Source organism: Castor canadensis, chromosome 12, assembly GCF_047511655.1.
Source record: "Castor canadensis chromosome 12, mCasCan1.hap1v2, whole genome shotgun sequence".
Lineage (NCBI taxonomy): Eukaryota > Metazoa > Chordata > Mammalia > Rodentia > Castoridae > Castor > Castor canadensis.
The window spans coordinates 69,117,725-69,261,903 of record NC_133397.1 but is presented as its reverse complement, the minus strand read 5'-3'; the positions used below and the strand labels follow the sequence as shown (position 1 = coordinate 69,261,903).

General features: G+C 37.9%; 1 non-coding gene and 1 pseudogene across 1 annotated transcript; one reads left to right on the top strand and one right to left on the bottom strand.

Moving 5' to 3' along the window:
• Positions 1 to 36,955: 36,955 nt before the first annotated feature.
• Positions 36,956 to 105,559, bottom strand: LOC109678021 (regenerating islet-derived protein 3-gamma-like; annotated as a pseudogene).
• A 34,335-nt stretch (positions 105,560 to 139,894) lies between these two features.
• On the top strand, positions 139,895 to 140,051 carry LOC141415113 (U1 spliceosomal RNA). The gene has a single exon (XR_012440139.1). It is a non-coding gene; the product is annotated as a U1 spliceosomal RNA (small nuclear RNA).
• Positions 140,052 to 144,179: the final 4,128 nt, after the last annotated feature.

The window sequence follows — 144,179 nt, the reverse complement described above, 5'->3', positions numbered from 1 at the left end:
ACTATAATTACTAAAATAGTTGTTTGTTTAGGCATAGTTATGAATTAAATATCTAAAAACTTTGATGGAAACAATATTTAAATGAACACTGACTCAGTTAGGAGTCAGCTTCCTAAATAGTTATAAGCCTAACAAAATTAGAAATATAAGCAACTATCTTGATAAAACACAAAATCTTTGTCCTTTAAAATTAGTTTTCTAACTAACTTTAAACAGAACAGTACTTTTAAGACAATGTTATAGTTCCAGACATGGAGAATTAGGTTCTAGTTTTAGATCAGTGCATTAAATTTTGTCCTTGACTTGCATATAAAATTGTACATTGTAGGACACAAAAATACAGCAATTTTGAATTGTTTTTCTATATACTAACAATGAACAAAAACACATTTAGTATTAGACCAAATATATTATAGAAGAGATCTGAATCCCAATTACAATTATGACAGAATGGAGCAGATTAAGATTATCTATTCATATCTAATCAGACTGTTTTAGATGACTTGGTTTTAAAATGATTTTTTTCACGTTGTCTAAAGTGCTTGAAAGTTAATTCTTGAATGCTTTTATTTTAGTTTGACCTGATTGAGATAAGGACTTTAGAATTTTTTAAAAGAGAACAGAAGAAAAAAAAAAAAGAAGAAAACAGGGACAACAACCCCTGTACAATTGCAGCCCAGGAATCATTTTAAAGATGCTCACACATAGGAGTGTGTGTATTTGTGTACAATCATATGTTTTTAAAAGAGTGTTTTAAATTAGGCAAGCCAAGAATGTCAATTTAAATTTGCATAAAATAAGTTTAAAAATGCAAAAATGAAGCAACTTCAGATACTAGTCACACATTTTCAGGAATTCTAGGAACAGATTAAGCTTTGCTTAGTGCTCAGCAGATTAAAACACAAAGTAATTACATTAAATTTAGAATGCTTTTTCAGATAAAGCTTTCAGCCATAAGTTTGATGTTACAAATAGACTAATCACTTAGAACTCTCCCTAGGGGCATCAAGGTAGCCCTCAGGCTTTTCATTCTTATGCAAATCAAATGGATCTCCTTAAACCTACTTGTTTCCCTTCATCTTACATCTCTTTCCTACCAATTGCCAATACAAAGTTAAGGAGTCTAAATTTCCCTGTCAGACAAAAGAAGTTTGAATTAGTTTAAATGAATTCAAATGGCATGGCAAAAATTTGCTGATGTAGATCCAAGAAGAAAAGAGAGGAACCCCCAAATAAATATAATCTTGCAGCTGCATGGGAAGCTTCTTTTCTTGTTCCCTCTTCTAGGATTTGCCCACTGAGATTGACTTGTACCTAAAGTACTGATTTTATTTATTAATTAATTTTTTCTCATATTACTAAAGTGTTATTTGGATTCCTAGGTCAGAGACTCAACTGGGCAGGAAGGGTGTTCCAATATGCAGGTTCAGCCACACATTATTTTAAAAGAATTTTAAAAGAATCTTAATGCCTCCATTTAAAATCCCAATTCTTTAATGTGCATCCTATGGGAGAATTATCAGGAATGCTAATGACACTTTCCATCTTCTTTAATCTCTTTCTGTGCCTGGAAAGTTAGGGGGAAGGGAGAAAAGAAAGGAGATGAGCATAGCTGCTTTAATTTGGAGGGCTAACCTGGAATATCACAGTAAAAGGTTGGGAGGCCACCTTTTGAACTCTCACTGAGGAGTTCACATAAAATCCCCTGTTATCTGGAACTTCCCCAATTGCTATACACCAATAAGGAGCGGCTTCTCCCTTCCTCATAATAAACAACTTCACTTCATCGTGGAGAGGGTATTTTGTTCCTTCTCCCCAGAAAGGCAACTAACCCACATATTCTCTGCTAGCTAAGAGTCTAGCAACTAGGTATATGGAGACAACTAGGATCAAGAAGAAGCTGAATTTTAACTTTACAATAAATGACTTTTTGGATATCAAAATAGAAATCTTTAAGGTTTAAGATTTAATCTCTTGGGCTGGAGATGTGACTCGAGGTATAGAGCATCTGCCAAAGCAACTGTGAGGCCCTCAACACAAGCCCCAATATTTTTTTTTTTATTAATTTTACAGTGATCTCTAATAGTAGTTTACCTTTGTTTATAAATTTTTTTAAATTATCATTAGCCAAACCTTTTAAGTTAATTTAGGGAATTTGGTCTCTAATACAGAATAAACATCTCATACCTTTCTCAAGATAAAGGATAAATGATAGGGCATGAGTAAGTCAGCTCTCTATATAATAAGAAAAGAAGTATGGTTAAAAATCACAATAAGAATCTACCTTCTATTATTAATATTAAACAGAATAAATCACAAAAGAGCAGGTGCCTTATTAAAGCCAATGTGGCTCCCAAGTGTGGATTATCCTTCTATCTTTCCCCAAAACAAAATAGCAAATAATACTGATAATTGGATTTAGGCATAAAGGACAATTATCTATCTGCTTTCAAAAAGAAATAAGAATAAGAAGCAGAAGTAGTTGGAAACAGAAAGTTTACTTAGATTTTAACTATATGTTGAAAGTTCTGATTGCAAATGTAAGAGGTGCTCAAGCTGCTTTTGCTAAAAGAGCTCTGGCTCCTTACTTGGGCCCACAAATTAACTAAAAATAGAAGAAGCTTGGCATCCTTGCCTCCATTTTGTATCTGTCTTTGCTCTAAGTCAGTATCTTTACAGTCACTTTGCAATCACCTTGGATTTCAGAAAAGACAGAACTCATAACACCCTTATGACAAGGAACCAGAGCCACCTGGAGCTGCCACCCTCCCAGAGAAAACAATTTACAGCCTAAACCAGAGTAATCCTTTTAAATAAGAACCAGATTACACCCTTTAGGTGATAACTTCCCAAAACTGGACCACACCACCTTCCTGACCAAGATTGTGGGCTCCGACAGTCTCAAACTCACCAGACACTGGCCTGACCAAGATTGCCAGCCCCACCAGTCATGAGAGCAACCAGACCACAGCTGTGACTGGGGTTATTTAACTATGCATACCATTGTCCCCTGTCCCCAGTTCTTTTGTCTACTTAAACCTGTAGCTCATATCTGTACCCTAAAGATGGCTAAAAATGCTCTGCCTCTTCCTATGGCGTGTCCCAAGCTCTGTAATAAATAATAACAAATATCCTTTCTCTGCATTCATCCTGCCCTTTATTTGACATTTAAGGGCAAGTGGCTGAACCTGGCATATGGAATCTCAGGAGTTTGGACCTTGGGTCTGAAACTCTGGTTTCAGCTTTGGTAAGCCAACCAGGAGAAAATGCATTCTTTAGGCCCTCGCCACTCATAACTAGTTGACTCTGGATAGAGAGGAAAGAATAGGCACCCTGCAGCTGCTAGAATTACTTTTATTCCAGGGACTTCAGCCAGCATGGACTGCTTTTTTTTTTTACTACCATTCGGAGAAGCAGAGAAATGAGTGAACTTTGAGTTTAAGTCCTTTTAGTGGGATCCCTCATGGCCTTTCCAATAGTGCACAATTGGACCTTGCTTTTCTTGTCACTTGTACAGGCCATTTGTTCTGACAAGAAATCTGAAATTTTGTCATCTTTGCCTTGTTCCTCTCTTATTTGAGCTCTTTTGGGCTATTTAAGACTTAGGCCATTTGTGTTTCTGGATGGAGAAATTTGAAGAACAAAGTAGTAAAGGAGCAACACAAGATATGAGGCCCAGGGTGTATGGGAGAGCTCTCATGTAATTTGTGTAACAATGGAACATACTAAATTTATAACAGCTTAAAAATGAAAAGCACTAAAATTCATCTTTCCCCCTAGGGAGAATTCTAGCTGACTAGTCTACTAAAAATGGAAAAGACAGTGTCTAAGAGTGTACTTGAAATTAATGTAATTGTTTTTGTGTATCATTGTGCATATTTTTTTGTGTGTGTGCATTACTGCATGTCTAAAACAACTGGCTTATTAGAGGCTAAAAATCTGATAGCTATGGCAATAGTCTTATTGGAGACTGAGACTTACTTTTCTAGCATTGACTCTTGCTTCAGCTATCAAGCCTCTCAAAATGAATCCTAAAAAAACAGAATGGGAAACATTTCAATTTGTTCCTGGAATTTCAAGAAATAACTGACCAAATTACTTGTGGCCACTAAATTAATTTTTACATGCTCTTGAGCTCTTAAAATTATGCATGTTTAAATAGACATTTATGGCATGCTTAACTTAAAATGTTTTGCATATCTGTGTATGTGAACATTATTAGGATGATTCTTACTATAGAATTAATGTAAAAATTGCTGCTTCTGTTCTGTCTCCCCCCACCTCTTTTGCTGCCACTTTGAGAAAATCAGTTTTCCAAAGTTATTATCTCAATCAGATTTAACTAAAACACAGGCCTTCAAGAATTATATTTTGCCATAGGACTGAAGAGAAGGACTATATGGACAGTAACCTTTATCTGTTTCATTTTGTCATAAGTGTAATTTGCATTCAGCTCTCTTTTATAATTGTATCTATTAACAAATGTGTTTTTGTAAATTGTTGTTGTATAGAGAAACAGATTAAGATTGCCTTTCTTCATGAGTCTATATTGAAATATAAGGCTAATAAAAATATTTTATTTTATTAAAGAAAACAATTTCATCAACATTCAAAATTTTTTAAAAATTATTTCAAAGTCCAAATTAGAAAGTTCTTAAAGCTTATCAAAAGTTTATGTATGTAATTAAATTGGTTATAATTTAAAGTTGCCTAAAGAATTTTCTAAGATCAAAATTTAGTGTACTGAGTAAAGTTAAAACCTTATTCTTTATGTCTATAATAGCAAGGCTATCTTAATATTGTTCTGCACTTAGTACCATTTACAAAAACTGGCTCAAAGAAAAGATTTTATCAAAATAATTTGTTATATTTTCTGTCCATCTTGACAAGCTTTTGAAAACTTAGAAACTAAACTTCAATTAAATCAGAGTTCATGTAAAATTCTCTTAAGTGACTACTTTATAACTATGTGATGAATCAAGTATTATTTTTAAGTAATTCTAACACAATTAGTGCACTATATATCTGTGACTAAAAGTATGTAAAGCTGCGTGTCTAGACTTTACCTAAATGTTGTACAAACATTTACAAAAGTAAAAGTATATGAATTTAGTACATATGAAATGACCAGCTAATGCTCTCTTTAACTCAAAATACATTGCATCTAAACTGGTCAATGAAACTCTTAACATTTCTGCTGTTTGTAATCAATAACCTTCACAAAACTTGACTCTTGGGCAATTCTTCTATTTAATATCTGAGCTAAAATTATTTGTCTTAACCAAGTGTTACTGTATATATGAGATACACTTATACATTAAAAAATAAGGCTATTTGGGATCACAGACTAGCTTCTAAGAGATCAAAAGTTTTGACTTTTATCATTGCTGGATACAATGATCATACCTAACAAAAATTCTAACTTTTACTCCAAGAAAAGGCTGAATTAATATGTATAATCTGACACCTGTGTAGCTGTGATGCTAATTGTTGCTAGCTCCTTTGTAAGGTCCCCAAATGTATAAGTCTTCAAAAATGCAAAGCTTAAAAAAATACTTTATCATGTAAGTGTTCTCCAAATTAAAATATTTAGTGATGCTACACTTTTGCAGGATTGTCTATGTGTTCTTAATTGTAACAAGAAGCACTTAGTGTTGCTATTGTAATGCTGTCAGTCATAATTTATTATCCTAAAATGCTGTATGCAGTAAAAATAACTAGATGTTCTGACGATTGCTAAACTGCTTTTCAGTATTTTAACCACAACCATTCTAAGTCTTGTCATTAGCAGCCTTGGTCCATCTCTAGAGCATTTGCAACCAATCCCATGGAAATGATTCCAACAGGTTTCTGTCAGTTTTTTAAGTATTTACTTTTATTGGCTTTTTGTACTTTTCTTGTAAAACTTTTAACTGTTGTCTGTCGACATTCTGCAGCATTTTTAAGATGTCAGCACATCATCTATGGAATGAAAAATTTAAAATAGATGCCAGAATAAAGGCCACTTTCTTCTAAATCTCTCAATTGCTTATAATTTGGCCAAATGGGTCTCACTGGCACTGACTCCCACCTGACCTGCCTGATGTTTCCCCTCCAGCATAGGACCTGATCAAAAAATCCAGGAAAGCTGGTATTGCTGGGGACAACACTCAATAACCAGAATGGTTAACTGGAAAAATCTTCAGAAAAAACTGTTCAGAGACAAACATTTTGGAGATGAGGGGGTAAAACTGTCAGAATTCAGACGGAGCCACCTGCGTCAGACCTTGCAAAATTTACTAAAGCCAAGAGGTTTTAAAGCAGTTCTTATGCATGACTACTAGACATTCAGGCCCTTATAGGCACCTCTAATAGTAGGTAGGCAAATTCATATTCTTGGTTAAGGTTTTCTACCTAAGGAAGGACAAAAATGACTGCTTTATAATGGTGTTTCTAGTTTTAGATGTAGACAAGTACAGCTGTATAATTTCTCTGGCCAAGAATCTCTCATTCTTGCAAGATTGAGGAATGTTGAAACAAAAGGGGGAAAGGGAATTGTAAGAGCACTCAGGTTGCTTTTGCTAAAAAGCTCTGACTCCTTACTTGGGTCCACAAATTAACTAAAAACAAGAGAAGCTTGGCATTCTTGCCTCCATTTTGTATCTGTCTTTGCTCTAAGACATTCTCTTTATAGTCACTTTGCAATCACCTTGGGTTCCAGAAAAGACAGAACTGATAACACCTTTATGACAAGGAACCAGAGCCACCTGGAGCTGCCACCCTCCCAGAGAAAACAATTCATATCCCAAGCCAGAGTAATCCTCTCAAATAGGAACCAGATTCCTACCTTTAGGTGATAACTTTCCAAAACTGGACCACACCACCTGCCTGACCAAGATTGTGGACTCTGACAGTCTCAAACCCACCAGACACCAGCCTGACCAAGATTGCCAGCCCCACCAGTCATGAGAGCAACCAGACCACAGCTGTGACTGGGATTATTTAACTATGCATACCATTGTCCCCTATCTCCAGTTCTTTTGTCTACTTAAAACTGTAGTAGTTCATGCCTATATACCAAAAATGGCTAAAAATGTTTTGAGTGCTTGCTCTTCTCCTTCCCACAGCATGTCCTGAGCTGTGTAATAAATATCTTTTCTCTGCCTTCATCATGCCTCTTTATTTGTGTTTAGGAGTAGGTGGCCAGACCTGGCATATGGACTCTCAAGAGTTTGGGTATTGGGTCCAAAACTTCAGTTTCACCAATACAATGATATTTTGTGTTTTCAATTCCAGTCATATCTGAGCCTTGGAAGACTCAGAAAACCAGTCAGTACTGTGTTGAAGACTGGCTGGATTAACACTTCTCTTTCCTCCTTCTCTTCATGTATATTTGTTCCCCAAGGAGGCCACTCTGGGAGAGGAGGCAGAGCAGGGTGCAGAGTCAGAAGTAATTAGTAGAAGAGTGGAAGAAACATACATTGCATCAGAAAAGAAAGCCTTCTCAGTGGACAATATATATGTGTGTGTATGTGTGTGTCTGTATGTATATGTATGTGTAGGTAGGTATTCCCTTTCTAAATATAACATAGATAGATAGATGGATAAGTAGATATGTATAGAAAGAAAATGAGAACCTAAATGCATTCCGTATCTTGTGAACATCACTTTCTGGCTTGGTTTATCAAAGCTTTTGTCACTAGGAAATAATTTGAATGAGGAGGATCTCTCATAAAAATGAGAGAGAATCCTCCACTCATTTCTCAAATAATATTCTACATCCAAGGACCTTAAAGTCCATGAACAAAAAGCATTTAGGGAAATTTCACAGAAAAGGAAAACTCACAAGGTAGATAGCCAGGAAATGTTTTATATAGCAAAGCAGGATAAAGCAGAGATAAAGAGAAAGAGAAAAAGGATTACCATCTCCTCATACCCTGCAACATACAAGTGGGAGCAAGAGGCTCAAAATGGCAGTCCTTGACCCAGGTATATTTATACCTACTGAGGGGAGCAATCCAGTCTGAACACTACCTACACACTGGTCACTTCACCTACCAACCTCTAGTCATTTTTGCTAAGTTCCCAAGCATGAGATAGTGGGTTTAAGACGGGTCTATTTTTACCCAAAGCAGGGAGATAATTTGAACATTCCTTTCTGGTGAAGAACTTACTCTCAATTCTCAGACTAACTACTCATCTAGGGAGATTGCATATTATGAAGCATCTAAAGAAAAGGAGTATAGTAGAAAGAATGCACGCATGTACCATCCCAAAAAGAGCAGCAGAGCTTTTGTGCCTCTAGTTTTAATTTATGGGTGTGGGTTTCTTAAATATTTTTTTAAAAATTTTTGTGATTTTCATATCACCTTATAGCCCTAGTTATTCTGCCTCACTCCCATACACTTACTGCCAATACATCACCCTCACGATGTGATACAAGCAGCAATAGGGTACTCTGATGTTATTTAAACGCTCCTTCTGAAATTGTTTTCTGTGGAAAGTCATTTTCTTCTTCAATTTGCAATCTACCTTAGACTGTGACTATTTTAAAATACTGTTAAAAAAATGCTTTACTTGGGTTTCCAAGTAAAGAGTTCTGGATATTGTTACTTTCTTTTCTCAAGCAAGAATAAAATCTGAAGATAATTTAAACTACCAAAGTTCCTTTGGGATAACCACAGATTGAGGCATCAGGGCAAAACCCTTCTTTGACATTTGAAGTAGCACCAAGTACATGGAGGTCTTTTAATTTCTACTCACCTGGTGCAGAAACCTCTAAAGCTATAAACTCTGAGGTATACTGAAAAGGCAATTTTAGAAATCAAGTGGGATTCAGAGTGAGAAACTCTTAAAGGCTGAAGTCCTCTGGAGGCTTCAACACTTTCACAGGTTTTGTCTCCCCAGAACCCTCCAAATTCTTATGATGAAAAGCCAAGAACTGGCTGGGGGAGGAGAAAACTAATCATTTGAAATCATCCTAGAACAAAGGTATAGTTTCATGTAAAAACAATTTATGAGGTGCTTATCTTATCTTGAGTAAAGTATTTACCCAAATCTAGGTTCCTCTGCCCTTCCCTCTTATTATTTAAGGTAGAGAAAGCTAGGAAACCATTCTGACCGTCATGGCTCTGGGAAACAGGCCCACAAATACTGAAATCTAATCATGAGATTACATTTCATATTCTCACATGCACACTACCACAGCAGGGATCCAGTATAACAATAGTGTATAACTAAAAAAGTTACAAGGTACAAACTGTATTTAAGGACCAGCTTTTAGGAAATTCCAACGGCAGCACGGATAGGAAAAACAAGGTGATGCTACAATGTACCCCCTCCCAACACAGCAATAAAAAATGTATTTCACACACACACACATACACACACACAAAGACTGAGATCTATTCCCTAGTCTTCCTACACAGATAGCTGTAAGGCATATCTGTTCATCAGCTGTTCTTTAAAATCTTTGCTGGAATACTGATGATCAAGATTGTTTACAGAAGCTGGGTGGGGTGGCATGAACCTGTAATTCTAGCTACTTGGGAGACAGGCAGGAGAATTAAAAATTTGAGGCTAGCATAGGCAGTTTGTGAGACCCTATCTCAAAAACAAAAACATATTACGAATAAAAGGGCTAGGGGCATGACTCACATGGTGGAGCACGTCTGTAACATGCTCAAGGACCTGTGTTTAATCCTCAGTATAGGAAATAAAAATATTGCTTCAAGGTTCCTTTCCATCTTGCTACAAAGTTGAAGCGGCAAACCTCCTTTGTGGGTAAATATTTTCTTTGCCACCTTTTCCTTTGTCTTCTTTCTTCTTCTTACTTTTCTCCTCCCCCTCCTCTTCCCTTGCTCTTCCTCCTCTTTTTCCTTCTTTTAGAAAGTGTCCTTTGTATGTAGCTCAGGCTGGCCTTGAGCTTGGTTCATTGGCCTCTGCCTACCAAATTCTGGGATTACAGATGTGTACCATCATACCTAACTGAAAGTACCCATATCGTAATTCACTCAATTTTACTTATTAATTTATTTTAAACTTTACTAGAGGTGCATAAATAAATACATATATGTTCACTGGAGTGAGTTTTTCCATGTTGACCAAAAGAATACTGTTAATATTTATTCTCCTTAACAATTCATGAATGTAATATTTATAAAACTAGATAACAATATAATTTGTACCAAGAGGCTGCCTGTATTCTTTTAAGTACATCAAAACAGGATACCTGGGTGAAGGTGGGGAAATTTCACAGATCATCTGTCTCTGGGGAAAGAGCTGGCTTTACACTAGGAAAAAGGAAACACCTGTGGTTATTTCCAGACTTTGCCAGGAAGAGTCTCCTCCTCTTGGTAGTGGATTCTCCTTAAATTCATGCTAAGTACTGTCAATGATACCTGATGGGCATACACAATCCAGTTATGCATTTTATTGTGCCTCCCTGAGATCCTCTCATAAAAGCCTAGATTGTTCTTCCCTGAAAAATGATCCCAGATCCTTCCAAGACAGGTAAGTGGGAGCTACAATCACTTACTCGAGAAGACAATGTAGGAGAGTCCCTATCCTAGGAGAACACAGGGGCTCTTGGTCTCAGAAAAGGATGCCTAGGGAACTCCAGGGGAAGGAGAGAGTACAGATCCTTCACTTCTTTCCAGAATGATAGAAAGAGATGGATGTGACTGTGATTGAGGTCTATGTATTTCTACAAGATAGATGAGACAGAGGAGAAGGGAAGAGGCAGTGGAGTCTCTGTATATCCTCCCTCCAGCCACCTTGCTCCAGTGACTTTAATTCCTGCTTCACTTACAGACAGAATTCTACCTCCCATGGTCATTCTCAACATGTCTTGGATTCTGCTCTCCTGTCTCCATGTTCAAGGTGAGATTTCTCTATCTCTAGCAATGGGGTTCCTATGAGTGTTCAGAGCCAAAAGGAGGAAAGCTCTTTAGTGTCTCCTGTTGTAATGGTGAGGAGAATCCTCAGACAAGGAAACCAACTGTAATTTCTTCATCATCCTGCCATTCTTCAGGTAGGTCACTGGTGGTGGGAGTCATTACAGTGGTCCATTGAAAATGGAATTCCTCCATTTTGTTGGTGAGCTAAAGAGGAAAAGTGTGAAAAGTCATTAATGAAAGTATGGAAAGAGAAGAATTGGAGGACCCAGTGTAGCAACTGTCAGCCCAGAGTAGGTGAACTCATGGATTATAAGAACAAAAGAAATAGATAAATTGAAAAGAGCTGCTCTTCCAAGTAGAAGGGTCTTTTTCAAAAGACCTGAAAGCATAGGATACCTGACAGCATAGGGAAAGGTAAGAGGTAGACCAGACTGTGGTATTAATTCCAAAAGACAGCCCCATAAACATTCTCCAAGTTCACCTTCCCGTCTCTCTCATTATCTCTCTATAGCCCAGGTGAAAACTCCCAGAATAATCTTCCCTCTTTGTACTTCAGCTGTCTCTAAGGCTCCATAGCCTATGCCTCTCACAGCTATGCCATGTTTAGGACACCATAATCTTGGATGGAAGCAGATGTGAGTGCTGAGAGGTGGGGTTGAGGGCAATAGTAAAAATTACATGTAGGTCAAGCAGGGAGGGAGTTTACAATCTCCAGGATAGCTTGGGAATGAAATAAACACTATTTTTCTCATTATCCTTCTGCCCCCACCAATCTTTGCCATGCCATCACCTACTGAGGTCTCAGATTCTTTCTCATTCTGTCATTTCCTTGCATAGTGGCCTTCCAGAAGCATCCTTCAAGATATCTCACATCTCTGCTCAGTGGGGCTGAGGCTTTCTTTGTGTCCTCTCTGGCCAATAACACTGTGAATGGCTACGAATATGTCTGATTGGCTCCATGACCCCACACTGGTGTGATTTCATCTTCTTATCTCTACCCAGAAAAAACCCTAGGGAACATAGTGCTGAGATTGTGGATGAAATTTGGGGCAAAAAAGAAGTCATTGAGGCCAGCTTGAAAGCTGACTCCTATGACCAGATGAAGTTACTATGCTATTGTCAGTGTTTACCCAATCATAATTTCAGGCCTGCAGATCAGTTTTATCAGCTTCTTAGAGTCTGCACATACTATTTGGAGAGAATCCTAAATGAAGAGAAAATCCATTATTTGTTCTTTATAGGATAGATATTGTATCTGGGGTTCAGATGCTATTTAGAAATATATCATCAGTTATTATTTAGTAAGCATAATATTAGTTTGACTGGTTCCAAAAGTCTTGTGGACTATTGACTGGGATTTGTCATTCATAGAGAGGGGTTAAGGGTAAACTTCAAAGTGGAGAGGGCTGTCGGTAGCATGTGAATGATCAGACAAAATCTGCATGGCTGATTGTGGGAAGTCAGGGGTTCCAGGTGAGGGATCATGCAAACAGAGCTTCAATGGCCACTCCCTTTCCATGGCTACATCCTCTATTCTGTAGGGTGAAGAACCCAATGGAGGTGGATGGGAGTGTGTGCTGATTGGGATAGAATCCTTCTAGCGCCTCAGACTGTGGTTACTGGGGGGAGCCCTACAGGAACCTCAGGTAAGAAACAGAGGAGCAAACCCTAATCTGCCTTTCCCATCCCTCATCCTCATTTCCTGGGGCTGACCCTCTTAGAATTCTCCTGAGCTAGAATCTGCAATGTGGGTTTGTCTTCTCCCATCAACTCTTAGGCCTCCTTTCTTTAGGTCTTCTTCTTCTGGAGTAGGGATTGGAGAAGATGATGGAAAGACTTTAAATCCTAGGCCAGAATTTGAAATGCCTCTTTGAGTTCATAAGATCCACCCATCCCTTTCACTTTACCTCTTCTTTCCTTCCAGTATTTTTGAAATGGAGAGATTATATCTGTGAGGTGCAGCTACCCTATGTTTACAAGTTCAAGGACTAAACAGGTAAGAAGTCAGCAGTACAATTTTATCATGGAGCTCATCATGGGCAAGAGACCAAATGTGAAGATTTGCCCAGGAAGGGCAGGTTCTCCTTATACTCAAAACCTGACCTTTTATTCTGATCTTTCCTTCTTCTGCCTCCCCCTCAAGATTTTTTTGTGTATGTCATGGCCTAAACTATCTGAAAGCAGTAATAAAAATTGAGTTTATACTCGTGTGCTTTTTGTTCTATTTTTATAATAGATCCCTGTGGACGGTACGAGAATGGTTGGGGAAGGAAACTTGTTTCTTCCCATTTCTACCTGGGACTAAATGCCTAGACATTCTTCCTTACTAGTGTATTGTGGTGGAAGTGTAGACAATACTTCTGGAGTATTGTGTTGTGGACAGATGACGACATTGGCTTCCCACTTCCTCACTGCTCATACATTTCCCCAACCGATGCCATCAGTGGTATGACACAGCCATCCTTAAAAGACTCTGATTCTTTTTATTACAGTACTTCTTGGAGAGATACATTTGCAATATGTCTAAATAGAACTTTTAAGTACTTGTGTCCTCATAGAAACGTCATTTTTCATAAGTATACAGTCACAAAACTACTGATACTGAATCTAAAAAGACCATGTAAGAGATAGTACATTGGTATAGTGAGAAGCAGGAATGGATGTATTAAAGATGACAGAAAGGTCAATTTCACATTGTGTGTGTGTGTTTCCCTAATCCAGGACAATGTGGAGTAGAGAAGATACCTTTTGCTTGGTGGAAGCATGGTAAAGTGAGTTCCCAAATCTACTGTGGACCCCACCTGCAAGTTTACTCCAGTTAAATTCAGTCCTGGGTAGTCCCCTATAATCCATCCAGGTTGGTACCCATGAAGTGAGCACTCTAGCCTATCCCAATGTCAAAGAGCTACCATGGCCCAGATTCGAAAACAACATACAATCAGTCTCCAAAATAACCCCTTTGTTTAAGCTGGTTGCTTCAGTTTTAAGATACTAAGCCTTTTCATGTAGATCCAGTTTCCTGGTCCATCCAAGCTTCAGACTGGTCCCCATATCTTCAAACTTCAGGAGAGTCACCACAGGCACAGACTCCATGCTGGTACCTAAAGCTTCAACATACTGGCATGTCCATGCAGAACCAGCCTTTTAGGCCTATCCCAATACCATGACAGCCCCTGTAGTATCAGACACCAGGCCATGCCTATGGACCTGGCCACCAGGCCAAGACTCATAGACATAGTGTTCAAGTCTGTCAAGTGTCAGGCCAGACTTTACAGACCCTGGCATTTGTTTGGCTCTGTGCTCCAGCAGACATAGGATCAGTCCATCACAGTAGGCCCTCATGTTAGATTGGCCCTTAAGGACCCAACCAATAGGCTGGCCTTCATTTTCCAGGGAGCAGATCAGTATCCACAGACCCATTATTAATTCAAGTCCTTACAAAGCCAGGATCTGGGCTTGTCCCATAGACCTAGGTGTCAGTTCTATCTCAGTGCCTGGCTTGCCTCTGAAGATGAAGTCAACAGCTATAAAAAGAGACCAAAGGCCATTAATGAATGAAGAATTCACTGAATAAAAATTTCAACCATATATGTTCATATATAATATGAAAGTTAACAGAGGAAAAAGCCAACCTAAAGAACAAAATACTTACAAGCCCTACATCAGACAAAGGGATAATATACAAAATATATAAGGAACTCAAACAACTCGATAATAAGAAAACAATTGAACCAATTAAGAATCAGCAAAGGGCTTGAACCAAACTGAATATCCATTTGCAGAAGAATGAACTGTTATATCATGGCATATTAAAAATTAACTCAAATGGTTTGAATGTGCTACCCAAAACTGTAAGACTACTAGAAGAAAACAAAGATGACAATTTCATGACATATTACTTTGGGCAATGATTTTTTTGAAGGGTGTGACCCCCAAAATACAGGAAACAAAATGAAAAATACTCAAAAGAATTTGTATCAAAATGTGATGGTTAATTTTGCTTTTCAATTTAACTCAAAGGAGCCTAGGATTAATAAAACACACTTGTGTGTATGTCTGTGAAGGTGTTTTGGGGTGTGTCTGTGAGAATGTTTCCATAGAGGAGTTGATAAGTATATAGTAACTGAGGGGAATGATCCATCCAGCACTATCCAATAGGCTGAGGGACCAGACAGAATAAAAGTGGAAGATGAAATGAAAGTGGAAGAAGATAAAGCCTGCCAAGTCATGCAACCTGAATGAGCATGTTGATTGCTGTGGCTTTTGCCTGTGGAAGTCAGACTCTACCTTCTTCAGCCTTCAACACCAAGACACAACAGTGACTTCCAGTGAAGGTGTGGAAGTACCTTCAGCCTCTGAAGCTGCATCATCAGTCTCCCTTATTCAGAGGCTTCTGGCTTCTTGGACAGAGCAGTTACCAGGTTCTCTGCCCCACCTGCTTGCAGACAGCCATTGTAGGATTATCCAGACTCTAGTGATGTAAGCCAAGCCAATAAATCCTTTTTTATAATTGTATGATAGTTATAACATATAATTATGCATTTAATTATAATTATATTATATAATAGTATATTATTAGAATATTTATATTACAAGTTATACATAACTATATTTAATTATATAATTATATATATATATATATATATATATATATACATATTATATTGGTTCTTTTCCTCTAGAGAACATTGACTAATACACAAAAATCAAAAAACAAAGGTAAAAACTGCAGAGCAAAAAGCCAAACTAAAGAATGGGAGAAAATACTTGCAACCTTACATCAGATAAGGGTTTATATGCAAAACATAAACAGCTCAAACAACTCAAAAATGAGAAAACAACTAACTCAATTAACAATGGGCAAAGGGCTCTAACAGACAATTCTTAGGAGAACATATAAGTGCCCATACCTACATTTGAAAAAAGTACTTAACATCTCTAATAGTTACAAAAATGAAAAATTAAAATCATAATGTGACATCATCTCACCTGTTAGCATTGTTATTATCAACAAGATGAGTCTTGATGATGCACAGAAAAGAGAAAGCTTAACCTAGTATACTGTTAGTGGGAAAGTTATTATATTACATGAAACAAAACCATTGCATAAAACAATACAGAGTTTCCTCAAAACAAATTAAAAGGAGAACTTCTATATGACATAACAATCCCAGTGATGAATAAATATTCAAAGGAAGTGAAATTAGTATGTTTAATCAGAAAATATCTTCAACTTTTATATTCATTGCAGCATTATTCACAGTACCAACACAAAGAATCAAGCCAAGTGTACATTAATGAATGAATGGGCTTTCTTTATGGTGGTGTATTATGGTAGAATGCTATTCAGCCTAACAAGCAAGAAAATCTGCCACTTGTGACAGCATATATGAGCCTTGAGGACATTATATTGAATGAAATAATCCAGGTACAAAACTACAAATACTCCAGGATCTCACTTATATGTGAGATAGGCATTAAACAGGGGTATTTTTTGTAACAAATAACTGAGAACTCTAGCAGCAAGATAGCCTTGACCTCCATTCAGTCAGAGCTCACATACCATTTCTCTAGGGTCCTCTTATCTCTGCTCTCCTCTGTATGATTTTTTCCTTCTACTGGCTTCCTTTTATAGTTCAAGATAGTTGCCAGCAGTGTGGTTCTTCATCAGTACCAGAAGGAGAAACTGACCAGGATCTTAAGGTGTGATTATTACCAACTAAATCCCATGGAGGCTACATTTAGGAGAGGGAAGATGAAAGACTTTCTCAAAGGAATGCCAGGTTGGGAAAGGGAGTAATGAGTTCAGGGAATAGCCTAAATCACTGCACACACATTAAGAAAAGAGAATTGGAGGAAGGTCAGATTTATGTTAATCAAAGAGAATTAAAGGGCATGCAAAGTGATTTAAGCCATTTTTGTCACTTGGTAATCCTCAAACACCATATTACTGCCATCAAAAGGATCAAGATACAGAGATATCCCAAGAAGAAAGGCATCTCAAATGCAGAAGTCCCAAATCAGTAATTGGTCTCTTTCTTACCATCAATTTACTATTGACACCGGGCCTCTATAAAATATAACACCTCCTTGTTAGGTGTGGTGGAAAACTCCTGTAATTCCAGCATTTGGGAGGCAGCTACAGTAGTTCAGCTACATTGAGTTCAAGGCCAGCCTGGGCTACATAACAAGATCCTGTTTCAAAAATCAAAACAAAATAATAAAAACCCCTACTAAACCAAAAGATAATTTCTCCCAATTTCCATTATATATTTGGTTGTTCCTTTACAATTCTGTCAATTTATAATTGTCAATGCTCCTTTTGTAGTTTTCTTTGCTCAAATAATTCTGTAAATGAGCCATGGTCATTTGCTTTCCTCCTGAAAGTAACCAGTCTCAATGATACCTCAAGTTTATATGCCATTATTTTGAAATCTAATGCTGGTGATATTGTGTATTTTAGACAAGTACATGGGGGATGAGCCATCTGGTGAAGGTAAAATCAAAATCTGTCCTCTCCTTAGAGGGATATGAGAGAATTAAGAGGACACAGAAAAATCTGTGATATCGTCTCTATAAAACTTGAAAACTGCACTTTGAGGATGAAATCAGCACCTTAATATTTAATTTACCTAGAACTCCAATAAAGTCTTCTGGTGTTCTGTGTCTATAAACCAAGTAGACACTAAGGGATTACATAACAAAGCAGAGAATTCATAATGGGTTCTTTGCTGCCAGCCATTTTCCTAGAAGTGTCTTCTGACTATTTTAAAATGAAAAGAATAAAAGAAAAGAAACACTATTACAAATAATCACATGCATTTAAGATCATTTAAAAGAATATGTGTATTTACCTTTCCTAAATTAAAATGAAAGATAATATGGACATTATACAAACCAGTCACACTTAATTGTGGTTAATTGAATACAATTAACCATTAGTCTTATGAGTCATGGTTCTTTGTCTGCAAATTCAAGAACTAAAGGCACCTAGAAAATGGATATCTAGAACTGGTCCTGAAATTCCTATGGAGTCAAAAATTAAATAGCTCATCTCTCCAACCCAAATCAGACTCTCTTTTCCCTGTTGAGCTTGTACCATTGACCTTCAGTATTTTTACCCACCCCAGTCTCTGAAACTCTAAAACAATGAAAGTAAACATGTTTCTCTCCTTCACACTGTCTTCTGTATCCACTATCATGCCCAATGCTTGGGTGGTTGTGGTGGAAGTGATTGTAACACTCTAGAGCTTGCTTTATCATAGCTACTTTTAAAACTCCATCCAGATAGCATGCATGTTGGTGTATGAACCTGTTGTGACTTTGTTTGTGACAATGTCAAAAACATAAAGATTTCCTCTACGACTAATGCTTTTTCATGGACTCATTGTGATTTATAGAAATTATTACATTGTTGGTTCATGGATGGCTTGGGTATTTGGTACTCTAAAGGGAGTCTTACAACTAAAGTGATACTTTAAAGAGAATTGTCAGTTCTAGAGTGCTGAATGAATTGGTGGTGGAAAAACTAGAGGCTTGGAGACCAGAAAAGTTTGTTAAATGACACTTCTTGAATGAATGAATGAATGAATACATAATGAATTAGGTAAAAAGTTATATACAGGTATAGTTACTTACCTCTTTAAATATCCTGTCTCCAAATACAGTCAAATTCTGAAGTACTCAGGGTGAAGATTTTTCAAATTAATTTTTCAAGGTTATAATTCAGTCCAAAACACCAGCTGTATTAATGATACTGTTAAATGTGTTTGAGGATTTACTCAATCAAATGGCACATACTGTCCATCTGGATTATAAGCACAAAAACAAGAATAACAAAAATAAGATGCAATTTATATATCCATGTATCTATAGAAGACATTACTTATATTCAAAAATACAATAAGTTCGAAAGCAAAAGGATAAGAAAATATATTAAGCAAATAGCAATCATAAGAATATTGAACTGTTTATAATAATGTCAGACATATTACTTGATATGGTGGCACATGCCTATAATAGCACATCAGATGCTAAGCGAGGAAGATGGTGGGTATGAGGCCAGACTGGACTATATAGTGAATTCCAGGCCAGACTGGGCTACGTAGAGACACTGTCCTAAAAAAATAAACAGAAAACCCCAGAAATATTAGTTTTTAAAACAGTAAATGTTATTAGAGGAAAAAGAGTAGCATTTTATTATGATAGAATGGTTAATGCTTCATAAACATATAATACTTATGTGTAAGTATATACACATATTTGTATATATATATGTATATATATAAAACAGTAGAATCTTAAAATACATTAGGTCAAAATTGACAGATTTGAAGGGAGAAGTAGGTAATTCAACAATAGTTGAATAGGCTCACACCTATGATCCTAGCTATTCAGAAGCAGAGATTAGGAAGATTACAGTTCAAAGCCAGCCCTGGTAAAAAGTTTATGAGGCCTCATCTCAACCAACAAAAAGTTGGGTCTGATCATTTCACATAATCAGTGACCATCTCAGTTACACAGGAAGATAAACAGGAGGACAGAATTTTCTTCTTTTTCTCTTCTTTTCTCTAGGTAGAAGATAGATAGATAGATTAGATAGATATAGTTATAAAATATTAAAAATGTTTTGCTAAAATTGTCACAGTAGTGAATGTAAAAGCTTACAGAATGGCATAAAATTTTTGTAAATCATGTATCTGATGAGAACTCGTATTTAAGATCTATCCATCTTCTATAACTCAATAGTGAAAGCCAAATACCTAATATCTGAGGCAGCTAAAATGAGCAGCTTTCTCCATGTGATTCCATGAATGAGAAGAATCAAGGTAACAAATGAGAGACTATCAAAAGACAGAAAGCAAGGAAGAACATCATAAATCAGGAGAGAAGTGAAAGGACAGTTGAAAAGCATGGAGAAACAGAAATGTAATGCAGGCAAAAGTAGGAAACTGTTTACCGCTCCAAATGAGGCTTACTGGGAGGGGGAGGGGAAACTGAAAACAAACTACAAGATAATCCAGGAAAACTTGATAACAGACTGGCAGATGCAGGATAAACCCACACTTTTCACAAGCCTTTAATCCCATAGGAGGTCTTGATGTGACAGTGACTCCTCCTGCAATGACAGGTCACTATAAAGAAACCCTTTTTTTTGCTCCCTGTATCTAAATAGCTATAATCAGGTGCCATGTTGAAAGAGGGCTCACTGTTTGAGACTGGCTACTCTGAGGACTTAAAAATAAGCTCAGGGAGTCTAGGGAAGCTTGCCACAGTGTTTGGATGGGATATGGCCATGGGAGGTGGGCATGGAGAAAGGAAGATTCATGTATAGAAATTTTGAAAAGTTTAAACAGCAGGGAGCTCAATCAGTGAAGGCATGGCAATTGGTGGCTCCACTCTCAGTGGCCAGAAGTGAGCTTCATTGCCTGAGTATCTCAGTGGAAACAGCTCCAAGCTGGCTGGTAGATTGCTTGACTTTTAGGAGCTACCTCTTGACTACAGCTACCTATGGTTGGCTGCCAGGATGGACTCAGAACTTTGAACCCAGGTCCCGTGGATTACTCCACTTCCCCAGCCTCTTACCTCCCCTAGAGTGACTAACTACTGGGCAGGGTCTGACAGTACTGAGACCAGCAGGCAAGGTGTTGGTTTTTGCTTCTCATCCTCCAGTGCAGAACTAAGTGCTCTGTTTGCTTCCCCCACTCTCTAACATATTCAGGGTACAGCTAAAAGTTTGAATGCTTACTTACTCCTGGATGCACAAATTAGGGGGCTCTGTGGAGCTAGTGGAACCTGCCCAGCCCAGAGACTACAGAGTTCCTTGCAGCAAGCAGCTGGTCCCAATATACAAAAAAGGGAATCTTCTAAAGTGAATACAGTTCTGAAGTGGTCAGGGTGACCAGCCGACATTTAACACCAACTTGTATGTTAGGACCTACCAGAGACTCCAGCTAGTTTTCTTCTCTGTAAGTGGTGCTGAGGATGGGGCCCATGTACTCATGAATGAAAATCGAAAAATGAGACATGTTGAAATTATTCCAGAAATTGAGGGAGGAGGAGACAAAGGAGAATGATGGAGGGTGTGAATTCAACTATGATACATTATAAGAACTTTTGTAAATGTCACAGTATACCTCCAGTACAACAATAATATAATAAAAAACAGAAAAAAAAAGAAAGTGGAGTTTTACTCAGCTATTAAGAAGAATTAAATTATGTCATTTGCTAGAATGGATGGAACTGGAGATCATCATGTTAAGTGAAATATGCCAGTCCCAAGAAGACAAATGTCACATGTTTCCTCTAATTTGTAGAAACTAGGGAAAAATAAAATATACAAACAAAAAGCAAGGTCATGGAAGTAAAAGGGGGACTGCTAATTTGGTGGAAGGGATAAAAAGAAATTGAGAAGTGGGTTAAAAGAAAGAGTAATAGAGGGCAGTGACTATGATCAAAGTACATTATATACATGTATGGAAATATCATGATAAAACCCCTAACTATGTACCATTTAATATATGCCCGTGAAAAGTAAAATAAAAGTCAAATATGCAATAAAAAAGTAAAGATTCTAATTATACATTTCTCCAAAGAAGATATGCAAAAAACCTATATGACATGAAAAAATGCTCAACATCATTACACCTCAGGAAAATGCAAACAAAACCATAATGAGATACTACCTTATTCACTCACTAAGTAGTATGACTACAATTAGAAAATCAGATAAAAATAAGCATTGATGAGGATGTTGAGAAATTAAGAATCTCTCCTGATTGATGGGAAGTATAATATAATGTGACTAGTTTGGAAAACAGTGTGGCAGTTCTTAAAAATGTTAAACATAAAGTCGCCATATAACTCAGCAGTGCTGTTGCTATGGTTCTACTCCCTAGAAAGGAAAACTGTTGTCCACACACTCAAAAAAGTGTACAAATATTCATAGAAGGCTAACTCTTCACAGACAAAAAAATGAAATCACTCAAATGTTCATCAAATTGATGAATGGCTGTTTGCCTTACCATGTTCTCCAATTGTTGATATTCAGGTCCTCCTCTAATCTCTCTCCTGTTGTGTAGGTTGGACCTAGTGACTAGATTTTGACAAATAGAATATAGCAAAAGTGATGGATGTCACTGCTGAGATTATGTTACAAAAACAACGATTTTCATTCAGCGAACACAGAACATGCTTGCTATACATTTTCATGGGTAGGTTTTTGATTTCTTGACATATTACTTGGGTCTGTCATATCTAACTTGTAATTATCTAACTTGTTATATAAACCTTTAATTCTTCTTTCCTGCATGTCCTTGTTTGGTTCTGATATTAAAATTATAATATATTATTGGTTATGATTGGGCAAGCCTATAATCCTAGCAACGGGAGGCTGAGACAGAAGATTATGAGTTCAAGTATAGCCTGAGCTACATAGAAAGGCCCTGTCTCAAAAAGAAAAAAAAAGTCACAGTATGTCCATGAATTGTACTGAGTAAGTTTCCTTTTTTATAGACTCTTCAATGGGTTGTGTAAGATTGCGATCATTTTTCCTTAAAGACCTGTTAGCACCTTTAACTTCCATACCCTCTAAAATATTATAAACATGGTTATTTAGTTTTATTTAATTTTTATAGATTATATTTAGCTATTTCAATTTATTGAATGGCTATAAATTTGTTTACTTTTTAGTCAGTTTGGTAGATTTTCTAGGAAATGCTCTTCTTTCTCTTTGGTTTCAAAATATAATAAAAGTTGTTCACAATATTTCTTAATAGTTTTTTAAAAAAATTTCATCTAAACCCCTGAAAAATGAAGGAAATTTGACTTCTTTGACCTTGAGGAAATCCTCCTAATGACTTGTCACTGGGCATATTGCTGAAGACAGAGTCTTCTAGATAAAATCCTTTTAATCAGTATCTATTTGTCTCAGTTAGGAATGTGGTTCAACTACAAATATTGCAAAAGTAAAAATAAAATTGCCTGAGGAATATTGGCATTCCTTTTTCTCATTCTAGAGATGACAGACCTGGTGCAAAAATTTCACAATCATCAACTGCCTTGAACTGTTTTATTTTTCTAATCACTGTGGTTTGGATATGGTTTGAGTGTGACCCTAAGGGCTCCTGTACTGGAATCTTGGTCTCCCATATGAGGGTGTTGAGGTGGACAAATCTTTAAGAGGTAGGGCCTAGTGAAAGATTACTGAAGGTGCCACCCCCAGAAGGGATTAATGTAGTTCTCCCAGGACCCCAGTTAGATTCTGTTAGAGAAAGTTAAAATAAAAAGAACATGGCATGGCCCCTGATTCCTTCTGGCTTCCTGTTTTGTCATGTAATCTGTCCTTCTCACACATGTTCCTGCCATGATGAGATACACCATGCAGTGATAAACCAGAAGCCCACTCATCTGAGAAGATGCTAGTTGCATGCTCCTATAGCTTACTTTTTAAGGTACCCAGTCTTGGGAGTTTTGTTACAGCAAGAGAAAACAGACTAAGATAGTAATCCACTATCTTTTCACATGGATTTAATTTCTACAAACTTCTGTCATATTTTAAGATGGCTGCCAGTGCTCCATTCAGGTATTTGACAAGTGAGATAGAAGAAAAGTTTATGACCTATGTTTTATAGTTGGGACTGATCTTTTAAAGGAAACTTTTATAAGTCCAAAATAGCATATATTACACATACATATGTTTCATTCATAAAAACACAATTATATATCCTTACTCTGATGTAAAATAGTTTAAAAAGAATATTCTGTAGTGTGACATATTGACTGATAATATAAATTCTTGGTTAACACTAATGAAGAATGGCTGATAGATACCAGATGGGCATTCATACTGTCATAGTCTATTCTGACTGCTATAACAAAATACCAGAGACTGGGAAATTTATAATGAACAGAAAAGTATCTTCTCACAGTTCTGGAAGTACAAAATTAAGGTACTGGCATTTGATAAGGAATTTACTTCTGAATCATAACATAGTGGAAGGCAGAAGGACAAAAAATGGGAAATGGGCTCAATTCACATTCTTATAATGACATTAAATTCACCATAATAGCAGAGCATTCATGTCTTAATCATCTTTGAAAGACTCTACCTCTTAATACTGTATGTCAATTAAACTTCAACATGAGTTTTGAAGGGAACAAACACAACATGATTATACTACCATCTTGGCTCATCTGGGCCCTGGTTGTTATTCATATCCTCAATAAGCATAATGACTATTGTAAAAATGGTTGGCTGGGTACATCTTTTCCTCCTTTATTAGCTAGCCAAACATCCACGAGGAGTTCAGTTTAGATTTGTAGATTTACTATATCTTGGAGGCATGCTGTTTTCCCTCTGAGGAAGGGATTTTTTTCATGTGAGGAAGAATCCAGTCTAGGAATCCAAACTAAATCTCTATTAAGTTTTTGAGCTTAGAGCAACTGCTCAAAATTTCTGCTCTTGTGGCTTGTGTGCTGCATGTTTGCAATACCAATGTTGTTCAACAGGTGGCAGATATGAGTATGGTAATTGGTTTAGCTTTTCATGTTTTAGGGTTCTGGGGTGCTTTAGACTGGCAACAAGTAATTCACTAGGATCTTGTGGTTATGAATTGTTGGATCTTTCCCCAAGCCAGTTTTGACCCTCCAGCTTACAGGAGTACAACGGACAGCTGACTGTAGCCCTTGTCATAGTATTTTCTCTTTGGAAGTCTTAAGGAAGAAATCAAACCTTCTTAGCAACCTAAGCTAATTAGTTAACTGGCCCAGAGACTAGGAAATAGAGTCAGTCTTTTCAAAAGACTTTAACTTTGCTTTTGCTGTGAAGTATAAAAATGGAGGAAATGCAATGATGGTTACAAAACTTGTAAGAATGTCGAATGGAATATGGCAATGACTTCTTTCAAATGAAGACTAGATTATGGATGGAAAGCTTTCAGCATAACCATCGAGGATGAAAGCTGCTGAAGTGTGCAGAGCAAAAAGAGAGCAAAGTGGCGGAAGGGACACCAGCAAGGGAATCAATTTCAGTGGTGGCTTTTCTTCTTCCACTACTGAAGAATGGATAAATCACTCAAGTTCTCTGAATATCCTTCTCCTTGTGAGAGGAAGAGGGACAACATATAATTTCATACACTTATAATATTTCATTCTTTCCAGTTGTTAGAAATTAATAGCTTCTAGAGAGTGGGTGATAGAGCAACCAGATAAAGAGCACAGATCTGGTATCAGACTCAGAGGACCTACAGTCTGGCTGGGTCATTTATTGTGACTATTGTGTGATCTAGAGAAAATCATTTCTCCTTTCTGTACATGAATATTCTTGTCTACAGTATTTACTTTCTAAATAGGGAAATTAAAAAAGAATCAACCTATTTAACTCATTTTAGGTATTTTTCAAAATACCGAAATTACATTGTCAGTGTTTGCTCTACTGGGATAACAGAAATATTCTAATCTAAGAAATGCTGTGTTTGAAGTACTGTGTGAGTATATAGAAAATTATGGTTTAAATTTTAATTGTCAATATCAAATGCTTAGCAGAAAGTTAGCAACTTTAAGAGTTCACTAAGTTAAATGAGCTTCCCTCATCTTCATTCTCTTCTTCCTCCTAGAGTTGATTCACTATTTTGGGGCAGTGAGTTGTGAGATGCAAGCCCCCACCTCCTTCATCCTCCTCCATGTCAGTGTCTTTTTCCACAACCTTTCAGAGTATGCATGGCCAGAACAGAAGGCCTCCATAGAGAATGAAGTTATGAGAATAAGAAAGTTTAGTTCTCACTTTGTTGTCCCAAATGCTGCCTCCCCTGTCCCTGGGCCCTACTTATTGTCCTTCTCAAGGTTCATATGCTCTCTTCTCCTCCTTCTGCTGCTTTTCCCCTCTCATTAGCCTTCATGACTTTTTTTTAGCAAAGTCTCTGCTCTTGCCTGGGCTTCTTAGGACTATGGGAATTGGGCATCTAGTTCCTGCTGGTTAAATGCAAAGCTTGCCTTTGAATTGGACAATTCCCCTACTGTGTGCAAAAAGGCAATTTCATCTGTGACAATTCCCAGAGTATACTAGGAATAGACTACTTGTGATACAAGGGTATTTGTGTGTCAGTGCCCTCTGTGTGGCCTCTGGAGTTTAGTCTTGCCTTCCCCTTGGAATTCAAATTTAAGGTTTTCCTTACAAGGGAATATCTACAGGAAAATATTCTGGATATGAATAATTTACAACTAGTCTGGAGACTTCACACTCAAATTAAATAAATTAAATAACTTGTGACTATAGAACAAGTGTTTCTGATTGTTTAAGGATGTGAGATTTAATGGAGTTTGAAATCATGGGAATAGTTTTCTGTAATAGTTCATTCTTTTCTGAATGGCTTTTGTGTCAATCCCACGGACATTGCTGAGACATGAGGAAGGAAGAAATGGGTTGTCCTAGCCTTGTCTTTGTCCTCCCAAGGCTTCCTCAAAATTTCAAGTTATCTAACCTCATGCATTTGTGACCATAGGTGGGGCTGGCTCATATCCGTGCCAAGATGTAAAAGAACAAGTTCTCCTTCCTTAAATACAAACGCACGTATCTGTGCTTCCAGTATATGTAAAAGACAATTTTTTTCAGGCTAAGGATTTGGTGCTTGTGTCTTATTTATTTACTTTTACCCTCTTCATGTGGGGCCTGTGGCCATGGCCTTGATCAATGGGTGATTATTTGTTGAAATCAGTCAGATCTCAGAGAGTTGAATGAGTTAAAAGTAGAGATAACTAAATAAAAGGAAGTCAGTCAGATTAATTTTTAGATAATGAAATGGTTCTGAAACAAACTATGTTTGAATCTAGCTTCATTACACAGTAGGTGTTTGATCTCAGATAAGCTACTTAGTCTTCCTTTGACCTCTCTTTCTTCATCTGTTAAATATGGTTTCTCATACCACATATATTTCTCAAGTTGTCATGGGGATTAAATGAGTTTCTATTTGTAAAGCACTTAGAATAGTGCCTGGTACATAGAGCATCTGATAAAAGTGTGTTACATAAACTAGAGCTTGCTTTTGAAGAGTGTCCAACTTATAAAAGTAGGTTTCCTTAGATCTGCAGAGAGGAAGCAGAAGCAAAAATTCCTGTATTCATCTAGTACTACTTCAGCTCCTTTTCCCTCCAGTCTAAATTTTATAGACAGGCTGTTATTTACATCCTTGTCAAGGATTAAAACAATGGGGCAATAAATGCCCTGTAATAAGTCCCAGATTGCTATTACAAGGGGGAAAAGCAAGGAATAGCTACTGGAAGATGGCCAACCTCACCAAACATCAGTTGTAGCCTTTGTAACTTCCTTATCCTTATTAAAGGCTTATCTAGAAATTGTCCCATGTGGGGACAATTAGCACTAGATGTCCAGGATACTACTTTCCACTTCCTAGAAGACTTCCAAAGGGATTATGAGAATGGACTGAAACAACTTCAGGGAACCTTGTAAAACTAGGTCACAGGATAGGACCTTGAGAACTCTGGGGACAATGAGATAAATCCTGAAGAAATGACAAATATGGCTTTCCTGAAAAAGGTACCATTTTGGAATTTAAGCAGCTGCCAGTAAAAGTACTCAATTATATTACCTTGCATGTGGAATTTGGCCAGCCATATCTGTAAGCAATAAGGGTAACTATTTTAATGGGTAGCAGCTATTGGGGCAATAAAGATTTTTATGAGAAAACTATGTCAATTGTTATTTGTTCTAAATCTTTATTCCTAGCTACCATCTATTCTGTTATTCATTTAAAGTAGTAGTTCTTTTATGCCTGCAAAGATTGCTTGTTTGAAATCTTCTTGAAGATTGAAATTAAAAATTCTCATATTTAAAAATATGCCACAAAATATTTTTGCTTTAATTTTTAAAAACAATTATTTGCTCATCTCAGCAAGAAACAACTGTCATGATTGCAATTTGGATTAGACTACTCTTTTCTATATTTTTTGTTAACTCTAAAGAATGTGACTAAATTTCATATTTATAGTAAAAAATAGATGTTTCCCTAGTTAACTAGTTTTGAAGAAAGCACAACTATTTTTAGTAAATGATGAAATAAGTTGAACTAATTTAAAAACACATGTAAACCCACCAATCAGAATAAACGAATGTTACATTTGTTATCCTAGTTTAAAACTTGCATTTTAAAAATAAAACAAACAAAAAAACTCATTATAAGTTATATTCTAAGATCCCTCTTTCAGTATAATTTATCCATTAAGGACTGCTCAATGTAGAAAGAAGCCTGAAGAAGACCTTGAATTCTTCCTTCCTTCATCCTATAATTTGGAGTCAGACCCAATACCATGATATTGATTATCAATATCAAGCACTTATCTAAGTGCTTGATTTTGTTGTGCCTTTGTGTTCTTCCATGTGTAACACTGGGTTAGTAATAATACTCAACTTATAAGTTTGGTTTCATGATTAAATATATTAATACATGTCGAGACTATAAAATGCCTGGTTTTGGTTCAACATTTAATATGTATTAGCTATTATTATTTGGGTAAAAGCAGTGCCTGTTCTTTTAAAAATATATTAGCGTATATTAATTGTACAAAGTGATGGGTTTCACTGTGATATTTCCATAAATGCATATGATGTACTTTGATAATATTCACCACCTATATTACTCTTTCTTATGCAGTGCCCATTCTAGAGTAATAACCAGATGGATCCCTCTTCATAAATTATGGGTCTTGTACTTCCAAAGCCTAAAGCAGTCTGTAAGGAAATCCATTTGAAGGAAAGAACATCAATGGTAACAGGAGGTCAACTGAGGCAGAACTCAATGCCAATTGTTTTCTGACCGTAGGTTTAGGCTTTAGGACAATTTTTCGTGAATAATTACTTGAAATGATTTGCTTTAGGAATGTTAATTGAAGAAATGTACTTATACATTCCCCAAGGAACAGAGCATCAATATTACAAGATTTTTCCTTTTCTATGACTTCACACTCTTTGGGCCTGAAAAGCAGAACTTGGTGGGGGAATAGACAAACATTAATATAGAATTATAGTGCTTTCTGGAAGGAAGAGTTTCAAGATCATAGTTTTTCTTCCTTGGGTGTGAATTAAAATGGAAAGGTCATGTGAGGAGCAGTATCTGCTAGCAGGTCACTCAGTAAGTAGAGTGAAGCCTATCCTTGAACATTACTATTTTCCTAAAATATGGGCTATAGCACTCTCTTTGGCTCCCAGTGTTCTGAGTCTTGTGGATTAACTGAATTTATTTTTAGAAGGCTCTTGTCACCAACCCTGACCCACTAGCTAATTCCTTCAATGCCTGGAGATGATTATATTTTTAATCCAAGAAAAATTTAAGTTGAAGGTATTTATAGTGAGAGGAGTACAGTGAGGGAAAGAGAAGAATGTCATGAATACACCGGAAACATTTTAGAAATATGAAAAAGCAAGTGCCCAATGTCTTCTGTTTAATAAAAGAACTAAGCTTCTACCTGAAAGACTCTACAGGTTTCCAAACACCTTAGAAACTTGGCAGTTGGACATGGATCTTTCAGCTCTTGGGAAGTATACAGCCTGTGTCGATTTTGACACACTTCCAATTATTGCTTCTTTCCCATCACGGGACAGTTTATTTGGAGCCTGATGGTGTCAGGAGCTGTGAGCTTGAAGCTGGCAAGAGTCTGCTACCAGCTGTTCTCACTTCATACTAAGATCTAGAAGGTGTCTGGGATCCCCCAGAAAGATCTCCTCTTCTCTTTCTTGGTGAGCATTCCCAAGTTTTACTCGAGGAGGAGCTGGCACTGCTGGGTGATAAAAACAGATGGAATATGGTCTGCAGAGCTCAGATTATGTTGGCAGATGGGGGTGGAGTGGTGTTGTGAGTGCCAGGAATCTAAGTGGTAACGTACCACATTTAGTAAGCTGCTGGCATGTGCATATTTTGTTTAATTAGCAGTTTTTGTAAGTCACAAGCATATGCTTTGTCACTTCTTGTTGTTTTAATGGTAAGCTATTATGTACTTTAGTTAAATCTTATGTCTTCTCTGAGTGAGTTTTGCTTATAATCAGCAACTCAGCACCATATGCTATCCCTCACCCTTCTTATACACACGATCACCCTCCACCTCCTTACCTACAGCTGTCCTGCAAATAGGCATTTCCGAAGGATACAAAAGAAAGGTAGGTGCAGATTTTGTTGTGGTTCTCCATACCCCTTTGGGAATGCAGTATGGAGATGGGCCGGACAAAAGCTGAAGGATCAAAAGAATCCAACACTTAGGTTAAATCAGAGACATGTTATGGTAAATTCTGTTAGGAGATGCAGTGGAAGCCAGAGGCTCACATAGCAATGAATTGGAGAAATTTGTAGACTGAAGCCAAGACAGAGAACAAACTAAGGGCATCAACAGAAGAAATCAATCATGATACTGAGCTGAAAAGTTGTTGAGGTAGAGGTTCTTTATCTCTGTTTCTAGGCTGTCAGGATCACACTAATAAATAGCTACCAAATGAAGTGACATTGTCCAGGTCATTAAGACTCGAGCTTTCACCCCACTTGACTCTCTGCAATCCAAGTTTTTATTACATAATTGCTCCCAACCTTGTGTGATTTTGGGAATTCACAGAGGATGCCTGCCAGTTCCACAGAAGTCTCCTGGTGATGATTGCCTCAATCTACCACTACATCTGTATCACTTAACCTTGTCCGTTTTTTCTACCACGGACCACCTCTAGCAGATTTCTGGATTGGCTTCCTTTAGGTTGCTACTGATCTTAACTGTGTGATTTTATGGAAGTGATGAGCAGAATCTCTTTTTAAATGCTCCCAGTAGTTGCTGGGCTAAGGCTAAGTGTCTAAGATTTTATTGATAGAAGGGTCAAGTGGACAAATCATGATAATTCCAATGATGAGATATGTATATTGATATCCTACAGGCCCAGACTATATCCCACTTCTAAAGGATGCTTTCCTACCTGGTCCAGCCTGATGCTATAAGAAAGGCCAGTCTCTCTGGCCAAAATGTTAGCATACTAGAACAATGCATCAAACTTTAATTTCTATTTATGTTGCCTGGAAATCTTGTTTAAAATGCATTATTAGGCTGGAGGGGTGGCTTAAACAGTAGGGATCCTGCCTAGCAATCATGAAGTCTGGAGTTTTAACCTCAGTACCACCAAAAAAAGTACATTACTATTCAATTACTTATGAGTGGAACCCAAAGTCTTGCATTTCTAATGAGCTTCCAGGTGACACAGGAGGCCAAGTTTGGAAGAACAAGGACTAGAATATTCCCTTCTCTTTTTCATAATTCAAGGTCAAACAATAGAAAGTCTACAATAGAGGAAGAGATTCTTGGCCCTTAACCTTCAGGTCTATTACTGAACTCTTAAGTCCAGCTCTAACCTAGGACAACTGACAACAGATGCTTTACCCTCACCTTAAGGAAGCTTAGACTAGAATAATGTACAAAATCATGGCACAGATCTGCATTATTCATTCTTAAATGACACCATGTGTGAGACATCCATTTCCTGATTTGGACTTACTTGGCCAACTGAGTCAGTTTTTGCTCATTCCTACTTTAAAGTGAAAATTACTTCTGACATTCTTTTTGTTTGGCTGTGTTTTATTTTTTTTGAGACAGTGTCTTATTATGTAGCTCCAGGCTGGCCTGGAACTTTTTATGTATCCCAGGCTGGCCTCAAACTCATGATCTTCCTCCCTTAGCCACCCAAGTGAAGGGATTACAGGAATGCACTCCTATGCCTGACAGGCATTTGTAAACATAAAAACTCTTTCATTCTCTACCTTTCTCTCTCTCATGCACACAAATGTGCGCACACATGCACACACACACACGCACACGAACTCAACACACTTTTGTATATGGACAAGAAAAAATAAACAGGTATATGATAGTCAAAAATAACCATTTATCCATAGATATATTTGTAACAAGAACTCATTTCCTCCTGGGAGTGAGGACCTCAGTTCCTTGCTGGTTATTGCTGGATCCTTCTTGCAGTTCCTTGCCATGTGACTTTCCCCAAATTTATCTTTATGTAGGAGCTCACAATTCATCAGTTTCTTTATAAGAGTTGGTAACTAAGAAAGCAAAGGAGGGTGCCAGCAAAAGAGTGAAAACAAGACAAATGTCACAGATTTTTGTGACCTAATTATAAGTATGGCAGCCTATCACTTTTGTCATGTTCTGTTGGCTTGAGGCAAGAAACTAGAATGAGCATGGTGAATCTATAAAATCAAGACAAGCACAATCTAAAGGCTTTTCTTTATATCAAAGGTTCACTGAAAGCCAGGGGAAGTAAGTATGGAAAATGAGCAAGAACAAGGACATTTTGGCGAAAAACTTACAGGCAAGATCATGTGAAACTTGATCTAAGATACAACTATTGAGCCTTTATTGTTACCACTGAGGGACCACCCAACTTCACCAATAATCTGTGCCACTCCCTGAATAGGGGCATTCTACTGGCATGCTGTGATCATATCCAGTACTCTAACACACAGAAATCTGTGACAGAGAGGATCTGCCACCGTTGCTGTGATCGTGGGAGCTTTGACCTATCTCTCACAATGAACTGCACCAGGGGACATCTCTCAACACAGACGTATCTGTTGAGTACCCAAGAGGAGGGAAACAAAAAGATAAACAAATCTCTAGACATTCATATCATTCAGTTTCTGTAGGTGTATGGAGCCTTTGAGTTCTAGGTCACTCACTTATTGTTGCAAATTGCATTCTGCACACATTCTGACTCAGTAGCTAAGGACACAGATAAACTACAGAGTTCTGACCCTTCTATTATTAACATACTATACATTTTCATTTGCAAAATTTGCTTGTTCAGATCTATGGGATGAGCAATAGCAGATATTTAATCTTAGAGGGGGCAAGAGCAGATAAACATGTATATTTTCCTTACATCTTTTTCTCTAAACCTCTCTTTTCTTGAGAACAATCAGTTCAATTTCTTGTTTTCCTCAGGGTTATACACTGTGCTGGTCCAACTCTCCCTCTAGTGGTGGTTTGTTTAATCCTCTCATAGTTACTTAAAATCTATGGTGCAGACCAGTGCCATACAAGAGTTTGTCTGCTATTCGAAACACAAAATATGTCTTTATGTCAACACCATTCACATATACACAAATAATTCTAATATAAATTTTCATACAAATAGTATTTTACTTAACTTTGTTCAATGTACAGTGGTATTTTCCTCTTATTTGGAAATTTTGTTATTACTTTAACCACCACTAAATTATAATACACATTTTAAAAAACAATGCCTTAGACTATTATTAAAATTGCATTATCCTGGTGATATATTAATAGGCAATTTTTCTCAAATAGGAACACACAGGTATAAGCACAAAAAAGTTTTGTGACCAAGTACCTGAAGCCTACAAAGCCTAATTACTGTCTTTTTTTTCATAACACATTTGCACGCAATGAGTTAGAAAATCCTAACTTTTCCTAATTTAGTGTTTCCTGAGTTTAACTATTGAAGGATTATTTTAAAATATACACATGCAACAAAATTAAACAATTCTATGAGTAGTTAAAATTGATTATTCTAAGAAATAAGATATAGGGAATTCTACTTGAGATATTAGAAGAAAATCGATAAATAATTCCAAATGTCAAATATCCACATAGGATGCAGCAAAGATCTATATGGTAGGTAGAGAATGGTCACCAATTTAGAAGAACAGACAAATGTAGTTGGATGGTAGGAGACATGGAGGTAAAGAAGGAAGAACTCTGTTGAAGTTAAAAGGGTGTTTTGTCAACTCCCACTCAGGGATTATATGACCCTCTCTGTCAACTAATTTGACCAGATGTATTGGGGGACTACACTGCTATCAAATAGTTTTGTCTCATTCAATTCAAGTGGAGAGTCAAGTCAGTGACAGAAGTAACCACCAGAGACATAGGAGACTTAAAGGATCTGCTGATCTAACTTGGGACAAGGTTTTATTTAATTCATTATATCATAGACAGCGACTGGGAGAAATCCAAATCATGACAGGATAAATATATAATCCTATAAAAACATAAGGATTGGATAAATACAACAGGAGTCATGAGTACAGCAGCCAGCTGGACAAATGAAAATCTGGGTGACAGTCCAAGGCCAGAAGCAGAAATGCTATCTAGGATAATATGCTTGTAGCCAAAGAAGGAAATCTAGGTCAAAGAACAAGTCAAAATCATCTTAAAAGGCTGACTCAGACAATAGTCTTCTCTGCAGCAAGCATCTCTTGGGGGGGTCTTCCTGCTCACCATCTCGGAGACAGGATATCACCCCAAATCCTACTTAAAAGGTAGGGATAGCACTCATAAAAATACTGTGTGATTAAAGTTCCCAGCCCTGGTGGAATGGATTGAGTTGAATACCCATCTGCAGATAGACTCATTAGACATTCTCTAGAAGTAGAATCTATTCACTGAGAATATAGTTAAGGTTTTGAATCCTTAGAGTGAAATGTTTGGAAGAATTAGAATGAATTCTCTATGTTTGATCACCATGTACAAAGGCAAGTAAATTAATTGGCTGATAGAGTCTGAACCAGTTCCAGTGAAATAAATATGAACAAAAGAGAAAAGGAAAGAGTAAATTACTTCTTGACTGTTCATTCTTTTTCTAGTCTCTCATGAGACTTAGGTATGTGCCTCCATCTTAAGTACATTGAGATTAAACCCTTGTCCTTCCAAAAATATTCTCATTTGCTTAAGTGAGTTAACATGTACATCAGTGTCATAACCCAATAACTCTAATCTTAGCTAAGTTAAACTAAAGGAAACCCACCCTTACTCTTGCTCAGGCACCTTTAAGGTGTTAGGACCCCAGTGGATGTATAGACCCTGGAAGCAGAAATTATAGAGGGTTAAGATGCTGGATATAACACCGAAAGTCTCACACAAATTACAGGCCTCAGTGGCTAATAAACAAAATGGGCTACCTATACCTTTGTCCCCCTAGAATGGTGGGAAAATAATTTATAGAGGTAGAGAATAAGTTATAAGTTTTTGGGTGATGGTCTTTTTATCAACTGTGTCAAGAGAAACAGAGGTCTGGAATGGCTAGAAGGCATTAAATCTTGGAGAGTTCTATGGGATAGAATGGATACAGGAGGAGAAGATAGAACTAATTTATACAAGATAATCTCCTTATCTCAAGATTCTTAATTTAATCATATTTGCAAAATCTGTGTTGCCTTACAAGGTAACAGTCTATTCAAAGATTCCAGGAGATAGGACATAGGCTCTTGCAGGGGAGGGCATTTTTCAGTCTACTGCAATGTCTTTTTAATTTCATGTATTACTAATTTGTGTCCTCTTCTTTTTCTTAGCTTGACTAGAGAGACATAAATTTTATTGATATTTTAATATAACTAGATTTTTATTTTATTTTTCTATTGTTTTCCTGTTTTCAATTCCATTGATTTCTAATCTTATTATGTGTCTTTTGCTAACTTTATACTTAAATTGCTTTTCTTTCTCTAGTTTCCTAATGAGTAAGCTTGGGTTACTGATTTTAGATTTTTAACTTTCTAATATATTCATCCATCGTTACCAATTTCCTTTTAAGCACTGTTTTCTCTGTAAACCATAAATTTAAATAAGTTGTACTTTCATTTTGTTTAAACAAGTTTAAGTTCCCTTGTGACTTCTTTTCTTCATGTGCTATTTAAAAGTATGTGATTTAATCTCCAAATACTTTGAGATCTCCCTACTATGTTTTTGTTTTTGATTTCTAGTTAATTCCATTGGGATTCCACAAAATGCTATGTATGATTTCTAGTATTTTAAATTTGTTCAGATGTGTTTTATGACCCATAATGTAGACTGTCTTGGTGAATGTTCCATTTGAGCTTGAAATGAATATGCATTATACTGTTAGATGTATTTTCTAAATGCCAACTAGGTTAAGTTGATTGGTAGCCCTGGTCTGGTCAAATGTGTTCTTCCTAACTTTCTGTCTGCTTGATCTATCAGTTACTAAAAGAGAAGTGTTAAAATTCTAAGTATAGGTGGTCCCCAGTCATTGAGCTTATGATTTTTCAGCTTTATGTTGGTGCAAAAGCAATATGCATTCACTAGAAACTGTACCTTAAATTTCAAATTTAATATTTCCATGAAACAGTGATACATTGTATGATGCTGCATTAATGCTGGGCAAGCAGCAGCAAGCCAAAGCTGTCAGTCAGCCACATGATCATGAAAGTAAATAGCTGATACCTTGAAGTGTGCTATGTTGCTAAGCTATGATGTTTGGTAGCTTAGATATAATAATAAAGCAGTTTTTACTTATGATATCACCAAGTTATAGTTGGCATTTAACAGAAAGCAACCCCACCATAAGTTGAAGAGCATCTATATAATAGTATTTTTCTAATTTTCATTTTGGTTCTTTAAGATATTCCCTCATGTATTTGAAGTGCTGTTGTTAGGTACATACATATTAAGTGTTCTTATGTCTCCTTGGAGAACTGAATACTTCTAACATTTTTTTTCTTTTATTATTCATATGTGCATACAAGGCTTGGGTCATTTCTCCCCCCTGCCCCCACCCCCTCCTTTACTACCCACTCTGTCCCCTCCCTCTCCCCCCAACCCCCTCAATACCCAACAGAAACTATTTTGCCCTTATTTCTAATTTTGTTGTAGAGAGAGTATAAGCGATAATAGGAAGGAACAAGGGTTTTTGCTGGTTGAGATAAGGATAGGTATACAGGGAGTTGACTCACATTGATTTCCTGTGCATGTGTGTTACCTTCTATGTTAATCATTTTAATGGACTTTTTGATCCCTGATAATGTCCCTTTATTTTTTAAATCCACTGTATCTAAGTTAACATGGCTTTTCCAATTTTTTTGATTGATGTTATGTTATATCTTTCACTGTCCTGTTACCTTTAATATAGCTATGTATATTTATTGAAACTGGTTGTCTCATAGATGACATATGGTAGGGTCTTCTTTAGAAAAATTAACTCTGATGATCTCTTTCCCTTAAATGATATATTTAGACCATTTGCTATAAGAACAGAACACAACAGCACACAATTATAAATCATAATTTTTATTATTGCTCTCTGGGACTTCAGATGATAATATATAATAAAGAGTCTGAAATAAGAGTGGAGAGGAGGGAAGATCAGAATGAGGAGTCAGTTTGGCATATTGGGATAGTGCTCCCTTCCTGGTGAATTGTCACACTTGGACTCTTGATGTGCTGTTGCTGGCTATTCACTCTAATTCTTGAACTTGCAGACATAAGGTAATTGCACATCACAGTTCAAATCTCTCCACTTTAGAAATCCTAAAGAGAGAGAGAAGAATCACAGTTACTGTGGCAGGGAGATGGAGATACTGTGAATCCAATAAAGAAGCATCTCAGATGCTACTGTAGGCTTAAAATTGATCCCTGTTCCTCCTCAGTGTCCCACTAGAGGTGAAGAAGACAAAGAAAGGAGACCTGAGTGGAGGTTACAGCAGATAAGCATATGTTGCATTTTGTAGCTCAAGAGGATTCCCAAAGGGTCAGGCCCAGGGTTGTGGGAGGCAGGATGAGGAAAAGTAGGTCAGAGGTGACTACTCAGTTTCTTACCTGAGTTATTGTGACAGGCTCCCACAGTAATCAGGGTTCAAGGCAATGGAAGGATTCCTCTCCCAGTTAAGGTAATTTAGCACATCAGTGTTACTCCATTCCCATCCACCTCTATTGGGTTCTTCACCCTACAGAGTAAAGGATGCCTTAAAAACAATATATATTCTATAATGATCAAATATGAATCTTCTCTTCATTTAGGATTCCCTCAAAATAGTATTGCAGGCCCACTGAAGTTCACAGAACTGATTTCCAAGGCCTCATAAAAGAAATGTGTAAAACAAGCACATTAACTTCTTTACAGACCAAAGACCAACCAGAACTCAGCTCTTCAGTTGGTTTCAAGAACTTTCCTTTGCCTCAAATATCCCTAGAATATGAGCCTCTATGTCTCCCAGAGATTTTTATTAGCAGTCACAGGAGACTGTGGTTGGGGGACAATAGCCTCCTAAGAGTACCACAGAGGAGAAGAAGGAATAGCACCAGTGTGGGGTCATGGAGCCCATCCAGATGTATTGATAGCTGTTCACAGTGCTCTTGACCAGAGAGGACACGAAGGATGCTTCAACCCCACTGAGCAAGGACACTAGGTGTCCTGAGGGCCGCTTCTGGCAGGCCAACTGTGTGAGGAAGGGACAGAGTGAGAAGGAACCTGGCATATCACTGGGAGAGAAAAAGGGCAGAGGTAGGTGAGAAGGGATGTAGGAGGATATCCTTTATCCTTCACACAAGGGGTAATTGAACAACCCCCTCCCCTGTGACCCACTTTCCACCAAACACTCACCTCCTCCCTCAACACTCACATCTGCATCCATCCAGGATTTTGGAGTCTTAAACAAGGCATAGCAGTGGGAGGCATCCTGGGAGACTTTGGGACAGCTTATGCACAAAGAGGGGAGATCCTTTTGGGAGTCCTCTCCTGGTATATAGGAAGAAAAAGAGAAGGATTTGGTGAAATGAAGAGTGGGGATTGAGAAGGGACATTGACTTAAGGATTATTGAGGAGTCCTATCTTTTGGGAGGAAAATCATATTCTTGACTACTCTCATTTTTCCCATACTTTCAGAAATTCTTGACACTAAATAGACCAACTATATGAAGGAGCACCTATTTCCAATTTACCTTTCCCCTTTATTCTACAGTCTATGCATCTTTCCACTATGATAACAGTTTTGACACTGGTTCCTTCAATCCTTTTTTTTTCCTTATGGTTCATTACTGACCTTTGACACTTTCCCTCTTCAACCCACCAACATAAATTAGAACATCCTAATGAATTGGCAATACATCTCAATTGACCATTTGATGTTTCCACCACCAATGATATAAAGGAAGGCAGGATGAGGGAGGAATTCCCAGTGGGGATTCTTCTCACCATTGCCACATGGGACATTTCAGAGCCTTCCTCTTCTTGACTGTGGACACTCACTGCTACCCTAGTGCTAAAGGCAGAAAGAAGAAAGATCTTACCTTGGACCTGAGATAGGAGCATCAGGCAGAATAGCAGCATCCAGGACAAGCTGTGGAGGGCCATGAGGGGCGACACCATGTCTGTGAATGAGGAGGCAATCAGAGTCACTGAAGGATGTGTGGCCATAGACAGGACATACAGAAACCACACTGCCTCCTTTCTTTTCCTTTGTCTAGTCTTGCAGAGATATATTGATCTTGGTCACATCCATCTCCTCCAATAGTTTTGGAGTAAATTACAGAATCTATATTCTCTCCATCCCCTGAGAGCTCCCAGAGCATCCTTTGCTAAGTCTCAGAGATCCTGTGTTCTCTGATGACAGCAACCCACCAATACCTTCTTCTGTATTACATGAACTAAAATCCCTACTTAGGCTCTCATCTTCTTTCTTTCATCTCCCACCTACCTGTCTTGCAAGGATTGTGAGATGGTTTGGGAAGCACTGTCTGAGACTTTTATAAGAGGGTCTGAGGGAGGAGCATTGATTTGAAAAAATAAAATGCCTGTGCAGACCAGGGGTCATGGATACTGGTTGGCAAGGATTCCTGGGGATTCCCATCAGGAGGAGGATATACTTCTTGGCAAAGACTGAGAATTTTCATATATGTTGTTTCCCGTTAGCAGGCCACTCTGTCCTCAGGTACAGATGAAGTTTGGACTTTACCCACCCTATCTCAGATATGCTGTTCTGAGAAACTTAAGAGAATATAGACAGGTTCGTGGCACAAATTTTGCAGTTAGTTACATAGTTTTGAAAATATTATGGCCTTGGATAATTACCGAAAGTAAATATGAGCAGTGTATTTTTGATCAACCTAGAGGAACTAAGTCTTGAATGCATACCTATGTATTTCTTTGTGCCTTGTCTCCTAAGATTTGTAGCAAATATATAAGTAAAAATTGGATTGGTCGGGAATTGGAATTACAAGTGAGGATAATATGTTAGTTGAAGGAAAAGAATTAACCTAAACCAAGAAAAGAAATAACCTATCAGAGTTGCTGCTTAAACTGTACAAGATGTAAAAGAAGCTTGAAATCATGTTGTGATTCAATACTCTACACAGCATATTAAGGAACAGCCACTCAATAAAGTTGTGTTCTAGCCACTTCTGTGTGGGCAGACTGAGGAATAACACCCCAGTTATTTTACTTCTGAGCTGTCAACTTGACACCTCAGAGTAGTACCCTCAGCTATGGTCACAATCTCTTGGGTATCTTCAAGATTCAAGACTCTTTCAGAATGGCTTTGAAGTTGTAATTTTCTTAATTATAGTAAGCTGTTTTATTTGCTGTGCTCACTGTGTTGATATTTGCTCTGAATGGGGTCAAGAAATAGTGGGTAAATGTTCTGATGATTTGTCATTAATTAAACCAGTGTCACCAATCTATATCTTTCATATCCATGCACTTGTAATAGGTAAAAAAAAAGATATTTTCATTTTAAAATACCCTTGAACTGGAAGAAGCAATGAAGATAACTGAAATTAGTAAATCTCATCCCTTGAACACATGTCTTTTAATATTTTGCTATGACTAAATGGAAAGTCTATATACTAACAGTAAAGTAGTTGTCTTGAGGAAAAGCATATTTGTAACACAGAGTTTACAGTTTTGAATAATATCATTTTCCTTATAAAATCAATTGAGAGACATTCTTCCAGGTTTCATATATTGTTCTTTTCTTGGAAATGTTTTCAAAATTGATCAAGTAGAATTTATATTTTTAAATTCCTATTTTAATTTATAGTATTATAAATATTAAGGACAATAATTCTTTAAGATCCTCAAGAGATGAAAATAATTTGAAAAACTCTAATTAGTATCTATCTGACAATTTTCAGGAAATACAGAAGATTGAAATAGGTTTTATGTTACAATACATGGACACAATCAGCAAAGTTCAAAAGGTGGGCGTCCTTATAGTACAAATGCCTTCATTTTCCTAACAATGAATTAAAGAAATGAAGTAATATAATACTCAACTTCTGGGAGAAATATATGCCAAATTCAATACGTGGAATATGTTTAGGTTCTGAGTCAAATAAACCAAATAGTAATGAGATTGTTGTATAGAGTTACAGGGTTATAATTTTTAAATGTCAACATGGCTAATAAAAATATAATATTTAAAATGTCTATAATTTAAAGATATATAATATAATTCTTATAGATGAAATATATTTCTCAGAATTTACTTCAATATTCTCCAGTATGTTAGTGACAAAAGAAGGGGGATATAGATGGAACAAGAGAGCTATGTGGTGACCATTGCTATTGCTTAGTGATAGGTACATAGAGATTCATGTTACTATTCTTTTTGAGTTTGTCTGAATTTTCATCATGAAATGTTGGGGAAAGAGAAATGTTGAGAAATGTGCATATTGGGAAAAAGGAAAAATTGACGGAAAATGTGAGAAAGAAATTTAAAAGCCATTCTTATGCAAGAACATAATACTAAACAAATCAAATTCACAAATATGCATAATAAATGTAAAGAGAGAAGAGTCAACCCCAGGAATGTTAAGGTAATTTGTTATGAGGAATTATTATTGTTACTGTCACATTCAGAAATTAAAGGAGAGAAAAGTATATAATTATCTTAAAAAGAAAAAATCATTAAGTAAAATTTAACTTTCATTAATGAGTGATAAAAATTCTTAACAAATGAGGCAGAAATATAAATATACTTAACAAGATAACGAAATCTACAAAGACTCAAATGTAAAATACTGAAAACATTTCTTTAAAAACCGGGAATGTAAAATCCCAGGAATATAAAAGTGTACACCCCCATTGATTCTATTCAACAACTCCATGCTGTAGAAATTATGCTATAGAAAAGGAAAATATAAGCAATAAAAAAGAGTAAATGAAATTTTCATTATTTGCTTATGACATGTTGGTTTCATGAAAAGCCAAGAAGAATCTTTATGTTAATTATGAAAATTAATGGAAGCATTTAGTAAACAAAAATATTGTCAGCATATAAATCCCAATTGACCATTGATATTCCAACAGCAGAGTTAGGAAAACCATTCTAATGAATGATACCATTTAAACAGGGAGAAAAAGATAAAGTGTCTAGGTATATATTTGAAAAAATAGTAATGAGCACATTAAGTTTTTAAGTTTCAGAGACAAATATATTGAAAAACCTATCATGGTTATAGTGAGAAAGATTCAATACCTTGAAGTTGCTTCTCCATCAATTGTTGGTAATGTAATCAGAACACAAACATGGATTGTCTGGAAATTTAATAAGTTAGTTTCAGACTTCAAAAGAAAAAACAAAGGATCAAGAGCAGTTAATGGATTTCTGAAGAAACTCAAAAGGTGAAGAATTTTTTGGCTCAAGACTTTTCACTATAAAATGGTCCAAGGATAGTAAACATGAGCAGTATAAAAAGATACAGTCCAGAAATATGGTATGTAAAAACTGGAAAATGGAGGGTCTTTATATATCAGTAATGAAAGTTAGACTGACCTATTTGGATTAATTGACTATCCACAGAAACAAAAAAACAAAAAGATAGTTTGGATTACTAATCCTTATAATATGAACATAAAATAAGAGCAAAAAATGAGAGAAAAGTCATGGAGAATTGACTGAAATTAAAACTCAAAAAAAAGTAATATATTTGATACATTGTAAGAACTTTTGTAAATACCACAATGTACCTCTACCCAACACAACAAAAAAATGGAAAAAAATAGAAAAGTAAAAATATGTTTTTGACTTTGGACTACTAATTTATCTCTTAACCACAAAAAACACAAATTATAAAATAAAATATAGCTAAATGTGACCACATTAAAAATTTTAAGAATAAAATGAAGTCTGTGAAGTAGAAATGAAAGAAAATGCTTTAGATATATACAACTGACAAAGAAGTAACAATTTAGATGTCAATAGTGAGAAAATCATTAGAAAAGAACAAAAAGTGATCAAAGGAGAATATATATATATATATATATATATATATATATATATATGTCAATATGTCAACCTCACATGTCAATCATAAAGACTGAAGCTAAAATTAAATATATTTTAAAATTAAATATATTCCATTCCTCTAAGGTATGGAAAATATGAAAGTTTGACTTTCCAATATTTTACTGAGGATTTAGACTATGAGTCCTTCACAGTTCTGCTGATGGAGGTAGAAACTGGATGTACAACCACTTGGGAAAACTAGCATTTTCTTATATGCTGTTATACTCTTAGAAGTATTCAACTTATACATGTAAGCAAAGAGAGTTATACAAAAACATTCATTATAGTTATAGTGGCAAAAGACAGCTCTTAATAAGAAACTAAGTGAATATTTTATAGTTTAAACAAGCTACAAAATACCACTATGTTAGTAAAAGTTAGCAAATCATAGTTATAGGTACCAAAATGGATTGACTTTAAAGACACAATCTTGAAAGAAAAGAGCTAAATTATAGAAGATAATATACCATATAATGGTTTTAGAACCTCAAAAAACAAAATAAATGAATAATGTATTATTTAGATAGACATATATATATTTATATATACTAAAATAAGAGATGTTAAACTCAAAATTCAGAATTGTTACTTCTGGATGAAGAGAGGATATCATTGGAGTAAAGAAAATGAAGCTTTGAGTATCTTATATTAGATATCTACTTTTTATGTCAAGTAGCATGTACTTGAACTTTAAAATATATTTTTGAATCATGCTACATATATTGTCATCTGCATACATACAAAACCTATAATAAAAAGTAAAGAAAAATAGCTCAATAGTAGTAGAATTGAACAACGTTTAAGGCTATAAATGATTAAAAATTGTCTTTAAATTATTGAGGTTCACACAAAGAAGTTAATCCAAAATAATTGTTAAGCTTCAGATAAAAGTTTTATAAGATATTGTTCAGACTCTAATCATCTGAAGACTTCACTGGGACTATCTGCTTCCAAAATGACCAACTCTTGTCTACTAAATTTATGCTGGTTTTTGGTAGGAGTCATTAGTTTTTCACAGTGCAGGACTTTTCATAGACTTTCTGGAGTGCCCTCATGATATGGTAATTGCCCACCCCCATAAGTTCCTAAGATGAAAGCTATAGTGTCATATAAGACATAGCTTCAGAAGTTGCACATGGTCATTCTTGCATATCTTACTGGTTATATAGGCCAACCCTATTCAATATTGCCTGGGTTGACACAAGGCTGTGAATATCATAATAGCTGGAGACCAGTGTTGGAACCTGATACTTTAAGAGTTGATAGGTCACAAGTCATATGTCTGTGGCCTGGTCCTTCCTCCACCCCAATAGTAGACATTTCTGAACCTGTGTAATATCATTTATACATAGTAGGAGGAACTTCAATGAATTGAATCTAACTTCTACAAGTTTCACATAAACTCAGATATAAGGTTAGAATAAGGAACAAATTTTTCATCTTCTACTGACTGTTCCTAAGTCCTTATTCAAAAAGTTCAGTAATGAATATAAATTTGTCACCACTCTCATCTTGAAACTGTTTCTGTGATTTCTCCATTATCTACTCCTCTGATTACTTGATAATTTGTTGTATTTGATACAACAAATTTCCCCAAAATTAGTGGCTTAAAAGAATTCATTTTTTTTCATGGTTCTTTGAGGTGAATGGGTTTATCTATGTGGTGCTCCCTTAGGGTCTCTCATGTAAGTGCAGATAATGCATATGAAACATTGAAGTCAGCCCAAAGATGACTGTGCCCATGGGTGGCAGTTGATGCTAGTGAGACCTTAACTGGGACTGTTAACTTGAGTTCCAGTGCAGGACTTTCCATGAAGCTTGGACTTCTTACAGCATGGAGGATTCAGGAGAATAGGACATCTTTCATTGGGGTCAGGGTTCCAAATGAGCAAAATGGAAGCTGCCGGTCCTCTTTGGCCAGGTCAAGAAATTGCATGATGCCTTTTCCACATTCTTAATCAATTGAGTGTGAGTTTGTATTTCCAGCACTTAATGCATTAAACCCTCAATGTTCGTTTAATAAATTAATACACTTATTTAAAATAATTTAAATAATTTTGGAAGCTTCTTTTAACTTTGTAATGTTTTACACGTTGAAAAACTAGAGTTTTGGTATTACTTCCTTTGTTAAATGTATTATATAGAGTAAGTGATTAATTATCTTTAACTTGTGTTTCTCAATATTTTCTAAAAAGATGTTTGAGAAAAAAATTCTCTTCAGCATGTATAGTCTTCTTATTATTGGCAGGAGTGTTAGAATATCATGAATATGAGTCAAGTGATCCTCTGAAAAATAGACTTATTATTTCCATATTAAAACCTCAATTTGTAGAAAGACATTTTCTTTCCTTTTTTCTTTTGCATGGTACTAGATCTGGATCCAGGGCTTCACACTTGTGAAGCAGGTGCCCTACTGCTTGAGCCACAGCTGCAGCCTGACCATTTTCTTATCATATGAGAGAAATCTTTGTTAAGTGAATGATGGGAAAAGGAAATGATCATAAAACCCATCTGAAAGTGGAGCCTTTACAGAGAATTTTCACTGCATTATTTTGTATTTACTATTACAAATAACTTATGCCTAAAATGGATGTATGTACCTACTGGGTTTTCCTTGTACATTTGCATAAATAGAATGTATTTAAGGAATTATAACGTACCAGCTTAGATTAAATACATTTATTCAAAGGCTGATTATTTGCTCAGTTCTTGGGGTCATTCCCTATGAGACATTAGAAGGAAGAGTATTTTGCATAAAGTACTTAATATGGCAATTGCTGTATATTTATTTAAACTAAATCAAGGAACAAAATAGGAACCACAGGTCAATGCAGGAATATGTTCTATGGAGAAAAGTGTTCTGATGGTCAGCTTTTAGGCAGCAGTTTGCTAAAAAGAAACATGGGGAGCAAGAGCAGGAAGAAAATAAGTCAGATAATATGTGGTTTCTCAAGATATCTGATCTTGTGGGTTAGCTAGAGTTAAGAGTAACTCAGAGTAAAAGAAACCTGGCTCCTTGGGCTCCACAATTCATGGCCTGAGGTGGGAACAACAGAGAAGAAAAAAATTTTATAGAAAATACTGCTCAAAACATGGCATGTAGCATCCAAGTCTTTCCATTTTTCACACTTCTAGCCTCCTGTGTTCTTTATAGTGTGTGGCTAGATCTTCATTTCTTAGGGAATAGAGATAGGAACAAAATGCCATTGTAATTGAAGGTAAGACCAAGCATTAGTGTAGGGGTAAAATGCGGACCACAGACTGAATATTAGGTAAGTATGATGAAGGAACCATATCTGTAAACTAAGTTGTAGGCAGGAAGGAAATGGTATGCCTCAAGACTGGGGTTGATTCAAGAACACTGGGCAGTGCAAGATAGAGAAGTATATCTCACCAGGGGCAGAGTACTCCTAAAACAAACACAATTGTGACATGCTGTCTGAGGATATACTGAGAAGTACAGCTTTAGCATTCAAGGAGTACTTAGAATTAGGTATTTGGAGTAAGAAACCTGGGTATATAGGGTTCCCAGAAACATGGGATTGAGATTTCCAATAGGATTTCTGCCTTGGAAATTATTTAAGATTGTCTGGATGCTTAAAGATTATTTTACTCTCTTACTATTCACAATGTCTTCCTAGGCCTTTAGATACCTGATTACATGCACATTTACCCCCATGCCAGCCCAGAAAGTGAGCCAACAGAAAGCATAGTGATTAAGGACTTGGGCTCACAAATCAGAATCATCTCATGGTGTTATGGTGGAAATTAAATACAATACATTGGGTATCATTAGTCAGAGTGCCTAGCATATATGATCACCTGGTAAATGTCATCTCATCATAATATTATCTTTAGTGCCTGTTAGTGCCATAATTGATTCTCAATAATTTTCAATGGAAAGACAGAAGTATGATCTCCAGATGAGATTATGGATAAATAACTCCTTCAAGTTATTTCTGCAGCTTCTCTGTTAGCTGAAATCATTTTGATCTATAATTAAACCTTTAACAATGTTCCCTTAGGGGCATCAAGCAATCAATGCTTGTCCAACTTTCTTCATTCTCTGTATATGCTTACATGCAATAAAATTATTTTTATTTTAAAAACACTTTCAATTGTTACTAATTTAAGAATTCACTTTGCTTAAATTCAGTGTTATCAGATAATTTTCAGACTAATTTGTTGAGGAAGTCAATAAATTATACTGCCACTTGTTTAACACTAGTTTTGTGCCAAGCATTGTGCTAAGTATTCCATATAAATTACCATATTTAATATCTAGAGCATCAGTATGTGAAAGTTATGCTCACCCTTGTTTTTCACACAAGAGAATGCACACTTGAAGAGGTTGAATAGCTTGGTCACAGTTCCACAAAAGTAACACCAAACACCAAAGCTATGCTCTTTATCACTGCTACCAGCTTCCTCTGGAAGGAAGAAATTGGGAAATAAAAAAGAAATAGAGTATTGGACTTTGCTGCAAGGCCATTCAATTTCACTTCATGAGAGAGAAAGCGTTTTTTCAAAGGTGTTCAATTTACCAGTGGGATGGATCTGACATTTAGAAGACCTTTAGCCTGGAAAGTCAGATTTCTGCTAAACATGTAGGGGATTGAAAACACTACAGAAATTCTGTGCCCAATAGCTAAGTATGGTTATTTGCTAAGCTACATTAACCTAATGGATACTAAGAAAAAGAATATGCTTAGTGTGGTTATCAGTTTCTCTTTACTTACTCAAATACAGTATCACCAATACCTTATTTTTAGCGATCGACTGATACTGATCTTCTCCCCAAATGCTGTGTGAGCTTCAACTTCCCATTTACTTAGGTCATTGTCTAAAGTATCATACTGTCCATTAGTTCCCTTTGTCTTCAAACTACTCTGTATGTTAGACTGCATATTATTTCATTTCAATTAACATTCTTCAGTCATCCGTAGCAGTGAGTTAAATTCTGAAGAGAACCAATTAATTGTTCTCTGACTTGGTAGGTTTTTGAAATATTTCACCCATTGATAGATTCATTAATTTTAAAACATCTTATTTTCTTTCTGCTAATGGAATTTTCAGCAGGTGATTGGTTAGTTACCTTTTCTAAGCCTCATATAGAGTTTAAATGTCATTTTATACAAAGATATTTACTTCATGGGGGATTGGTCTAATTAATTTTTTAGAGCAAATAGAAACTGCAAAAATCATTCTTGTAGATGAACCATAAGACTTGACAACTCTATGAGATTGGTAGGTTTATTTAGGTTCCTATTTGTATGAATTTAGATACAAATGTATGTGGATGAAATTTCAGAATGGTATTTTTGCTTTGAGAAAATCAACACGTGTTATAAGAGTTTTAGCTTTTATCTTTTTTCCACATTTTTTCCAGCTCTGGGTATTATGAGACCTTGATTGCAGTATGTTCTAGGAAATCACTCAGGAGTGAGGAGATAAGAGAATTGACATACCTAAATGGTAAAGAGAAAACTCATTAAGAGGAAGATAGCTTTCAAAACCCATGACAGTAAATCCAAGAGATGGGTATAAACCAAAGTCCATGAAATATAGCTGTCTTCATCCAAGGAGTTACACTGAAGATAACTTGGGAACTACAATGGATTTGGACTTCTTGAATTGGTATTGACTTTGGAGGACCTGAGGCAATACAAGGAAATATCAATTATCTTGGGGAAAGGTGTTATCAGAGTCATAAATGGTAGATTTTGAAAGCTGGACTATGTTCCTCAGCAAAACTCTAGTGCTAATCATGAAAACAAAACTGAAAATCACGTTTGCTGAAGAGGCTAACAGTATGCTTAAGAATAATTTGTTCCTAAAACAAATGCAGTAATATTATTGGGCATGGGTCACAAACTAAGTGGAGACTGCACACACAAGAGGAATAGGAAAAGGGAAGAAAACCAAAATCTTGAATGTGGTTGATGTGCTTACTGTACAGGAATGAATATAGTAACCTTACACTGGCAGAGGCCACTATGAGAAGGGGACTTGGAAGCAGCAAAGAGGTCTGGTAGAGATGAACCAATATGGGCTGTAATACACATATGCATAGTAACAACACTGTATAGCTGCCCTTATCTCAAACTAACAAAAATGCCATGTTTTTATTATCTTTTATATTTTTCTTCTAAAAAATCAGAGAACAAGAGGGCAGAACCTGTTATGCCCCCAGAGGTGTGTTGGGGAGTGGGTAGAGTTGGCCCAAATAATATATACACTTGTAAGTAAATGTAAAAATGATAAAATAAAGTTTTTTTAAAAGAATATAAACAACAACAAAATAATTTGCTTCAAGTTTATGAGATACTTAAGGGTTTCCTCTTATCCTTTCCAGTTGCAAGATGTGATGTGAGATTCTAGAAAGACTAATGATGTTAAAAAAAAACCATGAAGTAACCATGATCAAGCTTATTGATGATATTAACAGTATTCTTTTCAAAATGATTTCCACCTTAAAATCTCATTATATTCTTACTGGACTTGGACTTTTATAACTTTTTTAAAAAAATGTATGTTCTATGCTTTTTTCTAAACAACTCACAAATAATTCAAGGTCAGCAGCAGAACTAAAATTGGCTTCAAACTTCTTCAAAACAAATTTTCCTATAAAAAACTTAAGTGGATCTCATTGTGGTAGCACTGATATTTTCCTGTTAAGTGAAAGAAGTGGGCGTCTCCTCTAGTTCTATTTTATTTAAGGGAAATAGTCAGTGGGAACTTGAGTCCTTGGATGCTTATTCCCTAGCCTCCATGGCTTAATGCATTTTGTTTGAGGAAAGCTAAGAATTTAAACTTTTACCTTACCAGCTGGCTCTTATATACAGGTACTATACTTTTGCAGGGAGTACAAAGTTCACATTCTAACTTGCTTCTATTTTGTGTCTGAATTCTGCTTATGTCATCTCAACTTCAGTTTGTCATTTTTTGTCTTCTATAAAAAGATGATGATAATATCTGCAGTTCAGAGTCCTTTGGAGGAATAGCAAATATTTGCTACTAGCTAGCATCTTCTGAATATAGCCCATTGTCATGTCTTCTGCACCTCCTCTTCCATCTAACTCTTTTATCCACAAATATTCACTGTTTGCACAGCATTGTTGATGTCCATAGTCACTCATTACAGGCCACTCTCTAATCCAACTTTCTCCAGATGATATCTGTGTCCAGGAATATTTTATTTTGTCCTCCAAATTAATTTGGTTTTTTTTTGCCCCAGAATTATATACTCTTCCATCTGAAGTGTCCCTTTGGAAAAGATGTATTGACTCTTACTGTTGGAGGATACCCTAAATTTCTTTCAAATCAACATTACCTAAAGCCCAAGTAGTGGCAGAGAACTCACCCACTCACCTGAGACCCCTCTTTCTCTAGACTCACTCCCTGGACTCATTCATTTACACTGGGACAAGGCATCATGGGTTCTGGCAGGATGAAGGTCACATGGGGATAAATTTTCAATGGGATGGCAACAGCCTAATATAATATTCATCACAGCGATGTGGAGAGGATGTAGCAGGTGTTACAGGGAAGGAAAGCAACGTGCATCTCTGCCCAGAGACTGTAACAGAAAAATGCAAAATGTGGGTGATTAATCTCTGCCAAGCTTGGAAAGAAAAGGAGGCTTTGAGGCAAAATAGCCAGGTGGTCAGTTCAGTTAATATATTTCCATTGAAAAGGGGACCTTTTTAACCAGTTTTTTTTTCTATCATTGCCCCACAGTACCACTTAGCAGGCATGAGGAACTCTTCTGAGCTCTCAGTGGATGAGTTTTTCTTATCCTTCCATCTGTCTCTGCTGCTCTGACTCATAAAGTAAAAAATTGCTTTAAGGGAAATATAACGTTTTTGAAAAAGAAGTTTCGTGTTTAAGTTTGCTATCTGAGAACTCAGCTCAGTGTTATATCAGAAGAGTTGATGTTGCACATGTAGTTTCACAAGGAGACCAGGTTTTATTGTTGGAAGACTCAGGATCTATTTTTTTTTCTATTAACTTTGTGATCAAGGGCAAATTACTAGCCTCAGTTTTTTTTATAAGTTTGGGAAATGACCACCAACCTTAGATGTTAAATGGGGATTGAAGTACATTGATGAGGTACAAATATGTTTATTGAGGTACACTATGATTCTTTGCATAGCTGCCCACCATTCTATCACCTTTCAATGGCATCCTAGTACGTGTTTTCTCCTAAAAAGTTTCTAAATTGGTACTGTGCAATAGAAATATAATGAAAACCACATGTGTTGCTGATGAAATAAACTTTAATAGCATATTTTATTTTACCAAATATATCCAAAAATATCATTTCAACATATAATCAATATAAATTGTTAATGAGATATTTTATGGCTTCTTTACACTAAGCTTTAAAACCTAATTTGTATTATATACTAACCACACAAATCAATTTAGACTGGCCACATTTCACATGTTCAATAGGCGTATGTGACTCGTGGGTACAGTATTGTACAGCACTGCTATATATAATTACTCATTTTGCTTATTTTTTAACACATCAAGGCCTTAAGAGAGATGAAAAGTTGTCAATATCATGTACTTGATTTAAAATTTTAAAGGAAAAGAAATTGGTCCTGTGCCCAAAAGATGATAAATTCTACCATGATAAAATAATTTGTAGGTTCCTTTGAGAGAGGTAGTATATTAATTCACTATAAGTTCTTAACTCCTTGGGGGAATTGCAGCTCTTTCTGCAATTAGATTTTAAGGGATAGAAAGGCAGGGAGGAGAAAATAATTCTAAAATTATGGAGAAAAAAAAGCTAAGAAGTGAAATGAACAGGTAAAAATGACGAGTTGGGGACAAAGAGAAAAGCTTGTCGATATCTTATTCTTGACAAGAGTCTGCAAAGTTTTTCACAGAGGCCTAGACACCAGGCATTGTCAAAAGATCCAGATGCCTTTGGTCAAACAAAAGCTTGCTCTTTAGGAAAGATGGAGAGGAAGTAAATAGTTTAGCTTTTGACACAGTTCCTGGGGTCCTTAATCCTGGGTGCCTGGTAGAATTGAGTCCAATGCCTTTCCTTCCCCAATCATCAAAAGATGATCCCTGGAGACCTTGTCTGAACCTGTGGTCCTATTGGCGGTCTCTTAATCTCTGTTTCACTAAGATACACATTTATAGCTACTTACATGGTGATGACCCCTCTTTTCTCCCTGTGGATAAAAAACATCTACCCAGAATGTGGGTTGATGAGAAGTTATAAACAAAAAATGTGATCAGGGCCAACTAGTAAAGTCCATTTCTTTTCAAGGAAATTGATTCAACTAATCAAGATGCAAACAATAATAGGTAGCAATTAGTAGTAGTTAAAAAAACAGTAATAGTGTGGTCCTAACCTCATCAACCTGTAGGTTAACAGTATAATTAGGGCTATAGCTAACAAAAAATGGAGCCTAAGTTCTTCAGTGGGTCTCCTAGTCATTGTCATTCTCTGATATTTTATTAATTGTGCCTTTTTTGTATCCCTGAAATGGTTCATGCTTCAGTAATTCAAAGTGGGTTTAACCTAGAACTGTTTTGTAATAATGCAACAAGACTTGTATTTCTTACCATGTTGCTTCCTCTTTCCTTCCCTCTTTTCTAACTGGAGAAGAAGGAATGAGTGTGGGTCTGTATGGAGGTGGGGGAGACAAGGAATATAATAGTGATTTTCTTTTTTTTTTTTTTTCATTTTTCTTTTATTATTCATATGTGCATACAAGGCTTGGGTCATTTCTCCCCCCTGCCCCCACCCCCTCCCTTACCACTCACTCCCCCCCCTCCCCTCCTCAATACCCAGCAGAAACTATTTTGCCCTTATTTCTAATTTTGTTGTAGAGAGAGTATAAGCAATAATAGGAAGGAACAAGGGTTTTTGCTGGTTGAGATAAGGATAGCTATACAGGACATTGACTCACATTGATTTCCTGTGCATGGGTGTTACCTTCTAGGTTAATTCTTTTTGATGTAACCTTTTCTCTAGTACCTGTTCCCCTTTTCCTATTGGCCTCAGTTGCTTTAAGGTATCTGCTTTAGTTTCTCTGCATTAAGGGCAACAAATGCTAGCTAGTTTTTTAGGTGCCTCACCCCTTCCTTGTGTGCTCTCGCTTTTATCATGTGCTCAGAGTCCAATCCCCTTGTTGTGTTTGCCCTTGATCTAATGTCCACATATGAGGGAGAACATATGATTTTTGGTCTTTTGGGCCAGGCTAACCTCACTCAGAATGATGTTCTCCAATTCCATCCATTTACCAGCGAATGATAACATTTCATTCTTCTTCATGGCTGCATAAAATTCCATTGTGTATAGATACCACATTTTCTTAATCCATTCATCAGTGCTGGGGCATCTTGGCTGTTTCCATAACTTGGCTATTGTGAATAGTGCCGCAATAAATATGGATGTGCAGGTGCCTCTGGAGTAACAGTCTTTTTGGTATATCCCGAAGAGTGGTATTGCTGGATCAAATGGTAGATCGATGTCCAGCTTTTTAAGTAGCCTCCAAATTTTTTTCCAGAGTGGTTGTACTAGTCTACATTCCCACCAACAGTGTAAGAGGGTTCCTTTTTCCCCGCATCCTCGCCAACACCTGTTGTTGGTGGTGTTGCTGATGATGGCTATTCTAACAGGGGTGAGGTGGAATCTTAGCGTGGTTTTAATTTGCATTTCCTTTATTGCTAGAGATGGTGAGCATTTTTTCATGTGTTTTCTGGCCATTTGAATTTCTTCTTTTGAGAAAGTTCTGTTTAGTTCACGTGCCCATTTCTTTATTGGTTCATTAGTTTTGGGAGAATTTAGTTTTTTAAGTTCCCTGTATATTCTGGTTATCAGTCCTTTGTCTGATGTACAGTTGGCAAATATTTTCTCCCACTCTGTTCTCTTCAGTTTAGAGACCATTTCTTTTGATGAACAGAAGCTTTTTAGTTTTATGAGGTCCTATTTATCTATTCTAACTCTTAGTTGCTGTGCTGCTGGGGTTTCATTGAGAAAGCATGCAGGAGGTATCACAATACCTGACTTCAAACTATATTACGAAGCAATAACAATAAAAACAGCATGGTACTGGCACAAAAACAGACATGAAGACCAGTGGAACAGAATAGAGGACCCAGATATGAAGCCACACAACTATAAGCAACTTATCTTTGACAAAGGAGCTAAAAATATACGATGGAGAAATAGCAGCCTCTTCAACAAAAACTGCTGGGAAAACTGGTTAGCAGTCTGCAAAAAACTGAAACAAGATCCATGTATATCACCCTATACCAAGATTAACTCAAAATGGATCAAGGATCTTAATATCAGACCCCAAACTCTTAAGTTGATACAAGAAAGAGTAAGAAATACTCTGGAGTTAGTAGGTATAGGTAAGAACTTTCTCTATAATAGTGATTTTCAAGTGGAGATGATTTTGCCATCTCCACCCCACAGACATTTGGCAACATCTGGAGACATGTTTGATTGTCACAACTTAAGGAATGCTACTTGGTGCTTCCTGAAGAAGATGACACTGAGAGAAGCCCAAAGTGACGAAGTATAGGAGCTAATCAGCCAAGGAGGAAGAGGGATGAGTTTTCCAAGCAGAGGGTCATCTATAGCAGAGAGCTGTCTAGTGAAGCTGATGTGTACAATATGAAGCAAGGAAGCAATTTGTGTCATTTGGCTTTTAATCCTAACTCAGTTTTCTCCATTTATACTTAAATCTCCTTCATTTCCATCCCAATCCTGACTTTCATGCTTTCTATCTTTCTATTTCCCTAATCCTGTGTTAGATCCTGTAGGGAAAACAGCACACACATGAGGTGTGATTTCTGCCTTCGGGAGCCCTCAGCACTAGCAGAAAGTTGAGATCTGATGCATCTGCTGGGTGCTGGTAGCTCACACTTGGGAGACTGGGATGGGGAAGATTGTGGTTCAAGGTCAGCCTGGGCAAGTAGTTCATGAGACTCCATCTCCAAAATAAACAGAATAAAGTGGGCAGGAGGTGTGACACAAGAGATAGAGCAGCTGCTTTTTAAGTGCAAAGCCCTGAGTTCAAATCCCAGTCCTACCCAAAAAAAGGATCTTGACTGGTGGAGTAGGTCAAATGGTAGAGAGCCTGTGTAGCAAGTGTGAGGCCCAGTACTGCCAAAAAAAACAAAAAGAAAAAAGAAAAGATCTAATGGCCCTTTGCTCTGGCTATTCCATAACCTAGACCACCCATCTCTCTGAATTGTGCTTGTGAATTCCTTCTCAATGCTAAAGTCACCTCCTGAGCAAACTTCGGGAATTTTTCTACATAATTTCCCCCCACCCCATTCTCTGTCCACTATATTTTGCTGTCTCTTTTTCTTACAGCATACCTCACTCTCTGAGATTACCTTTATTTGCTTTCTTGTTTATTGGCTGACCTTCACCATAGTGTAAGTTCCAAGAGAGCAAAAGTTGGTCTGTGCAGCTGAGTGTCATGCCATTTGCATGGCCTACAGTGCCTTCACTCTGTTCACCTCAGCAAATGTACTTTAAAAAGAAGAATGCATACACCTAGTAAGTAATTAATCAGAGAACAATTAGAAACACATTTCCTGCCACAGTCTAGTGGCCTCCACTGATACACTTAGATCATAAGTGTAAAGGGGGATCATATTGACAGAGGGGAGGGCATTCTGGGGAAAATCCTGGCAAGAGGACTCTAATAGAAAATACAGTGTGTGTGGCAATTCTTCACTATCATTTCCCATCATGAAATCACTCCATGTCCTGGAAGGAGACAAAGAGTGCAGCCATTGCTTTGAAATGTGAACCCCTTTCTTGGCTGGCATCTCTTCATGGGCAAGGAAGCTGGCCAACCCCAAGCCCTTTATGATGGACTGCAGGATATCAGCTTCCAGATGGTGAGGAATGGCTTTCAATTTAGATTGCTGCTGTTTGCCTTTGTTTTCAGGTACAGGCCCAGACATGCAAAGTCTCTCTGCCTGCCCAGTTAGTGGGTGAATGATGGATAACTCCCAGGCTTACACATGAAAAATATCTGAGGTAATCAGGAAGTAGGGGCTAAGGCAAGAAGAGATCATAAGGAAGAGAGTGTGTCCCAAACTGCTGAGTGATGTGCTCTCAAAGGGAGTGGAGTATTATGATGGGTAGGGGGCAGTCAAGTACCAAATGGAGTAGGTTGTTGCTTTTGTGAAGGTCTGTGGGGTCGCAGTTGAGAAGGACTTTCCTACACAATTTCTCCAAATGGTGCAAATACCACTGCAAAGATGGCATGTCCAAAACATCTTGATTCTTCACCTCCCCAAAGTTTCTGAAATGCCACTCTCATTTCTATAATTTGCATCACCATTCACCTGATTGTCCATGGCAAAACCTGAAAGGGCTTCTGGAGGTCCCTTATTTCTGCCACTGTCAGCACCACCTCTCAAGTAAATCTATCATCAGCCTCTGGCTCTCCATCTTCAACTCCATTGTCCTGGCCCAGGTCAATACCACCTTGAATTAGCTTATCTGGTCTGTTTTCTACTCATACTCCCAGGTTATTTAGGGACAGAAGCTGAGATGACCTTGGAAAAAATTAAATTAGATCAGTCCTATCTGCTTAGTTTCTTTCTATGGTTTCTGGCTGCACTTAGGAAAAACAAATGAACAAATTATCTGTCCAATACAGTTTGTTCCTACCTGAGGTTCCTAGTTCACCTACAACTCCTTGCTCATGCACCAGCTATGGGCTCTGAAGAAGTCAGATTTTTCTCAATTCTGGACTTTGCCACTTTCTAATCCATTGGGCAGGCATGCCCTACCCCTTGCTCTTCTCATGACTTAATCCTTATTATCCTTTAGGTCTGCACTTAACAGCTTACTCAATGAAGCCTGCTTGAACCTTTCTTCTACTGGTTCATATTCTCTGCCCCCAGTTACTCCGTATTGAATTTGCTATTTCTTTATATCAAAGCTTGCATAAAAGGCTTGGGTAATACAAGTGACATTTTGTGGTGGTATCTAAAGGCAGAAAGTTCATAAATCCCTTGTTGTCTCAGATTCTGTGAACACCTTTCTAGTTATTTTTCCTTTTATGGGATAGGCATGAGAGTGGGCTTACCATATGGGATAGATCCTTTGGGCTTGGGCACCAGGCATTCTGAGCTGAGGTGTGGGTTCTTTAGGGGGTAGTGGGAAACTTCAGCTGCCTAGTAATTCTTTGCCTTATGTGAATTAGCAGCAAAGTTTGGAAGTAGTACCAAGGAAGGAGACTACTCCTCAATTTCTTGGTAAGTGATCAAAAATGTACCTCTAAGGTTATTTGTGAACAATTTTGTTTATCTTTTATAATCATTAATTATGTTGCTTATTTATATCCTTACCTAGTTGTCATCAATTTCTTCTACTGGAACAGAAACTCCATTAGAATAGTTACTCCAATAATGTTTTTCATTTTTGAATATTTAGCCCATTTCCTGGAAAATAATAGACCCTCAAGGAATATTTGTTAAATGAATTGATCTAAGTGGCCTTGTGCTCAAAATGTGAGCATAAAGCCTGCGTTGTAGATAAAACTAATCCTACTGGGATTTTTGAATCATTATATTTGCATTACTGATCATCCTTAGTTTTACACAGGTGTCTACTCAGTAGTATTCCATGATTAATGGGAAAAATAGACCAACCTAGAACTATGGAAGTCACTGCTCTGCTTCAAGTATCAAATCATTTCTGAAGTTAATTGCCTTGAAGACTAAGATTGGTTGTAAGTAAAAAGAATTTCTAAATTTAAAAATTATGAGCAAAGCTTTGAGATCTTCATAATGACTTTTATTCTGAGAAATTTCAAAATAAGATATAGCATTTATATCAAAGAAGATTCTTCAAAACTAAAATGGGAACTAAGTCCTTAAAGATGACCAAGTTAATACGATGTTTGAGTCCTGAGAAGAAACTCAAAGCTCATCCCCTAGGGTCTTGGCTGTTTTTAAGGGTAAGATGATGATATAGTTTAGGTCTAGAATGAATGCAGAAGGCCCATGTATTAAAGGCCTATTGCTTAGCTTGGCAGTATTGAGATGTGGTGGATACTTTAAGGTGGGAGTTCTTCTGGTCATTGGGAATATGTCCTTGAAGGAGACCTGATGTACCATCTCAAAAAAGGCCCCAAAGAAATGAGGCTAACTGCTGAGGGACTGTAATCTTCAAAACTGTGAGTCACAATAAACATTTTCTATTTATCAGTTGATTATCTCGGATATTTGTTACAGTAATGGAAAACCGACTAACACTGATGATTAAAATCTCTAATGAAGAATCCATGAACTAGAGAGGTAATAAGATTTTTTTTTTTTGCCATACTCTGTATGGTATGGGAGCAGCACATAACCCCTTTGAAAGGGAAGCAGTCAGATGGGCGAACCTTACATGATCCTCAGCCTGAGTTGGCATACAGGGATCCAAATAGCTGCTCCATTTTGTGTTTATAGAATGAGCTGGGCATTCAGAGTCCTCAGAATGGACTAGAGGAGGCCTGCAGTTGAGATAAAAATGCTGCAGCCTGTAGCAACCTGTGACTTAAGGCAAATGGCAAATCTAGAACCTGCTTGCTGTCAACAGGAGTCAAGTTAACCTAAAGAGACTGAGCTGGGGCAGCCACACTTCTTCAGCCACCAAGCACTCAATGACCAGACAAGTGGGCAAGACTGACTCAAAGGCAGAAGCCCTTTCTCCACAGCTGTGCAGTTGCTCAGTTTTTGCATGCACCAAAAGTATCGTGGAAAGATGGATAAAAATAGATAACTCAAATTTTGACTTATACTGCATAGGAAAGTGTCTTGATGCTGTAGTGGCTCCCACAACCAGGCAGTATACACTGCCAGGCTGACCCACAGACCACAGTACAGACAGACCCATGGACTGAATCACATTCTTCATAAATTCAAAAGAAACACATAGAGGGAAATGAAGGGGGAAAGCTGGAGTAATTTAAGACTTCAATGTGACTTCAGAGAGGGACATGTGGGATAATGGGATCACAATATTTGAATCCTGTGATTCATTATGTCATGCTTTGCTCCATAGCACTGGTGTTACCCACTGCCAATATGGCTGCCAGGAACAGAGTTGAAGTTCAAGAAAGAAGCCCTATATGGAAACCACCCTGGGCCAGCAATGTACACTGGCACCATGGAAAAGGCACATGGGTAAGCGCCCCTGGTCACCAGCTACAACTTGCCAATTAGCCAGCCAACAGCTGGCTAATTTCTGCTTTATTTTTTTTTGGGGGGGAGAGGACATGGAACCAGAACAAGTACCTCCCATGGGCACCTGAATTAAGGCCTCGTGTATAATAAGTGCTAATGTATATTAGTGCCTCTGTATATTTAGAACCTTCTAAGTTTCCTGAATATTTAGTGTACAACAAGCATTGAATACCTAGGTGTGTTAAGACTATTAAGTGTCTTTGGTTCCTTCCATTTCTTCCTACACCTATGATCAGCATACATACATATATTCTACAAACTAATCTTTTACCCTAAAATATTTCTGTCATCGAAGATGAATAAATCTTACAAAAATTCATCTTCAATTATAGAAGGAAGTATTCTCTAAAAGCAAATACTTGTTACAACACGATAGGCTATTTACTTAGAAGAAAACATTTAAACTAGAAGTGAATGCCCTATCTTCAATTGGAAAGCTTAAGATTTCCTTTTGTTCCCATATCATCCTTAGAAATGTGAGATCCAAATCAAGAAGAGAACATTCCTAGACAAATACCTGATTTTCTCTTTCTGAGCTATAGTTCAGTGAGTGTCAACAGAGCACTTTGCAGAGCAGAATGTTGCTTCATATACAGAGTGGCTTTCTTCACAGCCTCTTGTTATTCTCTCTTTCTTTCCTTAGGCTCCTATATCTCCTCACTCAGATCTGCATTTCAACTCAGTCTATTGCATCATTCAAGTCTTGATCCTTCCTCCACCATGGCAAAGTCTCTCAATCCCAGCTATAGGCACATTAGCAATTCTAGTTTTGCCTCTGACTATAGAAGGAAACATTCTTCCCTGATGTGGGAGGGTGGACTAAGGTCCTCTTATTTCACATGCACAGGCAACTATAAATTAAGTTGCTTACATACTGAGACACCTCTTCCAGAATGAGGAAATGAAAACAATTTCTGGTATGGAAGAAGGTGAGGAGCCCTGAGCTCTTTTCTGTCTTGGAGATGACGAGTCAGGAACTGCTGACAGTATGCCTATTTTAAAGGGGCTTGAGCTATATTTTTCCAAGGAGGCAATGGGCACCAGGTCTGGGGAGAAGTGGCACAAAAAGAGAACAAGTGCCTTGAGCTTGGAGTCAAGCTTTACTTACACAAACAAGCCAGAGGCCCGTCGGGAGTATCTGTGAATTGGAGCAGGATCATATTAAATTTCAGGTAAGGTCCCTTCTTACCTTCAGAGACTTCTGGGATGCCCACTCAAGGAAAGGAAGTCCAAATCCCTTAGGATAACTTTGCTGGTCTTTTCTAATCTGCTCTCACTCTGACTTCACAGGGGTTATCTTTGGCACAGCCCTCTTTGACAGTCCCACAGGCTACCGACTCTTTGTGAATACTCAGAGCAAGTTTATACCTCTGAGATTTTGGTCATTTTGTGCTGTCCTCCTGGACTGCCCTTGTCTCTATATCACTGATATTCTCTACCTGCAGAATTCTTGGCTCTCCAGCACTGCTTGCTGAAGCCAGTACACCTCTCAGCATAGTTTGCCTTGGTAAATTGGAAAGTATCTTTCTGTCTAATATATACTCTTTCTCTGAAGGTATGAACTGTATCTTAACTATTTCATAAGTCACCAGAACTACACCTAGATCCCTGAACATGGTAATTGAATTAACTAATTCAATTGATCTGTTCATTCATACAGAGCCACTGTTACATGAGGTCCCATTCTGTGCCCTGTCAAGGGCTCTTATATCCCAAGACACATTTCTCACTGATGAATACTGATGGACTAGACATGAGCTGCTGGTCCATTTTGCTTCTTTGAGTAGAAGGCAAAAAAGCTTATCTCCTGGCAATTCCTTGGCTAGTGATATAGCAATAAAACATGATGCCAAAGTCCAGGAAATTGAATTGCACTCAATCGTGGTGGCTGGCGTGCACAATTAAGGATGTTGTAATTAGCATCTGTGAACACAATTTAAGATTAAATGATTATTAAAAGTATCTCATGAGGTATGAGGATATCACTTGCTTTCCTTTTTCCTGGCTAAATCTTTCTTTCATGTTGGAAACCAATTAAGCAGGAGAAGCAAAGTGGAAAAATTATACATTTTCCTAATGTGTTTCCTTTAATGAAAATAAAATGAAAGGAAAAAGGCAGAGCTCATTTGATTCATGATTTGGCTGTTATTTGTGAGGAGATAAACACTTTTTTGCAATTGAATAGACAATTTTTTTAATTTGAGGAAAGGGAAATAAGAGTCTCATTCTAATGAATAATGACATTTCCAGAATGCAAGGAGCTCCCATTGAAAGGTTTTTCTGTGAAACTTACTCTGGGAAGAGATTTTCTTCTCTATTGGAAAATTTTGATGATAAAGAAGTTCAAAATACAGGGTAGAGGGATCATGTTAAGCAGAAGGAAAGATGCACAATTTGGTTATGCATTTTAGGATCCTGACACTTTTGCCTACCTCTGTCTTAGGAATGCTGCTGTAAGAAGAAGGATGTAACTTCCATGCATGATAAGCAAGCAGTAGCCCTGCAACCTTCCAGGAAGTTTCTAAAAGGGATCCACATTTTGCAATCATACTATAATGTGAATTTCCAGAATTAAAACCCAACAGGAATGGTTGATGAGGACCTATTGAGGCTTGGAGCATAGATGTAAGTATCTATCTATCTATCTATTTATCTATCATCTATCTACCAATTGATCTATTATTTATCATGTATTTATCTAGGAAATAAGAGTATCAATGTATGCGTGTCTGTGTATGTGTTTATTTAAGTTCATGCTGGTTTAATGATTTCTTATACAAATGCTGTCATAAAAAGCAATATAGCATATTGTTTAAAAACATAAGCTTTATAATCTGTCAGACTGGTGTTCACATGTTGGCCTTATCTTTTATTAGCTAGGAGAAAATTTTACCTACCTCACAGGATGGACACATTTTAATAGGGTACCTGTCTCTAATAAATAATAAGCCTTCAACAAATGCTTGTTGTTGCTACTATTGTAAAAAAATGTCTTCATCTCTCTGGCATTCTTCAAAGGTCAGACTTCAAGCACAAGGTCTGGATAATCAATATTCCTGCTGCTTAGTTATGACTTCTCCAATAGGACAAGATGCTGCAATGATAACTAGCCTCCAACTTCAGTTGTTTGCTGTCTGGTGACCTCCTGTGCCCTCCTCAGTTGTTGTCAGAGCCTGCCACACGAGAGGGCTGTCATTTAGGACTGAGTCTCTTTTATTTGGGAGCTCTCTGACAGCAATCATTCTGAGTGTATGCTCAGAGAAAGTCAGGAAACATTAACAGGAGTAAGTAGCCTTTGAAAACAAACTTTTGATTTTGTAACAACACTGCTTGTTTTTTCCTTAATTATTTAAGAAGTAAGTAACCATTGAAATAATTGGAAAATAAATTGATTAATGAATGCTAAGTTACAGTTGGATAGAAAAAATTAGTTCTGGTGTTCTATTGTACAGTACAGTTGTTATAGATAGCAATTACATATCATACTTTTCAAAAAAGTTAGAAGAAATGATTTTGAATGTTTCACCAAAAGAAATGATAATGCCTGAGGTAATAATCTGTTAACTCTAATTTGAGCATTATACAATGTGTACGGGCATGGAAACATTACACTGTATCCTAAAATATGTAAACTTTCTATGTGTCAAGAAATTTTTGAAATTGGAGAATACACTAAGGCATAGAGTGTTGAAGAGAAGGTTGAGTGGATATTGACAGCATCAAGTTCTGTAATTAGGTCACAGACTTAGCCATTTCTAGGATTAGAAAACAGGTCCCAAGAGGCTGATCAATAGCAAACAGAGCATTCAGGGTGGTGAGAGCTGCCAGGCACCATGAGGAGTTCCTGACACATCAACTTCTGGGAGATGTGCACTTAGAACTTCTGTAACATTAAGGGATAGTAGCTATGGAGAACTTCTCTGTATCTGTTTTAGAATGACAAATATCAGGATGCAAGGATTTTGTCTGAGGCTTTCAGAGACTCATGCTCTGAACCTGGACTGTGGATGAAATCATGGTTTAGATTTAGGGAATGACCTACCTGCCTGTCTGGAGTCGTACTTGGTGCCCAGAGAGGTAGCTATGAGGAAGCTTTCTCTGGGAGAATTCCTGGCTAACAAGCCAGAAATACAGAAGGAACTGATTAGAAAGAGAGGATCCAGCAGTGCCAGACAGGAGGTGGGACTGGAAGCAATCCAAGCTGGTGGTTAGGGAAGGGAATCAGAAATTCTAAACTCCGTGACTCAATAAACTAACTTGATACTTCAGAGCTATACTTGGGTAATTCTGATTGCTTCTATCCAAAATAATAACCCACCAACACATTAGGTGCACATAAAATTCAAGGACTGACCCTTAAAACAGCTTTTAATTGCACCTAACAGTTGGGAAAATCCTGTGGGTCAGCCAGCAAGGCATGTTCCTCCCTGGGAAAAATGCCCCCTTGCTGTTTCTTTCTTTTTTTCCCCCCTCTCTCAATAAGCAGAAGATAGAGCATCAATCGGAATTGAACTTTGCAACATCCTGGACCTCTAACCTGTGGAAAGTCTCTCTATGCCATGCCACACTGAGAAAAGTAGTATGCCATTTCTCCCTGCCAGCTGGCTTCAAAGCTGCTTGTATAAATCTGCAGAATGAACAGGTGAGCACCACATGTGATTCCCCTACCCATCCCCAGAAACATAATCCAGCACAGCCCCTGGGCAGATGGAACCCCTCCCCCCCACAAAACTGAAAATCATAAACAGCAAATTATAATCTAACACTGACAGTGGAGGTGGGGATGGAATGCTGAACTTGCCCTGGAGAATGTGGGTGGGGCAAGAAGCCAAAATCTCAGTGCCAAACTCTTGGTGAACAAATGTGGGAAAAGCAACAAAGACTGAGAGTGGGAGTGTGGCACAAGCCAACCTCCCAAATAAGCACTGAGTAGAGGTCGGAAGAAGCACAAGACAATGATAGATGTCATTAATGAACCCAGTGGCACCCACAAAATATCAATCTAAGAGGAAATCATGTAAGAGATCACTGATAAACTCATGGAGAAGCTAGAAGATACAGTTAACCAGAAAGTACAACATGAAATTTCAAGACACCACAAATAAAAAACATGAGAACACACAGAAACAACTAAATGAACTCAGGAGGTCTTTAACAAACACCAAAGTGAAACAAAAGAGATTATTTAAAAAAGATATATGAAATAAAGAAGACAACACAAGATATAAAAGGAGTTGAACAAAGATATGGAAAACCTCAGAATAAAGAATCAAACAGAAATCCTGGAAATAAAAAGTCCCTTAGTCCACAAAACAAAACAAACAACAACAACAAAAATAGAGTAGAAGGTTACTCCAGCAGACTAAAACAAGTGGAAGACAGAATCTCAGAGCTTGAAGATAAAATAGAAATTAAAGAGAAACAAAAGAAATCTCAGTCAAACAATGCAAGAGCTGTGAAAGGAATATGCAAGAACTCAGTGACTCCATCAAAAGACAAACCTGAGAATTATGGAATTGAAGAAGGAGAAGAGGAGCAAGCCAAATAGATACATAATATATTCAATAAAATAATAACAGAAAATTTCCTAAATCTCAAGAAAGTTTTGCCCATTTGGGTACATGAAGCCTTTAAGACACTGAACAGACTTGACAAAACTAGAGCCTCTCTATGGCACATTATCATTAAAACAACAAACAAAGATAACAGAGAAAGAATATTGAAGGCTGTAAGGGAGAAAAAATAAATAACATATAAAGATAGCCCATCAAAATAACAGCAGATTTCTCAATGGAGAACATAAAGGCAATAAGGGCATGGAGTGAGGTATTTCAGGCACTGAATGAAAATAATTTCAGCCCTAGGATACTTTACCCAACAAAACTATCATTCAATATTGACATAGCAATAAAAATCTTCCATGATAAACAGAAATCAAAACAACATATGATCACCAAGCCCACACTAAAAAGATTCTACAAGTTGGCTTCATCCCAAGGTTCCATGGATGCTTCAACATATGCAAATTAATAAATGCTATACAGCACATTAATAGAAGCACAGACAAAAACCACTTGATTATCTTCATAGATGCAGAAAAAGCCTTTGATAAGATTAACACACTTCATGATAAAAGATCTAAGAAAAGTAGGAATAGAAGGAATGTACATCAACATTATAAAGGCTATATATGACAAACCTAAAGCCAACATCATACTTAATGGGGAAAAACTGAAACAATTTCCCTAAATTCAGGAACAAGACAAGGGTGCCCAGTTTCCCCATTCCTATTCAACATAGTCCTGGAATTCCTAGCCAGAGCAATAAGACAAGAAGAAGAAATAAAAAGAATACAAATAAAGAAATAGTCAAATTACCCCTATTTTCAGACAAGATGATCCTATATCTCAAAGACCCAAAAAACTCCACTCCTAAACTCCTAGACACTGTAAACAACTTCAGCAATGTAGCAGGATATAAAATCAACTTACAAAATCTGGTAGCTTTTCTATACACAAGCCATGAAAAATTGAGAAAGAATATAGGAAAACAATTCCATTTACAATAGCCTCAAAAAAATCAAATACCTAGGAATAAACTTAACAAAGAATGTAAAGAACCTCTAAAAGGAGAACTAAAAACCACTGAAGAAAGAGAAAGAAGCCTACAGAAGGTAGAATGATCTCCCATGTTCATGGATTTATAAAATCAACATAGCAAAAATGGCTATACTACTAAAAGCAATCTACATGTTCAACACAATACCCATCAAAATCCCAATGCCATTCATCACAGACATTGAAAAATCTACCTTAAAGATCACTTGGAAACAAAAAAGACCACAAATAGCCAAGGCAGTGCTATGCAAAAAGAGCAACAGTGGAGTTATTATAATACCAAAATTTAACCTATACTACAGAACCATAACAATAGAAACAGCATGGTACTGACACAAAAACAGATATGAAGACCAGTTGAACAGAATAGAGGACCCAGATATGAATCCATGCAGCTATGCCCACCTCATTTTTGACAATGTCACCAAAAACACATGATAGATAAAAGACAGCATTTCAACAAATGTTGCTGGGAAATCTGGATATCTGCCTGCAGAAAAATGAAAAGAGATCCATGCCTATCACCCTGTACTTGTATCAACTCATAGTGGACTAAGGACTTTAATATCAGACACAAAACTTTGAAGTTAGTACAAGAAACAGCAGGGAATACTCTGGAAGCAATAGGTATAGGTAAGGACTGCCTCAGTAGAACTCAAGTGGCCCAGCAGCCAAGAGAAAGGATGGACAAATGGGACTACATGAAATTAAAATCCTATGCACAACAAAAGAAATGGTCTCTAAATTGAAAAGACCACCCACAGAATAGAAGAAAATCTTTGCTATATCAGACAAGGGACCAATAACTAGAATATACAGGGAGCTCAGAAAACTAAACTCCTCAAAAATCAATGAACCAATAAAGTAATGGGCAACTGAACTACACAGAACTTTTTCAAAGGAAGTAGTCCAAATGGCCAAAACCACATGAAAAACTGCTCACTATCCCTGGTCACAAAGGAAATGCAAATCAAAACCACATATAGAATCTTCCTCATACCTTTTAGAATTGCTAAGATCAAGAACACCACCACCAACAAATGTTGGTGAGGATGCAGGGAAAAAGGAACCCTCATATACTGCTGGTGGGATTGTAATCTAGTACATTTTGGAAAACAATATGGAGGCATCTTAGAAAACTAAATGTAGATCTGCCATATGATCCAGCAATATCACTCCCAGGGATATCACTGAAGGAATGAGACTCATGTTATTACAATGATACCTGCACACCCATGTTTATTGCAGCACTGTTCACAATAGCTAAGCTATCAAAATAGCCAAGATGCCCCTTTAGCAACAAATGGATAAAGAAAATGTGGTATTTATACACAATGGAATTTTACTCAGCCACAAAAAATGAAATTTTTTCTTTTATAAATAAATAGATGGAACTGGAGATCATATTAAGCTAAGTTAGTCATGCTCAGAAGGCCAAAAATCACATGTTCTTCCTCATATGCAGAATAGATTATAGACCTGAAACAAATGCAGTAATATTATTGGACATGGGTCATACACTAAGGGGAGGACATACCTGGGAGGAATAGGGAAAGGCAAAGAAACCTAAAACTTGAATGTGGTTGATGTGCTCACTGTATAGGAGCTAATACAGTATCTTAAACTGGCAGAGGCCATGATGGGAAGGGAACAGGAGGTAGTGCATAGGTCTTGAAGAGGTGAACCAATGTGGGTTATAGTACACATGTCCATGGAAACCATTCAAGGATTCTCTATATATAGCTATTTTTATCTCAAATTAGTAAAAATGCTATGTTTAAAAAAATTATCTCTTATGTTTTCTCTTCAACAAAATCGGAGAACAACAGGGTGGACAGATTCTGCCTGGAAGCTGGGGGGGCGGGGATGAGGATGAGTGGGTGGGAGGGGGGCAAGGGAAGGTGGCCTAAATAATGTATACACATGTAAATAAAACAAAGTAAATTTTAAAAATGAAAATGAAGAGCCAGGGAGGAGATGGAGAAGCAGCAGCCAGGGAGGTGGGAGGAGGACCAAAAGGTGAAACATTCAAGGAAGTCCTGAGAGTCAGGAGTTTCAAGCAGAAGGAAATAGTGACCACCCCAATCATGGGCAAAAACAGAAATGAAGGTGCGTGGCTTTCATTCTTCTATATGACTCCCACCAGTCATATAGAAGAGTGGAAGGAAGCAGAGCAGCCTTGAGGTCAGAGGGAGCAGGGCAGGCAGGAACGAGTGAGGGAAGCTTTGACAGGAAGTTCAGTGATGCCTAGAGGCTGATGAAAGAATTCTCCCTGAGATGCTAAAATTCCATCTGTGTTCCTAAAATCCCACCTCACCAGAGGTGAGGCTCAGCTCCTTCACATCACCAGAGAATGAATGGAGCCTACAGGGCTGTGCTGGTAGCTCACTATGGAGCCAGTTTTTCTGCAAGGCATACACCAAGCAGAGCTCAGCCTCCATCCTGGGGTCTACAGCATCACTAGGGGCCAAGGTCAACCAGGGGGAAAATGAGCAAATCTGGAAGGCAGTGGTTTTCCTCTCTAGCTCATGGAAGGTGTTGGAGAGATGGAGAAAAGGAGGCACATCAGATGGAAGCCCAGCCAAGGCAGAGGCAAGGAAGCAGGAAGTGTGGTTTTGTTCTGTCAGCTTGAACTGAGAGAGCCTTAAGAGTCTAGTAGTACTGAACTGCCTGGCAAGGACCCCAAAGTGGGACAACCCAAGAGGGCCTGCACATTCCCTGCCTCCTGCCCACCACCACAGTTGTGTCCTTTTGAGAGCAAGAGAAAAGGTAAATGAAACACCAGCATCCTGGTTGGACACAGATCTCTGATAAAGTCTGGGAATAATATAGGCACTCCATTCAAGGGGAAGGAAACAGAGAGATACCACTCTTGGCCCCATAGAAAGCCTGAGCCTTCTTCTCATTGTAGGAGGGAGGAGGGCTAGAAGAGAAGCAGACCAGCCATGCTCTGATAATGAGACAGGGGGAAGTGATGGCAAAGCAGGGAGATAAAACTTAATGAATTGAACCATGAAGAAGGTCACATAGCAATGAAATAGCCAATGAAGTCATATGTGGGTTGAGCTTTGCTTTTTGCTTATGTAACCTGCTTGCAAGAGTATATAAGGTGAGACCTCTTTGTTCTCAGGGCTCAGCCTTTGGACACGAGTCCACTGAGTCTGTGCTGGCACAATAAAACTTTGCTTCCTGCTAAACTGCCTCAGTATCCCATGTCTCAGATTGAGAGTCCTTCAACATTTCTAGGGGGCTTGTTGCCAGGATTGTGGAGATGGTGATTTGTCACCTTCCTTATTGCCAGGGTGCATCCCCTGGACAGCCAGGAAAAGATCCTAACAGGCACCAAATGGACAGTTTAATCCAGAGGGGGACTTTTCCTCCTGGCGAGTTGGGGTGAAGGTCTTGGATGCACAGTGGAACCCAGTAAGGCACAGGACCCAGTGAGGGATGGACAGCACTGCTCATCACACTGGTAATAACCCAAGTTAGAATTAAGACCCGCCTCAGGAGACAGAATGGGAGACTGATCACCTCCCAGAGATCTCTAGTAACCACCTTTTGGGGTGAAACCATGTCTTTCAGGTTCAGGGAGCAGGACAAAAGTATGTAAGGTACCTCCAAGAGTTAATGGGGATTTGAGTTTATTTTAGGAAATAGCCACAACTAAGGTTAAGGAACAGATAACAAAAAATTGAGTTCCAAAGAGGAATTCCCAAGAAAACAGATTCATCATCCACCTTTCCACTGGAGAGCCCTCTGGGTCTAATTTGAAAGTTTTTTCTTTTATTTGAGAGTGCACTCTAATTGTGTGTGTGTGTGTGTGAATTTATTTAAAGCATTGAGAAAAATTTAATTTGCTCCTGGAATTTCAGCTCATCTTATGATCATGTAAGTTGATATTTTTTCCTGGCATACTTAATTTATAAAACTTTTATGTGTGTGTAAGTATGTGTGTATGTGTAAGGATCTTCAAAATGATTCTTAAACTGCTGTTATAAGGTTAATGTGATATTTAAGGTAAAAAGAAAACCCGGGTGTTTGTTTTAGAGATCTCTATTACAAACTGCTTAAGCATTTTACATATAAACACATAAACCATCTTGAAGATGGTTCTTATTATAAAGTAAATGTAAAAAATTATTACTCTGTTCTACTGCTACTTTTAAGAAAACAAGTTTTCAAACTTATTTTAATCAGGTCTCACTAAGATGCAGGCATTCAGGGATTAACACTCTGGCTTAAACCAGAGGAGAAAAAAAAGAAAGAAAAAAAAGTGGGGTCACAGCCTGCAACAGAAATCTTAAACTTTGGGTAGTTAAAAATGACCTTATCCTATTTAATTCTGTCATAAATAAATCTGATATTTAATTCTCTCTTATAACACATGGGTCTATTAACAAATGGGTATTCTATAAATTGTTTTTAAACAAAAAGTAATTTTAAGGTTGCTTTCTTTCTGGCTTTTCTCATACAAATAAAAGACTGTAAGTTAAAAGGTTTAAGGATATTAAGGATGTGGTTTTTTAAAATAAAGGGTTAAAAAATACTTTTAAATAAAAAAAAAGATAAAGACAAGCTCCCCCAGGGGATACAAAATAAGTTGTCATAAAGGTATAGAGTAAGTTGTCATAAAAAGATGGAGCTTATAATGCCTATGTAAGTGATTAAGTTGACTAAAATCCAGTTACATTAAAGGTTTTGTAAAGTTAAAATTTAATGTACTGATGTTAAACTAAAACTTAATTCTCTAAGCTCATAACAATAAGACCATCTTAAAAATATTATATTGTTCTTAATAACATTTACAAAAACTATCTTAAAAATGGTTTTTGAGCTGGACATCGATCTACCATTTGATCCAGCAATACCACTCTTGGGGATATACCCAAAAGACTGTTACTCCAGAGGCACCTGCACATCCATGTTTATTGCGGCACTATTCACAATAGCCAAGTTATGGAAACAGCCAAGATGCCCCAGCACTGACGAATGGATTAAGAAAATGTGGTATCTATACACAATGGAATTCTATGCAGCCATGAAGAAGAACGAAATGTTATCATTCGCTGGTAAATGGATGGAATTGGAGAACATCATTCTGAGTGAGGTTAGCCTGGCCCAAAAGACCAAAAATCGTATGTTCTCCCTCATATGTGGACATTAGATCAAGGGCAAACACAACAAGGGGATTGGACTATGAGCACATGATAAAAGCGAGAGCACACAAGGGAGGGGTGAGGATAGGTAAGACACCTAAAAAACTAGCTAGCATTTGTTGCCCTTAACGCAGAGAAACTAAAGCAGATACCTTAAAACCAACTGAGGCCAATAGGAAAAGGGGACCAGGTACTAGAGAAAAGGTTAGATCAAAAAGAATTAACCTAGAAGGTAACACACACTCACAGGAAATCAATGTGAGTGAACTCCCTGTATAGCTATCCTTATCTCAACCAGCAAAACTCCTTGTTCCTTCCTATTATTGCTTATACTCTCTCTACAACAAAATTAGAGATAAGGGCAAAATAGTTTCTGCTGGGTATTGAGGGGGGTGAGCGGGAGGGGGTGGAGTGGGTGGTAAGGGAGGGGGTGGGGGCAGGGGGGAGAAATGAACCAAGCCTTGTATGCACATATGAATAATAAAAGAAAAATGAAAAAAAAATACATTTAAAAAATAAAACAAAATAAAATAAAAATTGGAAAAGAAAAAAAAATGGTTTTTGTTTTGTCAAGATAACTGTCAAAAATTTTTGGTGCTACAGGTTAATCCACAAATTTGTCAAGACAACAAGAGTTTATTAAAACACAGAAAGGCAAGAGTCAGCTAAACACAGGGAGTACGCTGCACTGATATGAGGGTTGAGACAAATTTACTTATGTAAAGAAAAGTAAAAACAAAAACAAAAGACCAAAGTACACCCTCCAGATAGGATAAAGAAATAAAAACTCAAAAAGGAGCACTACATTGGAGGTCAAGATATCTAGTTTTTATTGGAGTCAACAGAGTCAAGATGTTAGTCCTACTCCTTCCACATGACAGGCAAAGGGTTTTTTTGGCCTGGGATGGCCTGATTGGTCCTGTTATTTTAGGAGGGGAGACTCCATTGACTACAGGTTGGTAGGATTCTCCTGTATGTCATGAGCCATCTGTTAATGTTAACAATCTGTGAAATGATCCCGTATCAACATCTGAGCCATGATTCTTGGCCATTAGGTTTCTTAACTCCACACTTAGTCCCCATAAATATTTATCTGTGTTCTCTGGTGATTTTTGTTGGGATTTTAACTACTAAGGTAACTGAGTTCATTTAAGAGTTGGTTTATGTTGGAGTTAACAGTGAGGACAGCCATGTTAGGACCAGACCCCCCTCCCTCCTTATAGATGGCTTACTAGAAACTCCTCATCAGACCACAAAGACTGACAAAGACACAATTGTTAACCTTTATCTCCTTGGATGGATGCCAAGGAACACTGAGCAGTGACATAAGTACAACTTATCTTTCTTGGTTGCCTGGCAACAGTATCCCTTAGTGACTTTCCTGGTACTTTTCCACTAGCCTTCTGTATCTCTCCCAAGCCTGTGTGTGTCAGTGGGCTCTAGCTCTTTTTCTGGGGTCCCCCTCCACAGGGCTCCTGCCTGAGCAATAAACCCTGTGCAGATGTTTGAGCTGTCTCTGCCTCTTCCATGCCTCTTATTTTCTAACAGTTTTTGTAAAATTTTCTAGATGAAAACAATTGTCTTGGGTGAGTCTAATGCAGTCAGTACCCTCTATGTGTCTGTTACAAATATATGTGCTATTTGGGGTCATTAACACTGTTCTTCCCCCCTGCAACTGATAAAAAATCTAAGATTTTATTTCAAAAACAACTAAACTAATATGTATATACAACCTCTACAGAGCTATGACGTTGTTACTGGCTCCTTATACTAAACATATTTATGTTTTTCAAGTATATCAAGCTTTCTAAAATATAAAATTTAGATAAACATGGTAGCAAAAAGTTAGTGCTTCTGATATACTGTTCTGTTAGTTGCTAAATTGTCCATCAAAATTTTAACCATGGCTCTTTTAAGTTTTTGTCATTACTGTTCTGATCCTTCTGGGACATTTTCAATCAAGTCCATAAAAAATGACTCTAATTAGTGCTTATATGTCAACCAGGCTAGCGTTTTAGACATCTGCTTTTGTTGGATTTTGTTTTGTATTTTCCTTTTCTAGAAGCCCACTGCCTAAAAGCCACTCCTTCAAGCCCCTTTGTTGCTTAAATTTGGCCAAATATGTCTAGTTGGTACTGACTCCTACCTGATTTGCTCATTATTCTCCTCCCCTCAACATGGGACCAAAACCAACCAAGCAAACAAAATCCAGGAAAGAGCAAATCCTCATGATGAGAAAAGAAAATGACCAAGCAAGAAAGATGTTCAGTTACAGCCATACTACCCTGAATGCGCTCAATTTCGTTTGGTCTTAGAAGCTAAGCAGGGTCTGATCTGGTTAGTACTTGGATGGGAGACAGATCTTCAGAAGAAATTGCTCAAAGACAAACAGTTTGGAGACAAGGGGGGATTGCCATGAAAATTCAAATGTAGTCAATCATGCCAGACCTCTCAAAAATAACCAAGGCCAAGAGGATAGAGGAAGTAGTTCTTATACAAGTGAGGCCATCTGGCATTAAAGCCCTTCCAGACACAAACTCGTATTTTTAGATAGGGTCTTCTACTTAGAAACAAAATGACTATTTTTACTGGCTTTAAACATGTCCTTTGATACTTAAAGATGATAGTTTTAACTTTTTTAAACAATGGGTTTTCTTGAACATATATACTGAAAATATATTGTTGCCATGGTGATTCTACTCAGTTACAAAAAAAAAAAAGGTAATTAAAACCCCATTAGAGGGGCTCTTTTGTTGTTGTCTTGTCTATCCTCACTATTACAGTTAAAGTAACAAGAAATTGCTCCCTGGATCCACCACAGTCAAATAAAGTCAGCTTCTCCTGAGTGGGAGTACATCCCTGACTAAGCCTCACCATCCAAGATCACCCTCTAGAACACCTGTGCCCTTCCTCAGCAGGACTGTTTCCCAGGAGACAACAGGGGATCAAAAACAACAGAATGACAGCCCTGCTCTAGTCACTCTGAAAGCTGACTAGTCTACACACAGAGGAAGCTCAAATTGGGACTCACCCCTGCTCTCCTCTACACACTTGGACTCTTACCTTTTGGGTTGGCCCTTACAAGGTTTGCCCCATATACTAAATGTTATAAGAGGACAATTGTTAAGACCTCCACACAGCCATACTTTGTGTCATGCACCCACCAACAGGTCAGATGTTACATTGGCTCATATACTACCAGGTTAACAAGGTTGCTGGTAAGTGATACTAAAAGTCCCAGAGTAAAGAAAACAGTACAGACTACATTTGTCATAAAAAGCAGGGCAATGGGTCTTAACCTAGCAGCATGCTTAATGTTACCCTGCCTAGTCCCCCTAGTACTGCAGTCTATCATGACCATTATGGAGGTCACTATAAAAAGGAAAATGGCCACACATGTAATGATGTTATGAAAATACAAACCCCTAGATCAAGATGATGCTCTTTGACCCTAGGTGGGTCTTAGAATCAAAGTGGGGAATGATGTAGTAGGGAGGAGGACAAGAAGAGAAACAGACAGGCAGTGTTCTGATAACGAGGCAAGGGGAAGGGATGGCAAAGCAGAGAGATAAAATTTAAAGAATTGAAACATGAAAGTCACATAACACTGGGGGAATAAGATAGCCAATGAAGTCATTTGTGGGTTGAACTTTGCCTTTTGCCTTTGTAACCTGCTTGCGAGGGTATATAAGGTGAGACCTCTTTGTTCTTGGGGCTCACCCTTTGGACATGAGTCTGCTGAGTCTGTGCAGGCACAATAAACGTTGCTTCCTGCTAAACTGCCTCAGTGTCCTGTATCTCAGCTTGAGAGTCCCGCAAGATCACACCATCCTCAGCAAGCTTCCCCCTGCCTGGTCTGTGGACATAGCCAATGTTAAAGAAAGCTGTTCCTGACATTTTTCTGAGCGGCTGGGCAATCTGTCCCATATGCCACAGAAGGTGAGTCCAAATTCTCAGAAGTAGGGGGCAGTGGCCATCTGAGGCATGAAGAGGTGATCTAGGGACAGTCTTTGTGGGGAAATACTGGTATTTAGAATCCATGCAGCCCAAGAAGTTTGGGAAGGGACTCCAAGTGGAAAGGAAAGATTGACTTCCTGGAGGAGGCATTGTTAAAGATGATGAGATTTTTCACTGGCAGAGAGAAATGAGAATGTGAAAGGAATGTAGGATATGGTACACAAGTGTCTGTGTGTGATGTAGAAGTTGAACCAAGCAACTATTTACACTGGCTGATTTTTATTTGTTGGCTAGACATTTGTTGAGCACCTACCGTGTGCCAGGGACTGAGCTGGATTTCAAGCATTCAGCATGAATCAGACAACATCTTCCCTCACTATAGGACTCACCATCTAGAGAGGGTGACAGGTCTGAAAACAGGGAAATTCTGCCCAGTATATGAACCAAGGGGCTGGGAGAGCCCGGAGGAAGAACCTGACCCAGCTGGGGTGGGGAGGAATCCAGGCTTATTTCCTAAAGGTTGTCACATTCTGAAGGATGACTTGTAGATACAGAGATGGAATGAAAAAAGAAGAAAGATCAGGAAGTGAAAATGAACACATCCTTGGGAGGAAGTGCAAGCTACTCAATAAGATCCTTGGGGTCCCCAGAGAGAAAACTGGAGGGCTAGTCCGAAATCTGATGATGAGGAACAGAGCTCCAGGAGAAAGGGTTATTAATGGATGGGGGGAGAAATACCCCACCTGAAAGAAGGCATTTTGTTTAGGTTTTTGTTTGGCTTTCCTGGGGAGGGTGATGTTCAGGTTTGCTGATGTGTCCCTAAGATGGGAAAGTCTCCAGCTGAAAATACAAAGGGCATGTGGAGCCAGGCAGACCTGGTTTTAGACCCCAGTTCTGCTTCTCATTGGCTTAACACAGGCAGGTCACCTCATTTCTTTAAGCCTCAGTTTTCCCCATCTGTGAAATATGGACAATTGTTTGAACCTTCAATGCCCTCCAAAGGCCTCTGTTTTGAAGGCTTGGTCCCCAGCAGATGGTACTATTGGAAGATGATGGAACCTTTAGGAGGTGAAGCCTAGTGGAGGAAGTTGGGTCATTGGGGCTATACCCTTAAAGTTGATATAGGGACCCTGGCCCCTTTCTGTCTCTTTTTTTGCATTCTGGCTGCCATGAGCATATGCCTCCTCTGTCAAAAACAACAGGGCAACTGATCACAGATTGAACCCTCTAAAACTGTGATCTAAAATAAACCTTTCCTCTTTTTTTTTTTTTTAAAAACGAGGTGGGACTGGTATAATGTCTGCTGTGATGACATTCAAGGGAAGGCAGAGGTTTTTTCTTAGTAAGGCCATACCTGGAGTCAGCTGTCAATGTTTAGGAGAGAGACATTTTCTGTGTTACCTTCAACCTAGTCTATACATTTGGCATGTGGACTGATCTCTGTCTTCCCAGACTAAGTTTCAGTATTTTCTTTGCCTTGTTCCACCCCCATCCCTCTTTGTACTTGCTTCTCCATTCTGTGTCATCTTGGCTTCTAACCCAATCAACTTTTCTTTTTCGGACATGGTTTTCTTCCTCCTTATTTGGCCTTAGAAAGTGGCTTCCAAAAGCTGGACACTGAGGACAGTACCTTCCCATCCTGCTCTGTTCTCAGGATTCACCTTTATGTGTATGATCTGCACATTTGCTACCTCTGAGAACCCAGCAGGTGCAGAGTGAAGTGAATAAGCATGAATTCAAGCAGTGGAGAGGGAGGGAGAGAGGGTTGGGGGAACACATGGCATTCAGGATTGTAGTATGGGTGATAACCTGGATAGTGAAGCTGAGGAAACTAAGGATAATTCAGAGTGTTGCAAGTATGTTTTCAATTCCTACCAAATAGGCCCTCCTATGTTAGGCCATTCATGGAGAGAAGAAGGTAAGGGGAGAGCTGCTGTGTTAGTTAGTGTTCTGTCACTGCAATAAAACACGTAAGATAAAGAACTCATGAAGAGAGAAGCTTAATTCTGTCTCACAGTTCCAGACATTTCAGCCCATGGTCATTTGGCTGTGTTGTTTCTGGGTCTATGGTGAGGCAGTACATTGTGGTGGAAGGATGTGCAAAGCAACTTACCTCATGGACGCTGAAGGCAAAGAGATTGCGTACAAGGAAAGGGATGGGGACAAGGTATACATTTCAAGGCCATTCCCTGGTGACCTATTTCTCCCAAGTAGGCCAACCTTCTAAAGGTTCTACCACTTTTCAAAATCCCATTAAGCAATGAATCCATCAATGTATTAATCCTTTGATACGGTCAGAGCCCTCATGATCCAATCAATTCCCAAAGGCCCCATGTCTGCACATGCTACATTGGAAACCAAACCTTCAACACATAAGCTTTTGGGGGATACTTTGGATCCAAACCATAACAGCTGGTCTCTGCTTTTAGAGAGCTTGAATTTGTTTGAAAAAAAAAGTGATGATAAGCAGAAATGTAGAATAAGGTTGCTAAAGTTTGGATCTTAAGTGTCCCCCAAAGGCCTGTGTATTGAAAGCTTCATCCCAAGCTTGTAGCACTACTGAGAGGTAATGGGAACTTTAAGATGTGGGGCCTAGTGGAGGCTTGTTTGGTCATTGAAAGAGGGGTGTGTCTTCAAAGGGGATCCTGGGATCCTGGTCTCTTCCTCTTTCATTCCTCACTATGAGGTCAATAGGCTTTCTCTACCATGTGCTGCCCCCAGTATGTACTGCCTTGACACTGGCATAAAAACAACAGAGCCAATTAACTATGGACTTAAACCTCTGAAACTATGAGAAAAAGTTAAACCTTTCCTCTTTCTAAGTTAACTATCTCAGTTATTTTGTTACAGTAATGAAAGCTGACCAATACAGGAGAGTAACCCTATGTCCTTATGCAGAGTGTGTTAGGATGGCATATTTTATTTTCTGAAGGGATCATAAGAGCAAATGGGATGAAAAGAACTTTGGTTGATTTAAAAGGGGTTTACCTGGGAATCAGAAGTTCTGGAATTGAGCCCTAAAAGTTTTATGTGACCTTGGACAATTCACTACCATCTAATTTTTTCCCTTGTTTGTATAAAAAATAATTAGAACTGGATGCTGTTAAATGTATTGCTTTCCCTGTGAAAGGGGTTTATGCATACTGTTTCATTTAGTTTTCATAAAAACATGTATTATTTTCACGTTTTATAGACAGTGAACCCATCGTAAAATGTTTAATTAATTATGCAAGGTGGTTGAATCTGTGAGTCTCCACTGTGCATCCTGTGCCTTTACATGAATGCCACATACAGTGAGGAAAGGGTCTCTGTCCTCAGGCTTCTCACAGATTACAGAAGAAGTAGAGAACAATGTATATCTTGAAAACACATGAGTCCACAGAGGTGTGTGTGTGTTGGGGGGGGTGGTAATGAGAGGAGATAAGACAATCAGGGGACTCCAGAAGAATGAGATGTCATTTGATGTTGGCCTTGAAACATAAGTGAAATTGGGAAGACTAGGGCAAAGGAATCTTTCAGACAGCTTAAGAACTAAAGAAGAAGAAGAAGAGGAAGAGGAAGAGGAAGAAGAAGAGGAGGAGGAGGAGGAGGAGGAGGAGGAGGAGGAGGAGGAGGAGGAGGAGGAGGAGGAGGAGAAGAAGAAGAAGAAGAAGAAGAAGAAGAAGAAGAAGAAGAAGAAGAAGAAGAAGAAGAAAGAAGAAGAAGAAGAAGAAGAAGAAGAAGAAGAAGAAGAAGAAGAAGAAGAAGAAGAAGAAGAAGAAGAAGAAGAAGAAGAAGAAGAAGAAAACACATGCATGGTTGTAGCAGAGAAGCAAAGATGGGCTGCACCAGAGCCAGGAAACACAAACTGGGAATGAAGTTCACTGGGTCACAGGCTGCTCACCCTCCAGCTGTGACCCCTGGGTGGTCCTTCACAAAGCATACACTGATGATGGCTCCAGTCTACTCCTGCCTCTGCCCCATGCAGAATAGTGCTACCCACCTACCCAGCACAGGTGGGGGGGGCAGGTGAGCAAGGATGAAAGATTCTACCTTCCTGCACCCAGTTCTAGCTAAACTACATTTCTGACACTGGCTTTCTAATTTTTATCATGAGACAACTGTTTTGGAGACAATTTGGCCCTGGCAGTGATAGGAATCTTGGATGTTGTGCTTAGCCTAAAAAGTCCTATGATATAACCAATGAAGAATTGTGTGCAGTGCAGCTGAGAGCACTGAGTGAATTTGCAGGCTATCCTGCCATGGATTCACTTGTAACCTTGAACTAGGGTTTTTTTTTTTAGCATCAATACCCACAAGACCTCTTTCTTCAGAGGGCATTTTAGACAATAAAATGAGGTGATTTATAGACTGAAGAAGGATCTAGTATTGATATTGCTGTTGTACATGTTTTCCTTTTTCATTTTTATTGGCTATTGAATCAGACAGCTCAAATGACTTTTAAAAAATGAGAACAGGAGATCCTCGTGGGAAAAAAATTGCCCACTTTAGATGGAATCCTGCATTTCTCAGAAGTAACCACAAGAGGCCGCCATAAGCCTATGCTGAAGAGCGTGCAGCACTAGGATTTTCCATTGAATTCTGATTTCAGTGCTTACTCAGAGTTTTGTGCCAATCTGCTTCACTTATGCTCTTGTTTAGGGCTGGCAGGGTTGGCAGGGTCAGCTGACTAGGTGTGTGTCAGCTTCATTCTTAGTCTGATACTGACTTTGTGCCATAATTTTAGTAAGTATGCCTTTGCTTGATCTAAAAATTTCCTTTCTTCTTGGCTCTAAAGTGAATATTTTTTTTTTTTGCTCATTACCTGAATTTCTGTCTATCTGATAACTGATATATCTGAAATTTTACTGAGCAAGATCTTGTGACATACCAGGACAGGGGAATGAGAAATCCCCAGATGCTAGAACTGAGGCTTGTTCAGGGGACAGGGCAGAGGAAAGAGGTAGAATTGCAGTACAGAAGGTGGTGTGACTTGGCAATTGAAGCTAAGACTGTGGAGTGCAGCTGTCCTTCAATATTCTCAGGGGATTGTCTCTAGGAACCCCACAGATACTGAAATCCTTTATATAAAGTGGCATAGTATTTGTACATAATTTATCCATATCCTGCCATATACTTTAAATCATCTCTAAGACTAGTTCTAATACCTAAGACAATGTAAATACCATGTAAATAGCTATTAAATTTATTTCCAACTTGTAAGGCATTTCAGGGCTTCTGTGCTGGAGTAAGAAGGGTAAAAGTGTGAATGAGTGTATGCTTTGTCATTTTGCAAACCTCCCTTCCTCCCCAGGAAGTATATCAATTTCTGTATGGTATAGCCAGGGTCTCTTCTCTTATTCTTTAATGAATGGAGAGAAAATAGGGCTGTGTCTTACATGGCAAGTATTATTCTAATACTCAAGGCTGAAGGATAGAGGTTGATTTCATTTTATTTTAGTAAAAAAATTATATATATTTATGGCATCCAGCATGATGCTTTTTATACATAGATACAGTGAAATGATTACAGTCAAGCAAATTAACATATCCATCTCCTCATATAGTTACTTTGTGTGGTGTGTGTGTAACTCTGTGTGTGTGTGTGTATGTGTGTTACTCTTTAGTAGATTTTCATGATTTCCTTTTAAACTCAAGTTAGAAGATGCAGTGAGAACAAAGGGGACTTTGTACTCCACTTCCACGGGATTCCTGTAACCTGGATTTAGCACAAGCCAGTCTATACTCAGCACCTTATCTTGTTTTTTAATTACCCAAGAAAGGAGTAGCTAGCCAAAGACTTGCAATTCAAATTAATTACAGTGACATCTGTTCACTTAACTTTAAACAGGGGATGTAATATTCCTGCCATGGCTGGGACATATAGCTAAAAGTAATAATACCATTGCTATCTGAAAGAAAGACCTGGCCAGGAATGAACGAGATGGTTTTATTGTCTCCTTAGGCATTTAACTTCCTCTCACACATATACATGTCTTAAATCTTGATGATAGATCTTTGTTCTACATTTACTAGTGGTTTTATTGATTTACCAGAGGCAATCTATAAGAATTATAGACCATTTTTGGCTGGGGGGTGAGGCAGAGTCTCTAACATGGATATCAGCCTAACCACTAACATTCTTTATCTCTGAGCTATAGCAGGTATCCAGACAGGATCTCCCAGTCACCATGTTTTCCAAGTGTGATGACCATGAGAGGGAATTTTGAGGTAGCTGTGTAGGTGGCCTCACTACCTTGAGTTTGGCCTCACTACCTGGAGTTCCTCCAAATTCAAGATGCTGTGACTCTTCTGAGTTTCCTAGAAAAAAATCCAACTTTCCTTATAGCCCCTAAATCAATGTAGCATATAGATGGAAGAATTCAAAATGACCCAGTCACCAAGCCGTGAACCTTAGCAACCTTGGAGCAGGTGGCCCTCCCTTTGATTTAACTCAGAGTCAACTTTCACTAAGTGCCTTCCTATGGCAGGCAAAGGCAATTCACCTAGTCAATTTGCCAAAATCGAATACATCAAATGTGCTTGTTTCTTTTAAGTATTTACTTAATTGACTTCTTCTCCTCAAGAAAGTAAAGGAAGGATGAATTTGTCTCTATTCCAACTCCCTATGAATTGTAGTTAGAGACCAAGCAGTGGAAAGACAAGAGAATCAGGAACATAAAAATAGCTTATAAGAAAATATATTCACATGTAATAACTTAGGAACAAATTCTTCATATTTTCCAAAGAAATATATTTTAAAGCTGCATTAAAGTGTTTAACATTGTGGAAGGTATAATAACCCCTGCCCATTGGTATGAGGCAGGTACAGCATTATTGGATGCTGGTGTAGTTCACAAAATCAGGACTGTTTGATCTTATCCATGGTGACCTTCTAATATTATCTTTACACTTCATTATAACATTTGGCTTTACTTTTATATTACTACTGGCATTTAACATCTTAGAGGCTCCACTAATTGAAGTCCATCAGTCCCTGGTTTTTAAATTTCATAGTGTAGAAAAGAGCACAGGACCAAGAGTAAAACAGAAATAATTTCAAGTTGTGAGTTTTGAGTGGAAGTAGGGAGAGAATGGGGATTGGGCTTAATAAGAAGCACAGTATGTGACATCTGAGGGAGGGACACTGCACTTCAATAGAGAAGACAGGCTGCTCCAAAACAGCCAAGAAGGGAGACCTAGAATTTCAGAGGGGGTGTTTTCTAAAAGAGGAACCCCTGGAAGGGGCTGGTGGCTGTTCACAGCAGTCATCCAGATGCCTTTTTCTCGAAGTTAGTGAAACTGGGTGCAGGATTATCTGCAGGATATGGAGAAAGTTCTGTAGGGTTGGGTGGGACACAGAGAGCAGGTGTAAGCTTACAACTTCCCCCAGGAGAGCAACTGGGTAAGGGATTACTTTAGAAGTATCTGGGCTAAGGAGAAGACTTGGACTTGTAAAGCACACTGAGAAGGCTCCTCTTAGAGGTTAGGTTAGTCGAATAGGGCTTCTTGTCATATTGAATCACAACCTTCCTTTACTGTTTCTTTGTTGTTGCTTGGTTGGTTGATTTTTATTTATTTGATTTTTATTTGGTCTTACTATGAAACCAGGCTTGCCTTGAACTTGTGATTCTCCTGTCTCTTCCTCTAGAGTGCTGGGATTGAAAATGGGTACTAATATAGCTTGCTTCTTTTGTCAGTTTAAAAAGAAAATTAATAGTACTGGGCTCCAGGTTTTGTCAGATAATACTTTTAAAACAGAAAAAAATCATTACTATAGACATGAAATGAACTTGTCAAATATTTTATTTAATTCATGATTAAGTGATAGAATCAGGAAGAGGTTAGGAGAGGTTAAAAAAAGACAAAGTGAAGCTATTTATAGATCAGGAATGCCAGTGAATTTGAAAATGATTGAGGGGAGAGGTTTGTCCTAATTGAATGTAGTGGTCTGTCTGCAGATAAGTTATTTACACTAATATCAGTTGGCTACAATTCATAGTTATAAAATATCTCAGACCAGGAGCAAAGCCCTGTTAGAATCCGAGTGAGAAACAAAGGGCATGTTCCAGTTTTTTATGGAAGTGCAATTATTTTCTGGAGTGGACTCTGAGGATTAGGAGTTCTCAAGGAAAGCTTTGAACAAAGGCTTGATGGCTCTGGAAAGAAATGGGAAAGTGCCAAGATGGAGCCTTGGGGCCCTTCGGAAGCATGCTAGCATGTGGGGTGAAATACTTAGAGCAGCTCACCCAGCAGAGGTGACCATGGTTCCACAATCCTCCCTGTAGAGAAAGACACAAGCAACCCTCAGAGGCCAACTACTTGGCCGGAACTCTGAGAAGAGCAAGGTAGAGTCATTAAGGGATTTGAAAAGAAAGATGGAAAAGAACCCTTTGAAACAGGAGAAAGCCGGTTTTCCAAGGCATAGAGAAGAGAGCAGACCTGGAGGGTGGCATCCAAGTGCATATTGAGATCAAAATACCGGGTGAAAGTTGGGAACTAAATAGGGGCGATAGCTTGGAGCAGGAAAAAGGAAATTTCCTCCCTGATCCAGCTCTTTTGAGGGTTGGTAAAGGCGCCTCTGGTGGAGCCTTTGGTTGATGACAGAACATCACAGGATACCTAAACACTGAAGTACTGGGACCAGCACCAGGACCTGTTGGAAGACTCTGGACTCAGAGCTGGTGGTCCGTGAGAAGGACCTGCTTGGAAATCGTAGGAACATTTGGAAGGGAAGTCAGACAATACCCTCGGGAAAGAACTAGAGCCCATCAGCGGGGGCCTTCCCGGGTCAGCACGAGGAGAAGGGCGCACCAGGGTCTTGGGGTGCAGCGCGAGCGCCTTTGCAGGGGACAGAGAGCCGCCGGGGGCCCCGCAATGGGGCGGGGGTGGAGGGAGTCCGCTGAGGAGAGTTCTCTGCCAAGGGCAGGCATTGAGGTCAAGAGACAAGAGGGGGAGCTCCGAGGGGCTGCGGCGCAGAACCACAAGGAAGAATCTTCCCATGTGGGGTTTTGTCGGCTGTCAAGAACATTTTCTTGGTGACTTGGGGCCTGCAGTGGCAGAGATCTCGATGCGGACACTAGAATCTGCCTCTGAGAAGCTGGGTGGGGAAACCCGAGAGACTGGATCCTACAAAGGGCAAGGCAAGGCAAAGGACAAGGCGGGTTATTTTTAGGGCTCAAAACCAGCGCGGACCACAGGGGTTTAGGGCTTCCTCTGGTGGCTATTCTGTAAAGCGCAGAGATATTTCCAACATTTCAAACATTCAGAGGCAAAAATTTAATAAAACAAGAAAGATTAAGGGGGGATGAGAAAAAAAAGAAAAGGGACACAGGACAAAGGAAATGGAGACTAAGGGGGGGAGCAGTGGAAAAAGAAATAGCAGGTGGAAATCCATCAGAAGCAGGGTCCCGAGGACACTATCCCACCTTTCTCTAAGGTTAAAACTGGGGTCTGGGAAAACCATAGGTTGAGGGTCAACCAGTCCCTCCCAGCTGCCCCACCCTCTGCTGCAGGGACATACTCTGATAAATTATTCCCAGTGGTAATGATTATACACTACACGGAGCAGAACATTGGCTGAAATGAACTAGCAATTTAAGAAAGACATACACACCCAAAGTAAATGGACTTATTCTGCAATGTAACTAAATGTGCAGCAAGAGTTGCAAAAACCACTGGACCCCCAAACCCCAATAGACTCACAAATTGGAGTATCTGTAAAAAAAAAAAAAAAAAAAAAAAAGTGAGGACTTTTATTTCTGACTGAGGTACCATTTTAACTAATTTAATTTATGTTCACTTATATAAATTTGGTCAAGTAATTTTTAGTACAGGAGGGACAGTTCAGTCCAGGGGTCAGGATAGATAACTTGCATTCCTTCTCTAGCACAATTTGAGAAAGAAGCTCCTTTCTGGACCATGGTTTGCAAAGAGAACACAGTCCTTCAATAAAAAGGCAACCCTTTTATAGGAGAACTTCCCTATGAAAGCAGGACTTTCCCTGAGAAAAGGACCCAGGAGATCTGTGTCCTTTGTTCCTCTGTTAGTGAAGTTGTCATGGACATTCCTCTGCTGAGTGCTGCTCTGTGTGCATTCAGCCTCAGTGATGGAGAGCTCTAGGTGGTACCCATGGGTACCTCTAGGTGAAGCCCATAGGTAAAGGACTTTGGCAGAAGTGGCATTGTCACCACTCCTACTTTCCTCCAAGGCCTTGAAGAACATGTTGTAGGTTCTGAAGCTTGATGTTACCCACAAGAACAATAACCCTTTAAGGAGATAAGAAATTATCAGTGGTGCTCTGTGGATTAGACCCAACTCTTTCGAATGTCACCTCATTGCCCCTCCTTTTTTTTTTTTTTTCCTATTTTTGGGTTTGAATTCAGGCCTTGCACTTGCTAAGCAGGCACTCTACCACTTGATACATGCCCTAGACCAGCCTTTTGGCCCTTGTCACTGCTCTCTGATCTGGAAAGTTAGAGATTAACTCTGCAGAGGGCAGACAGTGCTTATAAACCAAGTACAGTTCCTCTCTTCTCTTGTCTTTTTCCTCTTCTCTCTCATATTCTCCTCATCTTTCTCCACAACCTCCTCTTTTCCCTTCTCTCTCTCTCTCTCTTTCTCTCTCTCTCTTTTTCCCTCCCCTTCTCTCCCTCTCAAGATTGAATAAGTAGCTGTCTCCCTTGGAAGTCTTTTAGTATCAGCTTAACATCTACTCAGTCATTTTAATTCTTTCAACTAGGATTATTCATTTATCATTTAACTTTTAAACATATATTTTTTTACAAATTAGGAGCTGAGCTCAGAAAAGTATTGAAGAAGTTAAGCAACATGGATAAAGAAAGTAATTACAACAAGCTGTGGCACATGAATCCTCATGAGGATGTACAAGTAAAGCCAAGTGTCATGGTCATGGGGGCTCTGAAAAGAAAGTTTAATTTGTCTTGGAGGTCTGACTTGACTGTGGAGATATGGTGATACTTTTAATTGCCTTTGAAGAATGAATACAACTACAGTGAGGGCAAAGGCTTGAAGATATACACTTACCAAGAAAGGAACAGCACAAAAGAGGAAAAATGGTGTAGTTGTTACAAATACAGAACTTGGAGTGTGGGACAGAGGGTAGGAGCAAAATTTGGGGAGATTATGTTGAAACTATGCATGCGATTAAAAAAAGACATGAATGTAAAATGGGGACTGTTTAGAGAGGGGAACCAATGGGGCAGGAAGGGAGAAAGGAGAGGGTGGGGCTGTGATTATAATCAGTACTTTATATGCAAGTAGGCAAATAAAATAATGAAACACATTAAAATTGAATTGAAAGGACAGAAGAGGACAAGAAAAAGAAATAGAGGTGGTAAATTCTATTAAAGTCCATTATATGCATATATGGAAATATCACAATCAAATACCTTTGTACAATTAATATACATAAAAAGATACATATGACTTAGCATGGCAGGACAGAGAGTTGCAACTTTGCCATGTAGGACTGAGGGAATGGATGCATATTTTAGGAGGATATAATTAAGTAGGCTTTATCACTTATTTCTCTTATTAAATCTAGAGTACTATGAAGAATGGATTTGGGAATGAGGTAGAAGTTGATCTAGGGGATAGTGTTTGTGAAGATAGGTAGATTGGCTGAAAGCTTCAATGAGCATTCTTGGAGGCAGTCACTAGAAAAATGGCTTTGGTGCCTCAGGTAGGAATTCTAGTTCTGTGTAGTTTGGGAAAATTTATTTAGTTTCTCTTATCCTGAGTTCCATAAGATAAGATTAGTAACAGTTGGGAGGATTCAATGAAACAAATGATATGAAGGGATAGTATAGTAGTATAGTGGTTAGCAGATGGTAAGAGCCTCAACTATTAAGGTGTCTGGTTGTAGGAGAATATGAAAAGCAGGGTTAGAAACCTAGTGACTCTTTGCAGGACCATCACTCACTGTGCTTACTGGTTTCCTGATGAGATGGGGTTGGGTTCAAGAGACATGGCAGAGGTAGTCTACTTAGAAAAGGGGTAGAGAGTAAGGAAGAGAAGGAAGTAGTGAAGGAGTCTGAGTTTATAAGCTGAAGGTGAAGTGATTGATGGTGGTCCTATTGTGAAAACAGAGAATTTTTTAGGAGAAAAAGCCATGATGCTTGTGATGGTTAATGTTGATGGTCAACTTGATTGCATTGAGAAACACCTAGGACATTAGTAAAGCACACCTCTGGGTGTGTCTATGAGGACATTTTGAAAGAGAATTAAGAAGGGAGAAAGACCTGCTCTGAATATGGGTAGCACCATTCGGTATACTACACACCCAAAGGGAATAAAAAAGGAAAAAGAGAAAGCCCAGAGTGTAGATGTTACCTCACTCCTTCTCCTCCCTCCCCCCTCTCTCCTTCTTGGTCACCATAAAATGAGCTGCTTTACTCTGCCATGCCCTCCACACCAAAAATTGAGCAAAATAAAAAGTGTGACTAATACAGAGCTGATAAAGGACTGATTTCAACTTTGATATTGAATTGTCTGCAAAATATTCAGATAATTTTTTCAGAGGTAATTCATGCAGTTTGGAGAGGAGCTTATATTAATAAATAATCAGGTCTGGAAAATGCACATGTTGGAATTAGGTACTTGTGAGTTATAATTGAGACTATGTAACAGTGTACAAATCAAGTTGAGAACAGACAGGGAATTGCAGTCACGTAACTTAAATCTATGTTACGGAATGAATATAATATAAAGGACAAGGGAGGTCTCTCATGGAGCTCCCTGGGAGACAAGAAGGGAATAGCCAGGCAGGATGATAGAAATGAAAGGAATGCTGCTAAGAGGCAGCACTCAACCCTGGCAGTTTCACCTGACCACAGGGTGACAGTTAGAATGGGTAACAAACAGTGCGTTCAATAGGAAGAGATTTTTAGGGCCCTTTCAAGATTGACTTTACTAAATTTGAGGCAAAGAAATATAATCATTGAGGAATATACCAATAGATTACTTTTTCAAGAATTTCTGTTGTAAAGGGGGAAAAGATGTATCTCTAAGTTCAGGATTAGTTAGAAATAAATGTAGGTTTGTGCATTTTAGCTTTACCTTTTACATTGAAGGACTACTAAAAGAGAGCTGGAAAGGCTTAGTAAAAGAGGGTAAGTGGCCAATTCTAGAGAACAAGTTGAAAGTAACCTTTGGTAGGCAGAGATGGAAAATAATCATTGATACAGTTTAAGTGTAAAGTGGAATCATAAAGTACAATCTTGCACTCCCTTACTATCAGTTGCATTCATCCATGTAACTGTGAATCTTAATATGGAATTCCATTGTATGAATATGCCATAATATACTTACCCATTTGTATAATCTACTACTCTGTTACAATGATAACATACCATGATTAATTGAATTTATCCCAGAAATGCAAGATTGTTTTTATTTTCTTTAGTTTTCATTACTGGACATCAAATACAGGATCTTGCACGTGCTAGATAAGTGCTTTATCTTTGAGTTACATCACCAGCCCTTATCTTTTTGAGACAGGTCTCAAAAAAAGCTAATCTTAAACATTCAATCTTCTTGCCTCTGCTTCCTGAATACTGGGATTACCTGTATGTACCACTTAACCCCACACAAGGTAATTTAATCAATCAAAGTCAATCATAATTAACTATACTACCCCAAAAGAAAAATTTGGTAGATACAATAACTCTTCTCCAAAGATGTCTGTGTCTTACTACCCAGAACTTGAAAATATAAAGCAAGAGAGAATTATGGTTCCAGATAGAAGTAAAGTTGCTAATCGTTTGAATTTAAGTAGATTGTCTTGGATATTTTATCATATAAGCTCATAAAAATACAATAAAAGTAAAATATGCCACTTGAGAAAGATTCAGCACACTATTTTTGACTTTGAAGATGGAGGAAAGAGGCCATAATGTAGTGACTTCTAAAAACTGGGAATGGCGCTCACTTACAGAGCAAGAAAATGGTACCTTAGTCCTACGACCATAATGATCTGAGTTCTGACAATAACCACAATGAAGAGGAAATGGATTGCTCTGCAGAGTAGTCTCCAAAAAGGAACATAGCGTTCCAACACTGTGATATTTTATTTTCTCTGGTACACTCTATAGCAAACATTTTTTCTTTATTTTTCAAAATTTTTATTGGTATATATTAATTATATATAGTAAGGGATTTCATTATGACATTTGCATACATGCACATAATATACTTTTATCATATTCGCCCCCCCATTGTTCTCTTTTACCTCCCAACCTTTTCCCCTTTTTCTTCTACCTCTAGCACTCCCCCCTCTATTTTTATGACGTTGTTTTTGTCTTTGTTTTTCCCATAACTTCCATAAATGATAGAAAACATATGATGTTTGTCTTTGTGAGACTGGTTTATTTCACTTCATATACTGGTCTCTAGTTTCATCCATTTCCTTGCAAATGACTTCATTTCATTCTTAATGAGTAAATAAAACTCCATTGTGTATATACACAACACTTTATTGATTCATCTGCTGATGGGCACTTAGTCTGATTCCATAATTGACCGTTATGAATTCTACTGCAGTAAACATGGGTATACAGGTGTCTCTATAGTAAGCTATCTTTTTTTTATATACCCAAATGTGGCATGACTGGATCATATGTGAGTTCTATGTTTAATTCTTTGAGAAATCTGATTTCCACAGTGGCTGGACTACTTTACATTTCTACCAACTATGAATAAGAGTCCTCCCATTCATCCTCATCAGCATTTGTTGTTACTTATTTTCTTAATGATAATCATTCTGACTGCGGTGAGATGAAATCTCAATGTAGTTTTGAGTTGTATTTCTCTGATGACTTAAAGATATTAAACATTTTTCATGTGTTTATTGGTCATGTGTATTTCAGTTGAGAACTGTCTGTTCAATTCATTTGTTCATTTATTGATTCATTATTTGTTCTTTCATTGTTTAATTTTTTGAGTTCTTTATATATCCTGGATATTAATTCCCTGTCAGATGAACATCTGGCAAAGATATTCTCTTAGGCTGTTTCTTCACTCTGTGGATTCTTTTGCCATGCAGCTTTTAATTGGTACAATCCCACAGGAGCCAATTCTTACTCTTGTTTCTTGAGCTACTAGAGTCTATTCAGAAAGTCATTGCCTATGCCTGTATCTTAGGGGTTTCCCCTGTGCTTTCCTCTAGGAGTTCCAAAGTTTCCTGTCTTACATGAAGGCTTTTGTTCTACACTACCTGTACAAAAGACTTTTCTTTGCTTTTAATAAATGTCAGTTTATTTTTTAAAGGTATATGTAGATTTAAAGGAGAGACTAATGAAACTCATGTCCAAAGGCATATATTTCAATGTAGTCATCCAGAACCCCACCTTTAGAACAATAGTGGCTCTGTTTTTTTCCCAAAGTAGGTATGTGATCTTAAATAGTTAAGTTAACCTTAAAGTAACTCAGTTTCTTCATTTTTCAAGGAAGATTCTAACTGTTCCTTCCTCCTAGATTTCTTAAACATTAAGTAAATTGATGTAAGCAAGTTCATTAAAATTGAGCCTAGCTATATATCTTAGTAGTTTTGACTACTCTAAATAAAATACTATAGACTGGGTGACTTAAACAAAACACAGGTATTTCACATGGTTTTGGAGGCTAGGAAGTGTTAGATCAAGATGCCAGAAGATCTGGTATCTACTGAAGACTCTCTTCCTGAATCCTCTGCTCATTGCATCTTCACATGGCAGAAAGTGAGAGGAAGCAAGCTGCCATGTGTCTGTTTTTACAAGTGCATTAATCTCATCATGAGGGATGCCTGTCACTACCTGATAATCTCCTAAAAGCCCTGTCTCCAAATGCCTACACATTTGAGGATTAGGGTTTCAACATGAATTTTGGAGGGATACACAAGCATTCAACCCATGGACCATAGTAAGTCCTCAAAAGATGTCAACTGCCATTAGAAGTAGTGATGATAAAATCTAAGACTAAGTTCAACTGATGAGTGTTATTGAAAGAATGAAGCTGAGGTTGTAAAGAAAAGGTTAATCTCTGGGAAGATGCTATTGAAAATTGAAGAGCAGGAAGCTGAAAGATTGGCATGTAGAGCTGGAGACCAATTTGAGCCTGTTTCTAGAGGCCCCATGCTCCATGGCCTCCTCCAGGGAACAGGGTGTTGGGACTTATTAGACTCTTGGTGAACATAAGCACCTGAGAACCAGTGCTTGGTCAATCTGCTTTGATTCAACTTGACTGCTGCTTACTTTGCAGACCACGGAGCCAGGAGAAAGGTTGAAAGCTTTCAATTCATTTAATTTAGAAATAGATTGGCAGATTTCTTTGGATAGAATATTAGAATTTGCATGAAGGTTAGAATACTAAAGAATTTAGAGGTCTTGAACCATATGGCTAAAAACCAAAGTTTGGCATGCTATTTGGGTTTCTAATGAATATTTCATTTTGTACACTCTTTCAGATTTATCGACTGATATACACCTAGTTAGATGAAATTAAAAAGAAAAGGGAGCCCCTTTGTGGATTGGAGATTTTCTGAAATATTTGTAAATTAAATGTATGACAGCAGTGTTGGACAACTGTAGGCAATGATTATGAAAATGAAAATCATCCTGTGGGTTGCACATCCATGTCACTAATGATGTGTGGGCAGAGTGGAAAAGCAAGCAGAAAACTAGCAATGTTAAGTTGATTAATCAGCAAGGGACAGTGAGTTAAAACTGTGAGCAATTGGGAGTAGTAAATAACTTGAAATTTTCAAAAAAATGCTTGTAGGAAATCAATAGAATGAACTAAATTTTGTTATATACATAGGGCTTAACCAAATATTTAAGACTAAGGAACACCCAGTACTACAACACCATACTTTTATTTGACACAAGTTTTACATATGATTTGAGGAATTCCCTGTCCCTACCCTCTTGTTGATGATAATAGAAGGAATTAAAGGATAGACTTAGCCAAGTTGAAATTGGAAACTAAAATCATGGAAGAGATTTCCACAGTTACATAGTTAGTTAAACTCTTTAGAGCTTTGTTGCCAAAACATTACGGGTGGAGAAATAAGTCTGGTGGTTTTCAACTAGAATTAAAAGCATTGAATAAGACAGCAAATAGCAGAGTGGTAAGAGTTCTATGATATGTTAGCTTCATGTTTGTGCATGCTCTTTTAGGACTGTGATATGAAATGAGTATGAATATCCTATTGTAACTTCCAAAAGTCTGAAGAACATATGGGGGCATGGCTCAAGTTGTACAGTGCCTACCTCGCACACACAAGGCCCTGACTTCAGACTCTAGAATCCAAAATTAAAGTAAAATAAGGAGAATGATTAGAAATATATTTGTAAGAGAAATTTGGTTCAAAATTCAGAGGCTGTTGTTAACAGAGACAATCTGAGCATAGAAGCAAATTTTTATGTGGTTGTCTCTCTCTTTTTTTTTGCATTCTTTTTAAAGTAACCATTTATTTTGCTTACCTAGATAATAATAACTAATATGAGAAAAGCAGACTTCACTTGTCCAAATACAAAATGTCATGTAAACTAACTATGTCATAGCTTTTCCTTAGTGCTTTTTTTCTTCTCTTTTTCAGTGCTGGGGCTTGAACTCTGGGCCTATACCTTGAGCCCCTCCACTAACCCTATTTTTTGTGGTGAGTTTTTTGAGATAAGGTCTCATGAACTATTTGTCTGGGCTGGTTTCAAATCGCGATCCTCCTGATCTCTGCCTCCTGAATAGCTAGGATTACAGATGTGAGCCACTGGCGCCCAGATCCTTAGTGCTTTGTTATTGGGATTGGTTGATGACCCAGTTTTTGGAAAAATAATTTCGTGTACTAAGAGGCTTGAGTGATGCACCCTTGTCAAGCTCTCCACCTTTTCTCCTGTCTGCAATTGTCACAGAAATTAGCATTCAGTTTGAGAGTTGTTTTGGAATGGTTTCTTTGTCCCTTTCCAGGCTACCAGTCCCTTTAGGGAACAGTCTAGTCATGTTTGTCTTCAAGCTGACAGCACTTTGTGAACAGTGCTGACTTCTTCACAATAGGAAAACAAAACATATTTACTGACCTGGAAAGCTGAATTAAACTTAAAAGAGAAATAAAAACCTACAGAAAATGAAAACAGTAACTTTAACAGAATCATAAGGAGTCCCAAAGACATAAAAATTACCTTGTTCTTCCTTTCTCCTTAAAATCGGTGAGCGACTTACTAAGTTAGGAAAACTAGTATCTAATAAGTGGTGTACTTGAGTCTTCAGTCTTGACCTATTCCTTGGCAATGTGATATTGTCTGACAATTTAGAGCAGTGTATCTGCTTCCAGAGTCCACCTATTTTGAAATCCTTTGGCAGGATTTCTGCGAGCATTGGATACTCTCAAGAGAAATTGGCTTGTGAATTAAAGGGAATGTATTAATTAAGATAACTGGAAAGAGTTATGTTATAGGGTTCCAAGACAGTTCCAGACCTTGACTCCTTTCTTTTGTAGTGCTCTTAGCTTTGGTTCTCTATGCTTATTAGTTTATTTCTACTGTAGGTCAACATTTTATAATGATTCCAGCTCTTACACACTGAAATGTCCGGCTGAACGGTGTGTACCACTAACTTATATTTCCCAGAAGAAGTTTAACAGTTTGCTTTTGTTTTACTGTTTGGATCTGTGAGTCACATGATCACCTGTGAACCACTCACTGGACCATGGGCAAAGGTTAGGTAAGCTGTCTTGGCTAAAGTTGAGGACTCTGTCTGGGCAATTTAGTATGGAATCGAATTCCTTGCAACAACATGGATCAGGCATGGAAATGAGGTTGTTACCTTCCTCTTTTTTCCTTGTCATTTACATGTTGGAGATATAATTACATTTGTCCTGTAAACTTGGAGTCTTCTAGATTTGACTAATTGCATCCTGCAGCTGTTATTTAGTGTGACATCCAATTTCCTATAATTCCATCAGGCTGGACTGTAGGGCAGGGATGAAGGTAGGGGCAGTCATGGTTCAGTGTCACCGACTCATACTGTTTTCACCAAGACTTAGAGATTTTTTAAAAATATTATTAAAATAATATTTTTAATATTTGCTCTATGCCCTTGGGAAAATTTTCAGAGGCTTAAGAGAAAACATTAAACAAATCTGGTGAAGGGCTAGAGATATAGCTCAGTGGTGGAGTGCTTGCCTTGCAGTGCACAAGGCCCTTAGGTTCAGTCCCCAGCCACATGGAAAAAAAAATTAAATAAATATGGTAGAGTGCGAGTCCAAAGAGCTTCCCATGTCACCTTTATGGAAGTGGGACTCTATACTATGATGGGTACACTTGGATTTGTTTTCTGCTATCTTTTTGTTGATACATATTTGTCCTATTTTATATATAAATTTTACCTTAATTAGTGTTAATTTTGTTGTTTGTTTCTTACTTGATTTTTTTCCTCTCAATTCCTTTGCAACTTATATAGTATATTTTTTTATTGGTTATCCTTGAAATTTTACCATATGCATTTAGCTTTAAAAAGTGTAAGCTAACATCAGTGATTCTTAATTACAGGGTTTTTTTTTTCCCATAGAGGATACTAAGCAATATATGGAAAAATTTTCCATGTTTACAGATAACTGAAGGAGATAGGGGTGTGCTACCTACATTAAGTGAATAGAGGACAGGGATATTGCTAAACACCCTACAATGAGCAGGACAGCCCCTCACAACAGAGAGTTATTCAGCCAAAAATGTCAACCATGCTGAGGTTGAGAAACATTGAGTTAAACAATAGCTTAATCCTCCATCTTCCTCTTACTTACATGTCTTTTGTCCAGTATTTGTATTGGTAAATCCCTTACTCTCATTCTTCTCACTGTAGACCTTGTTACTATTACTGTATTTTGAGACTTTTCCTACCTTTTGCAAAATCAGTGAAGGCTACGAATACAGTGCCCTTTCAAGGCTTAGTTGTACTGTAGAGAGAGGATCACTTGGAATACCTAGTCAGCCATAGCACCAGGGTGGAAATCTCCCCATGTCTCCTTCAGTCTGCAACGCAAAAGTATGCTAAATAAAAATAGCCCTTCGAATCTATCAGACTAGAAGTTCATATAACAGGTTAAAGAAGGTGCTATGCACTGTATTGTCATTTTGCAAACTGTGCATTTGCAATAAAGCTTCAGCTAGCTCTTGGTCAGCACCATCATCCAACTCTGGAGGACTGCAAAGTGACAGATGCTGTGTGTTCCCATAGAAGTCACATTGGTGAAATGAGCCTGTTTTACTGTGTTGCCTACATGATTCATTTGCAACTGCAGCCAAATTTTGAGTTCAGATTCTTTGAGATAAAACTACTTCCAATTCTTCTAGACACTGATGGATCAACTTTATGAAACACCAGTGTATAATAGCAAGAACAGGTGCTTGATCCTTCCCTATTAGGGGCCCCTCTTGCAGAAGGATGGGTCGTCAGCACTGTCACTAGGTGCTGTGCAGAGCTGTCAGGTGTAATAGCTCATCTTTGACTTCCTTTGTTTTGGGAACCCATTCCTGTCAGAGTTGGAATAAGTAATTTGAACACTTTAGTTACAGCCAGCAGAAATGGAATCAATACATGTCAAGATTAACTTCAGTGATTAATCCCAGAATCAATGAACCAAATGATTATCATTTCTGTCAGCTGAAGATTCTGGGATGCAGAATTGTGATTAAAGAGGTGGGTTAATTTTCATCAGCTGCTTTTGCAGCAGGCATGTCTGAAGCCACTGATTTTCACTCCCCTGGCCCTGCCATTGCTCTAGTGATACCGTCTTGCTGCAGCCAATTTCTCTGTCATGGGTGGGGTGCTCTGAAGCTAGATTTGACAATGATAAGAGGCAAAGTCAACTTAGTCTGGGATGCTAAATCTCCAAGGATAATGCCATGCTAATGAAACTTCTAACTTTTAAATCAGTGATTTTTCTAACTCTGTTCTATGGGTAGGCAGGTACAGTTTGTGATCTTTTAAAGGAGAAGAGAAAGAGGCTGGAGGAGAGGCTGGAGATATGACTGCCTAGTTGAAGGCTCTGAATATCACTCAGCCTGGGGATGAGAGCCATTTCAACAGAGGTGCTTCCCAGGGGTGATGCCAGGCTTCCTGCATGCACAGTGCTCAGTGTTCTATATATATTATCTTATTTAGTCATCACATCAACATTCTGTGGTAGGTGCTATTAACAGATAAGGACTGAGTCTTAGTCACTTAAATATCTTTTCCCAAGATACATATCCTACTTGAACCCAAGTCTGTCTGGTTCTTTGTTCTCTGTTTTGATTTCTGTTGTTCATTTAAGATTATCCAGATGTAGATAAGAAAAGATGGGTTTTGTCATGGGTTGAATTACATCTCCTCAAAAAGTTATGTTAAAGTCTTCACTCCCAGAACTTTGGAATTTGATCTTATTTGGAAATAGGGTCACTGTGGATGTTATTAGTAAAGATAAGGCCATATGGGAATGGAATGGTCCCCTAACCCATGTGACTGGTGTTTTTTACAAGAAGAAAGTCATGTAAAGATGCACACAGAGTGAGAATGACTTGTTAAGATGAAGGACTGGTGTAGAAATCTACTCAAAGATTTCCACAAACCATGTAGAGGGGCATGACTCTGTCAGTGTTTTTATTTCAGACTTCTCCCTCCATAACTTCCAGGCAATACATTTATGTTCAGTTCATTGTACACTGTGATGGAAACCTAACAAATGCTAGAGTTAAATACATATGTCTGTATGATATATAGCTGTATACATATAGATGTCTATGAAATTAATAAGAAACATTTAATCCCTAAAACCTACATAGAAAGCACAAGGTCAAGGATGTGATAAAGTCAAATATTTGGTCTGTGTGCTTGGCTAACAGGATTCTTACATTTTATTTCTCATGAAATATCTGCCAGGCACTACCTAGGAGGCCATTTCAAAAAATGCACTTCATCTCCAGAGTCAGATTTGCTTTGGTTTAAGGCCTTACCACATTTATGCTTTGTGACCTTGGTGGAACTATCTTAACTTATCCTTTGTCCCAATTCCTTACTGTAAAATGAGGAGGATGTTAAGAAAGAGGCTAATGCAAGTATATGCATGTAAAGTGTTTAACACAGTGTTTGGCACATAGACAAGTGTATCATAAACAGGATATTATCTTGTGTCTTTAATAGCTGTGTGAAGTAGATACTACTGTCCTGGTTTTATAAATGAGGAAAAAGAGACTCAAAGGGCTAAGTGATCTCCCTAGAACTGCAGAAGTAGAAGGGGCACACAAACTCCCTTGAGCGCTCCAAAGGCAGGATTATGTCACTCTACCACCATGCTTCCCAAACTACAGCATGCAGCCTTGTCTGCTTTATAAAGAAGGACCTAGCACACACTAGGAGATAAAATGCAAGTACAAGGCAATGTATACACAAGGAGTCCCTGGAGATGTTGACCATCAATGGAGAATGATCTTGTCCTGTTGGGATGCTCATGGATGTTCTGTCATGGAGGAAGTTCCCTCTTCATCCATGTCAGGAGCACCTATGACTCTACTGATGTTTCAAAACTTGGGAGAGAGCTGTATCTTGAAAGAGATGGAAGGGTACACCAATAGGTGGGTAAGTTGATGATGGGTCAGTTCTCTTTCTTCCCCCATTAGGCTATGAAGTAAGGTGATCTGAGACTAGATATCAATATTTTTAAAAGTCTTATTGACTAGAAATGTCTTTTTCTTCTTGTTCTTCTAAGGATGAATTTAAATAAGGGAGGGAGGTAAATATACTGGGGTTTGAACACAAGGTCTCCCACTTGCTAGGCAAGTGCTCTACATCTTGACCACATGCCCAACCCTTTTTAGTTTTAGTTGTTTTTTAGATAGGGCTTGCCACTTTATATCCAGGGTCAGTCTGGAGCTGCAATATTTCTACCTATGCCTCTTGTGTAGCTGAGATTATTGATGTACACCACCATTCTTGGCTTCTTTTTTGAGATTAAATCTCACTAATTTTTTGCCTGGGCTGGCCTCAAGCTATGATCCTGATTCTCCTGATCTCTGCCTCCCAAGTAGCTTGGATTATAGTCATGTGCCACCATGCCTAGCTAAGTATAATATTTTAATTGAACTTTACGCAAAGGCAAAATCCAAAGACAAACCTGAGCTTCAAAATAGAGAAATTCAAGATGACATGGAACTAAATGATTTGCTTATTTAATTAATGGAAAAATCATTTCTATTGTGGACTTGATTTCAAGGTAAAAAAAGGAAGATGGGCACTTCAGTATTAAATGTTATTTACCCATACACCAATTACACCAAGCACACTGAACAATTGCGTGGGGACGGTGTTAGAAACCCTTAGGGGCTCCAGAACCAAAGAAGCCTTTAGGGATAGAGAAACTCAAAATCCATTTCAAATAAAACACTGCTCCTGAACTCTTAGCCTCAAACCACTTTCCTAATGAAATTACAGAGCTTATTCCATTTATATCCATATTAACTTTTAACCTCTGAACTATTCCAATAGCAGAAAATTAATCACAGAGCATAACAGTGCAAATCAGTGTGGAAAAAATCTAAATTACTGACAACTCCAAATGCCAGAAGTGTTGAACAAAAAAGCAGTTTTATTACTGTGTGGCATATATGGAAGTTTGAAATGTAAAAAATCTTTAAATAACTTCATATGATATATTGTATTGAAAATATTCCTTGTTAAAAATCCCTATTATATATAAGTGAGTTGCTGAAAATTATTGTTGAAGGACTTCTCAAGTAGCTTGGTCTTTAATTTTAGTCACAATCTCTTTTGTATGACTTTGGATTTATTTAGATTTATTGTTTTGAACATTTTATACCATAATACTCTCAAGATTTGATCAGACATTCGAAATTAGTACATTAGTAACTATTGATATTTTCTGATATGTCTAAATTTGCTATTTTCTTTACTTGTTAAATATTGGGAGATAGTTACATTTTTAAAGTAAACTTAAAAAAAAAAAGAAGAAAGTCTCCATTGCTTTGGCCTTGGAAAGCATTGATTCTTTGCTGTAAAGAAGTAGATAGCCAGCAGGTGGCGGTATATCCCCACGCACGGGGTTACAGTTTCTTGTTCATGAAAGCCCCCACTCAGGATGGAAACAACACAAAAATGTTTCTTTTCTCCACAAACTGTGGAAAGTCACCAGACAAGTCTTTTATCCACCCAACTGCAAAGTACCTGTTCTCAGAGTCCTTATTTTTTGTGGATGAAATGATTCTGCCTGCTCATGTGTCTTGGTAACATTAGGGTGACCTTGTCATTTTTTAGGGCAGGTTTTGCAAAGTTCTGCCAGAGACCAGTGGTCTGATGCCTGAGTCAGACCTGCACAAGCATGAAGTGTGTGCCCTCCAGAAAAACAGTATCTTCTAACACACTCTGGGGGTGATGAAAACAGAGACAGGAGAACACAAGTCCTCATGTGTCTTCATTGCTTTAGATGAAAAAGCATTCTTTGGGCAATACTCAGCAACACAAAACCCAAGTGGCTGAACTGAAGGGATTTTGGAGTTCATGATTAACCCCCTCAATTCACAGAGAAAGTGATTGAAGCAAATCACTTCAAACATTTGTAATAGCCAACCAAATATTCAAAACTTCATTTCACTTGCCACTGAAGATACATCTTAATAAAATTTGTTATATAATAGAGAATCAAAAGGCACTCAGCTGCCAAGAGCTGTGCCTTAACTCTGGTTGGTTTCTTCTGTAATTTTCAACACACATACTTAATTTCCCATGAGAAGGATTTTCAACAGTGTGAAAACTCAGTAGTTATGGACTGAATGTGTTAGCCACACATTAGAAACACTTTGTATTGGAATAAACAACTCCCTAGTAGTGAATTCTAGTCAAAACAGTCATTGGCAACATATCTCATGCATCTTCTGATTGGTTTGCTTTGATCCCCTGGCTCCTATCTAATTTCCTACAGGTTGTTTGGGAATTAGTCATTTCTCTGCATGAAAACAGTTGTCCTTAACATCATTCTTGATTTCACCATTTCATCCTTACCTTGAACCTTCACCGTTTAGGTAAACTTCTGAGGTTGCCTAACTTGGACCTCACTTAAAGAACAAATGTTTAGAGTGATGATTTTTTTTCCTATCCAATGCTGAATAAAAATAACTAGAAACTGCATAGGCCATGTAGATAGCAGAGCTTAGGATGGCAAGAGGAAAAAGAGAAAACAGTAGACTGAGGCTGTAGCAATATAGTATTTAGGAAGGAGGGGTATTGCTGTAGATGACAGGTGGAGAGGGGAATTCAGCGATGGAATGATGTCATGATGCTGGAGAAAGAAGTACAATGCAAATGAAATACTTGGAACCCAAGTTGACCAGGGCAGTGGTTACTGTGGGTTATGATAGAACACTTGATTACTTACAAAGAGGTACAATGTGTACAAGGTCCTGGGTTTGATGCCAGGTACTGGAAATTTAAAATAAAAAAAGCCATTGGTGCTTGGTGAGAGGAAGTAACTCAGAATTGAGAGGAGTATAATGAACTTGGCTACTTGTGGCACTGCTGGTGTTATAGATCACTCCCGGGTCAGGAAGCTGGGAATGTGAGAGAATGATTTGGCTTTGATGTCAAAGGCTGGAGTAGTTTGTGTACTTTTTTCTATAACCAGTACTTTGTTGTATATCCAGAACTAAAAACAGACATGGGTATGCAGATTTCAACTTAACCAAAGACAAGAGAAGTATCAGGACAGGAAATGTCATACTATTTATAACCCTAATAAGTGATCAGTTATTGAAGAAAAGACTAATGAAAAGAACATCGTGGGACTCTCCTTTTATAAGCATATACTTCTTGAAAGGTTAGTTTTGTATCTCTGCTTCTCTTTTGCTACAAAACTGTTTTATTTCAGATATGACATCTATATGTTCAATCAGGAGTCAGTCTGTACTCTAGAGAAGGACTCTAACTTTCTTAGCCTTAAAATTCTATTTCTGTCAGTGATTTTTCTTCTGAACAGCATGATCTAATCAGTGGCTTTACATGCCAGAGCCGTATGGAGAAGCCACACAATGGTGTGTGAGTGCAACGTTGAAATCAGCACAGTCCAAAAGTACATCTGATTACTTAAACAGCATCACTAGTCTCAGTGTCCTTTTTGGACTAGGTGCCAGCATTTCTTTTTCTAAAAGAGATTCCTTGGCTGTAGGGCTAGAAAAAGTTCAAGGTCTGAAATAGAGTTCATCCTGAAACTGAACCTGAAGAAAAGAATTCTGTGAATTGGCCAAAGACATCAGTGTTTGATCCGTGCATGAGACCAAAGCCTTCGACTCCCAGAGTCCTTTATTATATGGTGCCGTTCTGCAAAAGATGGCTAATAAGCCAAATTCATGACTTAACACATGCTTTTCCTTGAGAAAGATTTAAATGAATTTGACCAGACAGGGGCAAAAAAATTAAACAGTTCATTACATTAAGCCAGGGATATTTTGAATGTGTAATAAAACTTTCAAGGTCAAAGGTGGTTTTGGTTTTGAGTATAGATACAGTTTTGCCTTTCTTGCTATGTGATTCATTTGGAATCACAAGATGTTTTTTGTCGCCCCCGTTCAAGAAGCATCTTTGTGATACAGATCCAGTTCTTGTGATGGGCAGCACACAGCTGCAGGAGAGTCTGGATTCTGTGGGCTGTGCTGAGAAGGACTTTGACCCAGCTTTCTCCACAATGGCTGTGGATCACCTTCTCTTTGCCACGGTGTCAGTTTTCATTACCTTGACATTTCTCATGCTTTGATGTGTGATATGAAATGGTAGCCTTTGGCAATAGATGGGGAAATGAGGCTTCACGGGGACATAGAAAGCTTGCCAAAGGAAAGGTGTGGAAAATGGATATGACAAGGTTATTCAGATTGCTTTCTTAAGGAGTTCAGTTCAGCAATATGGATGATGTTCCCAGTTTCTGCATCACCTTACTCATTATGGGGGTATCTATCCTTCCCCTTGCGAATTTGTCATGGGTATTTTTGCCAGCATGGCCTATGTGGAAAGTATTGCCTTGTAAGGAAAACAAACCACTAGTCATGTAGGAAAGATTCCTCAACACCATTAATTTTCCATTTCAATTGCTGAGATCTCACTACTATAAGGGTGACCTTTTGTTTTCATTTTTGCTATTGCTACCTTTTTTTCCTGAGGATTTTATTTTGTTATTGCCTAGTGAGACCCTTTATACAGAAATTGAAGAGCTTCTTTCATCTCTCTTCTCTTTGCAAATAACAATGATAAAAATATTCAGAAAAAAAACTGCATCATCTTTTTTTCCCCTTAAGATGTTGTAAAGAAAAGAACATTCTGCCAGAGCATGGAGTTTATAACCAAAATTTTAACACAAGCTTACAGAAGGGCACAGGATCCTAGCTTTGATCTGGATGAGAGTGTTAGCTCAAGGGGTCTGGTCTACTGGCTGGGTTTGAGCAGTAGACTGTTTTAAGCAGATGGGCAGTGACAGCATAATTCCAAATGATGGATCTGTTTGGTGTCAGGATTCTGTTCAGCCAGTGTGTGGGGTGTGTGTGTGTGTGTGTGTGTGTGTGCCTGAAGTCTGGCTTCTGTCCCTGAATTAGTATTCTATTGCATGAACTTAGGGACGATTAGCACGAACTTAGAGACTTGGACCTTTAACACAACATTATCAAACTTTCTCTGGGAGGTCAGTTTTTCAGTGAGGCATTAACTGGGCTCTCTGTTCAGTTTCATTGGGCTAAAATTAGGGTGTTAGCTGGGGCTGTCATCTTGTGTGAGTCTTTGTTTTTCACCTATTTCAGTCTTGTGTGGTTGGTGTCCGTATTCAGTTTCTTTGAACTGTAGGGCTGAGGAACTCAGCATCTTGGGCCCAGACGGTTTGCAACAAAGCAGTTTTCTTTGTTCCTCCTGGTCAGCAGGACACTATCTGTGATGCTTTACTCCCTTCTTACCTTACCTTACTAGGGCTGACCAACCCAGTATCAACTCTCTCCTCATTAGCTCAAGGATAAGTAACTAAGGCTTTAATTATCTGCAAAGTCTCTTCACCTTTGCCACAGTCCATTGGTCAGAAGCAAAATTACTGCTTCTCACCTTCCTCACCTTCACTCAAGGATGTAACACCATGGCTACAGGTTGGCGGGGACTGGGGGAGGGCGGTGGGCAGCGGGAATCATACAAGTCTGCCTATCACAGTCTCCACTTCTCTACTTTGACTATTGTCCTAGGGGGCATTGTTGCCTTCCTAATGGCCAAGTCCAGCAGACTCTTCTCAGTTCTTACTTTCCAATGGCACGAAGCACTGTTTTGCTCAAACCACTGTTTTGATCCTTCTTGTGTCCTCTAGTGTTGCTGCCTCTTAATTTTCCTACCAGAGAAGGAGCAAAGATCCAGAAAAAGCACATCTCAGATAGAACTGAGTCTCAATCCCAGCTCTGCCTCTAATCTGGAGCAATCCAGAAGTAGCCTCCCACTGCTGAGTAATAGTGACAGGGACTGGAAAAGCAGAACTGTCTCCTCTTCTACTTTTCCATTTCATTCTCCCTTCAATGTCTTTCACTCATAGAACCTAAACAGAAGGAAACAGTTTCTGGTATGGGAAAATGGGAAATACAGACTACAGGATCCCACCCTGGGAGCAGCACATAGAAGATGGGTGTGGAGCTGAGAGGCAATAGGTCAACAGTGGGTACAGTTATATATCCAGTGTGACACAGGTAAGCAAATATGTTTGAGTCCCTTGTTAGCTTCAGTTTAGGATAAAAAAATCCCCCTTGGGGAACAATTTAGCTTGAGTTACAAGTATTGATTATTCTTTTGCCTCACTATATCTCTCTTCATTCCTCAAAGCTGTTTGGCCAGTTAACAGTGACTTTCCACTTCATATCTTCCTGAGTTTAACACAGACAATGGTTTCCTGGCTCCCCCTTAGAGAATTTCGCCCCTTGAGATTTTCCAGTATCACTTTTAAACTTATTTTTTAATTAATAGCTAATTGTACATCTTTATGGAGTACCAGGTGATGTTTCAGTACATTTATGCATTGTGTAATGATCAAGTCAGAGTATTTAAGTTATCCATCATCTGAAACAATCATCATTCCTTTGTGAAGAGAACATTCAAATCCTGTTTTCTAGGTATTTTGAATTATATGATACAATAGTGCTAACTATAATCACCTTGCTGTCTAATACTATATCAAAACTCATTCCTCCTGTCTGTCTGTAACTTTGTCTGGCATCATTTTAACTACTCTCAGAACTGTTTCTTGAAGTTCCACCTTTCAGGATACACAGAGCTGTGTTTTCCCTTTCACTCCACCTGCCTAGTACTTTGAAATGCAGAGGTTTGTCATGCAAGCATGCATTGCAGTGGGATTGCTGAAGTAGAATCAGTTCTGACACAGTTGCCATATGATGAGGCTGTCATTATACAAGTGGCTATGCAGTATTCCGACCCACTTTAAACCATGAGCCCTTAAGGCTGGCAGAGACCAGACTCCCAGGGGTTAATCCACGTGTACATTAATCTGCTCCTTTCCATTGTGCCTTTTATTGCTTTGGGTTATTGTAAAGGTTCAGAGATTAATTAGCAGATTTAAAACCTTGAAAGCTTCATTACATAATTTTAGTCATCAGCAAACCTTGGGAAAACTTAAAAAAATGAAGGCACTAAATCATTTTAATTGGAAATTTAACTGGGTGTCTTCATAGAATATTTTATGGCATGTCTTCTGAACAGACAGCTGCATTAATGTGTCCTCAGACACTGGAGTTCATAGCTGGGATGCTCCTCAGGAGATCTTGTTCTTGCAGTGCTGTGAGCAAGTGGGATTTGCCTATAGCAACTGGTATCGTAAGATATGGGTCATTTCTGTTTTAAGAAATCCTACCATCTGAAAGCTAGAAGGTATAAAAATATATTAAAGGATTACTCATTTTACAAAAAGTGTTTACTTTTTAATAAAAAAATTTGAGATTCTAAAATAGTTCTTTGCCTACTGTTTCCAAAGAACATTTAATTGGTAAGAATTTATTTTTCTGTCAGTAATTGCAGAGACATGCTCACTGGCTCTAAGAAATCCTGCCACACCTGCAGAACGCCATCCTTACAAAGCTACAAGTTGTGATGCTGAATCCATGTGGAGATTGAATTTGGTCCCAGCTGCAGGGACACATGTACTGTCCTGTCCTCTGTAGCAGGCTTTGCATTTCATCAAGGGTAATAAAAGAAAAGGCTGACTTCAGAGGTTCTGTTACTTACTCATTGAGAGACAATATAGGTTCTTTGACAAGGAAAATAAGTGACAATAGAATGAGAAATCAGACCATTTATAAACAAAAATTTTAAAGTAAGAAGTGCCTTAATACTTACTCAGTAGTTGCTTATTTTTCCTTTTGATGTTCAGGTTTTTTTCAAAAAATGTAAATTCTCCTAAATTCCTTGACAGATGAAAGTCACTCCTCTGGGCATGAGTTCGATCTCTTAGTTGTTGTCTGAACCAACGTGAATCTCCCTCAAATTACCATCACCCAGGGATCATGATTTTCCTCTAAGTTGCTAACAAATAGAGGGGCAGGGAAGTTCCAGCCTCTGCCTTGTCCTGTACATGTTGTTCTGAACTGGTTTGTCTGCAGATGGTTCTCTGCTGTCTGTTGCCAAGATCCCTGTCTAGTCTCTGTGGAGAGGCCATGCGGGCAAAACACACACACAACCAGGACAAAAGCCAGCAAACTATCTTTAGCTTGTGTCTATTGTTCCCCATTTCTCAACTCTTAAGTTGGGTGCCTGTGAGTTTTGGCTCTGTTTGTCGCTAGTAATATGCAGTTTAATCATATACCGTGATTCATAATACTTTTTCTCTTATTAAAATAAAAAGGATTCATAGTCAAACAAAGACCTAGGAGTTGTACTTCATTGTTGTATGTTTTTTTAAGACAGAGTTTTGTTATATTGTCCAGGCTGGCCTCAAACTCATGATCCTCTTGCTTCAGCATCCCAAGTGCAGGGATTACAGACATGTACCACCAAGCTCTGCAACAATCTTATTCTTAAGAAACTTCTTTGAGTTATGCACTTTGAGGAAAAGTCTTATAATCTTAAAGAGCTATCACTATAATACTTACAGTAATTTCCAAGTGGGAATATTTCCTTTTCTGTACATTTTGTTTCTATCATGTTCCTTTAATAAATTAAATTATTGTTAATGTAAATTATAGAAAAATAATTCCTAAACCTTTGAAAGTTTGAAAGGCACATAGAATTACTTATGGTGCCAATGTCCACAGAACACCACTAACCATTATGATTTCTTAATAGTCTGGCCATTCTTCTACACCCTCATTTCCAGTGTCATCACAGCCCATTTTTCTTGGAATTGTGCTTTGATTCAGGAGTGGTATGTGTTATTAGTCTGCACTAGCACCACTGAGATGCCACTTGTCCCCATGTGATCCTCAGATATCTGTTCGCATAAAGCTCTTCTATCTTGAATACCAGTCCCAAAGTAGCTTTTGTTCTGCCACAATCTGAATTACCAACACATATAGGATGCATCTTATTCTCCCCCTTGTTATTTTGGGGCAAATCTTAGGGTTCTACTCTGAGAGACTCTAAGACTTTTCTGCTGGACACCCATGCAAACATTTCTTCCAAACCTGCTGAGGTAGTTAATTTGAGGAAAATATCCAAACCAGGTCATAGGGAACAGGTGCTCTCCTTGCAGCTCATCTCACAGGAAACGGATGACATGGCTTTACCCAGAACTGCCCAGAACACCCCTTTTGAAATAACATTTTAATCTGGACTCAAACCGGGGTATGCACACAAACACTTATAATTATAGCTCATTGGATTTACATGTGCAGTCAATGACTAAAAGCCACTCCTAAGTACCACACAAATCTCCTCCCCTTGCTTACCCTTTGTATAAATACCCACCCTAACCAAGGCACTGGTGTTCTTGATCTACAGGTACTGCCCTTACACCTTGCTCAGAGTCCACTTCTCCCCTCTCTCTTGGAGTGTATACTTTCCTCCTCCTCTCTCTCTCTCTCTCCCTCCCTCCCTCTCTCTCTCTTTTTCTCTCTCTCTCTCCATAAAGCTCTGCTACTACTTTGTAATCTATTTGTCTCCATCTTGGGATGCCAAGTTTCTGAGATCCTCTTAACCAGGGACTACTGAGACCATCCATGCAAAGCCATCTATGCCTTATTTCCATTTCTCCTTTTAGCACTGCAGCCTCCAAATTAGACTGGACTGAGCTCTTTTTACTGGTTAACTTTTCCATTTAGAGGAATATTGGGTCTTCTCTTATTTCCTTAGTATTAAGTGATTTTCCTCAACTTTTTTTTTCAAATTTTCAAGCACATAAAAATGACCTATACTACCTTGTACAGTGAATACATATATGCCTACCACTTATATTCCATAGTTCTTAATATTTTGTTGTATATGTTTTATCTTATGTCTATTGATATATTCATTCATTTATCCATCAATTCATCTTTCCTGGGATACATTTAAAGGAAGTTGCAGACATCACCACCTTTATTGTAGACGGCCTGAGATGATCCTTGCTGTCTGATATTCTTGCCCTTGTGTTATTCCCTCCCTTACTGCATCAGAGTTGGTCTATGTGATCAATAGAGTATGGAAGAAGCAATGGTATGTGACTTCTAAGGCCAGATCATGAAAGGCACAAAACCTTCTTCCCTGTAGTCTTTCTTAGATTGTGCCTCTGAGAGAGGTGCTGTCATATTACAAATAGTCCTATGGAGAAACCATATCTGAAAGAACTGAGGCCTCCTGCCAACAGATTCAGGATGACCTTAGAAGAGGATTTGCCAGCGCCAGCCAATGTTTCAGGTGACTACAACCCCTACAATCACCTTGATTGCAGCTTTCTGAAAGAGCCTGAGCCAGAATCGACCAGCTAAGCTGACAGCAAATTCTTCACCTATAAAAATGGTGATAAAATAAATGTTTGTTGTTTTATAACACCATATTTTAAGGCGATTTGTTACAAAGCAATAGAAGACAAATATAGTACTTCACCCCTAAATACTTGGTTATACATAGAAATAACTAGAATTCAGCATTTGTTTGTTTCCTGTCTTCTTTTGAAGTTAAATTTGAATGCCGTAAAATAGATAAATCTTACAAACACATATATTGAGACACCTAGGCCCCTCAATTTTATTATTTATTTATTTATTTTTTTGTCTTTTTTGGTGCTGGGATCGAACCCAGGGTCTCACGCATGCTAGGCAAGCGCTGTACCACCGAGCTACATCCCAGCCCTAGGCCCCTCAATTTTAACATAAAGTTCCCATAAAAACTTCTTAGTCAATTTCTGCCCCACCTCAGAGACAACATTTATTCTAAATCACAAATTGGCTTTGTCTATTCAGGAAATTTATGTAAGTTGAATCACACAGCAAGTACTGTTTATGTGTGGCTTCTTTTAGTCACTCTATTCTTTGTAAGAGTCATCCATGTAGTTGCAAAATTAATAGCAGTGTGTTTACTTTTATTGCTGGGTTAGTTTCCAGTGTATAACTACATAATCATTTGTTGATTCATTTTTGAAAGATATTTGGGTTAATTGTAGTTTGGGATATTGTATCGAAAACTACTATAAATAATCTTTTGTAGGTCTTTCTGCTGAAATACACTTTTATTAAAGTTGTAGACATAGAAGTGTTGAGTCATGCATCAACTATGCTTAAATTTACACAGAACTGTAAAATCTTTTGTCAAATATCTCATACAAGAATAATGCATGAGAGTTTTGGTTATGCCACATGCGTAACAACACTTGGTATTGTCACTCTTTAATTTTAGTCATTAGGATGTATTTGTAATGGTGTCTCATTATACTGATCTTCTGTTTCATGCTTCAAATATTTTTCAGAAGTATTATTTTCCCTTTTGAATATAGGATAATGCTTCATTTTCCTGATTCACATTATTTTTTAATCATGCACATGTAGGTTTTGTAGTGTTCTGATTTCTTTTTAGACTTTCCATTTTCTCATCTTGAATTCAGAAGTGATCTATTCATTTTGCTGATTTTTCAACTTGGGAAAGCTTTGTCATATTATTTCAAATAAAATACTATTTTCCAGAAAGCAAACATATTTATAAACAAATAATTTCACATAACCTCCTTTTCCTTGGATAGAAAGCCAAATTGCATAGTTCTCAAGGTAAACACAAGCCATCTTCAAACACACACATGAATCTATAGAGGAAGACATTCACAGCCTTTAGCTCAAGTTCCACTGTTTTGAAGAAACCTGTTTGGCATTCTCATGCTCGATGGAAGAATATTTCCTCTACTTTTCTCTTTTTTCCTCTCCCTCATTAAAATCAGTTTTGGAAACATGCAGTGCCTGGCATGTACCACCACCACCGTGTTTCTGTTTCTGTATCTCCTAGAGTTCTTCACCTGCTAAGGCATTAATCAGATGACACTTTCCTGTACCATTTTTCCTCCTTCCTTCTGAATTGCTTTTTCTGAACATTTTGCCTTCCATGTATCTTACATGGATCACTGGTACACATTTCTCCCAGTTTTGATATGTTTTTAGCCCTTCCAGATACATTGCTGAGAATCTGAGGGGACCTCCTAAAGGAGAGTTTCCCCATGACCTTTAGTTTCTTTCTTTGGCACCTCTGGATTGTATGTTATCTTTGTGGTAAGGGCTATATTATACACCTATTTTTATTACTCAGGTGCTTAATACATACCAGATCATTGAAAATTTGTTATATTTCTATAGATTGAACTGGACACAATTACTTAACTTTATTAACAATGGAAAAAGTATCTTTTGAAGCCATGTACTGGCAGATTTTTTTACCTACTGCTATCCTTAGGCTCACTTGGATTGCATTCCACTGTGACAAGTGGATAGTTGCAGGGAGCCTGTGGCCTTCCTGATCTCAATTGAACTTCTGCTGCTTTGGGGTCATGTTTCATAGAGCTGTAGTAACCAAATTCAGTGTTTGATTTTCTAAGTCTTTAATTATTATATTTAATTCAGAATTCTGAACTTGGTAAATAGATAAAAACTATGGAATTACAGTTCCTAAGGAAGAATGGGGTTAGAGGATGGATGGGGGGTATGCATGTGAGAAAGGGGAGGGACACAAAAATGGAGGTGGGGGTCAGAGATTACAGAGGAGAACAATTGTAGGCAGAGAGAAAAAAATAAAATTAGATTCTGCAGGACAGAATTTGAATGCAGCATTGGCAAGAGTTAATTTTCAACTGTGGCTTTCAATCATAGCTGTTCATTGGCTTTACCAGAGGAAATTTTTTTTTTAAATCCTGATGCCTGAATTCAAGACCATAGCTGGCCTGTATTGTATGATTACATAAAGAGATGACATTACTTCTAAGAAGCTATCCCTTGGTCCAAGTGGCCATTAAGAACATGTTTGTGCGAATTAGAAAAAAGCATCTCTTCTGGGAAAGTTTCATCTGGTCCAAAACACTGGCTAGACTTAAGGTTCTACTTGACTCCTTAGCTGAATCCTTGTATAGAGAATAGCATACACAGTTGTCTGTGGAACCCTTCATGGTTCTTTATACACCAGATGAAGTTATATCACAGAGGGGTTAGAGCCTGGGAAACTGGCCCATGATGATGTAAACAAGAGCTGAAAAGTTCTGAAGTGGACACTTGGCAAGGAGCTTGATCACTCATTCTCCAATCACTCAGGCATTTATTTTATGCTTGACAGAGTACTTTCAAGAGCCACATGAAGTTATATGTCTTGCTGCAGTGTTGGGATTCTTTTGAAGGTTTATGTACAGACAAGTATCTCTACTCATTTTATACCCAGAGTAATGGTGATATATGACCTCTGAGAAATAAAGTAAGTCCTTAGAAGAACCATGCAACACAGTTCTGTAGTAAACACTAACCAACTTCTGGTTCTGCAGGGTGTTTCCTTTCAAGGTTATCCTGAAGCAGTAGCTATAAAGGGACTGACATAATGAGGAACATATGTCTAGAGAAAAGCATTCTATACTCCCCACCCCATCTAGATTAAAGTCCTTGGTACTGAAATGGCCTGACTATCAGCAAAAGGATTAAACTTCATGGTGACAGTCAGAAAAAAAAGAGATATTCTTTTGGGATCAGAGTTTATTAGAGAGTTTATGTTATTCCAGAATGGATGCCAGCATTTATGGGGAGGGGTTTAATTTATTCCACAGTCTCTGATAGAAAAGAGCCCCCATTACTATCTCAGTGAACTGCCTGGCTATAATAAAAATAAGCAACAGATTAAAGTGTATCACATATTGAGCCAGTTTATGACCATAAAAGCAATACTTACAAAATCTGAGGTAACCACCATTTATACTTAGGTATATTGTTATTAAATTAGTTTATTAGATAGTACATGTATTTTGTATTCTCTTTCTTTTAACACCATAAGTGTTATAGTTCCTTAAACGGGCTTTATAAACATTATATTAAGTTGCTAAATGGTGCAACATTGTTAAGGCTTTTAATATACACATTGCCAAGTAATTGTCCAAACTTAACATTTTAAAATATTTCCTTCATCTGCAATGGAGGAATGTGTTTTTCTACTACGTTCACTGTTCTGGGAATGCTTTTTACCTTTCCAATTTTTGAGATGATAGTGTACTTTCTGTTTTTATAATTTTGACTTTTTTTCTTGTAAGAAATATTTTTGTATGCTTATTAATCTTGGTTCTATGCATCATGGAAAACACCTCACCCATTTTCATTTTTTTAAAATAGTATTTTGGTTTAGTAAAACTCTCTTTTTATAGGAATTTATTGTTTTTTATCATATACTATTTAAAAAATTTTAAAACAATTCTTTGGACTCAATAAAATATTTTAATATTTTCAATTTCATTTTCCCACTCTTTTTTATGGCATTGGGTATTGAACCTAGGGCCTTGCATATGCTATCAAGTGCACTACCACTTAATCTATGCTCCCAGCCCTTAAAGTTTTCCTTTATGATTTTTATATTAGATTTTATACTTAGAGATTTACTCCCCATTATTAAAGCATTCATCTGGTAGTTTTACCCATTCATTATATGTAGTTTTTAGTGTAGCTACATAATTCATTTTAGAAGGTACTTTGATCAGTAGTATGAGGTACAAGCTATAGTTTTATTATTTTTAACTTTTAATTTCAGTGCAATTTATTAATCCATACTTTTTCAACTCATGACATATTAACCTTATCCTATATTAGATTACTGCTATACTAGAACAAAGTTGTTTTGGACTTTCTATTCTATTTCATTGATCTGATTTCTATTCTTATGTCAGATTTTAATATTTATTAGGGCTAATCCTCTTAATTCTCTTTTTCTTTTCAATATTTCTTTGCTTACTATGTATTTGTTCAGTACATTTTAGGATAATTTTGTTAAGTCCTTCCCTCGTCCCCACTCTATCACTTAGTGTCACTCCAATTTAAGAACTATTCTAATAATATTGATCCTCATTCTTCTATGATTTAAAAAATGTAAATCTTTCAAAATAATTTAATTATATTAATATGAACATTAACAACATAAGCATATGGCTTAAGTATGCTTTTGAATGGGGGAGCTAAGATCCAGTACATTAAGAAAATGAAAATTGAATATACCTGACTTCCACTTTGGGCAAAGATGGAATAACAGGACTGCCTTTTCCTTCTTGCTTGAGTCAAGCAGAAAAAGAGAAAAAACATATGAAAAATATATTCAGGAAAGTAGAGGAAAGATTGAAAACAGTAATTAGAGATAAGATATTTTAAAAGACCCAAGTTTAACTTCTACAGATAAACATTTTGATAACAGGTATACTTCTGAATTATTTATTAATGAACTTGAAGACATGCAATAGAAAAGATCCACAAAAATACCTACTGAGAAATGTATTGGAAAAATGAACAGGTTATTGGTTAGCTATAGGACAATGTCAAACTGTCTAGGATAACTGAAATACTCAAAGGAGGTTGAACATCTTTCAAATTTGACAAAACTGAAAACTTACAGAGCCAAAAAGTTTGGTGAATCCCAGATCTAACAAACACAAATAAACCCATATTGAATCACATTATAGCAAACTGCTTAAAGCTAGAGAAAAAGGAATGTTCAAAAGCAGCCAAGGAGGAAAAATATTAATTACACATTATGCCTATGTAACTTTCTCTCTTTCCAAAGTATTTTATGCTAAGCTATATTTAGAAAGTTTATTAACAAAATTCATCATGGCTAATGAAAACAATCATAACATTATTTCACTAGTCACCAAAAAATATATTGCTAAAAATTCAGCGCCTGTTTCCTATGAAATATTTTGTGAATTAAGAAAGAAGTCGTCCCTGAACATGAAGAAAAAAGCACTAAGTTGTTAAGTTGATGATAGCTGCTGAAGCAATGTGACATATGTCAATTATGAAAATTGACATATATGTCAAAAAAGAATCTTACTGTAACACTAAAGAGTTTTTCATATATTTGAGTCAGTTTCCTTATAACTCTTATCTGGATCTGAATCTGCATATTAGGTTCGGTTTTACAATGGTATCTATTAGGGTTTCAAATTATAAAGTTTTGTTATGTTTGACTAATAAATTTATCTGCCTTTTCAAATACTGGTTATACTAGACTATTCCCAAATAATTATATTAATTGTAATGGAAAGGCTAAAATTAAATATTAGCAAAAAATAAATGTGTAGGAAAGATTTGGCCTTGCATAAACATATATATGGCCTCTGGCCCTGAACCATGATAGATTAATGGTTGAAATTTTCTGAATGATGACAAGATTGCCATCCACACCTGCAATCCCAGTACTCAGGAGATAGAGACAAAAGGATTGCAAATTCCAGAGTAGCCTGAGCTACAGAAGGAAATCCTGTTTCAAAACAGTGTCTTTGTGATTCATAGAGGGCCTTTTGGAAGACACCTGATATTATATGCTAATGAGATGACTCATGGTGATCCCTTTTTTAAAAAATTGGTTTTCTTATTTTTCAGTTATTCATATATGTATACATTGTCTGGGCCATGCTCTCCCCCTTTTCCCTGTCCCCTCCATCCCCCCTCCCCACTCCCCTTGCTTCCAGGCAGAACCTAGAAATTCTCCAATTTCCTTGAAGTGAAAACATAAGCAATAATAAGAAAAACATAGCATTTTGCTAGCTTGAGATAAAGAAAGTTATACAGAGAGATTCCTAGCATTGCTTCCATGCACATGTGTATTACAACCCAAATTGGTTCATCTCTATGAGACCTCTTCACTATTTCCCCATCACCTTCCCACAGTGGCCTCTGTCAGTTTAAGATTACTTTATTTGCTCTTCTACAATGGGCACATCAAATATTTTCAACTTTTCGTTTTCCTACCTTTCCCTATTCCCCCTGTATATGTTCTCCCCTTAGCGTGTGACCCATGTCCAATAATATTACTGCATTTGTTTTAAGTCTAAAGTCCACATATGAGGGAAAACATACAATTTTTGGCCTTCTGAGCCTGGCTAACTTTGCTTAAGTTGATGGTCTCCAGTTCAATACATTTACTTGCTAATGACAAAATTCCATTCTTCTTTGTAGCTGAGTAAAATTCCATTGTGTATAAATACCACATTTTCTTAATCCATTCATCAATAGTGGGGCATCTTGGGTGTTTCCATAACTTGGCTATTGTGAATAGTGCTGCAATAAACATGGGTGTGCAGGTGCCTCTGGAGTAACCTAAGACACATTCCTTTGGGTAGATCCCCATCAGTGGGATTGCTGGATCATATGGTAGATGTATATTTGGTTTTTTTAAGAAGCTTCCATATTGTTTTCCAAAGTGTTTGTACTAACTTTCATTCCCACCAGCACTGTATGAAGGTTCCTTTTTCCTGCATCCTTGCCAACATTTGTTTTTGGTAGTGTTCTTGATAATAGCCATTCTAACAGGGCTGAGGTGGAATCTTAGTGCAGTTTTGATTTGCATTTCCTTTATGGTCAGGAATGGTGAGAATTTTTTCATATGTGTTTTGACCATTTGGATTTCTTCCTTTGAAAAAGTTCTGTTTAGTTCTCAGTTGCCCACATCTTTATTGGTTAATTGATTTTTGGGGAGTTTAGTTTTTTGAGCTCCCTGTATATTCTGGTTATCAGTCTGATATATGGCTAACAAATATTTTCTCCCACTCTGTGTGTGGTCTCTTCAATTTTGAGACCATTGCTTTTGTTGTACAGAAGCTTTTTAATTTCATATAGTCCCAATTGTCAATCCTTTCTCTTATTTGCTGGGCTGCTGGAGTTCTATTGAGGAAGTCCTTACAGCTTCCCGAGTATTCCCTGCTCTTTTGTGTACTAACTTCATTGTTTCAGGTCTGATATTAAGGTCCTTAATCCACTTTGAGTTTATACTAGTACCGAGTGATAGACATGGATCTAATTTCTGTTTTCTGCAGGCAGATAACCACTTTTCCCAGAAATATTTGTTGAAGAGGTTGTCTATTCTCTATTATATATTTTTGGAAACTTTGTCAAAAATAAGGTCAGCATAGCTGTGTGGATTCATATCCAGGTCCTCTATTCTGTTACACTGGTCTTCATATCTGTTATTGTGCCAGTACCATGCTGCTTTTATTGCTATGGCTCTGTAATATAGTTTGAAGTCCAGTATTGTGATACCTCCAGCATTGCTGCTTTTGCTGAGTATTGCCTTGGCTATTCGTGGTCTCTTGTGTTTCCAAATGAACTTCAGGGTTGATTTTTCAATCTCTGTGATGAATGTCATTGGGATTTTGAGGGGAATTGCATTAAACATGTAGATTGCTTTTGGTAGTATAGCCATTTTTACTATGTTGATTCTACCAATCTATGAGCATGGGAGATCATTTCACCTTTTTAGTCTTCTTCTATCTCTGTCTTCAGAGGTTCGTAGTACTCCTTGTATAGGTCATTCACATCTTTTGTTAAATATACTCCTAGGTATTTGATTTTTTTTGAGGCTATTGTAAATGGAATTGTTTTCATGTATTCTTTCTCAATTTGTTCCTTGTTGGTGTACAGAAAAGCTAATGATTTTTGTAAGTTGATTTTGTATCCTGCCACCTTGTTGAAGCTGTTTATGGTGTCTAGGAGTTTTTGGGTAGAGTTTTTTGGGTCTTTGAGTTATAGGATCATGTCCTCTGAAAATAGAGATACTTTGACAGTTTCTTTACCTATTTGTATTCCTTTTAATTCTTCTTCTTGCTCTGGCTAAGAATCCCAGAACTATGTTGAATAGGAATGGGGAGAGTGGGCACCCTTGTCTCCTTCCTGATTTTAGGGGAAATGGTTTCAGTGTTTCTCCATTAAGTATGATGTTGGCTATAAGTTTGTCATATATAGCCTCTATAATGTTGAGGTACTTTCCTTCTATTCCTAGTTTTCTTAGAGCTTTTATCATGAAGTGGTATTGGATCTTGTCAAAGGCTTTTTCTGCATCTATTGAGATGATCAAGTGTTTTTTGTCTTTGATTCTATTAATGTGCTGTATTACATTTGTTGATTTCTGGATATTGAGCCACCCCGCATCCCTGAGATATAGCCAACTTGGTCGTGGTAAGTTATCTTTCTCATATGTCGTGGGATTCAGTTTGCCATTATTGTATTGATGATTTTTGCATTGATATTCTTTAAGGAGATTGGCCTATAGTTCTATTTGTATGTGTCTTTGTCTGGTTTGGGGATGAAAGTAATACTGGCTTCATAAAATGAGTTAGGCAGTATTCCTTCCCTTTCTATATAGTGGAAAAGTTTGAGGAGAGTTCGTATTACTTCTTCTTTAAAGTTCTGATAGAATTCAGCAGAGAATCTGTCAGGTCCCAGGCTTTTATTTTTTGGGAGACTTTATTGCTGCTTCAATTTCATTTCTTGTTACAGATCTGTTTAGGTAGTTAATATCCTCTTGCTTCAAGTTTGGGTAGTCCTAAGTATCTAGAAATTTGTCCATTTCTTCAAGATTTTCAAATTTATTGGAATATATGTTGTCAAAGTAGTCTCTGATGTTTCCCTGGATTTCCTTGGTGTATGTTTTATCTCCCCTTTTGCATTTCTGATTTTACTGATTTGGGTCTTTTCCCTCCTCATTTTAGTTAGATTTGTCAGGGGTCTGTCAATCTTGTTTATTTTTTCAAAGAACCAGTTTTTTGTTTTGTTGATTCTTTGTATTTTCTTTTTTTGGTCTCTATTTCATTAATTTTGGCCTTTATTTTTATTATTTCCCTCCTTCTGCTTGATTTGGGTTTTGTTTGTTCTAGTTTTTCTAAGGGTTAGTGATGTAGCATTAGGTTGTTTACCTGAGATCTTTTGTCCTTTTAATATATGCATTCATGGCTATAAACTTTCCTCTTAGGACTGCATTTGCTGTGTCCCATAGGTTTTGGTAGGTCATGTTTTCATTTCCATTAACTTCCAGGAACCTTTTAATTTCCTCTTTTATTTCATCAATGACTCATTGATCATTGAGGAATGTGTTGTTCAGCTTCCAATTATTTGAATATTTTCTGCTGTTATTTTTTATTTAGTTCTTGTTTTAATTCATTGTGATCAGATAATATGCAGGGTATTATTTCTATTTTCTGAGGCTTGTTTTGTGCCTTAAGCTATTATCAGCTTTGGAGAAAGTTCCATGAGCTTCTGAGAAGAATGTATGTCATGCAGATGTTTTATGAAATGTTCTGTAGACATCAGCTAGGTCCATTTGATCTATGCTGTCATTTAGTTCTAGAATTTCTTTATTGATTTTTTTGTTTGGATGACCTATCTATTGGTGATAGGGAGGTATTGAAGTCTCCCACTACCACTGTGTTAGAGTCTATATGTGCTTTTAAGTTCTCTAGAGTATGTTTGATGAAATTGGGTGCACTGACATTGGATGCATATAGGTTGATAATTGTTTTTTCCTTTTAGTGTATTTCTCCTTTTATTAGTATAATGTGTCCTCTTTAACTCATTTGGTCAATGTAAGTTTGAAGTCTACTTTGTTTGAGATAAGTATTGCTACTCCTACCTGTTTTCTGTGGCCATTGGCTTGGTAAATCTTCAGCCTTTCACCCTAAGCCAATGTTTGTTTCTTTCAATGAGATGGGTCTCCTGTAAACAACAGATTGTTGGATCTTCCTTTTTAATCCAGTTTGCCAAACAGTGTCTTTTGATGGGGGAGTTGAGTCCAGTGACATTCAGTGTTAGTATTGATATGTATGTGATGATTTCTGCCATTTAGTTATTTTTGTTGTTTAAGGATTTGATTGTATGCAGCCCAATCACTGCTACTTTCTGATTACTTGTCTTTTCTTCTCCTGTGGTTTGATACTGCCCATACTCTCATGGTTTTGTTTGCTTTCATTTTTTGTGTGCAGAATTCCTTGGTGAATCTGTTGTAGTGGTGGTTTGGTGGTCATATATTGTTTTAGTTTCTGCTTATCATGGAAGATTTTTATTACTCTATCTATTTTGAATTATAGTTTTGCTGCGTAGAGTATCCTAGGGCCGAAGTTATTTTCATTCAATGCCCAGAATACCTCACTCCATGCCCTTCTTGCTTTTAAGGTTTCTGTTGAGAAATTTGCTGTGATTTTTATGGGATAACCTTTACATGTTATTTATTTTTTCTCTCTTACAGACTTCAATATTCTTCCTCTATTCTCTGTGCTTGTTATTTTAATGATAATATGCCATGGGGAGGTTGTATTTTGATCAAGTTTGTTTGATGTCCTGAAGGCTTCCTGTACCTGAATGTGCAAACCATTCTCTAGATTTGGGGAATTTTCTGTTCTTATTTCATTGAATATATTATGAATCCCTTTTGCTTGGATCTCTTCTCCTCCTTCAATTCCCATGATTCTCAGGTTTGGTCTTTTGATATAGTCAGTGAGTTCTTATGTATTCCTTTCACAGGTCTTGAGTTGTTTGACTAATAGTTTTTCAGTTTTTTCTTTAATTTCTATGTTATCTTGAGTTATGAGATTCTGTCTTCCACTTTTTCTAGTTGCTGGAGTGGCCTTCCACTGTGTTTTGTGTTTCTGTTTGATTCTTTTTCTGATATCATCTGTCACTTCCTCTTTAATATTTTTAAGTTTCATCTTTAAGTCATTTATCTCTCTATAGTGTCCTCTGTTTCACTCTGGTGTTTATTTAGGGCTTCTCTGAGTTGTTATTTTTTTCTGTGTTTTCTCATATTCTTTATTTTTGGTGTCTTGAAATTTCTTGAATGTATCTTGTACATTTTGGTTACATATGAGTAGTATCTTCTCAATGAAATTCTCAGTGATTACTTGCAAGATTTCTTCTTTGAGAATGTTTTTATGGGCATTGCTGGGTTACTTTGTTTTATTGGGGGCAGGAACTATCTGTTTTCTTCATTTTCCTCTGAATCTTGTATTAAGTTGTTTTTTTGAGGAGAGTTATTTCCATCCCTCCTCCTCCTCCTCCTCCTCCTCCTCCTCCTCCTCCTCCTCCTCCTCCTCCTCCTCCTCCTCCTCCTCCTTCTTCTTCTTCTTCTTCTTCTTCTTCTTCTTCTTCTTCTTCTTCTTTCTTCTTTCTTCTTCTTCCCCTCACTCCACTTGGTACTGTGCAACTATGTTCTTAATAAGTTAGTGGTGGGTGGTTTTAGTCACCTGTTTTCTTTCCCTTGATTTAAGTTTTGGGTTGTGACTGTCTTATTTGTTAGCTAGGTTGGTGTCCAATTTCTGTCACTGGTCTTGAGGTATAATTTAGCAATAATTAATTCACAGTTTCAATAGCCTACCAGTAGTTTATATATTGTATAGAAGACTCCTTGGTGGTAATAGCTATAAGCAGTGGATGCAAATGATTGTTAGGCTAACTGTAGAAATTTGGGAAATTGGATAGGGTGGCACTAAAAGCGGAGGTGGGAACTAGGGTGGGTTCCCCCCCTTGTGGGGACTGCTGGGTTTTGTGGCCATTGTGTGTGTTTGGGTGTATTTCTGTTGTAGTGTGGGGTTCTTGTATCAGGGATTGCAGGGAATTGGGGTTTTATAAAGTTTGTATAGTATGTTCCTCAGCAGGTGGTGAGTGTATAGGAGGTTGGGGTAGTTAGGGAGACAGAGTGATGAGAAGGGACAGAAAGAGTAGTTGGGAAGGAGAGCAATGGATTTTAGCACAGGAGAAGGAGGGAGATTGAAGGGGGTGAAAAGAAGGATGAGAAGATGATGATGGTAAAGTTGATAGTATAGAAAGAAATAAAAAGAAAACAGGAATGAAAATTAAAAAAACTCAACAATAATAAGACAAACAGACAAACAAAAAGCAGAAAAAAGAACAATTAAAAAGTAAAACAAAACAATGGCAAGGTTCAAGAACAATAGAATTTCAGTTTTAGTTTAAGTTCTGGAGTTACTCCTCTGGTATCCAGACATGGTATGGGCGTTTAAGCAGAAGCACTGATGTGGTCTCACCAGATGATTGGCTTGTGAGTAGTGGTTTGTTCTTCCATCTACCAATTTAATTGAAGTTGTGAGGTGAGATATGTTTGTCAGATCATGCAGGGTGGTCAGAGCTATTGATTTCCCTAGCTGATAGCTATGTTGTGCTTCAACTGCCACTGTTTGGTAATCTCTCCCAGTGAGGTGGGGCAGTTCAGTTTTAAATGTTGCCCTCTGGTTCAGAAGATGAGCTCTGCAATCCACCACTTGCCCTGTTTTGGAGGTAGCTTGTTGCTATGTTTGTTTACTGGGATTTCCATGCTGAGAGTTTTTTCCTTTGTCCCATCCCTTTTCTCTGGGGCAGGTTTTTCTACCTGCCCCCTCTACTGTCCTGTTTTATTACAGTTCACTGTTTGTTTTTCAATTTTGCAGGGCAGTTCAGTTTTGGATGCTTCTCTTTGGCTCAGGAGATGAGTTCTGTGATCCACTACCTTCCCTGCTTTGGGGAGTGGATTATTGCCTGCCTGCTCTCAGTCTTCACTGCCTTTCCTGTGTTTATTTACTGATACTTTGGCACTGAGACCAGATCCTTGCCCCACCCCCTTTCTTCAGTGTACTTTCAGTGTTCCACCTGCTCTCTCCACTGTCCATGTTTAATTACAGTTTGCTGTTTGTTATTCTGTTTTGTTGAGGGGGATCAGTCTGCCCAGGGGCTGTGCTGGTTTATGTTCCTGGGGGGTGGAAAGGGGAGTCCTGCGTGGTGTGTGATGCTCATCTGTTTGTTCTGTCAAATGATGTGCAGGCAGGTTTGAGCTGGTGGCAGTGGTGGCAGCAGCAGTGGCAGTGGTGGCAAGAAGTGGCACCAAATTTTCTCAGTATAATGTGGCATGGGGAGGTTTTCCACAGGCTAGGGGCTCAGGATGTGAAAAGTTTGATTTTGGTTAGTGGTTTATTTCTGCTTAATGGAGGGAGGAGAAAGAAAGAAAAGAAGAAAAAGAAAAAAAGTTCCATGGGGAAGAGGGTTTCCCCAGGGGTGGACCCAGCTTGCTGGCTGTGCAGTGGGTTGCAGCTTTTAGGTGCAATTAAAGGCTGATTTGTGGATCAGTCGTTGAATTTTGTCCTGCACTTAGTTTGATGGAAGTTATTATTTTGGCTAGAAGCAGTCAGAATTACCCAAGTGTGGTTCCAACATCTCAGGGAGGTTTTGGAGTCACAGAGCTTAGACTGTCTGCTTCTGTACCCTAGTCACCATCTTCCTGAGAACTCCAATCCCTTTCTTCCCATGATTTCAGCCTTACCTGTGGAGTAAACTAAACACTGAGTTCAACATGGGCAATCAATTATTCAAGCACACCTACATAATGAAATTCCAGTAAAAATGCTGGACACTAGGGCTTTCATGAGGTTCCCAGCTTGACCATACATGCTAATATTGAGAAAGTCCCTCATCCCAAGATAATGGAAATGGCTCCTTATTGCTCCTCCAGACTGTGCCCCATAGGTCTCTTCCTCTGGATGATTTTTAGTTTATTTACTTTCCCCATAAGAAACCATAAGTGCATGTGTAATAGCTTTCTCTGTGTTCCATGATGTGATTAGTAAATTACCAAAATCCCTGGTGCTTTTGGAAACCTACTGAACTTGCAGGTATTATCAGTTAGTAACTTGCAGTTAGGGGGTATTCTTGTATGGATTCTTCCCTCAGACACCCTTTGGACCTAGTCTTTTTGGGAGTTGGTGCTAGATGCATTGGGAAGATGTGGCAGGCTAGAGGGCCACACCTCAAATCTGGCAATTTGGCTGACTCTGGAAAATAGACGTCACCTTTGTTTCATTCTTGGGTGTATTAGAAAATGTTTTAGCATTTTTTTGCAGACATAACTGTTATGATTTGAACTAAACAAGTCTTCATCATGTACATTTTTAATTCCTATATTGTTACTTTAAAGACCATGAATGGATGGTAAATATCACCAAATGCCTTTTAATTATTTTCTACCTATCTGATAATAAGAACTACTCATGGAAGACTTTCCTGACATTATGCTAGGAACGTTACGTGCGTTGTCTCGTTTAATCCTTACAGAAAGCTTCTGAGACAGAACATATACTATCTCCATTTTATCTGTGAGAATAAGAAACACAGAAGAGTTAGGTAATTTTCCCAAAGTTACACAGCTCATAAATAGTGGAACTGGTGTTGGAAGTCACATTTATCAAACTTGATCTGAAATCACATTACACTCTGTGAATTATGTCAACATATTTCCTGTGCTAAAATATTTTCCTCAACCAACACATGATGAGTATTTTTGCACTGGTATATTTCTAAGATTTGGTTTATTAAATGTATATTATGTAGAACATTTACATTGTGATGTGTGATCAATATTCAGCTTTCTTTTATTGTGCTGTGAAATGGGTTTGTTAGGTTAGCTTAAGAAAATGAATTAGAAACCTTTACTTTTTTTGTGCTCCAGATAAATTCATGCAAGATGGATATTCTTTGGTGTATGACTACCTAAAAGTAGTTTCTCATTAAATCATCCCTGTCTTCAGCATTTTTAGAGGTGAATTTTTAAATTGTGTGTGTGGGTGTGTGTGTGGATGTAATACACACACACATGCATGTACACACTGTGGTACTGGGGGTTGAATTCAGGGTCTTGTACTTCAGGCACTCTACTACTTTAAATACTCTGCTAGTCCTTTTGGCTTTTGCATTTTTTTTTAAATAGGATCTTACTTTATGCCCAGGCTGGCCTGAACCAGGATCCTCCTAATTGTGCTTCCCAAGTAGCTGGGTTGACAGATGTGTACCACTGTACCCAGCCATTGGTTGAGACAAGAGCTCTTTAATTTTGTTTTTTCCTGTAGCTGGCCTTGAACTGTATTTCTCCTGACTTCCACTTCTCTGACTAGAAAGGATAACAGGCATGAGCCACAACATTTGGCCTATATTTCTAAATTACAACTTTTTCAATATCTTTCCAGGCAACTGGTTCATTTGACTATCTGCTGCTTTTGAGTCTATTTTAATACTGAAGTGTGTGATTCATATTATTTTATATATTTTGATGTATTTCTATCTGTACATACAAAGATAAAAATACTGTCTTTCCATCATGTTTTTCAAATTTATGTCTCATCTTGTACTTACTTCTAATTTACTAATATATTTATATTTATTTTTTCTTTCAAATCATCAGATGTACATATATGTATCTATTGTTATTTTGACTGAAAATTTAGGGAGACATCAAGAGGAAATTTTGCGTGAGATGGGGTTAGATGTCAAATTGTTTTATTTAATTAATTATAACCAGCACTAGCCTTTTGGTTGGACTTATTTTTTAGGGGAGGGATTGCAGTATTGGGGGTTAAACTCAGGGCTTCACTCCTGCTAGGCAAGTGCTATACCACTCAAGCCATTCTGCCAGCCCTTTATGCATTAGTTACTTTTGAGATTGGGCCTTGCTTTATGCTCAAGATTGCCCAAATGTCATTTCTCCTCTTTGTGCTTCCCAAGTAGCTAGGATGACAGGCATGTGCTACCACACCTAGCCATTGGTTGAGATGGGTTCTCACAAACTTTTTACCCAGATTGGCCTTGAACTGTGATCTTTCTGATCTCTATGTGTTAAATAATTTTTTTCTAAACAGGCTTTTTGTAGGTGGCCCAGGCTGATTTCACTCTTGATTTTCCTGCTGAGCCTCCTGAGTTCTGGAATTATAGCTACATGCCATAATGCCCAGCATTTATGTTATCTTGTTGTTTGCTGACTCTTGTTACTAAATGGGAAAAGGACTCAAGCTATGATGTTCAGTAGTACTCTGATCTTACTGTGCTTAAGATAATAAGAACTCAGAAAGGCTCTTTTCTTCAAATATTTTTATTTTTTTAAATGATATGTGTGCAGTTGGGAGTGCAGCCCAATAGTAGAGCATTTTTCTAGCATGTTTAAGGTCCTAGGTTTAATCCTCAGTCGAGAAAAGGAAAGAAAAAGGAAAAGTTGTATGTGGGGAGGAAGCAAGATGGCAACTGAGTAAGTTCATCTGGATATCCTCTTTTCACAGACACACCAAGTTGAAAAGTTATTCATGTACCAAACTACCCCCACAAAGAGCTAAGAAAATCAGGTGACAAACCACAGTGACTGGTTTCAGGATAAAATGAAAAGAAACATTGAAGAAGACAGTGGAAGGATAGAGTTGCCCACATCCTCCCTTCTCCAATTCTAAGTCTACTGGTACTGAGAAAAATACTTCCCATTGGTGGGGGTGGGAGGCAGAGAATTAAGTCCAAGCATGGTGCAACCCAGTTTTAGGCAAAGCACCATGACCCCTATCACCAGGCCAACATGGGCTGAGATTCTGGAACTATATGAGGCTAGATGGCAGACTGTCTTTCACAGGCTTCCTCCAATCTCAGGGGACAGAGCAGAGAGCAGGAATTCAAATCCTAGGGAGCAGGGCAGAAAAGTCAGCATAAAGCTTTGTCTTGGAACTCAGTGACGGGCTTGCCATGGTGAGACCTAGCACCTGTTAGCAACTGAAGGTGCTTTACCTAACAAAGCTTCTAGACCATCCCTGGAAGCAAAAAATGTTCTTCACACTAGAGGGACAAGCTCAAGTTTCAATCTGTATCAGTTTTAGCTTGAAAGTGGGCCTGGAACACATCTACTTTCCTTCTTTTCAGCTGTGAGACTCAGTCACAACTAAAGTTTAGAGTCATCCTATGTCCACCATCATTTATTTCCCAACTTTAGGTTGCAACATCAGGCAGCACATTTATTGTTAAAACAATGCTCACAGTGTCCTAGATCTGTCTGAATATCAAGCAGAAACCTTTGCCACAGTGGGATGGACTCGTGTTTTGAATAACACAAACTGTAGTGTGGGCCCATGTGTATCTCTGAGTCTGTGTCAGTCTTGGTAGCCATGAGACTTAAGTGCAAGCAAGATGGATGAAATGCTTCCCAACCTCAAACAGCACAGTATAGAGCAAGAGGCCATTCATTGGAGGAGTAGGAAAGGATAATGAGCACAATATATTGTTCTAGAACTTAGTGCTGGGTTGGTGTATACATGGGACTCTACCCAGGGCTGAGGAGAGTCCTGCAGTGCCTAACCTCAGGGTAGTAACTTTGGGTGAGGCATCTGTGCCTACTCTGGCCCCAAGCAGAATCTTGGGACAGACTACTCTTTCCAAACACTCTCTTGTTCCTTTCTTTCTTTCTTTTTTTTTTTGTGGTACTGGGGTTTAACTTAGGGCTCACGCCTTGAGCCACTCCATTAGGCCTTTTTTGTGATAAGTTTTTTTGAGATAGAGTCTTGAAGTATTTGCCTTGGATGGATTCAAAACTCAATCCTCCTCATCTCAGCCTCCTGAATAATTAGAATTACAGGCTTGAGCCACCAGCACCCAGCTTCCCCTATTTCTTTGTGAGCAATAAACAAACAATTGGGGCAGAGATGGGTTTGAATTACCCTTTTAATACTGAAAGAATGATAACATGCCCACAGAAGACTCCCATCACATTTGCATCTGGCACCATCCAGTGCTGAAATAGTAAAGGTGACTATAAGTTTAGAGAGAAAAAGCAATCTACTTAAAATTTCTGGGAAAGCAGGTACCAATGAAGGCAGATTAAGAAGACTTTGATACACTGCTAATCCTTGAATGCCCAGATGATGTTGCACACAAACAAACACTACAATCTTGAAGGAAATTATGACCTCACCTAATATAATATACCAGAAACTGACCAGGTAGTAAACAGTATGGGAGAACTCTCCACAGGGATCTTAAAATGGCTATTTAAAGAAACTCAATGACCTTGAAGAAAACACAAAGAGATATTTCAATAATCTTCTACAATAAAACTTAATAAAGCAGTGAAAGCAACTAAAAAAATCAAATTCTTAAACTAAGAATATACTCAAAAAAGTTAAAAATATGATGTAAGGCATCAATAGTAGTATAGATCAAACAAGAAAAAGACAGTGAGCTCAAAGATAAGCTATTTGAGAATACATAGTCAGAGGAGAAAGACTGAAAAGGAATGAAGAAAACTTCCAGGAACATTTGGGATAGTATTAAAATAGTAAATATTTGAGTTATTGGGGTTCAAAAAGGACTTGAGAATGGCAAAGGGGTAGAAAGATAACTCAAAGAAATAATAACAGAAAATGTTCCAACCTAGAGAACACATATTCACATAAAGGGAAGAAAAACATCACCAGTCAAATTTAGCTCAATCAAGTTCAACCCAAGACATCTTATAATCAAGCTCTGAAAGGTGAAGGATAGATTATCAGGACTGAAAGAGAGAAGGAACAACACATAAGGGTGTACTAATTCTTCTAACAATAGAGTTCTCAGCAGAAACCTTACAGGTCCATTCAGAGTGTCAGGAGATCTTTACAGTGCTAAAAGAACTGTCAACTGAGAATACTGAACCTAGCAAACCTATACTTTAGAAATGAAGAGATAAAGACATTCTCAAACAAAGCCTGAAAGAATATAATTCTATGATACCTGCTCTACAATGAAAACTAAACTGCACCTTAGACTAAATGGACCTAACAGACATCTGCAGAGTGTCCCATCCAATAACTGCCAAACACAAATTTTTTATCAGCCATGAGACATTCTCTAGGATATAAATATATAGGTCACAAAGTAAGTGTCAAATCTTTCTTTCTTTTATTTTATCATTTTTAAATTTACTTACATGTTCATGCATTGTTTGGGTCACTCCCACCCCCCTGCCCCAGTTCCACCTTCTTCTTCTCTGATTTTGTTGAAGAGAAAACATAGGCAATAATAAGAAAGACATAGCATTTTTGCTAGTTACAGATAAAAGATAGCTATACAGAGGGATTCCTAGTGTTGCTTCCATGCACATGTGTATTGAAATCCACATTGGTTCATCTCTACTAGACCTCTTCACTACTTTCTAGTCCTCTTCCCATAGTGGCCTCTGCCACTTTAAGATTACTTTATTCAGTTCTCTACAGTGAGTACATCAACCACATTCAAGTTTTAGGTTTCCTTCCCTTTCCCTTTTCCTCTGGTGCATGTTCTCCCCTTAGTGTTTGACCCATGTCCAATGATATTACTGCATTTGTTTTAGGTATGTAATCTGCATATGAGGAAGAACATGTGATTTTTGGCCTTCTGAGCCTGGCTAACTTTGTTTAAAATGATGTTCTCCAGTTCCATTCATTTACTTGTGAATGACAAAATTTCATTCTTCTTTGTGGCTGAGTAAAATTACATTGTGTATAAATACCACATTTTCTTAATCCATTCATCAGTAGTGGGGCATCTTGGCTGTTTCCATAGTTTTAAAAAATGAGATCAAATTGAGTATCTTTTCTGCAAAAAGCCTAGATGTTAATAACAAAAGCCTTGGAAACTATACAAAAAGTTTGTAAACTATTCATTGATAAAAACTAAACAACCTAATTTTGAACAACCAGTGGATCAAGAAAGAAATCAAGAGGAAAATTAAAAGTTTTCTTGAAACAAATGAAAATGGAAACAGAATAATCTATGGCTTTCAGTAAAAGCACTACTAGCAGGGACCTGTAAAGCAATGCCAACCTTCAAAAAGTAGAAAGATGTCAAATAACCTATTATATCTCAAGGAACTTGAAAATACAAGACCAAACTAAGCACAAAATTAGTAGAAGAAAAGAAATAATAAAGATCAAAACAGAAATAAATTTAATGGAGACTAAAAAACAATACAAAAGATGAATAAGACAACAAATTGGTTCTTCAAAAAGATAAGCAAAATAGAAATTCTCTTAGCTAGACTAGGAAAAGGAAAGAGAAGATTCAAATAAAATCAAAGACAAAAAAAAGTTATAGCTGACACCACAGAAATATGAGAAATCACTAAGGATTATTATGAATAACTATATGATAGCAAATTTGATAATCTAGAAGAAATGGACAAATTCCTGGACACATACACTTTGCCAAGACTGAATCATGAAGAACCAAAACCCAAAGAGACCAATAACAATTAATGAGACTGAAGCACTAATAAAAAGCCTCTCATCAAAGAAAATCCTAAAACCAGATAACTTCCCTGTGAGTTCTACTAAAGAGTTAGGGGGAAACTAAAACTATTCCCATTAAGTTATTCCAAATATAGAAGAGGAAGAAATTCTTCCAAACACATTCTACAGGGCCAGCATTATTCTGATACTAAAGCCAGGTAAGAAAATGATTAAAAAAAAAAAAAAGGAAAACTACAGGTCAATGTCCTTGATAAACATACATTTGAAAATTCTCAACAAAATACTAGCAAACTGAGCCTGGAGCTAGTGGCTCACACCTGTAATCTTTGAAGTCAGACACAGGGAGTATCACAGTTCAAGGCCAACCAGAGCAAAAAGTTCGTAAGACCCCATCTCAACCAGAAGCTGGGCACAGTGTCTTGTACCTGTCATCCCAAACTACAAGAGAGACAGATTAGGAGGATTGTGGTTACAGTCCAGCCCAGGAAAAAAGGTTTGGGAGACCCCATTTGAATGGAAAAAAGCTGGATGTGGTAGTGTTGGAATTGATAACCTTCTGGTGCTGAAAACAGACACACAAGAGACAGAAAATCTTGACAAGACAATTTTCTCTTGATCAAGAGGGTGCAAGCATGTGCTCACTCCCACTAAGAAACATGCAAGCACAAAATGGCTCACAGTGGCTCCTCCTTATATCCCTGATGCAGTCATACCTGCCCCTCACCTGGGATTTGTCCAGGTTAAAGTTTCACAATCTCCCTTGATTGGCTAAAAGGCTTGGGGGATGGGTAAAGACATGCAGTTGGTGGGCAATAGAGTTGTACAGGAAGCAAGGACCCTTTAAACATGCAAGTCACCTAAGATGGTGACCTGAGGAATTCTTAAGTAATCTAAGAGGGTAACAAATACTTTGATAGGAAAGATCATTTTTCTCACAATTTCCCCCCTCTTAAATTCTTTTCTTCAAACTCATTTAGGCATCATTAGCTCTTGTTTTCCTGTGTTTCTAATAGAATCAAATTATTTTGGTAGGGCAGGGGTAATTGTTTGGTGAGGGCTGTCTCAATTAACCACTGTATTAGTTCTTGACACAAGGAATTATGCAGCATCCTACTAAAATTAAAACTCCAGCCACTATGATCAAGGAGGTTGAGATTGAGGTCATCCAGTCCTTCCAGTTTCCAAACCAATTTTCAATTAAGTCAGTGAAGGGATCATTTATACCTGAATTTTCAGCTAGCTCATTAGATAGGGTAGTTAATCCCTGTGGGGTCTTAGCAACAGATTCATCAGGGGCTGTGTTATTCAGTATATGAGTACAACATGAAACTCCAATCATTATGCAAGCTCCTCCCTTTTTGGTCAACATAATGTCTATGTCTCTCCTTTTTCTAGATGTTGTAGCATGGGCTGGGGATCCAAATGCTAGGGTGAAAGGGATTGCCAACCGCACCAGAGCACAGGTGCCTGCCCAGTTACCTGGGAGAGTCTCAAGTAAAAGTCCTCTGTAGTACTACCAGACATCAGCTCTGCTCACCGAGAGTGTGGACTGGTTTGTGAGACTATTGAAGGACCAGCTTTTACTGCATCCCATCAGGCTTCCCACATTTGTCAATTGTCCCCCCTGTCTGGTGAGACAGGGGGTATAATTGATGTCTAGTGTGGGTGGCCTAATAGTCCTCAGGAGCTGAACCACAGGACCTCTGACCTCTGGGAACAGTAGTGATAGCATCTAGCAGGGTTCATTGTCCCAAGCTTTGGCATCCTGAAACAAAGCCAACATGCAATGCATTCCATCTGGATCTGAGGACCATCCTAATGGAAACAGAACCACCTGAGACTCTGATCTGCCAGTAGTACAAACATAGCAATCAGTCTTATTTAACATGCAGACAGAATATTTTATCCATTTCATCCAAGCATTCCATATCCCTGTATCTGATTCCAATAGTCACAGTTTGTCTTAGGTCTTTGACTTCTACTATGGTCACCTGAGTTCAATTGTCATAGAAACATGGAGGTAATATTGGAGTGGAGGTAGAACTGTCACCTCGGAGGGGTTGGGAGTTAGATGGACTCAAAGGCACCTAAGCAGTCTGTCCCTGAGACATCTTCTTCCAACCCATATGTATGAAATATTGATGGTTCTCATGTTATACTCCAAGGATTTTCTAAGTGGGTTACATTGTTTACTTTTACAAGTAGGAGAGAGGTGAGTTTGAAACAGCTGTAACTTCAATTGTAGTCAGTTAAAAGACTGTCCATTATTTTCTATGGTGGAAATCAGAGTCTTTCCAGTGCCCTGGGGTCTAGTCCAGCCCTTAGGGTTTTCATAAAAAGGGGAAGTGTATCCTTTATATCCAGTGTTAACACTCCACATTCATCCACTCTGGATAGATACCAGGCTTCCCTGTCAGTCCCTGGATGGGACAGTATCCATGGAGTTGAAGTTGGGATGTAAGGTCTCTGCAAGGAAGGACCTGATGTCCATTGAATTTAACAATTAAGGGAAAGAAACTCTGAGTTACATTAATAATAAGCATAACATTTCCCAAATGAAAGGGAATATTTTCATTACTGTCTTTTTAAAGTCACTTTGGTGTTGCCTGGATGTGAGAGCACTGCCCATTGTTCCTTCTGGTCAGGTGGGGATGCCTTCTTTACCTGTGTGTGATGAGTCCATCCCTGCTCTGCAGTCCAGACAGCTGTCTCCATAGTCAGCAGAACCAGGAAGGGTCCTTCCCAAGCTGGCTCAAGCTTATTTTCCTTCCAGGTCTTGGCCAGTACATAATTGCCAGGCTGGTGCGGGTGAACAGGAAAGTCAAGTGGAGGAGCCTGTGCTAACAAGCATGTGCTAACAATCCTTTTTTCCTAAGACAAAGTAAAGTAGAGGACAATCCAAGTATATAATTTTTGAGGAAATAGCCTTTGGTTTCAAAGGAAGATACATCAGTAACAGAGCTAAGGTAAGGAAGCCCATAAAGCATTTCATAGGGGGAGAGGCAAATGTCCTTCTGAGGGGCCGCCCTAATTCTGAGTAGTGCTATGGGAAGGCATTTAGTCCAAGGTAGTCTAGTCTCTAAAACTAATTTAGTGAGTTGGTTTTTAAGAGTCTGATTCATTCTTTCAACTCCCCTTGAGAAAGGTGGATGCCAGGGAGTATGATATTCCCACTTGATCTCTAGAGCCTTCATAAGTCCCTTAAGGATGTTGGCAGTGAAATGACTCCCATTGTCTGAGTCTATATTTTCTATAACCCCAAACCTTGGGATTATATTTTCTAGTAATACCCTAATTGCATTTGTAGTAGTGGTCCCTGGGAGAGGGATGGCCTCTACCCAGTGAGTGAGATGGTCTCCAATAACCAAGAGGTATTTAAGACGACCTATTTTGGGCATCTCAATGTAATCTACTTGAATGCTTTGGAAGGGTTGCAACCCGGGGTTTCTACTTCCAGCTGGTCTCTGTCTCAGAGTTTGCTTGTTAATCTTTCAACAAGTAAGACATCCTTCTGATACTTGTTTGGCTAGTGTATAGATCTCTATACACCCATAGATTCACAAAACTGCATCACACATGGCTTGGGGTCCCCAGTGGCTCCCCTGATGGAGATAGGTAAGGAGTTCTCTCATTAGGAGCTTTCAGATCATTTCCCTCCCATTGGGGAGAACCCATTTTCTCTGTTCAGTCCCGACTGCCCCAAGTTGTTTTAGTTGTTCTTCCTCAGAGGAGGTAGAAATAGGGGTGACATGAGGAGCAGGGAGATGTAGAATGAGACAAAAGACTGGGGCCTCAGAGGTGAGAGCAGCCTGTTTTGCTGTTTCATCTGCAAAAGAATTTCCCCGAGCCTCAAAATTTACCCCCTTTTGGTGACCTGGCACATGGACTATGGCTATTTCTTCAGGTAATTTTAGACTCTCTAATATTTGTTAAATTAATTCTCCATGTATCAAGTCTTTGCCCTTGCTATTGATTAAGCCCCATTCCATCCAGATATTTCCAAAGGTGTGGACCACACCAAATGCATATTTTGAATCAGTGTATATGGTCTTTTCTTTGTCCTTTTAAGGCCTAATTTAGGGCAAACAATTCACAAGTCTGTGCTGACTACTTGTTAAGGAGTTGGCCTGATTCTATTATAGTCGTGGCCTCCCTATCTACTATAAAATATCCTTTATGCCTTTTTCCCTCAATTACCCAAGAGGATCCATCCACAAAGAAATGAACCCAGTCTGGAAAGGAGTTTCCCCGAGGTCTGGCCTCACCTTTGTTTGATATTTGATAATATCTAAACATTTATGTTCGGAGACTCCTCCCTCCTGCCTTCTTGCCAAGAAAGTGGCTGGATTTAAGGCCTCATCAGTAGTTAAAGCTAGGTCATCCTTTTCTAGCAAGATAGTCTCATACTTTAGGATCCTGGAATCCATCAGCAATCTACCCAACTTCTGGTATAAGATTGTCTTAACTTGATGGGGAGTGCTAATAATTAGGTTTCCCCAAAAGGTGATTTTTCTACTTTCTTCTGTTAGAAGGGCTGTAGCTGCTATTGCCTGAAGGCATTCAGGCCAACCTCAGGTGACAGGATCCAGGAATCTGATAAGAAGTCCACAGGTTGATGTTGGCCCCCATGTTTTTGGGTTAGTACCCCAAGGGCAACTCCCTTGTTTACAATTACAAAGAGGTAAAAAGGCTGTTCAAGAGAGGACAAGGCTAGCACCAGAGCTGTGATAAGGGTCTGTTTTAGGTAATCTACTTGTTCTATCTCCTCTGGGGTCCAAAGGATGGAGTCTGGTCCCTCTTGGGTCAGTTTGAGATATAAAGATTTAGTTTTAAGGGCAGATGAGTCTATCCACAAACTGCAGTATCCCACTAAGCCAAGGAACTTTCTCAATTCTTGTTTTGTTCCTGGGAGAGGGAGACCAGTGACTCCTTCGATTCTTTCTGGACCAATCCTTTGTTGGCCCTTACTGATCAAATGTCCCAGGCATTTTACTTCAGCCTCAGAAAACTGTAACTTATTCTTTGAAATACAAAGTCCCTGGCTTCCCAGGAAATTTATAAAGCTAAGGGTGGTGTTGATCACTTCTTTCTGATTATCCCCTGACAAAAAGTAAATCATCCCATACTGGAGGAGGCACATGTGGGGATCTAATATGAACTTTTTAAAGACTTGTTCTAAAATCTGGCCAAAGAGGTGAGGGGAGCCAGTAAATCCTTGGGGAAAGACAGTCCACCTGTACTGTTGCTTGCATCCTGAGTGGGGGTCCTCCCATTCAAAGGCAAATATGTCCCAACTGTTCACATCTAATGGGAAGGCCCAAAATGCATCTTTTAAGTCTATTACAATAAACCACTCATGGTTATATGGAATTTTGCTGAGAAGAGTGTAGGGGTTCGGGACTACTGGGTGTTTAGCTTGAACTATTTGATTGATGGCTGTAAGGTCTTGGACTAACCAGTAGGAACCATCTGTCCTTTTGACTGGTCAGATTGGGGTATTGAAGGGAGATGTACAAGGATCACGGAGCCCATCTCATATCAGTCTCTCAATAACTGGCTTCAAACCTATCCTCCCCTCCATAGGAATAGAGTATTTTTTTTCTCCTAATAACTTCCCCAATCTTCTTTAATTGAACTTTGATAGGTGTAGCCTGGAGGCCACCCCGGTTGCCATCTCTAGCCCAGACTATTGGCTTAATATGTTTCTCAGCCCATGGAATAAGCAGATTTAGGGATGCTTGCATTTTATCCCTTTTTACTTGTAAACTGATTCCTAATGGGGTCATTAGATCTCTTCCAAATAGGTTGGTACCTGCCTCAGGGACTAGGAGAAATTGTATCTTAGTGGTCCTGTCTTGGAAATAAACATCTGTTTCCTGTAATATTTTAACTGAAAAGCTTTCTCCCTTTACCCCAGAAATTAGTACCCTCTCCAGGGAACAGATTAAGCCCCTGGGCAGAAGACAGAGGGAGGATCTGGAAACACCTGAGTCAATCAGGAAGGTGACAACTTCATGTTGTGGTCCCACATCTAAATTTCTCAAGGGCTCTGAGTGGGACCCTTCAAAGTAAAAGAGCCCTTGACTCCCTTATTCTTCATCAAAGGTCATTAAGGGAACAGTTTCCTTACGCTGTCTTTCCCATTCTGGACATTCTTTCTTACAGTGTCCAGTCTCCCCACATTTAAAGTAGTTATTTTCCCCTCTTTTTGTTTCATCTTCTGACTTTCTGGTATCTTGTACCTTGATGTGGATGGCCAGGCCAGTTGAGGTCCAATAGGATATTGGTTTGGACTTTCCCTATGAATCTGCTGTCTAATAGGGTAGTGATTGGACTTTCCCCTATTAACCTGCTCAATCATGGATAATGTAATCTTTGCTTTTTGTTTCTGTTTTCTTCCTCTCTCTTTACATACATGTTTTGTGCCTCTCCCAATAATTCCTCTGTGGATCTATTTTTCCAATTTTCTAGTTTTTGTAATTTTCTTGTTATATCTGGCCAGTGGTTTGTAACAAAGTGAAATTTTAACATTCCATGTCCCAAAGGGTCTTCTAAGTCTACCCCAGCATACTTTCTCATCTGATCCTTGAGGTGGCTCATGAACTCAGTTGGTCCCTCATCCTTCCCTTGTTGGACATTAAAAGCTTTAGAGAGGTTTTGTTACCTTGGCACTGATTCCCAGATTCCTCTTATTATTAAATCTCTTACATCTCTCATATTTTCTCAGTGTCCTGGGGTGTTGTTATCCCATTGGGGATCTTGGTTAGGAAACCTAACATCAGCCACTGTGACGTTCTGTCCCAAGGGATCTTCATGTTCCCAGATAGCCATTGCTGCTCTGTGGATCATGGCTCTTTCTTCCTCTGAGAAGAGAATTCCCAAAATAGACATTAACTCAGCCCAAGTATATATCTGTGGTCCCAAAAATTGATTGACCTGTTCTGAAACCCCAAAGGGATCCTCAAGAAGGGGTTGCAACTCCTTTTGAAAGATTTGGACCTCAGAGCTGGTAAGAGGGGCACTTACAAGCCCAATTTTGCCCCCTCTAAGGGGAACCTTCCTGAGAGGAAAGAGAGAGTATGATCTTTCTCCTTGGGACTGAGGAAAAGGTAGATTCTCAATGTCCTGATGACATTGCTCTAGCTCCTTTTGGAGTTGTTGTAGGGATGGGTTTTTGGTAAGGAGTGGGGGTCAGGGAGTTGGAAGGGGGTAGAGGTGGAAGGGTTGGGAGGGGGAGGGGAAGAGGCAGAAGCCTGGGGTGGGGACATGAATGCTGGTTCTGGCACCTGAACTGGGGGAACAGGAGGATTAAAGGGGGCGGAGGGAGGAGAGTAAATCCCAGTTAGAAGGGATTTTGGGTTTTTTTTCTTTTTTCTTTTCTTTAAGTGGAAAGAGGACTACAGGACTCTGTCTCCAAAAGAGTGCATATTCCATCTTCTCTTGAGTAACTGAGCTTTTGTCATTAACATGCTCAATTAATAGTTGACAGACCCAGTCCTTGTTAGACCCAAATTTTGGCCAAAAAAACAAATGCTTTAAAATTGGTTCTTGGGTCCAGATAAAACAACAGTATTTAACCAATCTTATTTTCTTTTTACCTATAGTACAAGGGCCATAATCCCAATATTTTAACATCTTCCCTAGGGGGCTTCCAGAGGGTATCTTATCCTGGGCCTTTGTTTTCTGGCCCCCCCTTTTTGCTGCCTTTATTTCCCATTTCTGCCTTCTGGTAGACTGTGCTCTGTCTGTTGGGAGCTCAGCCCCCCTCCCCCCCCTTATATTGGAGGTTTCTTGCATTCTGATTCTTTTTTCGCTTTGTCTGTCTCTACCCATGTCCTTCAGTATAAACTCCTGGCCTGGTTTAGATTTAAAAAATATAATCTGCCTTAAATAGTATGTCACTTCAGAACTATGGATCAGGACTTCATTTTCCCTGTGTGTCACCTGACATGTCTTATTCATACATCGTATAGCCCCAATATGCTGACCACCAAGACATTACTTGGTCACTCCCATGACGTTTCTTGTCTTGGTTTGTGCACAAAACTCACATGTTCACTGAGGTTCCTGTCTTCAGAGCTCTTTCACTCGCGTTGTCAAGAAATTCTGCAGTCCAAGTTAATTTGAAGATCTGGAAAGTTGTTGCCCTTGGCCAAATCTTGGGGCTGCTGCAATCAGGCAGCAGATACATCTCCCCAGGGAAGGGCTGGTGCCCTTTTTCCTGGATGGAATGTAATATCCTGGATGAGCCTCCAAATTGTTGGAATTAATAACCCTCCAGTGCTGAAAACAGACACACAAGAGACAGAAAATCTTGACAAGTCAATTTTCCCTTGATCAAGAGGGCACAAGCATGTGCTCACTCCCACTAAGAGACACACAAGCACAAAATGGCTCACAGTGGCTCCGCCTTATATCCCTGATGCAGTCATACCTGCCCCTCACCTGGGATTTGTCCAGGTCAAAGTTTCACAATCTCCCTTGATTGGCTAAAAGGCTTGGGGGATGGTTAGGGCATGCAGTTTGGCAGGCAATGGAGTTGTACAGAAAGCAAGGACCCTTTAAACATGCAAGTCACCTAAGATGGTGACCTGAGGAATTTTTAAGCAATCTAAGAGGGTAACAAATACTTTGATAGAAAAGATCATTTTTTTCACAGTAGCATGATTGAAGGCAAAAAGCAAGACTTTATTTCCAAAATAACCAGAGCAAAAAGAGTGAGGGCCATGGTTCAAACAGTAGAACACCTGACTAGCAAGGTACTGAGTTCAAACTCCAGTACCACTGAAAAAAAAAAAAGAACCCTAGCAAACTGAATTCAGTAACACATTAAAAAGTCATATGATCATTGATACCCATCCACTATAAAATAAAATCAATGGGTATCAAAGTGGTCTGGTAGAATACAACATTTCCCTTTCATAAATTTCGTGTCAGTTAGTCTGGGTTTCCACTTTTTGTGTCCCAAAGGAGCATCATGACAGCAAAACCTGTCTCGTCATTGGCACTGAGAAATATCAGTTTGACCTGTATTTTAGTACATTAATTTTTTTTCCTCTATCCTTTCTCTTTCCTACATATCTTTGGATTGATATTCAGTAACACATCATGTGTTGGAATACATTTTTTCATTGTGTGTGGTGAATTTCTCTGGCCTGCAGTGGCTCCCGACTAGGTGGTGATTCTCTGAAGTCTTCTGTTCAAGACTCGTGGTTGTAGTAATTAAGCAGAAGAAAACATCAGAGCATATACTCTTGGTATCAGACTCACCATTTGCTCCTTCTGTTGTGAGTGGTCTCACAGTGAGGAGCAAACACCAGGAAAGTTTATAGGGATCCTACTTCACAGGGATATTGGTAAATAACATGGTTCTATTTCCCCAACCTCTAGGAGTTTGACATGGCCATATTGGCTTTGATCAATGAAATATGACCAGAAGCCATAGTGATGTTTGTGTGCTCTGGGCATGACAATGCCATTTTAATACCCTTTTGAGAGACAGTGCAAGCCCATGACAAGATGGAAACTTTGATCTATGTGGATCTTTGTGGGGTAACAACTAGCTGAGCTTTCCTGCTGACTTATGTTAGGGACAGAGTTTTAGTATTAAACACACATTTTCTCTGTCAAGTGACTGATATGTTGAGATGAATTGTTTCTGCAGTTTATCTTAGCCTGTCCTGACTGAGATATCTTCAGATACTTGACTAAACTTCAGAATGTGTAAAGAATTTCCTGAGTTTCTTAAATTTAAAGAACTAGAGTTGTTTTAATTCTACTGTATCTTCATTTTACTCTATCTTCTTTTCTAATACATTATCTTCTTAGCAAGATTAGAAGGCTTCAAATCTTATTTTTCATGATGTTACAGTGATGAAAGTATGTGATGATTGTCCAGATACAATCTGGTTTCAAATCTCAGATCTACTACTCAACATCTAGGTAAACAGTAATGTTATACTCCTTAGTTTTTTATAAAATGGAGAGAATAAGTATTCTTGCCTCATGGGGTTTCTGCAAGTATTAATGTGTTAACACATATAAAATATTGAGACCATCTTTGTATGGTGACACACAACATAATCTCAGCACTTGGGAAGCTGAAGGAGAAGAGTTTCCAAGCTTGAAATGCATAGCAAGTTGGTAGCCACATTTGGTTTAATAGTGAGACCCTGTCTCAAACAACTAAGTAAATAAATAAATAAGTGAATTGAAATACTGAGATAGGTGGGTATCACAGAGAAAGATTTTACCAAATCCTTTCTATTACATTTTTTATAACCAACAGTCATTAAAATGAGTTTCTTGAACATATTTTGTACAATTTTTGGTTTAATAAATGTATCTTGCTTCTAACTTTATGAAAATATATATATATGCTTATATGTTAATTACAGCTAGAAGAAAGAATGCAGAGAGAGAGAGCATCTTCTAAATATCAGACAACACTCTGTAAGTGTCTATAAGTAGTTCTTCCTTCTGAGATGACTGCACAGGGTCTTCTGGAATTATTGGGAGGCTGCAGGGAATAAGAGAGGCAGCAGAACAGAATTAGGCCTCTTCTTTAGTGCCTTAGTAGCTGTGGCTTAAATCTCGTTTCATTTAACAGTTTCTACCCTTAGCTCCTATACAAAGTACTTGGTCCAAAGGTTGTGGTAGTCCCAACTTTTATATTTAAATATGTGATAGCATCTCAACTCAGCAATATCAAGTTTGTCTTGAAATTCTCCCTCTTATCCCTAACATGAGCATCATTCATCCAAATCACATGGCAGGAGTGATGAAGCATCTTTTCTTTCCCTCTTCATCACACATTTTGATTAAATTAACATCCATCTCTCTCTTGGGTCTTTTTTTCTTTCATTGCTTCCACAAATGTGTTTAGTGTATGTGACCCTCACCTTTCCTGGACAACACTGTAACCTTCTACTTTGTTTACCTGCTTCTAGCCTGGTTCCCTCTTGTGTTCTTCACCTTTTGTGGAATGAAGATTTGATGAGGCTGATATGTTGTTTGATGATCTTGTCAGATCTCCTCCTATGATCTTCCAAGATTTCCTATGTTTTCAGAGGGAAGAATGAAGTATTGCAGTATTTATTTCTTTATTTGAGATAGTGTCTTGCTATATCACTTAGGTTTTCCTTGAATTTGCAATCCTCCTACCTCTGCCTCCTGAGCAGTGGGATCATGAAGTTTTGAATGCATTCATCAAGGGAATGTATAATATTCTTGAATGACTTTCCCTGCTCATTTTGTATCTGTGTCCTCTTGAATTTGTCCTCTCTCACACTTCTAACTTTTGCAAGATAATGCTCTGTGCTATTTATCTAATGAAATCTCATCTTTCAGGTCTCAGATTAAAAAAAAAAATCCTTTCCTTTAGGAACTTCTTTGGCTATTCCTTGTTAATTTCTGTTCTTGGTATTTACCATCTGATTAGATATTTGATGTCTTCAGATATTCCTGAAATATGTCATTCAAAGCCAGGAAAAAAATACTTACTTGGCAGGGGAGATACCATGATCATGAAGGTGGTTTTCCCAGGGTGAGGTTATCCATTGTACTCCTGATGTGCTGACCCCTGCTATTTCCCCAAATGTGGGAAACATGACTGCATAATTTGTGGTAGTGGGAGACTGCACTGTCCCTTGGAAAAAAAGAAGGCCAGGAAAAAAACCCCAGAAGAACATTATATTTAATAACTGCATGGAAACCAGAGAACAATGCAAAAAAAATGGTTGCTTTTTTCTTTGTGTTGCCTAAATCTCAACTGGGTATCTCTGTGTCCTACTCTAAGGTGAGTTGTCCTTCTCTCATAGCACAGCACCATCTTTTATACCCCTGCTCTGCTTTTATCTCTAGAAAGATAAAACAATAGCAGTCTTTGATTTTGCTGTAGTAATTAGTTTTAGGTCTTCTAGAATTTTTCAGAGATAATCATTTGTTAAAGAATCATTGTTCTTCTTCCTTAAATTGCCAAAACTCTGTCTCTATGTCCTTTTTCTTTCTTCTCAATATATCCTCTTACAAGAAAAATCTAACTGGGTGGGGAAAGCAGTATAGATGATATGTGAAAGGAAAAAAGAGGGGAGAAAGAAAACCATCCCATCGTGCTAAATATTTACTTATCCAAGCTGGCATTAGTCTATTTACTTAAAAATAGTTTAAAATAGTTTGAAATACCAACTAGACAACAGAGCAAGAAACTTCCCTAGGTTTTTTTTTTTTTTTAAACACTATATATAGCATACCACAAACAACTACAAGGTTTTGTTGAGTGACATAATACATATGGAATGACTCTCCATCCTCTCTTAAAACATCTTTCCTAATATCAGGTAATAAAAATTATGAACAAACAGCATATCCTATGTCTAAATTAATTTCAGTTTGCAAATTATAACTGTTAAGTGTGGGGAGTGAATTATGAGAAGTCCATGAGAAATTGACATTAAGCACAGCTGTGCCCAGTGATCTACAGGCTGAGTTTGGTGTGGCCCCAGCCACAGAAGAGAATGAGAGGCAAAATGCAGCACAGCTGCTTTTCCTAAGTTGTTTACATTCAGAGAAGTAGGAATGCAGGTTTCTCTTGTTACAATGTCATGTCCCTCCCCAAGAAATGCCACTTCCTTGTTTACCACTGGATATAAAAGATTTGCTGAAGGATTACCCATGGGGGGGTTTTGATGGGGATTGATGGAAGGGTTTATGATGGGGGTTGATTGACTGGTGAGCTGCTATGCTAGAGATTAGAGGAAACATGGGACAATGCAAGTCTGGTGGGACAGTGCAAGTCTGAGCACTGAGACTTTGAGAGAGCTAAAGACAAAACATGGGACAGTGCAAGTTTGAGCACCAAAACTTTAAGAAAGCTAAAGAGAGAACATGGGACAGTGCAAGTTTGAGGGCAAAAGATTTTAAGAGTGATTAAAGGGAACATGGGACAGTACAAGTCTGAGGGCCAAGACTTTAAGAGAGATTAAAGAAAACAGGGGACAGAGTGAGTCTTAGGAAAGAGACTTTAAGGAATAATAAAGAAGCAAGGTTTTAAAGAAAGACTTTAGAAGTAAGGTTTTAAAGATAGAGAAAGAAGCAAGAAGGCTGTTGTACATCTCCATCCAAGCACCTAGTACTCCAGGCTCCAGCTTTGTCTTCTATCATTTGTCCTTTCTGCATCTCCAGTTTCCTCCAGTTAGGTCAGGGAGAACCAGGAGAGTGAGAAAATGCACTATAGTTAGGAGATAAAGAATGCTATTTGTTGCTTTTATATTTCAACATTTACATATTATTTATAATCATTACAGTATGGAAGTTATTTTCCTATGAAAATTTTTTTCCTAATTGTAAGTAGTTCTCTTGTATGTTTGGCTGTACATTGACAAATTTTGATTATTTTTATTATGATTATTACACTCTAGTTTGAGGGTACATTGTATGCTATGATTTGGGGGAATAATAAATTAGGACACAAAATGTGCAGCTTTGTCCTCTCTGACACAGAGTGTTGACTGACTGACAGTTTATTAGGAAATTCTGGCAGAGCTCACCCTGGATCATGAAACTCATGTCACCTGCTTGGCTCAAACATCAAATATACAACTCCAATGTGTAGATATTTATTTGAGTGTGCATGAATGAACAAAGCTCTAAAATTCAGTTTTGTTTAGTTTTATTTTGCTTTTTTTGTAATGTGGCAACCTCTATTTGCATGATGGCAAAACTGGCCATTGCAGTTTTCAGATTCTCCCCAGACCCCCTGCTCCTGAGATGGATGTGATTGACTGTGAGTTTTGTGTCTTATGTGGTAGAATTCTTTGTTTTTTATATTTGGCTTGATTGAGATCTTGTTAAAATAAAATTTTTAAAAATTAGGAAGAATAAAACAAAAAAGATGAAAAGCAATATTAATAATATAAAGTATCTTGTTTTGGCAGGGCTGATATTCAGGAGGCTTGTTTAATTGCAGTTTGCGCTCTCTGTCTTCCTTCTACTTCTGTTTCCTCTTTTGTATGTTTGATAATGACCAGTACTGATTATCACCATTAACACAATAAAAATGCTTTTGTTTTATGAACAATTGTTCATTTTCAAAAAACAAAAAGTCAAAAAAATGATGTTGTCTTTCTAATTTCAGTGCTTTCAGTGGGATTGTTTTTTAACTAAATAATGAAAAATACTTTTTCACATAGTGAGAACAGTAAAATTTAGATATTCTTTCAAGCATTTGTGTGAGTATGGTTAGCAATTTAGAATTTCTATATAATCAGTTTTTCACTCAACTCTTTGTCCATTTAATGAATGTTCATATTTATAGGGACTATGCTTAATAAACAAAGCATTGTTTGTTAAAGATTAATGTATGAAGAATTGATACTCAACTTTTAATATCTTTAAGAAATGTAACTAGAAAAAGTTAAAAATCAAATGGCTTATTATTTAACAGAAAGTAATTTTTACCTGTAGTCTCACTAGCCAGAAACAACCACTGCTAATATCCTTGTGAACATCATACCAAATATGTGTATGCATGTGCAAGTGCAGATGTACTGTCACACAGTCTCAAACAAATCTGCATAATTTGCAGTTACACTTAAGTTTTACGATTGACATCCTTTAGTTTAAACAAATTCTCCCACACAGTGTTAGTATGGAAATTTCTATTATGTGGATATGTCATAATTAATTTCTTATTGTTTGAAGCTTGGAATATCTTTGATGTATTCTTGTCAACAATAATGGTTCAAGGTATCTTGCATGCATTTCAAGGGTGTTTTTTTTTTTTAACAAAAGATCGTTCTCCTCTAAAATTAAGAAAGTGGTTGGGGCTTGGACACATGACTAAAGCCTATAATGTTAGCTATTCAGGAGGTAGAGATCCAGAGCATCATGGTCCAAGGCCAGTCCAGGCAAAAAGTCCGTGAGACTCCATCTCAACCAATGCCTGACTGTTGTGGTATGTGCCTGTCATCCCAGTCACATGGGGAAACTCAAATAGGAGGATCTATAGTTCAAGTCAGCAGAACATAAACTGAGACCCTATCTCAAAACCAACCAGCACAAAAAGGAGTGATAGAGTGGCTCAAGTGGTGGAGACCCTAGTAGCAAGAGCAAAGCACTGAGTTCCAAATAGTAAGTAGTGGCATTTTTTGTGGTAGGAGTGCATACTTGTCAAAAGAGAGTGACATCTTCAGGAAGAAAATGTGTCCCAAGATCAAAGGAAATGAAGCAGGTCAGTTTATCAGTTTGGTCCAACTAAGGTTAAATGTTTCAGATAAATATCAAGGAACTTCAGAATAGAGTAGTTCTCCTTTATCCATGGTTTCAATTCCTTCAGTTACCAGTGTTCAACAAAATAAAGTGAATACAGTGCTCCAGTACAATGAGAGAGAGAGAGAGAGAAAGAAAACTCATATAACTTTTATTACATTACTATACTTTTCTACTTTGTTATTAGTTATTTTTGTTAATTTCCTAGCATGGCTAATGTATAAGTTAAACTTTATCATAGGTAGGCATGTATGTATAGGAAAACACATAGAGTCTATAGGGTTTGATACTATCTACCATTTCAGGCATCCACTGGAGGTCTTAGAACATATCCATGGCAGATAAGGGAGAATGCTTCTAAATCATGTTCTTTGGATTCAACTATTTCCTCTAGTGCTCCTCATGGTCTTGCGGCTGAACCCTAGGAAGTGGGATGCTAGCACAAAATGCATAAGTTATTTTCACTAAAATTCATTGAAATTTTGGGCAATGCAACACTGTTGGCTACTCAA